Here is a 103,378-nt window from a genome sequence, read left to right as displayed (position 1 = left end):
AGGAAACCTTTATGAAATCCTGGACTGTTAGCCCAAAGTTCAAACATTCTAGCTAGAATCAGAGAATGAACCCACAATAAATATGACAAGGACTATCTTGCTCCCCACTTTTATTCCAAAAGGAGCAACAGATCCAAAGGGGAACCATAAAGATTGGCAAACTTGCATAATGTACCAGGATGGAAGGAAACCACCACGTTGAAGCGATTAACCTTACATTTGTGATACACAAGTGAAGCTGCTTGTGCTCCAAGCACTAATTCTAATACCCAGAAAAAGCCAAATAGCTATCTTGAATGCAGGGTGTTGGGGTTCGGTCAATTTGGGCCAGTTGTTCCATATGAGGCTGAGAACCTAGTTTTTTAGGATACACAGCAACAAGAACTGGTGGCACATTATTAGAGAATCTGTGACCACCTTCATTTTGCAAATATCCCTGGGAAACTGGAGATGAGTAAATGGCATAAGGCATGGGCACAGAAGACACGCAATATCCATGTTGGCCTATGTGATCCAGGTCTCTGGTACTGAGAGAATAAACGGTGCAGTTTCCAGCTGTAGGCTGATGCTTGGGTAGATCAATAGTTTCTTGCATAGGGTCTCTGGAGAGTGCAGCCCATCTGCCTAAAACATGCTGTGCACTGCTGTCTTCTGACTGAGCTGAGGACCAACATGGATGAGAATGGATACATCTTCCAAGGCACACAGTGTTTTGACTTATTTGGGCATGGGCTGGAGAGCTCTTGTAGGTAAAACATGGATCTAGCTGCCCATTGATGTAAAAGCTCTGATTTCCTGAAGGACATTTCATGCAGATCTGATTAAGGTGGCATGGATAATCTTTGTGAAATCTTGCAGAGTGACAGAAGCACCTGCACATCCATGCTTCTTTATCAGGAGGGGATAGGCTGCAGACACCACTGGAGGAAGGAGAGGGATCTGTAAAGGGGAGATTTAATGGAGGTGTGCAAAAACATCTTACAGCCATCTGTCTGTGCTCTTGTGAAGGTCATAGTCCTCTGGTACCTAACCTGTAGAGGGGAAATGGGAGTCGTTCAAATGGATGGAGCTCAAGCTCATCTGCTTTCTAATATAGAAGTATTATTGAGGTTTAGCTGCTGCCATGCCTCTCTGCCCAGTTCGGCATGCCAAAAAGGTGCATGGGGTCACACTCCCCCTGAAGACACAGGTTCACAGTTTGGGGGTACTCTTGGACTCAGCTTTGAACTTGGAGGCCCAGTCTCTGCTGTGACCAGGAGTGCTTTCGCACATTTAAAACTTGCGCGTCAGCTGCGCCCGTTCCTTGAAAAAACAGATCTGGCCATGGTGGTACATGCCTTGGTTCCATCACATTTGGACTACTGTAATGGGCTCTACATGGGCCTGCCTTTGAAAATTTGTTAGTTTTTCTTCCTCTAATTCAGGGGTAGGCAACCTTTTTGAGCCGGGGGCCGGGTTGCTGTCCCTCAGACAACTGGGGGGCCGAAGCCAAAAAATAAATAATTAAATAATTTTTTAAAAAATTAAACACATAAATAAACCGGGACAAATGTAGGACAAAATTTTCAAATGGAGGACACTTTTATTAAAAAATGGAGGACACATGAAAAAATGTACTGATTTTTTAAAAAATGTTAAGATAAATGCATGTTTCTGAGGCTTCTATAGACAATTGCCCCACCATGCCCCTCGCGCAAGAGGCCAAAGGCCCCGGCGGCAATCGGCAGCAGGACCGGGCTGGGGCCGGTCTCAAGGCCTTGGCGGGCCGCATCCGGCCCGCGGGCCGCAGGTTGCCTACCCCTGCTCTAATTTATAGTTTTTTTCTTTTAAAAATATGTTTCATTCTTTTAATAACTATCTGTTTTAATATTGTAACAATTAAATTCCTTTTAATATACTTATTATTATTATTATTAATTATTTATTTTTAATTTAATTTAATTGTTTTATGTTTTTGAATTGTACTGTTTTTAATGCTGTGAAGCCACTGTGAGTCCCAGTCCTGGGAAAAGAGCCAGATACAAATAAATAAAATAAATAAATAAATAAATAAATAAATAAATAGTGTTATTTTGATGTTTTGTGTGTGCATGCATGTGTGCATGTCCCTTCAAGTTGCCTGTTGACTTCTGGTGATGCCATGAATTTCATAGGCTTTTCTTAGGTAAGGAATACACAAATGAGGTTTTGCTAGTTTCTTCCACTACATCATGGTTGCGGTATACATTGGCGAACTCCCATCCAAGTAATAACCAATAACTGCTTATTGGTTGGAATCTGATGCCTTTAAGGTATTTAGGCCCTTTATTTTTGGTATCCTGTCTTTAAAGTGTCTCTTATAATCATTTTAAAAATTGTTTTAATTATATAGTTTAATTGTTTATAAATATGTGAAGTTTTGTACGTTTTGAACATAATAATAGTAATTAATAAAATAAATAATAAATAAAACTTTTATTTGTATCCCACTTTTCTGTGACAAGACAAACACATTAAAAACCATGTTTACAAAATTATGTCCCAAGTTCCCCCCTTAAAACAGGATTAAACGTGTTACAATTAAAATATCTATTAAAAACGCATAAAAAAATACAACGAGGACAGAGCGGTGGGCTAATACATGATTCTGTGGCCGGGCACTTTTATTCAGGAAAGGCCTGCCAGAAAAGATCCGTCTTGATGTGGTGGAAATTCCTTGTTGAAATAAAAAGCCATAGAAACATGGAGTCGCTTTGGTTAAAGAAAAATAGGTTTTTAAAATGGAGGCTTGGAGTTTAGAAAAATTAGAGCAAAGGAGTAAAAAGAGCATCATGACCCGTAAGAAGCTGGCACCAACAAAATTAGACATAATATACACAATTTAAGGATACTTTGTTGATGTTCAGAAGCAAGGTTAGGAGGAAAGCTACTGAATTCCTAAAGGAGGGGGTAAGGAGTGATGATGCAGTTTTAATGTATGCATGTATTTCTGGTCTGATTGTAAGAATTCTGTATGTTTAAATTGTAATTAGCCAGTCAGGTGTATTGAAGAAGCTTCTTTGTCTTCAATAATATAAAAAAGAGCCATTTTGTCTTGTTCGGGATCTCAGCTTTTTGGAACTTGAATTTCACTGAGTTCAATGTTTTCCTTTGTCGACAATTGGAAATAAACTTATGGATTTTAAATTTACTAGGTCCTCTTGCCCATTCTTTGCTCTGTCAGTCCTAGAACTTTAAATTTACTGAAATTTCTGTTACATTGACAGCTTTTTTAAAGCTGTCTAAGCTGGCAATTTGACGGATCTTGTCTGGCAAACCGTTCCATAGTTTGGGAGCAATTGCAGAGAAGGCCCTCTGGGAGGTAGCAGTTAGTCTGGTTTTTAAAGGCTGCAATAGATTCCTCCCAGAGGACCTGAGCGTACGGGGTGAATTATATGGGAGCAGGGGATCCCTCAAATAGGTTGGACCCAAGCCATGTAGGGATTTAAAGGTTATAACCAACACCTTGTACTGTGCCCGGAAACTAATAGGCAGCCAGTGAAGAGATTTTAGGATTGGTGTTATTCGGTCACTCCTAGTTTTTCTGGTGACCAGCCTGGCTGCCATATTTTGCACTAGTTGAAGTTTCTGGACTAGGCACAAGGGTAGCCCCATGTAGAGCACATTACAGAAATCAAGTTGTGAAGTTACCAGTGAATGTACAACAGTTTCTAGGTCCTTTACTTCCAGGAAAGGGCGCAGCTGGCGTATCAGCCGAAGCTGATAACAGGTGCTCCTGATTGTCACATTCACCTGATTTCTCATGTGAAGCACCCCCAGACTGCGAACACAGTCCTTTGTGGAGAGCGTGACCCCATCTAGGACTGGAGGTTGCAACCCTATACCTGGTTTAGGGGCCCCTACTGTAAGTACCTCCGTTTTGTCTGAATTCAGCTTGTTTTTCCTCATCCAGCCCATTACCGCTTCATGACACTGATTGAGGGGAGAAATGCCATCTGTTGTCATAGCTGCTAATCGGGACATGGAGAAATATATTTGGATGTCATCAGCGTACTGATAACACCCTGCCCCATGTCTGCGAATGATTTCTCCCAGTGGCTTCATATAAATGTTGAATAGCATTGAGGACAGTATGGCGCCTTGAGGGATGCCACATTTATGCTCCGTTTTCGAGGGGCAACTGTCCCTGAACATCACCCTTGGAATCTACCCGAGAGGAAGGACCGGAACCACTGGAGTGCAATGCCACCGATTCCTAACTCTCCCAGGCATTCCAAGAGGATGTCATGATCTATCCTTAAATTTCTGTCCAGCATTCAGCTGCACGCATTATCACATCCGCCCACCGCTCTGACCACATCTCTCCTGTGTTGGCATCCCTTCACTGGCTTCCCCTCCCTTTCCATATTCAGTTTAAGCTCCTGCTGTCAACGTTTAAAGCCCTCCATGGGCTGGCCCCTCCTTATTATTATTAACCTTTATTTATAAAGCGCTGTAAATTTACACAGCGCTATACATACAATTTTTTTAATTGGACGGTTCCCTGCCCTCAGGCTTACAATCTAAAAAGACATGACACAAAAGGAGAAGCTTTTGTGATCCGAAATCCAAGATCCTTACTTATCAGACCTTCTTTCTCCTCACCTTCCCACTCGGGCCCTCCATTCTGGTAGTCAGGGTCGGCTGTCCCAGCCCAGGATTTCCTCTGCCCCATCTAGGATTCGCCCCTTCTCACTCGCTGCCCCTCACTCCTGGAACCTTCTTCCCCCACGAGCAAAGGCCATCACTTCTTTAACCAGCTTCAAAACGGAGTTGAAGACCATCCTGTTCAGAGAAGCTTTCCCAGACATTGCATAATTGTCGCTTGCTATTTGATGTTCTTTTGGTGCCTGTTTTATCGAACCATTTCCTGTATTGCTATGTACTTTATATGTATTATCCTACTAGAGAGGCAGGCTAGCTCCAGCAGGCCTCCCTGGAAGAAGATTAACCATCCATTATGACGCCAAGCCCTCCCTCCAGTCCATCTGCCTTGGTCCAGGCAGGCCTTGGAGGTAGAGGGGAACTGCTGGACTTCATCCCCTTCCCCACCACCTTTCCCTTCTCCTTTTGTGTCATGTCTTTTTAGATTGTAAGGGCAGGGAACCGTCTAATTAAAAAGATTGTATGTACAGCGCTGTGTAAATTTACAGCGCTTTATAAATAAAGAATAATAATAATAATAATAATAATAATAATAATAATAATAATATTGTATCGAAGGCCACTGAGAGGTCTGGAAGCACCAACAGGGTCACACTTCCTCTGTCAATGCCTAGACGAAGATTGTCAGCCAGAGTAACCATGGCAGTCTCCACCCCATATCCTGTCCTGAAGCCGGTTTGAAATGGGTCTAGATAATCGGTTTCATCCAAGATGATTTGAAGTTGAAGGGCGACAGCCCTCTCGATCACCTTGCTCAAAAATGGAAGATGGGATACAGGCCTGTAGTTCTTCATATCCAGGGGGTCCAGGGAAGGTTTTTTCAGGAGCGATCTAACAACCACCTCTTTTAAGCAAGTTGGAACACAACCTTCCTTAAGGGATGCATTGATGACATATCTAAGAAATGCCATCAAGGCATCACACCTCCCTGGACGGCCAGCCATGATTGGCAGGGATTGAGGGGACATGTTGTCTTCTTCACATTTCCAAGGATCTTGTCCACATCATCGGTATTCATAAGCTCAAACCGATCCAGTTTAACCTCAACAACGGGTTCACTGGACACCTCATCAGTCGATTCTGCTGCAATCCCGGCATCCAGGTTGGCTCTTATCTGAGAGATTTTATCTGCAAAGAGTTGTTAAAAGCATCACAGCAGGCCGTTGTCAGGTTAAGCAAAGGGTTCTGCACAGGTGGAACCTGTGTCAGTTCCCTTACCAGCCTAAACAGCTGTAAACCCTAATTAACAATAATAATTGATAATTGTAATAATAGGAGGTAGTGATAACAGCGATAGTAGGAGGAGGAGAAGAAGCAACAGCAGCAGCACAATAAATTCTTTGAGACTCACAGCACTGTGTCAAAACGCTGCCCCCAAGTGGACTGTTGAACTTTTCTAGCTGCTTCTTTGCATTCCAGTTTGCTTCTCAGATCTTTATGGTTCCCCCTCCTCACAAAATTCTGAGACTTTGGCTGAGACTGGCGAAGACTCTTAATACCCTCCACAATCGAATCCCTCACATCTCTGTGGTTTAGTTTTTAAGCTTCAATAACCTCAAGTAAGATTCTTCAGAACAGGCTATAGCTGGTGCCCATCCTGGTCAATGACAGGAGGGGAAATTTGTCATCAGTGGTTCATTCTGATTGGTTAGGTAGGAGTGTTTGATGATGTCACACTAGTGTACCAAGTCCTCACAGTTTTGTATTAAGTGTTTCATGTTAATTCCACACAATAACTACTGTTTTTTCTTGCTCTGTCCAAGTAATTTTGCTATGCATATTGTCAAGTCTCTCCTTGAAGTTTCCCCATCATGGGTTATTATTTGTTATATTGTGTTTGTATGGAAACATAGTGAATAGTGATGTTATAGTTGGGGAATTTGTTGTTGTTGTTGCTGAAACGGTTTTGGTTAGTTGGTGGAAATGGGAGGTGGGGCTGGTGGAGGGAAGGAGAGAGACATGGGATGTTACCCAAGCCTCAAGGTCACTCTCTTGGGAAAGGAAAGAGGAGGAGGAGGGGGGATAGGAAGCAAGGGGGGTTAGGTATGAAGGGAGTTATATGCTTGTGGTTAGGTCTTTGAAGCCAGTTCTGGCAAACACCTGTCAACTGTGCTGAGATGCTCAATAAATCCTTTCTGGTTTACCCATGAAGCCTGGTTATTAAATTAGAGTCAGGGTTATCACAGATTCCCAGAATTCCAAAAAAAGTACAATGCTCTGCCCAAAGAAACCATATCTTAGGAGAGAGAATCTGAACCAAAACCATCCAGTGAAAATACCAGGCAAAGGTCCCTAAGGCTTAACAGGTGCCAAGTGGCAGGCTTATGACAGTGGGCACCCCAAGGTTGCAGTAAGTAAATGTGTTATCCTGTTCTTTCTCCATGAGAGACTTTGGGCCCACAGCAGAGAAGGGAACCTGGATATTGTGGGCATAGTGGACGCAGATTGCACCAGATATCTGATCAATCCTGAGCCTGCAGGTGGAGGAGCTACCCCAGGCTATCAGGTTTACCCAAATGGACAGGCACCCAATGGCTGGAGACCCAGTCTGGCACTGGAGTAAACCAGTACACTTGGAGGTGGGGAAGCATATAGAGAAGCTATAGTTTGTGGTGGCTCCCACAATGGTCCATGCCATCATGTTCAGCCTGGACTGATTCCAGTTTCATAACCCCCTAATTGACTGGGAAACAGGGGAGGCAAAGTTCAACAACCCATGGTGCTAGGACCATTGGGTGCCTCTGATAGGGGTGCCAACCTAGGTGAAACCAAAGGTGGGACCAGACACATGTGGTGGGCATGGTAGCCGAGCCTACCTTAACAAAAGAAGTGAACAACTTTGCAGAACTCAGGATCTCAGTTTTAAAACGGATGTCAAGATAAATTTCTTCTGACAGGCCTTCCCTGAATAATCCACCTGGTCTCCCATTGACATAGATCATCATAGAGAACACCCAAACTCCTCATCCACGTGTGTCTGACTGGCTTGATTATTGACTACTGTAATTATTTTAATTTCTATTCTTTTAATTCCTTTGATATTTTACTGGAATATGGAGACGGAGAATGAATTATGGGATGTATTTTAACTGTATGTTGTATTTTATATTGTGTTTACCCAGTGTTGTAAGCCGCCGCGATCTTATGGGCTGACCTGGAGGTGGTTTTAGAGGAGAGAAGATCAGATACTCTTACCTCCTCACCATTAGTCAGATTGTGCAATTGTGCTGGTGCCAGGGTCCTAATTGCCTAAGACTAAACTATATTCTATTACTCCCACAGATCTGACAACCTTAAGAAAGTTTATAGATAATGATGTGGCTAGAAACAGCCAGCCATGGAAGTGCCTGTGTTGTTTCAGCACAAAAATATGGATCCTTGAGGCTGCATCAATAGAAGTATAGTGTCTAGATCAAGGGAAGTAATAGTGCCATTTTATTCTGCTCTGGTCAGGCCCCACCTGGAAGTTCTGGGCACCACAATTTAAAAAGAATGTTGAGAAACTGGAGCGTGTCCAAAGGAGGGCGACTAAAATGGTGAAGGGTTTGGAAACCATACCCTATGAGGAATGACTTAGGGAGCTGGGGATGTTTCACTTGGAGAAGAGAGGGTTAAGAGGTGATATGATAGCCCTGTTTAAATATTTGAATGTATGTCATATTGAGGAGGGAGCTAACTTGTTTTCTGCAGCTCCAAAAACAAGGACTAACAATGGATGCAAGCTACAGGAAAAGAGATTCCACCTCAACATTAGGAGGAACTTCCTGACAGTAAGGGCTGTTTGACAGTGGAACAAGCTCCCTCAGAGTGTAGTGGAGTCTCCTTCCTTAGAGGTCTTTAAACAGAGGCTGAATGGCCATCTGTCGGGGATAATTTGATTTAGATTTCCTGCACGACAGGGGGTTGGATTGGATGGCCCTTGTGGTCTCTTCCAACTCTATGATTCTGTGATTCTAATGGAAGGTGGAGCTGATGAAGTGAAGGAGAGACACACACAGGATGTTACCAAAGCTTCAAGGCCACTCTCTTGGGAAAGGAATGAGAAGGTTGGGGAATGAGAAGCAAGTGTGGGAGGGTTAGGTGTAAAGATATTTGTCTTTAGGTCTTTGAAGCCAGTTCTGGCAAACGCTTCTCTACTGTACTGAGCTGCCCATGAAGGCAGGCTATTGAGTAAGTTAGAGATGGGGCCTCACACATATGATAGATGCCACCTGTGCCATTCCAGAGATGAGATACAAGGGGCAGAGGCTGAAAGTTGCTCCTGGTTAGTACAACCTATCAGATTAGGATGGAGCCAACTTCGCATTGTGGGATGGAAAAAATGTCAAAATCTCACATCCAGCCAAGAACAAAGTATCTTTCCTGAACAGACCTCCTGATGTAGCTTTCGGAAGGATATTATTCTGACTTGGAAATATTTAAAATAATTAAAATACAGAAGAGCAGTACAGTCACTGCTATGGCATCAGAAGGGCTAGGAGAGCAGTCTTTAAAACATCACATCTGTCTTTGCTAACACCAAGGTAAAAGACAGCAGATGGGCCAATTGAACATATCAGATCAATGAGGAAGACCTACCTCTGTGAACAAGCCAATAATCTGTCTTGTAAACCAACAGCAGCAACTTGTTTCCAGGGGAACAAATCCAATCCGGCTTCCGTGAGCATGTGATTTGGGTGACATGCTCTGTCTCCTGTCTGCCTGCAAATAAACCTAAAGCCTTGCCTAATAGGTCTTTGGCAGGGATAAAATTTGAACTAGAGACTATGGTCTCATAGAGCTAATAAAGAACTACTAAACTACCACTTCTTAAAATAGAAAGGGTGTTGTGAGGTTGGGATATTTGGAATAAAATACACATTTTAATACTCTGGCATGTTGATGTTCTCATAGGAAGGAGACCCACTGGGAGCAAAATAAAAGTAAAATATAGGCGCAGTACAAACCGCCAAAAAGCAGTATACCAGCGACGGTATTAGCGTTAGGGAGCAAGCACCACGTACATTATGACGTGTTCACGTCACCCCAGGCCGCTTGTGGCAGCCTAACGCCTCATTATGACGCACGCCTCAATCCCACAGCCACCAAACGGCTGTGGGAATGGCGCCAGGGAGAAATGGGTTGGGGTGTCCTGTGGCATGAAGCCCCAAGGACACCCCTTTTGCTGCTTCTCTGTAGCCTGGACAAGTGCCGGGTTGGAACTAGACAAGATCCTAAAATCTAAAAATGTACAACTGAACACTAAAGTTAGAATTTTCCAAGCCATTTTATTCCCCATCACCATGTATGGATGTGAAAGCTGGACAGAGGAAAATCAACTTTTTTGAAATGTGGTGCTGGAGAGTAGTGCTGAGGATACATGGACAGTTAAAAAGACAAACAAGTGGGTTCTTGAGCAGATAAAGCCAGAAAGGGCCCAGACAGGCCAAAATAAAGCTGGCTTGGGTCACTTTGGAGGTATGCTGTTTAAATGCTGCATGCATCCTAAGAGGCCAGAAGCCACACTAAAGCCGCACTCCAGTCCTAAGGACTGGAGCACAGCTTTGGCACAGCTTCTGGCGTCTTAAGATGCGTTTGTCATTTTTTAATGGATTTTATTGATTAAAATCCACAACATAAAAATAAAATACATCTGTATATACACAAATATAGTATCAACTTTGTCTTCCATGTTTTTTATTTCCATTTTGTACTATGATATCCAATTGCAACTGCCAAAAATCCTACAATATACTTAAACTCCCTTGCTTCATACTTTGCAATTTCTAAAGCAACAAATAAATCTTCTTCTATGTTATTACTCTTCATAAAATCCATACCCTTTGATCATATTGTTACATTTACATTTCAACTTTTCCTTATTGTTTATGATTCTATCTTATATTTATTCCATTTTTTTTTTACTCTTTTAATCTCCAAATTACCTTCACATATTCATCTAGTGGTTTCCAGTTTTCTGCCTCTACCTTTTTATTTTGTAACATCATTGTCAACATCATCTCCCTTAGCTCCAATATCTTTTGTATCCATTCATCTAGTTCAGGTATCTTTTGTTTTTCCAATTTTTTTGCTAATAATATCCTGGCTACTGTTACAAAATACAAGACTATCTTCCAATATTTCTTATCTAATTTAGATCCCAAAAAGGAAGTCATGTTTAGATAAAGTTCCGGTGTCATAGGGTATTTTATTTTGAAAATTTCCTGTATTGTATTATGTATTCTTTTCCAGAACCTTTTAATTTTTGGACATACCCACCATATGTGGTAATATGACCCCCTTTCCTTCTGGAACTTCCAACATTTATTCTCACTTAAGTTATACATTTTGGATAATCTAACTGGAGTGAAGTACCATCTATTCATAACTTACAAGTGATTTTCCTTAAGATCCTGTGCTACAGTAAATGTAGATTTTTTTCCCAGGAATTTTCCCAACTATACAAAGTAATAATATGCCCAATCTCTTGTGCCCATTTTATCATGTTAGATGTTACCTCTTCATGTTCCAATTCCCGTGACAGTAGTTTATAAAATTTAGCGATCTTACCTTTGTCTTTATCCTGAATTATTTTGTCTATTTCATTTTCCTTGTTCTCAAAACCTTCTTCAATTAAGTCTTACTTAAATTTTGATTTTATTTGTAAATAGCCAAACCATTGTATTTTTCCCCTCCTTCTCCAATTCCTCTTTAGTTTTTATATCCATCTTTCCCTTCTCGTTCTCTTTTAACAGATCTTTATACCTTAACCAATTTTTGTTTTCTTCCCAGCCGCTAAAAAAAGCCTTTCTTTTACTACATTCCAAATTTTCAACAAGGGTATAATGGTTTATAAAATCCTAATTAATCTGTTGTTTCTGATACCATATATAGGTATGCCAGCCGAATCTTATATTTGCCGCTTTGAGATTCAACAATCTTGTATTTTCTGCCTTAATCCAATCCTGCAACCATAATAATCCGCTTGCCCAAAAGTATAGTTTTAAATCCGGAAACACACATCCTCCTTTGTTTTTTTTCCTTCGTTTGTCATTTAAACAGCATACCTCCAAAGTGACCCAAAGCAGCTTTATTTCAGACCTAAATTTCCCTGGAAGCCAAGTTGATCAAATTAAGGCTGTCACAAGAAGGCATGGCTCAGTAGGAAAGACAATAATGCTAGGAATGTTGGAGGGAAGTATGCCCTATGCCCTGTGAGGTACGACTTGAGATGTTTAGCCTGAAGAAGAAAAGGTTAAGAGGTGATATGATAGCCCTGTTTAAATATTTGAAGGGATGTCATATTGAAGTGGGAGCAAGCTTGTTTTCTGCTGCTCCAGAGAACAGGACTTGGAACAATGGATGAAAGCTATAAGAAAAAAGATTCCACCTTGACATTAGGAGGAACGTCCTTACAGTAAGGGCTGTTCGACAGTGGCACACACTCCCCTCAGAGAGTGGTGGAATCTCCTTCCTTGGAGATCTTTAAACAAAGGGTGGATAGCCATCTGGCGGGTATGCTTTGATTGTGATTTCCTGCATGGCAGGGGGGTTGGACTGGATGGCCTTTGCGGTCTCTTCCAACTCTGTGATTCTTTGATTTCAAAATTTGGTTACCAGTCCTGAAAAACAGCAAAACCAAGACCCAGCAAATGCAAATGAAAACCACCCAGGGAGAGGGTGATTTCTCAGCAGACAATGGATCATTAATTCTGGCTGACCCAGTCTGCAGTGTCTCTTGTGTTCCTTGATTTGTGTTTGAACACTGTGTTTGGTGGTCCCTATGTAGACTTGTCCACAGCTGCCTGGTATACGGTAAACTCCTGTGGCTGAGAGAAGGTCTCTCCTGCCATTCGCTGATCGAAGCATTTGCTGGGTTTTCCTTATTCAGTTTGTAGATCGCCTAGAGGTTGTGTTTCCTCTCCAGTCTCCCTATTCTGTCTGTGACTCCTTTTATGTATAGTAAAAATACCTTCCCTTTCCGTGGTTGTTTGTCTCCACTCCTCTGGGCTTTTCTGGATCTGGCAGCCCTTCTGATTTCTGAGCTGGAATAACCACTGGTCTGTAGAGCCTGGTGTAAGTGCTTCAATTCATCTTTGAGGAAGTGGGGTTCAGAGATCCTTTTTGCCCAGTCTACCACTGTTCCAAAATATGTTAATATTAATGGTCTTCCATTAGTTGTTAGAAGCAGGCTTAGACCTGTTAGATTTGACCTAAACATGTGACTGGTGGCTTCTTTTCCCTGTTGTCAGCAATATAATAATAATAATAAATAAATAAAATATTTATTTATATCTGCCTTTCCCTTTCGAGGATCTAAAAGTCTTCTGTTTTTACCACATCAAGCCTGATTGACTGTCCAGTGGGGGAAGAGTTATTGTAAAATAGTTATTGTAAAAAGTAAACAAAGTTTGTCTACCAGTCCTGAACAACACCAAAATCAAGACCCAGCCCATGCAAATGAAAACCACCCAGGGTGAGGGGTGTTTCCCAGCAGACAATGGACTATTAATTAAATAGACACCTCGAGACCCTGCCATTCAACCACAGAACAATAGATTAACATGTAAATCACTTCCTCTCAACCAACAGTATATATACCCCACTCTCTTCCATGCCAGCATTCTCTGAAGATGCCAGACACAGCTGCAGGGAAAACGTCAGAAATGAACTCTTCTAGTACACGGCCTCATGGCCCACCCACCCCCCTCACAAAAACCTATGGATGCTGGCCATGAAAGTCTTCGACTTCACAGATTTTTATTAAGTAAAAACAGTGTTGTTGCTGTTGCTGTTGTGTGCCTTCAAGTTGTTTCCAACTTATACTGACCCTAAGGCAAACCTATCATAGGGTTGTCATAGTAAGTTTCTTTAGAGAGGTTTGCCATTGCCATCCTCTGAGGCATCAAGAGTGTGACTTGCCTGACGTCACCAAGTATTTTTCCATGGCCAAGCCAGGATTCGAACCCTGGCATCCCAGTGTACTAGTTCAATGCTCAAACCACTGCACCATGCTGGTACTCTATAAAAAATCAAAGTCAAACATAAACAACTACAAGCTACAAAGTCTACAAAACAAGCTACAAACTAGTGCGCCAGCTGTGCCCATTACCTGAGACATCTGATCTGGCTATGGTGGCATATGCCTTAAATATATCCCGTTTGGATTACTGTAACACACTCTACGTGGGGCTGCCTTTGGAAGTTGTTTGGAAACCTCAGTGGATGCAAAACAGAATGCTGACCAGGGCCAGTTATAGGGAACATATGACTCCCTTATTAAAACAGCTTCACTGGCTATTGGTTTGTTTCTGGGCATAATTCAAAGTGCTGGTCATGACCTATAAAGCCCTGTACGTCTTAGGTCCAGATTATTTGAGAGATTGCATCTTCTCTTATGACAGGGAAGACTTTCTCTTGGTCCCACCACAATGGCAGGCTTGCCTTGTGAGGACACAACAGAGAGCCTTCTCAGTGGCTGTTCCCACCCTTTGCAGCTCCCTTCCACAGGAAGTTAAGTTAGCCCCCAGCCTCCTTGCATTTCACCGGCAAGCAGGCTTCTTAACATATAATCAGGACAGGATGATTTTATATGGGGTGTGTGTGTTTTAGCGATGTTTTTAAGTCTGTATGTTGTTATGAATTTTATACTCTTTTAACTACATAATTTTAATTGCTTTTTAAATTTTTATTCTGATATTTTGTTAATGTTTTATCTTGTGAGCAAGGGGTCCTTTTTTGGGAGAAAGGTGGCACTGAAGTGAAACAAACAAATAAATATAAATAAATACAAACTACAAAAACAAAATCTACAACTAACAAAACAGAATTTTAAAAGATGACTTCCTACTATCTCTTCTGCAGGTATATTTCTTTATAAAGTTCACTCCTCTTTATCTTCCCTATTAATTGCATATTATCTGTATATTTAAATCATATTAAGTAATATAACCAACAATCATCAAATCACCGTCAATGCTTTCCAAAAAGTCAATTAACAATTTCTATTCTTTCTAAAATCTTATTGTGCCGGGACAAAGGAGAGGCTGGACCCATTAGATGGGTTCTCAACATGGCCACAGCTTTAATACATGGGCCATAAATCAATCAGAAATTCATTATATATTGATAAGGATTGGGCTCTGGTGACAGAATATTGCAAAAATGTGTGGAAAATGTAATTGCTTATAAGATAGGAAAAAATAAATAAAAACAAAACATAACCAAACAAAGTAGAATAATGAGTGCATCACCAGAAATCTATTATAAAACGATCATAATTAATCATAATACCATCATAAATTAATCACTTTCAATATACATACATTCAGGTAGAAGGGGACATGGAGGTTAATGGTTCCATACTTAGACATACTCAGCTGGGCATCCACCCAAATCCTGTCCACTAAATCCCTGAGTAGGGATGGTACCCTAGCAATCAATGAGATTAAGCTGGAGGAAACTTCCGGTGGCACGGCAGGCAAAAAGATAGTCGTTTAGAACCCGCTGAATGACGACCACTCACTGCGGGGATTAGCTCCATTCCAGAGACATTTGGAGCGGAGAAACTGTTCCCCTTAGCATTGGAGAAGACAGAGGGACCCTCAGCCGCGATTTGGGGAACCCAGCGTCCTAACCTGAAGAAGATCTACGGGGGACATGAGCGGGTCTGGTCATGGAGAGCAAGCCACATCCACAGTGAGTCACCATCTTGGTGGCAGTGCAACCGCCACTTTCAAAAATAGAGAGAAAGCATCACGAAAGAAAGAAGAGAAGCTTATGAAAAACGGAATGAGATACTCCCTGAACAAACTGATTTGGAGATTCAAAGGGCTTTGTTGGTAATCTTCTGTTACTTTTTTGCTACTAAATCACATTGGTGAGCTAGATTTTGATTAAAGTCGAATTTGGGCTTGGACATTGTTACAATTTCTACCTGCATTATTTCAAGAAACAATTAAGAAAACAAAACAAAAACCCCATACATTTTATTATTATTTAAAGACTGCTCTAACGCCTGTCTGATCTAAATCGGTGTATATTGGATTGACTTTAAAATTGAAAGAAGAATTTGACCTGCACCTTGGGAAAAACAAGATAAATTGGGATAAATAATAGACATAATAGACATCAGGGGACAACCTGAGCAAACTTGGATTTGGATTCCGATTTGGATTTGAACTTTGTTGGAATTCAGAACTATCACCCTTTTAGACTTTTTTCAAACTTCTCAGACATTGCTTCTTGGACCATTCACTATTTGGAGTTAAATCTATCACTATAAAACTTTTCCTTGGAGATCCCTACTTCCCAAAGTATTGCTAAGAAGAAAAAGACAGACTACTGAATTGGGACAATTAGAACAATTAATCAGGAAAATATACATTTTGGATTTACAGCTATTTGGACTCCAGGCTAAAGGACTGAAGAAAAAGGGAAGGGAAAAAAGGGGGGAGGAAAGAAAAAGAGTTATGGGGGAATTATTGCTTTAAGTGGAAATTGACTGTTTGAATTTTGTTGGCCAAAGTTTTATGAAGTTTTGCCTCTGGAAAATTTGATATTTAGGTTTTTGTTTTGTGCTGGGGGGGGGGGGGGAAGGGCTCGATCAACCAAAGTTCAGCAACTTGATTGGGAAAACAGCACAAGGGACTGACCTTGAAAACGCCGGAAGTCTGAGATAAAACAGCTGAATACACCAATGGATCTTTATTTAGTCTAAGGAAGATAGGTTGAGAACGTTGAAAAGAGTAGTAAAGAGCCACAAACAGTGGAGCAATAATATAAGAACCTTAGAGCTAACTGTTCTCTAGATATGTATCTGATTGTTGTTATCTGTATCCCTTTTATAATTGCTTCTCTTCTGTTTTGGTGAATACTTGTTAAAAGGTTGTTATTAAGAACTTGTCTATATTTGGGAATGTTGAAATCAAAGAGTTGAAGTGGTGATTACTAGACATAACTTAGGAAATGGTGAGATTTTGAAAATTTGGGGGGATTTTTTGAAATTTTAAACAATCGTGTAATGTTGATAAGATCTGGGAAAACTAGCAGGTTTTGAGAAAATACTCTATATATTTGACTGTTCTGTGTGAAATATTGAATCTTTCATAGAAATTTTGTTAAATTTGAAAATTTGAATTTTTTTGAAAATTTGAATTTTTTGAAAATTTGAATTTTTTTGAAAATTTGGAAATTTTTTGAAAATTTGAAAAAATTGAAAATTTAGGAAATTTATGTACTAGTACTACCATTGGGTAGTTTTAAAAAAGATATTCCAGACCCCAAATTGAATTTGAAAGTTTTTGGAAATTTTGGTAAAATTTGAAGAATTTTGAAAAATTTTGGAAAATTTGAAAAATTTCAGAAAATCTCAAAAATAATCAGGAAATTCAGGCAATCTACTTGTTCTTTCTTCTATAGCAGAATTTTTAATTTGTTAAATTACCAAAAATGGCAAAGAAACCATTTCAAACAACGACATCCAACCAAAGATCATCCTTCGAATTAATTAGAATATCAGAACAGAATGAAATGATGCTAGAAGAAATGAGACACATGCGAGATGAAATGAGAGAAGATAACCTGAGAATGAAAAGAGAAATGAAAGAGGTGAGACAAGAAATCAAGAGTGAGATGAGAAACAATCTTTAGAAAAATAACCTCGGAAATGGGAATAACGAATAAAATGGAAAAATTGGAAGTTAATGTTAAACAAATGGAGGATACAGCTGAAAATTTATTACAACAGCAGAGAGAGAATCAAGAAAGCATGACGAAGTTGGAGATCAAACAAAGAGAGAACTGTCTTAAACTCAGAGGGATTCCTGAATGCAGTGATGAAAATCTATATACTCTACTAGCAAAGGCGTTAGCCAACCTCATGGAGGAATCAGAAGAACACTTTCCCTGGGAACTAGACAGGATTTACAGAATCAACTCTAAAGCAGCAAGAACCAGAGATGTTCCCCGGCACGTTATCGTTTATTTTGTAATAAAACAAACAAGAGATCTGGTTCTATAACATAGCTTCAACCAAGAAATAATAATCAAGGGAACGGTGATTCGTGTCTTTAAGGACATACTAGGAAGAATTTTGAAATCTAGAAAGGACTATGCTTTTTTGACCGATCAGTTAAAAACTCATGGAATCCCCTTTCACTGGGAAGAAATAGAAGGATTATCTCTCACCTGGAAATTAAAAAGATTTAAATTGAACTCAATCAAAAAAGCATGTGATTTCTGGAAGAAATATAGAAGAGAGATAGAGGGGTACAAGGAAAGTAGTCCTAATGTAGAGAGAGTTGGGAAAAGGCCAAGGCTGCAGGATTCCTTTGGGAGAGGACAAGAAGAAGAAGTGGAACGTCAAGTCCTAGAAGAAGATAATGAGAAAAAAGCAGAGAGAGGACAGTAGATTGTCTGAAGAAGTAAACTGAAAAACGTAATTAGTTCGCTTGATTTTCGCCCCATTGCTCACTGAAAACAATAAATTTGGTATAAGTAGGATTTGAGTGTATTATTTGCTTATTTAATTGTTTACTTAATTGAGAGAAGAGAGTTGAAATGAAAATATTATCCTTAAATGTTAAAGGACTAAACTCTCCACAGAAACAGAAAAAAGTCTTTACTTTCTTAGAAAAACAAAAATGTGATATAATTTGCATACAAGAATCCCACATAAAAACAGAAGATAGAAGAGTAGTTAAAAACTTGAAACTAGGAAAAGAATACATGGCCTCAACCAACAAAAGAAAAAAAGGAGTAATCATATACGTTAATAAGGTGCTAACATCAAAAGAAATTTTTAAAGATAAAAAAGGTCATATATTAGGACTAGAAATTAAATGGAAAAGGGGAAAAAATTATTGGTGGGTTTATACTGTCCACAAGAAAAAAAATCTAAATTTTAAGAAGACTTGAATAGAATGCTCCTGGATTATGACTACAATAATATTGTTATATTGGGCGATTTTAATGGCATAATCAACCCTAAATTAGATAGGAAATCGGCAAAAAAAATCAATAAAAACCAAGGCAAATTACCACAAACCAAGGCAAATTACCTACCACAAACTTTTTTCAATCTAACCAAAGAACATATGTTAATGGATTTGTGGAGACATTTATATGATAAAATGGAAGAATATACATTTTATTCAGATAGCCATAAATCCTTGGCAAGGACAGATTTAGTTTTAATGAGTAAGCCACTGCTGAGTGAGATTAAAGATATGGAAATATTACCAAGAACGATCTCGGAACATAACCCCCAAATTCTAACATTCAAAGAGTATAAGACAAAAAATTATTGGAGACTAAACGAAGAGCTTCTAAAAGATCCGGTGATAATGGGAAAGACTAAAGACTTAATTATCAATTATTTCAAAGAGAATACAATTAAAGACTCTAAAACCAGCGTAATCTGGGATGCTTTCAAAGCAGTAATAAGGAGTTTCTTTATCCAACAAAACACGATTTTGCAAAGGAAAAAAAGGTAAAAACTGAAGATATTGAATGACCTAATTAAGGCAAAAGAAAAAGTATTAAAATCAAATCCAGGAGAAAACACAATTTTAAAAGATATTAAAATGATCCAAAAACAAATATCATTAGAATTAGTTACAGAATTGGAGCAAAAATTTTAAAAAATAAAATAATATAATTTTGAGCATTCAAATAAAACTGGGAAATAGTTAGCACTGAAATTAAAAAAAGAAAGAGAGAAAAAACAAATAATTAAAATAAGGGAGGGTAGTGAAATATATACCCAAGCAGAAAAGATCCAAAATGTTTTTGTTAACTATTATAGAGAATTATATAAGGGGCGGGGGGTCTTCAAAAGCGGTTTTACTATCGCTTGTTTTAATTTAGATGGAAATAGTCCCTCCTGGAAGGATGTATTTATTATATTATTTTATAGATGGTATTTGTCACCGGATAAGATAGCAAAAATTTACAAAAACACAACAAATAATTGTTGGAAATGTAAGAAATCACCAGGAACTTTTTTTCCATTGCTGGTGGAAATGTGGAGAGGCAATAAAATATTGGACTATAATTAATAAAACGATCAATGGAATGTTAGGTACTAAAATAGAATTAACACCGGATATCTATTTATTAGGAAACTTGGATGATGACTTGGAAAAAAGACATGGAAAAACATTAATTTATATGATTACCATATCTAGAATTCTTTTTGCTCAAAACTGGAAAAAGGAATTGACACCTACAAAAGAGACAAATTAACTCAACTATTAAAAAGGACAATAATTTAGAATTTTTTTTATAAAGATTGAGTTTTGATAATTGAATTTTTGAAAAAGCAATGGAAAGAAACAGCAGTTTTAGGCCTAAAAAACTAAAGAAAGATTGTATTGGAGGTAATTTGATGGAGAATACATTTATCATTGAAGTTTATAAAATAAAATAAAGGTATATAGCACAGGAGAAAGATACAACAAAGACTATAACAAAACTTATAAGTCCTTTTTATTTTTAGTACTATTTTGATGGTTGAACTATAGGAAAAAAATATAGGAAAAAATGTAGAAAAATTAAGTAAGAAAGGTAATGTATCTGAGGAGGAAAAGAATGGGAACTTACAGGGAGAAGATCGAATAGGGTTTTTTTAATAATAATATCCAGAAGTCAAGTCGAATGAATGAAAATGTTGGTTCTATATTTTTCTTCTTTTTCGTTTCTTTTTGTTTGTTTGTATTCTTTGACAAGAAGGATATAAGAGGGTAAAGTATGTAGAAGAAGGTAAGAGTATGTTGAAAGGAAGATAATACGCAGGAAACAAAGAGAAGGTTATTAGGAAGGAGAAGAAGGAGCTGAAGAAAAAGTTTGGAGGAAGAAGTATAAGGAGATTGATTTGACAGGAAGTAGAAGGAATGAGAAAAATGAAAAAAAGAGGGAAGGGGAGAAGGAGAGGAGAAGGAAGGAAGGAAAAAGGAAGAAGGAAGAGGAACAAAGAAAGAAAGGGAAAATAAGAAAGGAAGGAAGGTATAAATGTATTTAAAGGTGATGAAATTTTGTATAAAGGTGATGTATTTGGATATTTTTGAAAGACTGTTTGTATATTTGTAGTTTTCTTTCCTTTTTGTATATTTTAGATGTTTGTCTGTTGTTTTTTTCAATTAAAAAAATATTTAAAAAGAGATTAAGCTGACCGGACAGGTGAAGGGATGGCCTACATCTGCCCTGATTGCAGATTATCCCAACTTCTATCGGCTATGCATTAGGTCAGTGATGGAGAACCTTTTTGGTTCGCCGTGCTGGGGGCAGAGTTTATGCCCTCCAGGGGTGGGGCTGCTTGCCGGGGGTGGGGCATCCACCCTCCAGGGGCAGGACTTCTGGGGGCGGGGCCTTCCCCCACACCCTTTCCCGGCCTCCAGCTGTCTCTGACAGACAGCTACAACTTGGGGGAAATTGGGGTAGGGGTGACAGGCGCGCGTCTGCTCCTCCTGCCCTTCCCTTGGCCTCCAGCTGTCTCTCAGAGACAGTTGGGGACCAGTAAGGGGGAGGAGGAGGCGGCCTGCGGCCCCTGCTCCTCCCCAAAGGGCTTCATCAGACCTGAGGTGTCCTCCGAAGGACACCTTAGGTCTGGCAAAGCCCCGCGGGGAGGAGGTGGCCCGCGGCCCCTGCTCCTCCCTGAGGGGCTTCGTCAGACCTGAGGTGTCCTCAGGTCTGGGGATGCCCCGCGGGGAGGAGGAGGAGGCATCCCCCCACCCTCTCCTCCTCGGTCCTTTCCTTCACCCAAACGGGCTCGAAGGGGCCTGTTTGAGCGAAGGAAGGGGGAGCCGAAGGGAAGGGGGGGGCTGGGCACGCGTCCCAGTCCTCTTCCCTTCGGTCATTTCCTCCGCAGAGGAAAGGGCAGCCCAAGGGAAGGGGACTGGGCACGCGTCCCAGTCCTCTTCCCTTCGGTCGTTTCCTCCACAGAGGAAAGAGCAGCCTTAGGGAAGAGGACAGGGCACACATCCCAGTCCCCTTCCCCTTGGTCATTTCCTCCATGCGAACGTGCTCCAAGGGGCCTGTTAGCGCCGAGGAAAGGGAAGCCGGGTGGGAAGAGGGTTGGGAGGAAAAGCCAGATGTGCACGCCTCTGGCTCCTTCTTCCGAGGGCCATTTTCTGGCTTCCCACTGTCAAATGGCAGGGAGGAGGCGGAATGGGCACGTGTGTGCCTCTTCCGCCTTCTCCCTCGCTGCCCGTGCCTGGCGAAATGGCGTCATGTGCCACCCGTGGTACACATGCCATAGGTTCGCCATCACGGCATTAGGTCCTCCTCCCTACACTTTATATCATGCCTGAAGTCCCCTCTTCATACTGATAACTGCCACAGGAGGGGGCCAGTTCAATGTGGCAATCCCAACCCTGAATGCTGGTCAATGGACACTAAGTAAATGTCACACCTATCAGGGGAGAAACGTACCCATGAATAAGTGAATCAACTCAGCACATATCCTGGGGTGAGAAACTGGAGTGCCACTGACCTGAAAAAAAGTTGGGATAATAGAATCACAGAGCTGGAAAAGACCTCAAGGGTCATCCAGCCCAACCCCCTGCTATGCAGGAATATACAATCAATACACCCCTGACAGATGCGCATCCAACCTCTGTTTAAAAACCTGCACAACAATCAGAGGGAGTGTGTTTCACTGCTGAACAGCCCTTACTATCAGGAGGTTCCTCCTCATGTTTACATGAGAGAGGAATAGCTGTGTCATCTGGAATGGAGGACAGTAATCCAAGTAACACAGGAAATTGAACAGGAAGGGGTTGAGCTAGTTGCCACATGGCAAAAGTGTATATAAGCTCAAATCATCATTGTACAGTGTGGGTTTGTAATAGGAGGAGTTTGTCTGTGTAGCTTTGTCCTTGTGTGTGTATTTGCAACAAGAATAAACAGTGCCTCTTTGGAGAAAAGCCAGCCTACGGTGCTTTAATCTAGAAGCTGTTTTTCCTGGCAAAGCTCTATCAACTCAAAAGCTTCAAGATTACTCTGCATTTACCTCTGCATATTTCTCCTAACAAAAACTTTACACAGGCAGCTAGGGGGAAGGACCTATAGTCTGATGTCTCTACACTAATGCACAGAACATGGGAAATAAACATGATGAACTTGAACTCTTAGCATAACAAAGCAAATATGATATAATAGGTATCACTGAAACCTCGTGGGATGAGTCTCATGATTGGAATGTGGGAATAGAGGGGATAGATTGGAATGTGGGAATAGATAACCTTTTAAGAGAAATAGGCCAAACAGGTAAGAAGAATGTATAACATTATATGTCAGGGATGTTTACACCTGTGAAGAGATCCAAGACTTCAGTCCTGGAAGCTAGGTTGAGAGCAACTGGGTAAAAATTAAAGAGGAGGGAAACAACAAGAATGTTCTTGTGGGAGTCTACTACAGACCCCCAAGTCAGACTGAGGAATTGGATGAAGCCTTTCTAGAACAGATGACCACACACTCAGAAAGAAGAGATGTCGTAGTGATGGTTGACTTTAACTATCTGTATACAAGCAGCTTGGTATGTTCCTACTATGTAGGTGATAAGTAGGTAGAAGCAGACAGGGGGATGAGGACACAGTTGATTCCTGGAAGTCTCAAAGGTTCAGAGGCTATATGCAAACCTCCCCAAATCTATGTTGAATGCACAATACATTTTAATGATGTGCTAGGAACTGTAGCAATAACATATTTGGTGAACTTACCTGCTATTTTTTAAGGATTATAAGGAGTCTTTAATGCTCTTTCTCCTTAGTCAAGATGTGGACACTCTGAAAACTGTACATATTAAACTTGGACAGCTGTTAATTATTTGAGTCCAAAAACCTCTTACTTCATTGCAGCTGCACAGACCAAAAGCCTTGTTGTTTTTTTCTTACCACCAAAGCTGGACAAGACTTCAATTGTCTTCATTAAAATAAGTGGTTCTTTTACCTCAATTATTTACTCAGAACTACATACTGTACAGTCAAAAATAGTAATTTACTAGAGCATTTATGTCACAATCATAAGCAATAATACCAAGAACATAGAGCTTCTGGATCCCTTAACAAATACACAATGTCTACAAAACCATGTTTTTCACAAATGAGAAAGTTGGCATCCTCAGTTATTCAACAGAATAGTTAGGATTTTTTAAATGATGACATATATACAATTAACCCCTCCCATTTTCCTCCTCCACTATCAGCAACTAAGAGAAAATTATTTAAATTATAAATAGCATCTCTCTCTCATATATATATATATATATATATATATATGTAAAAAGAAAAAAATACTGGCAAGTATCTGGTTACAAAGGATGCTTCCCCTGAGAGAGCAACAATGGGGTTTTGAATTTGCTTTTGATATCAGGATTGGCTATGAAGTTCCCAGGTCCTTTGAATGTTCTTGACAGTACTGGGCACTTGCCTTCTGGGGTGAGGGTAGAGGAACATTTCGAAGCTATATACACTTTTTGTTCCACTGGAATCACACAGCTGTTTGCTTTGCTGTCATTTTGAAGCCATATCCACAGTGAATTCCACCAGCAAGTCAAGAATGGTATTTCAGGATGATGGGAACTAGGTAAGACAGAAAAAATGTATAAAAGCACATACAAAGGACCTGTCAACAAACTACTTTGGCATCATACTTATTTAAGGATATTGTTTTTCTCAGTGATCAAAATAATTCAAGAATACCTTTGAAGCATATTATTTTTGTATCAACATTAAATAAGAGTGCATAAATTGAAAACAGATCTATAGTGGCCCTTCAGGTATGAAAGTTCCAGCCTTGTGGTCTATGGCAGAAATGGTGCCCAATAATAATAATAATAATAATAATAATAAGCTTTATTTGTATACCGCTTTTCCGTGAACGATCAAAGCGGTTTCCAGTATCAGATTAACAATACATAACACATCATGACTCTGCTTCTCTCCCCTCAAGATGGTGGTCGGGGGGAGGGCTCTTCTATACAAGTGTTTAGTGTAGTGGATTAGTAAGGGCATAATTTTATACAGGTATCGAAGGAGGGGTGAGAAACCTGGCTCTCTAGATGTGGTTAAATTGTAACATCCACTAGTCCTAGACAGCATGATTGATGGTTGGGGATTATGGGATCTATACTCTTAACATCTGGAAGACCAACATTTCCCTTCCCTAGCTTTAAAGTTACTACAGAGTGAATTTTCTCATCCCTTTTCTTGACAAAGAAAAATACTTACCATTTTAGCCAATACTGTGTAACCTGGAATTGCTACATGTTTATTTTTCTATCAACTCTGTTGTAGTGAATACAGCTCTCAATTCAAAGTAGATTGGATTTTTCATGAATATTGCCCCTCTGTTCATCATATTTTCTTCCAACTCACACTCTTATAATACAAGTGAACAGGGTGTGCATAAGAGATATCTTTTGAAAAGTGATGCCTTCAACACACCACACCAGTAATTCAGCTACTATGATGCCACATATGAGAATTATTATTTTGGGTGGATGGGGAAAGGAAAACAGATCTGTGACTTCAATACCAAGTGGCTCAGAGCCAAGGTGCAGATATAATCCCTATGCAGATACCTTGAAAGTAATCAAATTTGATAGAAAAGGATCAAGCAATCACATCAGATCTTGTGAGCTTGCATTTATCAGAAAACTGTTCTTACCCTCCACCAGAATGGTTTATCCTGTCAATAACTGCTGAGCCCAATAACTATTGGCAGAAAAACTGCTGGGCTTATAAACCAAGTCTGGAATATAGCAGAGTAGTTGACAAATTTGCAGAAACGTGGTGCACAGTCCTCAGTGAAGATGACAGGCACTGGATGTCTTCCAGAAGTGAAGGAATTGCAGGAATCTCGGGAACTCTCCAGCAATCGCTGCTGCTCCGGCTCCAGCTGAATAAACGACCAGAGAAGCCAGGCTCCCGAAAGTGCTATCTTTATTTACAGAGTGCTAACCATAAATCACCAATGCTACTATACAGATCAAACGAATACCAACTCCTACTCAAACCCACAAGCAATTACTGGAAGCCCTTGAGTTTATATACACTCCAGACCATGCGATTTCACAAACTCAGCCACTTCCTGTCCCACACTGTAAAGTGTCCCCCTGTCCATGCAGACACATGTTTCATCATCCAGGCTTTGCTGCACGTAGGCAAGCAGAGTGATCTTGTGTCTATGAGCATCAGCTGTGGCTAATCAGCCTTGTCCTTCTGGTGCTGGATGCTCATGGTCACACACACATCTAAGCATTTCTCAGTGTGCTGGATTTAACCCCTAACATATATGCCTCAAAAAAAAATGTGCCATCTCTAGAGGATGAAATGCAGTTATAAGAAGGATCACAGTCCAAGCCAAATCAAAGAACCCTTAATACTTCAATATTTTCCCATGTTTACAACACTCACTTACGTATCTTTCATAGAACTACAGACTTGGAAGAGATCACAAGGGCTATCCAGTCCAAACTCCTGCTGTGCAGAAACACACAATCAAAGCACCCCTGACAGATGACCATCCAGCCTCTGTTTAAAAATCTCCAAAGGACACTCCACCACACTCCAAGACAATGTGTTCAACTGTCAAACAGCTCTTACCATGTTAGCCAAAGTGCATTTTTCTGAATTCTGGTGTGTGCGGTATTCCACGTGACCCCAGATGGGCCCTGCCACGCAGTCCGCCATAATCCTCAGGGCGGAGAGACATGTACACACAACACCCAGGTGAGGTCAGCCTAATGGGACCTTTTGGGAACAATACCCCTAGGGCTAGCCCAGCAGGTAGTTTGGGAATTGCAAATAGGATCATCATCACCTCCATAATCAGAAGACTGAGCAACGATTGCCTAGATATCTCACCCGGTGAGTCGGCTAATGACTTAACAAATTTAAAACGCCACCTCTCCAGCCCAGGAAAACCAGCTCCAGCCAAAGCCAAGATGGGAGACAGGAACCTACCTCCTTCCCAGTCCCACTCCATCAGGCAAAGTGTGGCGGACAGCCAAAGCAAGCAGCAAGTGGGCGTTGCTGAGGCGGCAGATTTAAAACACCGCCTCTCCAGCCCAAGAAGACCAGCGCCAGCCAAAGCCAAGACGGGAGCCTACCTCCGAGTGGGGCTGGGAAGGAGGTAGGCCTACCTCCTTCCCAGCCCCAATCGGAGGTAGGCTCCTGTCTCCACCTGGCAAAGATCGGTGGACGCACAAAAAACAAAATTCTGCCGGGACCCTGTCCATTATTTCTTTTCTTAACCCATTGGACAAAAGGGCAGGCGGTGGGCAGAATTAATATTGAACAACAGTGAGGATTAAATTAGATCTCACCCCACCGTTCCCTGGGAATACTGGTTAACAATATGATAGGACCCAAGGGAGATGGGGGAAATGAGATAGCTGGGGATAATGTGGGAGCAAAAATTGAAGTTGTAGGGGGCAAAGGAAGATATGGCGATAACAGGGCGAAATTTTGTTACAAATGATGATGGGATCAATGTCTGAAAGCGATCCCGCCTTCAGTTCACTCTGTTACCCAAAATAGGATGGGGAGCTTATCAACCCTGCCACAGAACCTTACTCTGCTCCTTTGCAATACTAGATCGGTTAAAAACAAGTCGCATATCTTCTATGACCTCCTTGAGGATGAAAAAGCCAATCTGGCTTGCCTTACAGAGACCTGGCTGGGAGAGGATAGTGCCATCACTTGGAATCAAGGCCTCCCAGCCAGGTACTCTGTCATGGAGCAGGTAAGGGAAAGTGGGCGAGGGGGCGGAGTGGCTCTGGTTTATAGAGATAGCATCACTTTGACCAGGATACCTGTCCGAAAGACCGACCACTTCAAATGTATATACCTAAGCCTGAAGACTAGGGATAGTATAGGGATTCTGTTGGTATACCGTCCACCCGTTGCTTAACAGACTCCCTATCCAAGCTGACACAGCTGGCTTCGGAGTTGCTGTTGGAGTCGCCCAGACTTTTAGTTCTGGGCAACTTCACCATCCCACTTGAGACCAGTTTAACAGGTGCGGCTCAGAAGTTCATGTAATCCATGACAACCATGGGCCTATCCCAATTGGTTACCGGGTCTACGCATTGCGCGGGTCATACTCTCGATGCGTTCTGTACGGAACAGGAATATCCATGGGCGGAGGTGGATGATACCTCCTCATGGTCATGGACGAATCATTTCCTGGTCAGGGTACAACTAAGAGCCACTGTCTGCCCCGTTGGGGGTGGAGGACCTATTAGGATGGTCCGTCCTCAAAGGCTAATGGAACCATCTGGTTTCCAAAAAGCCCTAGAGGGTTTATTGGTTGATAATGCCGGTGAGTCTTTCGAAGCCTTGGTGAATACATGAACATCAATATTACCAAGGCTATCGACACAATTGCTCCCAAGCATCCTTTCCTACCCGCTTTGAATTGAAAACCCTGGTATACCAGAGAGCTAAAGAACATGAAGCGAGTGGGACAACTAGAGTAAGACTGGTGGAAAACTGGACTCCTATCCGACAGAACTCATCTTAAGAAATTTATTTTTTCTTATAGAGAGGCAATAAAGGCAACAAGGAGATCCTCCTTGTCTGCCCACATTGCATCTGCAAAGTCTCGTCCGGCAGAACTGTTTAGGGTGGTGAGGGAACTGACGGTGATGCCATCTACCCAGAACCCTTTACTCAACCCAACAACAGCCTATTGTGACACATTTAACAACTATTTTTCAGGTAAAATCTCTTAGATAAGTGCCTAATTGGATGCCAGTGTTGAGGCAAAGTCAACTGATGAGGTGTCCAGTCAACCCGTTTATGAGATTAGACTGGATCAGTTTGAGCTTGTGAGTCCTGATGATGTGGACAAGATCCTTGAAAGGTGAGGAATACAACATGCTCACTCGATCCCTGCCCATCATGGCTGGCCATCCAGGGGGGTGATGCCTTGATGGCATTTCTTAGAGGTGTCACCAATGCTTCCCTTAGGGAAGGTCATGTACCATCTGCTTTAAAAGAAGCGGTCGTTAGACCACTCCTGAAAAAAACCTTCCCTGGACACCCTGGACATGAAAAATTATAGGCCTGTATTCCACCTGCCATTTTTGAGCTTTCGCTCTTCATCTCCAAGCAGTCTTGGATAAAAACAATTTTCTGGATCCATTTCAAACTGGCTTCAGAACTGGATATGGGATGGAGATTGCCATGGTTGCCTTAACTGATGACCTTCATCTAAGCATCGACAGAGGAAGCATGATCCTGTTTGTGCTATTAGACCTCTCAGTGGCATTTGACACAATAGACCATGACATCCTCTTGGAAAGCCTGAGAGAGTTAAGAATTGGAAGCACTGCTTTGTAGTGGTTCCATTCCTTCCTCTCAGGCAGATTCCAGAGGGTGATGCTCAAGGACGGTTGCTCTTCAAAAACGGAGCTCAATTGTGGCATCCCTCAGGTCACCATTTTCTCCGCGATGCTATTTAACATTTATATGAAGCCGCTGGGTGTTGTTATACATATTTCTCCATGTCTCAGTCAACAGCGACGACGACAGATGATATTTCTCTCCTCAATCAGTGCCTTGAGCCAGTAATGGACTGGATGAGGGAAAACAAGCTCAAGTTGAAACCAGACAAAACGGAGTTACTTAAGGTAACTTGAAGGACTGTGTTCACAGTCTGGGGATGCTTCTTGATCACTCGCTTCATATGAGAAATCAAGTGAATGCGACGGTCAAAAGTGCCTGTTACCAGCTTTGGCTGATACACCAGCTGCACCCTTTCCTGGAACCGGGTGACCTTGAAACTGTAGTACACGTGCTGGTGACCTCATGACTTGATTTTTGCAATGCGCTCTACATGGGGCTACCCTTGTGCCTAGTCCGGAAACTTCAACTGGTACAGAATATGGCAGCCTGGAACAACTAGGAGTGACCATATTACACCAATATTGAAGTCACTCCACTGGCTGCCTATTAGTTTCCAGGCACAGTACAATGTGTTGGTTATCACCTTTAAAGCCCTACATGGATTGGACTGAACCTATCTAAGGAATCGCCTGCTTCCATATAATCCGCCCTGTGCACTCAGATCCTCTGGGAGGAATTTATTGCAACCCGTAAGGACTAAACTGATGGCGACCTCCCAAAGGACTTTCCCCGCTGTTGCTCCCACCCTATGGAACAGCCTGCTGGATGAGATTCGTCAAATATCCAACCTATATAGCTTTAAAAAAACGGTCAAGACTGATCTCTTCCAACAGGCCTTCCCGGAATAGTACCCAACCACGCATAGATTCCCCATACTTGGTGCATCTGCGTATTTGTGTAATCCCGGCCGTGATGATTCTGCCCACTGCTATTGTGTTATTCTATTATTGTAATATAACTGGGTTGATTTTATTGTTTGAAGTTTTAATCTTAGAATGGTTTAATTCTTTTTTAAGGGGGGGGGCTCTGTATATATTCGTATTACAGTTGTCCCCCCATATTCGCTAGGGTTAGGGGAACAACACCCCCATGAATATGGAAAATCGCAAATAACAAAAACACTGTTTTTACCTGAGAGGACACCTCTCTAGGAATCTCTAGGTCCTCCAGTGCAACTCTGTGGTCAATGTCCAACATACACTGACCACAGAATGGCACTGGTGTAGCTACAAATGGTCTTTCAGTGCAACTTTTAGTTAAAGTTGACCACAGAGCTGCACTGGAGGACCTAGACAGTCCTAGAGAGAACATATTAATGAAATCCGTGAATAATCAAATCCGCAAATATCAAATCCGCAAATATCAAATCTGCAAATATGGAGGGATGACTGTATTATTATTATTATTATTATTATTATTATTATTATCCATATTATTTTAACTGTTGGAAGCTGCTTTGATTGTTTCTTACAAATAAGCGGGATAGAAATAAAAAAAGATAAAAGATTGATTGATGGCTAACCCACGAGGAATAAAGATGTATGTTAGAATATCCAATGAATACACAGGGGTGTAAATGTTTAATTCAATGCAACCAATGAAATGTGATTTGTAATTTTCTTTGGTCAAAATGCTATAAAAACTGGGTTCAATTTGAATTCAAGGTCCCAGTAATTTGGATGAATTTCCTGCTGGGAATGCTGCAGCTAAATAAACTGTTTCCTTTTCAGTCATGACTCCTGAGGCTCTCTAAGGAAAAGAAATCTACTACACTTGTAACTGACCCCCTCTCAATTTGAGCTAAGTAAAATTCCCCTACGTAGATTTTGGCTACAACCATCAGGAAGTTTTTCCTAATGTTTAGGTGGAATCTCTTTTCCTGCAGTTTGAATCCATGTCATAATAAGCTTGTTCCAATATGAAATCATATCAAATATTTAAATGTAGCTATCATGTCATCTTTTAACCTTCTATTTCCTAGGTTTCCCCAGCTCCTTATAGGGCATGGTTGCCAGACCTTTCATCATTTTCATCGTCCTCCTCTGGACAAATTCCAGCTTGTCCAAATCATTCTTAAATTATGGTGCCCAGACCTGGACACAGTATTCAAGGTGAAGTCTAACTAAGCAGAATAAAGTGACATTATTACTTTCCTTGATACAGAATCAATACTCCTCTTAATTCAGCCTAGAATCACATTCATTTTTCTATCTGCCACATCACACCGAGGACTCATGCATGCTTAAGGATGTCCCTGACATTTGTGAGCATTCATCCATTCAAACTGTTGCCATATAAGCAGAGTGCCATTTGAAATAGAGTAGGGTATTGGGCAAAAGATGCAACAAAGCTTATTTGTACAATATAAAGTAAGACTGCAGTCTTAACACTGTCCAAGAAGAAAACTTTATTTACACAACAAATGTAGGATTATGCTGTAAACTGCTTTTCCTACTTGAACACTTTGCATAATTTAGGCTGTTGTATGCTAAGATCCCCAATGTTGTCCCCATGTTCATTACTGATCACATCTATACCTAAATAGCTTTAATAAGGAGTGGGCAACTATGCATCAAATGGGGGCCAATTTCACCCCATAAACTCCCAACTGGGAAGGGTGAACCAGCACATTGAGATGTATCCAAAGTCACATTATATTACAGCAAACTAAGTTTGCTCTCTTTGTGCCATTTCACACACTGGAAGATTTTCAACTCTGAAGTTCAGAACAAAGTATCAACTGAATTACTCACCAATAATCACTAGCAGGACAATAACAGCTACCAGAGCAACGATAGCCTTCATCTAGAGATGGAAACACATGGCAAGCTGTTACTTCCCTGTTGCATACAGAGATGTTAAGTTTAATTCCATTTCAAAACAGAGACAGTAACGGTATAATGCTTGAAAAACCAGTCAGGTAAATCATTTAATTTTGTCATTCATCCACATTTTAAAAACAAAGCCATACTATACTGTTGGCTGCTGTAGCAGATTGGGCCAGTGAACACCAGATTCATTTTGGCCCCTGCTCAAATCCTAATTCACTTATTAAGCTTGCAATAATTTTTTGTACATAATATAGTAACATTGAACTGTCAAATATAATATCAGAGCCATTGGCAATAATCTTTGAGAACTCCTGGAGAACAGGAGAGGTCCAGCAGACTGGAGGAGGGGAAACGTTGTCCCCATCTTCAAAAAGGGAAAAAAGAGGATTCAAACAATTATCGTCCAGTTAGTCTGACATCAGTTCTAGGAAAGATTCTAGAGCAGATCATTAGACAGAGAGTCTGTGAACATCCAGAAGGCAATGCCATAATCACAAATAATCACCATGGGTTTCAGAAAAACAAGTCATGCCAGACAAATCTAATCCCTTTTTTGATAAAATTACCAGCTTGGTAGATGAAGGGAATGCTGTGGATATAGTATATCTTGATTTCAGTAAGGCCTTTGACAAGGTTCCCCATGACATTCTTGTAAACAAGCTAGTGAAATGTGGGCCAGAGAAGGTAACTATTACATAGATTTGTAATTGGTTGACCGGCCGAACCCAAAAGGTGCTCAACAATGGCTCCTTTTCATCCTGGAGAGAAGTGACCAGTGGGGTCCCACAGGGCTCTGTCCTGGGCCCAGTGCTATTCAACATCTTTCTTCAATGACTTGAATGACAGAATTGGGGGCATACTTATCAAATTTGCAGATGACAACAGATTAGGAGGAGTAGCTAATACCCGTGAGGATAGGATCAAAGTTCAGAATGACCTTAATGGATTAGAAAGCTGGGCCAAAGCTAACAAAATGAATTTCAACACGGAGAAATATAAGGTACTGCACTTAGGGCGGAAAAATGAAATGCACAGATATAGGATATGGGACACTTGGCTTCCAACTCTATGATTCTATGAATCTATATATTCTAAAGTTATAAAATGACAATTTTCATCACTGTAAAGTTCTTCAACCTTATATTGGAGATTAAATCACCAATCCTTTCTTTGTTCTGTAGCTAAAATATATTTGTTACCTAATTTTTTATTTTTTGTCAATATAAAAAATTTTTTGCAGATGAGTGTTTCCTGGAGAGAAATTCGTGTTTTTCTCCCCAGGATAGTGGCATACCCTCTTCCTTTTCTGCGATGAATTAAGCCCTTCAACATTCCATGATGTGATTTTCATATGCATTTATTATTTTAATTAATGTTTTAAGACATTGTACAGTGTGCCCGTATCATACGTGGGCCCTTTTACGCAGCTTTCATCATACGCGGGGAGGAAGCGGCAATGTGTCCCATATGGATGAATGGGGCGTGAGCCCTTGGCGCTGCCATACCACCACATTCATTTAAATGTGGCTCCAGCATACACATAATTTGCTTTACGCAGGGGAGACCAGAACGGATCCTCTGCATAAAGCAAGGGCGCACTGTAATATACTCCTAACAATGTATCTGGCCTTAGAGGCTTCTTAGACTTTATTTTTAAAATTGATTCCATGATATCTAAAACAGCAGTTTCTGAGCCTCTGATATTTTAGGCAAATTTTGATCATGTCTGTATTTTATCCATTGGAACTTGAACTTTTTAAAACAAAGCAGAAAAATAATTATAAATACATTTTGATGACATTTCTGTCCAGAGTACCGTACGTCTGATGATTCTGTCACTGAATGCCATTCAGTCAATGCCAAAATAATCTGACATATGCTTAACCTTTTGACACAATATGCTCTAGAAACAAAAAACATAACAATTCTTCAAAAAGAACTGTGATATTTGAAAGTAATTCTAGCTTCTCCATATTCAATCCTCAGACATCCAAGAATCATAAAAGCACAGCTGGAAGAGACCACAAGGATGATTCAGTCCAATTCCCTGCCATACAAGAACACACAATCAAAAGATTCCCGACAGATGGCAATCCAGCTTTGTTTAAAAACCTCTGTCCTTGGCCTAGTGCTATTCAACATCCTTATCAATGACTTGCATGAGGACATATTTATCAGATTTGCAGATGACACTAAATTAGCATGGGTAGCTAATAGAGGACAGGATCAGAATTCAAACTGACCTGGAGGGTCGTATGTTAAAATTGTTAGAACCTTCAGCAGCACTGGCTTCAAACAGAGAAAGAGAGGGCTCTGACTGAATTGGTAGAGAAATCATTGGTTTTTAGAGGAATTAAGGAATAGTATTATTAGGATATTTATGGAAGAATGACAGCACTCTTAGCTCATTTTCTGGGAAGAGGTAAAGCAGATATGAAATTTGAACTTGTTGAGTTGCAAAACAACTTAATTTGCCAAGAGATGTGACAGTTTATTTTATGAAGTGACCCAAAAAAAGAGATTATAACACATGATCATATTCTTCTCCGAAGAATATGATCATGGAGAGTAAACAGATCCTGGTTTATAGAGATTTATTTGCAAGAATTTTATGAAGAAGAATTATATATTATAAGATTAAGCAAAATGGAGTAAAATATAGACTGGGAAATTGGAAGAAGTGACATTTTACTTAATCAAATATACTTTAAATTCTATGCAGAAGGCAAAAGGTTTCTTCCAGAATTTGGAAAGCATGTCAATGAATCAAGATTTAAAAATGGAAATGAAAAGCCAAATGATAATGGAAATAAAAGGTCAAATGAAGAAACTGATTGAAGGTGTTGATGTTAACAGCTTGATGCCTGAATGGATTAAGCTGTTACCAAGTATGGATTTATATAAAATTTTGGGTGCCATGCGGTCTGAAGCTATGACCCCTGAATGACCCCACAGCAATCCGCCATTAACTTAAAGGTGAGGAGACAGCTGCCCTGCCAAGGCATGGTCTCAGAAAAAGACAGAATTAAAATCTTCCAGAGGAAGTTTGGGGAGTTGCAAAACCAGAGTTGCAGGGACCAGCACAAGGAAGACAATAGCTGTGGCTTCCTTCTTAACGAGCCAGTGATTAACTTAACGGCTCGGCCATCAAGGTAGCTGCTCTCCTGAAAGGTGTCAGACCCCATGCATTGTGCAACTATTGTGTAGCTTTTGGCTTAACAAAGCCCAAGCAATCAACACCTTTGTCACAGGCAAACATCGCCTGAGTATATGTTCAGCGCTATATAAGCCATGAGTTTTCAGCCCCTCTTTGGGCTTTTGAGCATTCAGTTGTTTGAGCCTGAGATTCCAAAGAGCATCCTTGCTCCTCTGAAATCACTGACGAAGCCAAGCTCACTGTCACCGGGCCTCTAGTTAGCTTTGCCCGCCAGATCTCAGCTTTTAAGCCACCGCGGCCACTCTTTCCTGTTCCCATGGCCGTGATCCACCATCCATCCTACGTTGCATCCGACTTCTTGGAGAAGACGTCTAAGGTAATATTCCCAGCGGTGCCTCTCTCTTCCTTCCTTCTCTTCCTGAACTCACCCCTCCCCTGCTATAGCATTGAATGTGTATGTGCATGTGTGATCCCTTTTGTTGTGTGACTTTAATAAATGTTCATGTTCTTACAAACTTTAATTGCTCAATTTATTTAAAGCTGTTATAAAAATTCCTGACTTTGTGTGTTTAACACATCTCTGTCTCAGAGACAGGATATAAGTTTTGAAAATAAAGTTAAAATAAATGAACAAATGCTCAAGCTATTTTTAACTGCAGAGTTTAGAGGGGGGCAAATCACATATAGAATTCACAAATATATATATTGGTGCCACAGTCACCATTACAACTTATGCCCATTATGATTTTAAGAAACAAAGTAAGTCCCTCTCTGGGGCCTCACCTTGCAGCCTCGCCACCACATTTGTCTTCGGAGCTGTTTGGATCGGTTGCTAAAAGCTGTTGCATTGTCTGATAAGCTCTCTATGACAGATAAGAAAAAGGTCATAAATTAAACATACAACAGTGCTGGATGAAGGAATCCGTTTATCTTTTTAAAAGAAGAACTAATAACCAATAGTTGTAGGGAATTCCATGTGATTTGTTTCCTTAAGGAGGAACATTGCAAATACAGTCAAATCTTGTCTAATTACTTACTTGGTACCATCCCTCTTTCTAATAATGGAGAATTTGGAAATGTTATGGCTGCAGAGCTAGAAATGCATATACAATTCTAAGTTTCAGTCCCAAGTTTTAGAAGTGAGTTTCAGATTTAAAATGGAGCCCTTTGCAACAGGAGACATAAGACCTGTAGGTGATCAATGCCTGGGATTTTGCTAGCACTGCATACAGACCTCATAACATGCAACACATAGTGCTCCCAGGACTCCATTTTGAAGCTGCAAGGGAAAATGAAAAAAATCATTAACCATTTTTACCTGACTTGTCCTGCAAATCATCCAACCGTTCTCCCCTTTCTATCACCTTGGTGATGTTCTCTTGCATGACATCAATAACTTCATCAACCTGGTTTTGAACACTAGATGAAACAAACACAATCATGAATCATATGACACAAAATCAATCATCAATGTCAGTGTAGTCCATATAGCTAGGGGTCCAAACATAAGGTAAATAACTACTTTACCACATTGTTGGGAATGTAATGAGAAGGTAACTGTGCTTTCATTTTGATTTCAAACATGGAAGTGGGTTGAGAATTATTAGTCCATAGCCAGCCAAGGAGTCATAGCTAAGGCAGGGCCCTAATCAAAATTTCCAAGTTAATTTAAATTTAAATTAAGAGAGGTGATTCTTATGGAAAGCAAATATCTTAACTGGTTTGCCTGTACAGATTTAATCTAGACAAAAGAAATGCAGACAATGAGTGTGATGCACTCTCCTTCTTTGGAGGTCTTTAATCAGAGGCTGGATGGCCATTTGTTGGGGATGCTTTGATTGCGATTTCCTCCATGGCAGGGCGTTGGACTGGAGGCCCTTGTAGTCTCTTTGCAACTCTATGATTTTGAGTTTTACTTAGAATTGTATAAAGATTATGAACACGTAATTAAAAATGTGTATAAATGGCTTTTGAAACAAGAGACAGACAATGAGCCTACATATGATAAGATGGACCTGAAATTTGGAGCATAATGCTCATATGGTTGTATGGGGGGGATGTGGCCCAAAGATATAAAATTTACATTGTGCAGTGACTTAAAAGAAAACCTGTATAAGATGGTGTATAAATGGAATCTAACTTCAAATTTGCTGCTGAAAATGTCCCAGAATATTTCCAGTCAATGTTAGAGATGTCAAGATGAGGGCTTCTTTTTCATCTGTGGTGGACTTGTAAGAAGGCAAATACTTATATGTTGATCCAAAAAATTAAAAAGTAAATTTTGTAATGTTTCCAGAAATAACTTTCTTGAATATTATGGATAAAGCAACTAGAAAGTAAAATATGGATTACAGTGCGCCCTCCCCTAACACGGGGATCCGTTCCGGATCCCTCTGCATAAGGGGAATTTCGTGTGTGCTGGAACCCCATCGGAAGTAATGGGGCTCGCATAATGAAACCTGCGTATGGCATGCTCGCATAAAACGCAGGCGCGCTGTACTTCTAAGATATATGTCAACAGAAGCAAGAATATTGTTAGCTTAAACTAGGAAATGGACTAAAGCACCGACAATAGAAAAATGGATTATTAAGGTTGCTAAATTAACCCAAATAGCCAAATTTTAAAGGATAAACAAAACTAAAGCCTTTTTTTAAAGCATTGAAATGGTTTATAGAATTTTTTTTTTGAGCAGTAAGAAATTTAAAGAATAAGCTATGGTCATGGTTTTTAGTTGGATCTGTAATGGCAGAATATGTTTATCTTTTTTCTTAATACAGCCAGGACTGAGGGAATCAGAGCTGTATTGTGCATTAGTTATTTGTCTTTCCCTCCTTTTTTCTTTCTTTCTGTCTTTATTTTCTGAATGTATATTACTTTCATTGTAAATTTCATTGTTCATGTTAAAATTATTTTTAAAAAAGAACACTTGGTGGTCTGTATTATAAAACTTATCTTGCTGTTAACAGGATTAGCATGAGAAATTGTGTACTTCTAAATTCAATCCAGATGTGTCAGAAAGCTTAATTAAGCTACAGATTTAACACACATTGTAAATGCAAAAGGAAAATTTCAAATGGCACAAAATACTTACTGCCTGATCTTCTCATTCTTAGGCCCAAACCTTGGACCCGATGGTCCTCTCCTAAAAAGAGATGGCACAGGTGATTGGACAGATACTTAGATCAAGCTTGAGGACAACTGTTACTTATCTATGCAAGTGGAAAAGCAGCAAACCACATATCCAGTTAAGAGGCAGATTTCTGGAGCTGGAGCCTGATTAAGAGATGGACTACTAGAGACAACATATTTGGTATCTTATGTAGGGTTCCTGAGGCTACAGTAAGAGGAAGGGAAGGCACAGTGCTCAATCTCACACTAAAATATTCATAGCAGCTACTGCTGGCAAAGGCTCCAAATTAACCATGCACTGCTCCACTTAATTTTGGAAGCAAAACCATGATATCACATAATGTTAACTGGGCAAGATCAATACTAAACAATCCACAAGGAATCTAGAGTTGCATCCGCACTGCTGAAATAATACAGTTTGACACCATTTTGCCATGGCTCAATGCTATGGAATTCTGGGAATTATAGTTTTGTGGGACATTTAGCCTTCTCTGTCAGAGAGCTCTGGTGCCACAACAAACTACTATTCCTAGAATTCCATAGGCTTGAGCCATGGCAGTTAAAGTTGTCAGGGATGATGGGAGTTGTTGCACTTCACCTAAGGCTGTAACTCACCACCAAGTTAATGAAGCTGAGCTGACCAGTTTTGGCCAGTGGTTATTGCTTTCTTCCAAAGCAGCAGAGTTTCTGAGAATAAGCTGAAGACCCTGACAAACCTCTTCAGGCTTTCTCACTCTTCTTCCTCTGATGTCTCTAACACCATCAGGATTTGCTGACTCTTGTTGTTTTCACTCAAGACACCAAACGACTTTGTAGTCTTAAACAAAAGTACTATTTTATTCTACTATACACTATATACAGTTACAATTCTTGCTCTCAGAATATGCCCAACTATCCTACCACAATTCTACCAATCAACCACAACCATCCACAACAACCAGCATCACATTAACAAAACTGGCAATTATTATAGCTATTGTTAGGTGCCACCCACTGGGTGTGTACATTCACATGATTGGTTGACTTTGTTCACCCCAGACTCAAGTCCAACCCATGAATATGACCTGATTATCTTGTCCATGAAACAAGTCTCAGGTGTTGCCAATATTCATTCCAAAATTTGTCCTTGGCTCCCAAGACTTCCAAATTAGATCACCTTTTACACCTGTGTGATTTCTCTGTCTATACATGCTTAGTCATTTTGCTTCTCACATACATATTTTATTTCTATAACTGCATATCCCATGTTGCATTTCTTGACAAAAGTAGTGTCAAACTGGATTATTTCTGCACTGTGGATGCAGCCTGGGATTCAGTTCCAGATTCACTGGATATTACAGTGGAAGATTAAACACTGTGCCTTCCATCCTCCTTACTGTAGCCTCAGGAACTGTGGTCTGTACTCTGGACTATGTTCAATTGGCCGTTCTCTAGTAGAGATACTTACAAAAAAAAGTCCTCCTCTTCATCAGAATCTTCCTCAAGGAGGTTTCTCTGTAAAATATAGATGGACACATTTCAATCAACACATAAATGTTTCATTTCCCCTCTCTTTAATGCCATACAAAACATCGTGGCTCTTTGAGGTGCATTTTTCTTAAAAATTTTAGGAAAACTAAGCACAATGCCACTAACAGATCTATGCCCCAAAACTGTTTCTTTCTGTCTTTGCAAACCATAAGCATAAACCATTTTAGCAGCTCATCTTAACTGTTGCAATTCAGAAGCCAAATTGACATTGTAAACGCTAATCCTCCAGAAGGGATTTCTATTTTGTGATTTCTAGTTCCACTAACCAATATGATATAAAGACACTATGTGCTTTCTCAGTAAAACATCATAAGAGCGAGCCCTGGTAGCACAGTGGTTAAATGTCTGTACTGCAGCCACTCACTCACAAACGATAAGGTTGTGAGTTCAATACCAGCAAAAGGGTTCAGGCTTGCATCCTTTCAAGATCACTAAAATGAGTACCCAGATTGTTGGGGGCAATTAGTTTACACATTGTAAACCGCTTAGGGAGTACTTAAGTGCACTGATAAGCGGTATAGAAATGTACAGTGCACCCATGTCATACACGGGTGTGCTTTATGCAGCTTTTAGGATACGCTGAAAGCCACGTAGGGAGAAGGGGCGGCGCGTCCCATAGGGACAAATGGGGCTTTTGCCCATGGCACGCACGCGCCGCTGCTTACATGAGCCCCATTCATTTAAATGGGCCTCAAGCATAGGTGGTATTTGCTTTACGCGGGGAGTCCGGAATGGATCCCCAACATAAAGGGCAAACTGTACTTGCTATTGTTATTGCTAAATCATTTAATGACTATGGATCAAATTACTATCTGCATAAAAATAAATGTTTGTGCCATGGGCAAGTTCCATGGGCTATTCAGCTACGTTCTTCACATTTGACCCTTTGCTTGCACTCATTACAACTGAGATTTTGGTATTTTTAGTCCTACTTTTTATGTGATTTTATTTTGTTTGTAGATTATATTAATTGTTTTGAGTTTTATTGAGATTTTAAAAATGTTTTTATCTGTGAGCTGCCTTGGGTCCCTCCTGGGAGAAAGGCAGCATACAAATCAAATAAATAAATACTAGATGAAGTATTGCCAAACTAATTTCTCTAGCTTCTGTAATACTATTCTTTTTACCTAAGTGGAGCCTTAATATTTGAGTAACTTATCTAACTGAAGATGTGTTTGACGATTTTTTTCATTAAACATGGCATCAAAAGGCAAGGGCATCATGTAGTTTTGGGGATTTGCAAGCCTTATGCATACCACCAACATAATTTAACACAATAAAATAGATACAACATGGAATAAAGTAGAACAAAACAGATATGTGGCTACAAGAAATTACTCCACTAAAAATTAACTACAGTAGTCCCTCCACATTCGCTGGAGTTAGGGGTTAAGGGCCCCCGTGAATGTGGAAAAACCACAAATAAAAAATATACTATTCTTTTTACCTAAGGGAACACCTCTATAGGAATCTCCAGGTCCTCCAATGCAACTCTGTGGTCCGCAAATGTGAAAGGCCAACTATAGTTTCCGTTTTTCATCATACAGGGCTGTTTTTGTAACAACAAACAGCCATGGAATAAATATAGCAAAACATCACTCCAAGATGGAATTTATCAATAAAGCACACTAAGAGAAAAGGCAGCAATACTGCCCAATCTCCTAGGCCTAAGAACAGAGAAATCAAATGAACAGGAGAGATAACTGCAAATGACCATAGCATCCTTAAAGCAGCTAAACTTCTGTGGAAAATCATAGGCTGTTATATTGATTTCCTGCACGAGTGCAACCCAATGGTGAGCAATACAGACTTCCTGATTACACTGAAAGGGAGAGGGAGTGGGCAATATTCTTGCATCCTCAAAAGAAATGCAGAAACAATTATGTAAACATTGGATCTGACTGAAGCTCATCAACTGAGCCTTTATTCTGGTGCTCCATTTCACAAGTGAGAATTGTGCCTCTATGACATCCACTACAGAGTTCTACAGAGAAGACTGTTCACATATTTTGGAATATCCATTCTTAATAAGGATCTAGTTTATAAATAGAAGAAAAGGACCCAGATCATTCCCTGGAACAAAAACAGATATATGGACACAACCCCAGAGCTGGTTCAAATATTTCATTATCCACTCCTTCACGTGCTCCTACACTTAAATATAGGGCCATATGTAGAATGTTTGGTACTTTTTACCAGATGTTCACAGGCTAAAAACCTGATGTAGGAAGTCAACTTCATTAGAAAGAGTAAGACGCCAGCTGCACATCCTTCCTGGAGCCAGAAGACTATGAAACAGTAGTACACGCACTGGTATCCTCTCAATTAGACTTCTGTAATGCGCTCTATATGGGGCTATCCCTGTGCCAAGTTTGGAAACTTCAGCTGGTACAAAAAATGGCAGCCAGATTAATCACAGGTATTTCTCGGAACGATCACATAACACCGGTTATTAAGTCCCTTCACTGGCTGCCAATTAGTTTCTGGGTAAGGTACAAGGTGTTGGTGATTACCTTTAAAGCCCTACATGGATTGGGTCCAGAATACTTAAGGAAACACCTTCTTCTGTACTGTCCGTCCCACACGTTAAGGTGCTCTGGGAAGAACTTACTTCAGCAAAAAAAAAAAAAAAAAAAAAAAATTTAAATCCAGGCTAACTTCAGTTACCCAGACGGCCTTTTCCACTGCTGCTCTGAAGTTATCAAGATGCTCTTTCCCTTATCAAGGAGGACGAGGAAGAGCAGCATGGACAGACTTCAGGGACAGAGCAGGGGAGCTTGAGAGTTCCACCAGAGGGAACAGTCGCTGCTAAGCCTCGGAGCAGGTGTGTGGTCGTAGTGGGGGACTCCTTGCTGAGGGGTACAGATGCAGTGATTTGTGGGCCTGACAAGATGTCTTGAGAGGTGTGTTGTCTCCCCGGGGCAAAGATCCATGATGTGACAGAGAGGCTGACAAGACTGGTCAAGCCTACTGACCAATACCACTTCCTTTGTTCCACTGTCAAACAGCCCTTACTGTCAGGAAGTTCCTCCTAATGTTGAGGTGGAATCTCTTTTCCTGCAGCTTGCATCCATTGCTCCAGGTCCTAGTCTCTGGAGCAGCAGAAAACAAGCTTGCTCCCTCCTCAATATGACATCCCTTCAAATATTTAAACAGGGCTATCATATCACCTCTTAGCCTTCTCTTCTCCAGGCTAAACATCCCCAGCTCCCTAAGTCGTTCCTTATAGGGCATGGTTTCCAGACCTTTCACCATTTTAGTCGCTCTCCTTTGGACACGCTCCAGTTTCTCAATGTCCTTTTTGAATTGTGGTGCCCAGAACTGGACACAGTATTCAAGGTGGGGCCTGACCAAAGCAGAACAGAGTGGCACTATTACTTCCCTGGATCTAGACACTATACTTCTATTTATGCAGCCTAAAATCGTACTGGCCTTGTTAGCTGTCACATCACACTGTTGACTCATGTTCAACTTATGGTCTACTTGGACTCCTAGATCCCTTTCACACGTAGTTTCATTCAGCCAGTTGTCCCCCATCCTGGGACTCGAATATCCACAGATTTTGTTATCTACTGGAAATCCTGGAACCAAACCCCAGTAGATAACAAGGACCCACTGTACTTTATTTATGTACCAATGAAATCAGTTTCCCTCACACACACACTGATTTTATGTGAGAGACAATGGGCCCGAACAGACAGGCCAAAATAAAGCTGCTTTGGGCCACTTTGGAAGTGTGCTGTTTAAATGACACATGCATCTTAAGAGGCCAGAAGCTGCACCAAAGCTGCACTCCAATCCTTAGGACTAGAGCATGGTTTTGGCACGGTTTCCGGCCTTTTAGAATGCATGCATCATTTAAAGAGCACACTTCCAAAGTGGCCCAAAGCAGCTTTATTTTAGCCTGTCTGTTCAGGCCCAATGTTCATTAACTACCTTGAGAATATAAGGAAACATGCTTAGACTAATTTTGGGATATACCTGTGATCCCAGTTCAAAGCTTCACAGGCATCTGTGTGATAACACTTGTATGTGATAAGACAGGTAGCTACCTGGTGATTTTCAAGAAAAAGGTGTACAGAAGCCTATTAGGCATACTTCAGATCAGGGTAGAGTCTATGCATCCCTCTAGATGTTACTGCACTACACTCCCATTCTCACTCTCCCACTGGTTGTGCTGGCTGGGTCCAAAAAACTGGCAGACCACCAATAACTGGACGACCACATATTCCTCACCCCTGCTTTGGACAGACTATTCTGTCTATTCTTCTAGATTCTGCTGCTTCCTTAAGAGGCTCAAGGCAATTTAAATAGCAATACTATGCTGCTTCCTCGGACTCCAAAAACTATGGCTCGAAATACATGGACCAAATAAAACATCTTCCAAATGCTTTGGGGGCATGGCGTTCAAACGATGCATGCCCCCCAAACCACACAAAAGTCATTCTGAGGCTGCCTAATGCTCCCTGAAGCCGGACTGAAAAGGGGCAGCAAAAAGCTGCTCCTACTGGTGGCCCATTTCGGACTGTGGTGTCTGACTGCCCCATCTGCTTTATCCCTAAGTAGACCAAGGCCTGCTTAATGTTGTCAATTAGATGGTATCGTATGACCATTCTCTAGAGTGCAGAGTAATTGTTCTTGGGATGGATGATTTATGAAAGCCCTTCAAATGGCCTAGCTGTGTAACTCTTGGTCACTGACATGTCTACATTTTTAAAAATCATTAAAACGCATACTTACCCGCTCACTTTTCACTGACCCAGTAACATCATCATCATTAAGGTGGCGCTTGAATTTTGGTGGCATGTTTCCATACAAGTGTTGCTTTTAGTTATCCAATGTGAGAAGAAGTAGAAAACTGTCTAAGAGAAAGAAAAACAAAAATCGCTATCTTAGTTGGGTTTCCAGTTCTCAGCCAAATTCAGTTCTCACCCAAACTGTAAAGCTTAAAAAGTGGTCACAGAATTTCCTATATAAACTGATATATGAAACACATGCATGGGTTCTCAGATACTTTATAAATTAGTATCATATCACCCTAGCATGTATTATTTTATGTTTAAACACACTGGATCAATGATGTTGAAGATAGTCAGACCTTCGTATCCACAGGGGATGCATTCCAGACACCCTAATGGTGCCATGACGTGCATGTGGCCGGTAGTACGGCTGTGTGCACACGCTGTCATTTGGGGCAATGCGGCTTGCCATCCGCAGATGCTCAAATCTGCGGATGGCAAGCCCACAGATGGTTTAGTTAACAACTTCTCTTAAGGAAATCTGCCTCTTCAAGTCAGATTATAAATACAAATTAATTTTGTTTTGCTTTTAAATACTGTATCTTAAAGCTTTCCATGTGTAAAATGCTTTTAACAAAAGGCAAAGTTTTAATATGTCAATAATATAAGTACTGATCATGTGATAACCAGAAAAAGTGTTTAAAAGATTTCTCACATGCAAGAAAATGGGTAGTTGTCTTTATGTTTTAAAGTTTGTGCCATTCTGAAATAGATGTTGGAGAGGGGGGAGAACTTAGGGGGAAAACAGACCGGCAGTAAGCACCAGGTTGGGGGCAGTGTATAAGCACAGTGTTTAAATGCTGTATGCTCTAATGCTGCCCCCATGCCACTGGGAAGCCACATAGCTGACTGCACTTACGGTGGCTTCACAGTATTTTGGCATTTACATGCGCCATGCTGCCGAAACACCAAAAAGCTGTGGCAGTGGCAAGGATGCCTTTTTTCCGCCCCAAAAAGGAGTGTCATTTTGCCGCTCCTTTTGGGGCAAGAAAAATGCTTGATCGGGGCTGTAACGCGCAGCTGCCATGGCCTGAATCCATCGCTCAAGGGGCGGCATGACACCACCGCTTTAGGGCTTTCTGTTTCGGCCCAAAGATCCTACTCACTGTTTCAAAACCCTGAAAACAGAAAGCCATTTTGATAGTGCTCTAGTTTCTGTTGTTCTTCCACATTACTAGAGGATTCAAAACTCTACTGAATACAGCAAGACCAGCGCTTGTTGGATCATATCAAGCATATGCTGGGTCCTGTGATCTCAACTGTTAAGCACAAGAGGTCAAAAAAACACCAGTCTTTCTCTATATATTCAGCAGCATGCAGCCTTTACACATAGTAATGCTTTTCAATGTTTTACATAACATTAACATTTTTAAAAAAGATTTGCCACAGCAAAAGTTTCACAGATCAGCACAACAGTACTTTTTACAGAGAAATGAGTTACATAGAAAAGAAGAATAGATTCAGTGAACAGGAAGCTGGAATGTTTTTATGCGATAGGTTTTATGACAAGATTATTCAAATTAAAAGATACAAGCAGGATTTACAATATATAAACCCATTTATATTGAATTACAGCCAAGCATTTTAAGACTACTATGAGTGTATCACTACCTGCACTATGTCCTACGTTGGCTAAGCCCAACTGTTATTGCTGTATGTCTTCAATGCTAAGGCAAACCTATCACAGGGTTTTCTCTGCAAGATATGTTGGGGGGGGGGGCTTTGCCTTCCTCTGAGACTATGGCCTGTTACAGACTGCCAAAATAAAGCTGCTTGGGGTCTCTTTGGAGGTATGCTATTTAAATGATGCATGCATCCTAAGAATCCGGAAGCTGCACCAAAGCTGCCCTCCAGTGCTTAGGAATGGAACATGGCTTTGGCGCGACCTCCGGACTCTTAGGACCCATGCATCATTTAAATAGCATACCTCCAAAGAGACCCAAAGCAGCTTTATTTTGGCAGTCTGTAACAGGCCTATATGAGCATGACTTACCCAGGGTCACACAGTGGGTTTCCATGGCTGAGTAGGTATTTGAACCCTATTCTCCCAGGGACCTAATACAACATTCAAACCACTACACCATGCTACTTGATGTCAAGTCAGTCAGTCAGTCTGAAGCATAAGGAATGGACTTCCACATTCCCAACAGTGTAGTGGGACACTCAGTGGAGCGTGTTCCACTGTCGAAGGGCCCTTACTGTCAGGGAGTTCCTCCTAATGATAAAGTGGAATCTCTTTTCCTGGAGCTTGCATCCATTGTTCCAGGTTCTGTTCTCTGGAGCAGCAGAAAATAAGCTTGTTCTCTCCTCAATGTGACATGCCTTCAAATACTGACTGACAGTGAGGGCTGTTTGACAGTGGAACACACTCCTTCCTGGGAGAGTGGTGGAGTCTCCTCCTTCCTTGGAGGTCTTTAAGCAGAGGCTGGATGGCCATCTGTCAATGGGGATGCTTTGACGGAGAGTTCCTGCATGGCAGAAGGGGGCTGGACTGGATCAGGGCCCTTGCGGCCTCTTCCAAAGCTATGGTTCTATGAGTCTAGCTGCCTGGGCTCCGTCGGGGAGCCTGGGGCCTGGGGCGCCTTCCCCTGAGGGCCTCCGTGGCTCAGGGCAGAGGACAGCCACGCGAGGCCCAGCTGTTTCCAGGGTGGCGCCCCCAGCCCCTGCGGTGCTGAGTCCCAGGGAAGGGGGCCCTTCGCCCGGCCCAGTTCCGCCGCTGCCGCCGCCGCCGCCGCTCACCTGCTTCTCTTGGGAGCCGGCACGGAAATGGCCGGAGGGGGCGGGCCCGTCCTCCGCCTTTATCCCATCGATCACTCGGCGCTCCTGGCGGGGGCGGAGCAGTGGCCGAGACTATCGATGAAAACAGCCTCGGAAGGAAGGGGCGTGGCTGCGCATGCGCTCCAGAGGGCTTCCTGCTACCAAGCAACGGGCACCCGCCGCTGTGGCACTTATTCGCCAGGAGGGGGCGCTCGGTTGAAAAGCCTAGTTCTGTGAGATTCTGCCTCAGTCCCTTGAAGAAAGGCTGCAGTTCTGACTGGAGCCCTGCTGCCCCGCAAGCATTAATCCTGGCTGGCTCTCTCCCTCCTGGAAGGGGCTTGAGCCCGAGGAGGCCGCCAGCACGGAGACCGGCTGAGTCCTTAATGCCAAGGAGGGCCTTCAAGAAGGCTTGGAGGACATGACCAAAGAAGCACTCATCCTATACATGGATGTAAACCCATGCTTCTGGGTCCTGCCCAGAATGGAGACCATTTTGGAGTTCCTGCTGGGCAGAAGGCTGAGCCCTAGGGCAGGTCCTGAGCATCCACACTGGAGAAATAACCCGGATTGGTACCACTTTAACGCTTTGTCTGGCTCAAGGCTGTGGAATTCTGGGAGTGGAGTTTGTTGTGGGCCCAGAGCAGAGCTTCACTCAGGGCCCCACAACAAACTCCAACTCCCAGAATTCCATAGCCTTGAGCCAGACAAAGAGTTAAAGTGGTGCCAAACTGGGTTATTTCTCCAGTGTGGATGCAGCCCAAGTTTCTGTGTGCCTTTGCTTTCAAAAACAAATCACAACTCTTCATAACAGTAGCCCAGAGATGGAACTGGAAGAAGCCACTGCTTCAGTGCCCTTCTCAAAGTGGTGGTTTCTGCAGTGGTGGCAGTCTGCACACAGTTCTTAGGAAAGAAACAGTCTGAAGAGAGTACCACACAAATCTATGGCAGGATAGACACAGATTGTAGCAATATTTGGCAGACCATATCTCCCGATATGAACTGGCCCAGGCCCTGAGATCCTCAGAAGAGTCCCTCCTCTCCATCCCATCACAAGCACAGTTGGTGGGGACGCGAGAGAGGGCCTTCTCGGTGGCTGCCCCTAGACTCTGGAACTCCCTTCCCAGAGATCAGAATGGGTCCCTCCTTGTTGGCCTTCGGCTGGCAGGTTAAAACATTCTTATGCAGGCAGGCTTTTTAAAACAATGTTCTTAAAGGACTTTTCTATATTTTTAATTGTATTGTTTTTAAATGCTGTGAAGCCGCTTTGAATTCTAGTTCTGGGAAAAGAGCCGGATACAAATAAATATAATAGTAGTAATAATAACAACAACAATCTGGAACAGATCTTATCGCATGGGCAGGAGCCTGGCTAGTAGGCAGTCCATATCCAACCCAGGCTTCTCTGGCAGCTTTTCAAGAACAGGAAAATACAATTCATTAAAAGCTGTGGGAGAGGCCCAGGTGGGATACAGACTGTCTGCTGCCCAGGCTCCCAGACATGCAATAAGATCTGTTCCTGACAGTTACAACCTGCGTCTATCCTGCTGCAGATTTCCCATGGGATGATCTCGTAGCTAAAGGGGAAAAGTCCCAGAAGGATGCAGAAATCCAGTCCCCCACATAGTCTGAGTAACACATCCTACATAAACTACTAGAATCCTATTTAGAATAACAGAAACACAGACTCAGGACTGCAAAGGCCATCCAGTCCAACCCCTTTCTGTCATGCAGGACACACAACTCATGGACTTCGAAAAGATGGCCATTCAACCTCTGTTTAGAAACCTCCAAGAAAGGAAAGTCCACCAAGGCCATCTATTATACTATGCAATAGCTCTTACATTAAACAAGTTCTTAATGTTTAGGTGGAATCTCTTACAATTTGGACTAATTGGTTCTTGTTCCAGTTTTTGAAACAGCAGAACACTTAACCTGTTCCATCTTCTACATGACATCTTTTCCTATGTAAATTACCTTGTCACTTCTCAGTCGTCTCTTCTTCAAACTAAGCATGTCCAGCTTCCTCAACTGTTCCTTACAGGGCTAGGTTTCCAGACATTTTACCTTGTTGCCTTTTCTCTGGACATGTTCCGGTTTGTCAGCATCCTTTGAAGAACTAGGAATGTGACAAATGAGCAGATGTGAGGGGTGGAAGTATATCAAGATCAATTTGATGGGAACACTATCAAGATCAGGTTGATGGGAAAGAAGGGGGAACTCTGGAAATGGGAATGGTTTAAAGATCAACAAGTGACAGACAAGTGTGCAAAAACATTTGAATAGCTAATTGCTTTAATATACACTGTAAATGAGAGTGTCTCAGTCCTGCCAACAACTTTCTTTCTTGAATAAAGTTTTCTGTTGCTGAAGCTTATGTCTCTGAACTGGTGAACCAGTACGTAACACCAACAAACCTGAACTTATTCTGAGCTTTAGCTTTTCTGACTCTTCCTACAAGTACTGCCCATTTTTCTTCAAACTTGGAATTGTTTGTAATTGTTCATTTGATATCTTGTTTTTAAGAAACTGCTAAACTCCTTCCCCTTGATTTCTGACCATGGGATCTCACTATTTTTCTAAGTTTACTGAAATCAGCTTTGTTAACATGCAGAGTATGTTTATGACCACATTTGGCTTGCTCTCTTTTTGTATAATAAATCCAAAGAGGACATGGTCACACCCATCTAAAGATTCTGCTACTTCTAGCTCACTGACCTGTTCTTTCCTGTTACTTAGTATCATGTCAAAAATAGTCAGGGCTCTTCTTTCCTCCACCACCTTGTCAATAAAATTGTCTACAAGGCAAGTGGGGGGTTTGTTGACTTTACATTCTTGGCAGACTTTGACTTTCAGCAAATATCAAGGTAGCTGAAGTCCCCCGTTAGTACTGTATCTTTTTTTGAATGTTGGATCATTTGGTTTAGGAAGACATTATCCAAGTCTTCAGTCTGCCTTGAGGATGTACAATAAACTTCCCAAAGTAATATTACTGTTGTTTCCTTCCCCTTTTTTACTTAAATGATCTTAAGTAAATGATCATCCATAATTTTCCATGCTTGATCATGGATTTTGTTACAAGTGTACACATCCTTGACAGAGAATGCTACTGTTCCTCCTTTCTTGTTTGCCCAATTTTTTTGAAATCTTTCTTCAGAATTACTTTTCTACATTGCAATCATCATAAGACTCATCACATCAGGCTTCAATTATGCTTTCCTGTGTAAACAGTTCACGTTCATCTTATTTCCCATTCTCTGTGCATTAGTGTAGAAACACTGAAGAATGCGGGTCACTCTCCAGCTGCTTTTTCATTGTTTTTCTACTTATTGGTGGGTTTTTGTGCTATTGCCCCACTTAACCTTGAATCATTATCCCCAGTATTTGGTGTCCCCCTTCCTCTGGATGCCTGCAACCCCTTTCTCTCCCATTCCATCTCAAGACTGTGATAATGCAAATGCTGACTTCAACCTTCAGTCTCTTTTTCTCCTGTTCCTGCCCCTTAGTCACATCTCACCTAATTAAGAGTGCAGGAGATCTTTAAAGTTTTTCCATAGAATCAGTGTTTGATTAGGCCATCCATTACAACCGCTGCACAGGAATCCACTACTAAAGTATCCCTGAAAAGTGGGCCTTTTTGTGATATCTGGGATGTCCCCATTATTATAGTACAGTGGGCCCTTGGTATCCACTGGGGTTTGATTTCAGACCCCCCCCCCCCCAAGGATACAAAAATTTGTGGGTGCTGAAGTCCCATTATATGTCCTAGCAGACTACAAGCTGAACATGAGTCAACAGTGTGATAGGGAAGCTAAAAGGCCAATGTGATTCTAGACTGCATAGTGTCTAGATCAAGGGAAGTAATAGTGCCACTCTATTCTGCTTGGTCAGGCCCCACCTGGAATACTGTGTCCAGTTCTGGAAACCACAAAGGATATTGACAAGCTGGAGCATGTCCAAAGGAGTGCAACCAAAATGGTGAAGGGTCTGGAAACTATGCCCAGTGATATGATAGCCTTGTTTAAATATTTGAAGGGATGCCATATTGAGGATGGAGCAAGCTTGTTTTCTGCTGCTCCAGAGAATAGGATCCGGAACAATGGATGGAAGCTACAGGAAAAGAGATTCCACCTGAACATTAGGAGGAACTTCCTGACAGTGAGAGCTGTTTGATAGTGGAATGCGCTCCCTCGGAGAGTGGTGGAGTCTCCTTTGGAGGTCTTTAAACCGAGGCTGGATAGCCATCTATTGAGGGTGCTTTGATTGTAAATTCCTGCATGGCAGGGGGTTGGGCGGATGGCCCTTCTGGTTTCTTACAGCTCCGATTCTATGATATACAATTGATAGTAAAATGGTGTACCTTATATAAAATGGAAAAATCAAGGTTTGCTTTTAGGAAGGTACAGTACGCCCTTTTTTTTACGTGAGGGATCCGTTCCAGCTCCCCCCCACGTAAACCAAAAAAACATATATGCTCAAGCCCCACTGCAAGTAATGGAGCTTATGCTTGCAGTGGTGCAAGGTGCCAGTGGCATGTGCATGCTATGGGCGTGTGCGCCATTGTTTCTTCCAGCGCATGGCAATGAAAGAAGCAACACTGCTTTCTGCATATGCTGAAAGCAGCATATAATACACACACGTATGACGCGGGTGCACTGTATAATATTTTCAAGCCTTCAGTGCTTGAATCCGTGGATAAAGAAGCTGTGGATATGCAGGGCCTGTTAAAACGCTTTTGATGTTGCGCAGCACTTGAGGCAACATGTCAACATTTGGCACCAGATATTCCCCCTTCGTGACTGAAGCCAGCAGCTTGTGAGCTGGAGAAACACCTCTCCATTTCTTAATGAGCAAAGAGACCCTGTAAACTTATCTCAGATGAGGCTTTTATTCTTAGAAGAAGTTCCACTGTGTACAACAATATATACATCTCCACCATCCACACTAGTAACAACCCACTCTGAGGTAAAATGCTCATCACTACTCTAGCAAAGGCTCCATGAGGCCTACTACTAGGCATTGCCTCTCCCTCTGTGCCACAAAGGATCCAGCCACCCTCCTGAGTGACTTCTCAGACTGGCAGCATTCTACAGTACTTTACAGCACTTGCTGACTATCTTTTTAATAATAATAATAATTTTTGATGTCACTTCCCATTTAAATGCCTATTCATTATGGCTCACAGTAATCCTTTAACGCCTAGTTACTATTAAAACCCACATTGTACATTTTCCTTGTGACTCTATATCCCAACAGGGCCACCTGTAATATAGGATGCATATCACATAAAGTAAAATGAATTGTGAGAGCCTGTATGGCATAGTGGTTTGAGTGTTGGGACTATGACTCAAGACGAGTGCTCAATTCCCCACTCAGCTATGAAACCCACTGGGTGACCTTAGCCAAGTCACATATTCTCAGCTTCAGGGGATTGTAATGGCAAATCTCCTCTGAACAAACCACCCCATGATAGGCTTTGGGTTGCCAACTTAAAAGCACACAACAGCAAACAATATGAATTGTGGGAGGTTTCTGATGGCAACACAGCTACTTTTGATTTTGTGTAACTTGGGGCATAATGACTTTAGTTATTCTTCTGGAGGAAGAGGGCTGCATGTCATTTGAAGATTTCCACCTATAAATGAGCTGCTTTGCCCTGCCCAGATATTGGGCACATGGAAGAGTTGTCCGTTAACTGTTGGATATCAGGCCATCCTGATATAAAAAATGGAAAATCAAATATTTCTGCCTTTCTTTTCACTTTCACTCCCTCACAAACATCTTTTTTTTTATCCAAAACAAAAGAATATAAACATCTATACTATCAAACTGCATAAAACGTTAAAGCACACTTATGTCAGAACCAACCTAAAAAAGACTAATAATAATGCCAAGGAATCTAAAACTAGTAATTAAAAAGTCAATTTCAATGCCAGGAATTTTTAATATGCAGTATCCCCCATGAAATAGTATATACTAAAAGCATTTGAAACAAATGAGCTTTAAAAAATTTTTTGATGACCAGTGATTAGGAGCACTGCCAATCAAGGGCTGAAACAGATGGTCACGTCCAAGACGCTGCGGGACCACTGCAAGCACACACCATGGTCCCAAGGGCGCTCTCTGCTGCTGGCACAAATAGGAGCAGAAATGATCCACTCCTTTTTGGGCCAGGTTTGAGCGGCCTGAAAGCAGCTTCAGCATGTCTTGGGGGCATGTGTCGTCTAATGACCACACACAGAAGCCATCTTGTTTGCCCTGTCTGTTCGCGCCTCAATTCAGCTGGCCAAGTTGACAACACACTATAGAACAGTGATGATGAACCTATGCGTGGCGTGTTTTCCCCAACATGTGGCGGGGGAAGGAGGAGGAAGAGACACTGGGAGAGAAGGAGGAAGAGGCACACACCTCTTCCTCCTCCCTTTCAACTCTTCCGAGCCACCAGCTGTTTCTCCAGAGGTAACTGAAGGCTGGGAACAGCACTGGGAGAGAAGGAGGAAGAGGTCCAACCCTTCCTGTCCTTCAATTGCCTCTCTGGAGGCAGCTGGAGCCTGGGAACAGCATGGGGGACCTTCTCCAGCCTCCAGGTGTGTCTCTGGAGGCAACTGGAGCCCAGGGATTGAATGGGGGGGATCCTCCCCGGCCTCCAGGTGACTCTCTAGAACCCAGGGACAGCACGGGGGAGAAGGAGGAGAAAGAGATGCACACCTGTTCCTCTTCTTCCTCCTGCCCAGGAGGGTGGGAGAAGAAGCCCCGCCCAGCAGGTAACATCTGGTATCACAAAACCTTTTAGTTTGGGCACTCAGCTCCTAAAAGCATCACCATCACTGCTATAGAAGAATGTCTACTGACTTTTTGATTGAATTGTTTTTTCACAACAATGGAAAGATTAAGACAACTCCTATTAGTTACTCAGAATAATTATCAATTGACCCACTGTTCAAAAAACACTTAAAGCATTATACTAAAGAAAACAATAAAAAATACTATCTATATGTTCCTCCAAGGTAAGGACCCCAATACGCAACACATCAACTGATTGTTTATTTTTCAAGTACTTGGATCTTTCTTTCTTTCTTTTTTTCTTTCTTTCTTTCTTTCTTCCATCCACTCTGAGTGTAAGTTCTGGTATTTTGAAACCCTCTGAAATCTTGATTTTTCTATACATATTTGACACTGCTCATTGGAGAACTTTATTTCAGGAACAGTGACTATACATCACAAGATCTTTAAGAAAAGTAGCTTTATTGTACATGATCAACACAAACAAGCAAATATTGATCTCATCCTGCAATTACAATTTCTCACAACAAACACAACATTCCACAGACTCAAACAGGCTAACTGAAGCCAGATATGGCCACTGCTGAATTGTTCTGTTGAACAAAATATGTAGACAGCTCTTTCAGGGCTTTGTAACGATGAGAGATAGAGTTTTTCACAGACTTAGGCAATTCAGCATACCTGAGGATAAGAAGAGATAACACTACCATCAGAAGCTAGGGCATTGCAATAATCCTCTAACAGCTATTATTACATTATTAAAGTTGCACACATATTGACCTGAACAATATCCCAAAGAATTCTATACATCCCACACTTGCCTTGGGAAGTGCTACTATACTATGGCGCATGTCTGCATGACAACTTCATGGCTTTCAATGTATATACTTACACTTAACATATCCTAGTTTGCAGTTTCTTTAGAACTGCAACACACTAACTAGCCAGGATAGTCTTACTAGCCAATTCTGACTATTCAATGAGAAGGCAAATGATCACTTACGTCTTATCATAGCCCTCTGGTTGGAAGCATGGATCCCATCCAAAATCTCTAGGTCCCCTTGGATCAACTATGTGTCCCTGTAAATTGATACACATGGTAAGGAAGATTTTTCTGTGCTGGGTTCACATTTGGCACCTGCCATCATGTCAAACATAGCTACATATGAGCCAGCCTTTCTCTTGATAAACAGAGAAAGCAGGATGGCCTTGTGCAGAATCTTCTTACACATCAGCCTCCCACAAATTCACCTACAAAATTCAAACCAGTTTGTGTCCAAGAAGGGAATAGATACAAAAGGACAAGTGAAGTGTAAGAGGAAAAGATTGTTCTAATTTACTCCAGAAAGTGAACCAAGTGAAATGTGCAGACAACAGTCCCCTAGAATAACAAAGAATACAGGCTATAAGAAGTATACAAGTGACTCAATCTTAACTCCACAACCAACCCAAACCACGCCATAGTTTATCAACTACAAATGTGGGAGGAACAAAGCTTTCTAAGAACAGAAAACAAGTTATGGCCATGTAGATTGGACATATTGATTTCAGTGGGATATATTTCCAAGTAAGTTTGCTTAGGATTGCAGCCTTAATATATTTCTGGGTCTACTGTGCTAGAACTCAAAACTCTATAGGGGGTAGGGCTATAATTTTGGTTCCGCAATAACCTCTCCTCTACTTTTTTAATTGAATTTATCTTAACATAAAAATACAACGATAACATACATCCACTTTGAATCACTGTTTATATTATCCTTTATATAATATAATCTATAGTTTCTTACTCATCCTCCAAGTCAACATTAATTCCTTCTTTCAACATAAACTGACTTCCTAATTCCATCTCTTTGGTTTGTTTTCCTTATGTGTATTTAAATTTATATATGTTTGTATTCTTATGTTCTAATTCTAATGTACTTTACCTTTAAATATACAGAGTGTGTGTGAGTGTGTGTGTGTGTGTGTGTGTGTGTAAAAGAAACTTCTATAATACTTCTATTGGTTTGTTTGCTCTCCTTTTTTTCTTTTTCTTTTTACTAACCAATTATTATTACTGCTGTTTTTGTTATTTTTTCCATTAGGATCTGCTTTGAGTTTCTTCAATGTATAAGTTTCTTTTTCTTATTGTTTTGAGTTATGTTGTGTTACAACTCCAAAATGGTACAGCTGAATTTTCATTCATAGTCCAAGAAAGGAGAAAAAAGGCTATGGTTGCCAAATAAATATGTCAAACTCTGCTCTCCTAAGCCAGCAGAGATTCCCCAAAATTAACAGGAGAGCTGAATGCAAGGAGATAGTACAGAAGTTAAAAGACTGAACCAGCCATCAGGAACCACTATAGTATGATTTTCTGCCATACACTCAGAAGGTGGGTTCAAGCTGTCTTTTTAAAATAATATATTTTACTGCTCTGCTGAGAACTAGGAACAGCAACAGCATCATTGAACTGGCTTCTAACAGCTGATGTGTCACAGTGGCCTGTTACAGACTGCCAAAATAAAGCTGCTTCGGGTCTCTTTGGAGGTATGCTGTTTAAATGATGCATGCATCCTAAGAATCCGGAAGCTGCACCAAAGCTGCACTCCAGTGCTTAGGAATAGAGTGTGGCTTTGGCGCGACCTCCAGACTCGTAGGACCCATGCATCATTTAAACAGCATACTTCCAAAGAGACCCGAAGCAGCTTTATTTTGGCAGTCTGTAACAGGCCAGTAAAATTTTTATTTGCTTAATGTAATCCTTCTTAGTTCAACTATTTACCAATTCAACTGTATGAAAACACCTTGCACCTACATGAGTCTGGCCTTTGAATAGCTTCACTGGGTCTTCTGGATTTCCAGTGCTGAAAGCAAAGGTGCAGAGAGCATAAGCAGACTTATCTTCAAATCCAGCTAACAGTTTGTAGAGACCTATACCATAAGAAAAGACAAGTCATAAGATTTCTTCTAAAGATATATGTTAACACAAAACTGCTATCTGTACAAAAGCTAAGAAGGAAATATAGGCAACTTGGAACTGGAACAAGAATCCCAAACATGCAAACCACCTAAATTAGGAGAAAAACATCTAAGGAAGTATCATGAGGATTACTTTTGTGGGAATTCTATTTTACTTTCCTTACAGAATACAGTGCTCTTTAGAATTCAGTCACTTCTGTTTCCCTCCCAATATATACTGTACCTTAAAGAGTCAGAAGACCTGTTTTCAATGTGTATGTGTTTCAACAGACATGTGTTTAACACCATGTATGATCAGAAAAGAATAGCCAGATTGGGACTAAGAAACATGTCCAGACAGAAAGCCACAACTATGTCTGTCAGTACTTATTGATTTATTTAGGAAATTTATACCTTACCCTTCTGTCAAAGAGGCTCCCACAGCAGCTTACAAATAATTTATTTGACAATTCCTTGCCCTCAGAATTACAATTTAAATAAGACACAAAACACAGGGAAAGAGAATGCAACCAGAAAGCTAGAAAGTGATTGCCTGTTAGGAACATGTGGCAAAACTGCCACTCACAGCTTCCTATTTATTTTGTATTCAGTTAGAATCATAGAATCATAGAGTTGGAAAAGACCACAAGGGCCATCCAGTCCAACACCCTGCCATGCAGGAAATCCAAATAAAAGCATCCCTGACAGATGGCCACCCAGCTTCCGTTTTAAGACCTCCAAGGAGGGAGACTCCACTACACTCCGAAGGAGTGTATTCCACTGTCGAACAGCCCTTACTGTCATGAAGTTCCTCCTAATGTTGAGGTGGAATCTCTTTTCCTGGAGCTTGCATCCATTGCTCCAGTTTCTAGTCTCTGGAACAGCAGAAAACAAGCTTGCTCCCTCCTCAATATGACATCCCTTCAAATATTTAAACAGGGCTATCATATCACCTCTGTTGAATATTCAATAGAATATAGAAAGCCTTGTGATATCAATAAGGCATTTGACAAGGTTCCCCATGACATTCTTGTAAACAAGCTTGTAAAATATGGGCTAGACAAGGTAACTGTTAAATGGATTTGTAATTGGCTGACCAGCCGAACCTAAGGGTGCTCAATAACGGCTTCTTTTCATCCTGGAGAGAAGTGACCAGTGGGTGCCACAGGATTCTGTCCTGGGCCCAGTACTATTTAACATCTTTATCAATGACTTGGATGACAAAATTGGGGGCATACTTATCAAATTTGCAGAAGACACCAAATTAGGAGGAGTAGCTAATACTCCAGAGGACAGGATCAAAATTCAAAATGACCTGAATAAACTAGAAAACTGAGCCAAAGCTAACAAAATGAAATTCAACACAGAGAAATGTAAGGTACTGCACTTGGGGCGGAAAAATAAAATGCACAGTTATAGGATGGGGGACACCTGGCTGACCGAGACTACATGTGAAAGGGATCTAGGAGTCCAAATAGACAACAAGTTGAACATGAGTGAACAGTGCGATGCAGCAGCTAAAAAGGCTAATGCAATTTTAGGTTGCATTAATAAAAGTATAGTATCTAGATTAAGGGAAGTAATAAGTACCACTGTATTCTGCTTTGGTCATGCCCAACCTAGAATACTGTGTCCAGTTTTGGGCACCACAATTTAAAAAGGATGTGAAGAAACTGGAACATGTCCAAAGGAGGACAACTAAAACCATGTCCTATGAGGAACAACTTAGGGAGTTGGGGATGTTTTGTCTGGAGAAGAGACGGTTAAGAGGTGATATGATAGCCCTGTTTAAATATTTGAAGGGATGTCATATTGAGGAGGGAGCAAGCTTGTTTTCTGCTGCTCCAGAGACTAAGACCCGGAACAATGGATGCAAGCTGCAGGAAAAGAGATTCCATCCCAATATTAGGAGGAACTTCCTGACAGTAAGGGCTGTTCAACAGTGGAACACATTCCTTCAAAGAGTGGTGGAGTCTCCCTCCTTGGAAGTCTTTAAACAGAGGCTGGATGGCCATCTGTCGGATATGCTTCAAGAGTTCTTGCATGGCAGGGTGTTGGACTGGATGGCCCTTGTGGTTTCTTCCAACTCTATGATTCATGTCAGCATGGGGAAAGTGCAGCCCATGTGCTACACAAGAGCCCTCAGAACATTTTTGTGATCTCTAGAGGTTCACAGCATGCCCTGCCCTTTAAATGTAGGTTGCTGTGGGACTTTGAGAGCCACAAAAACAGCCTGGGTGGTACCTCCTCCACCCCAGTCTAAAAATCAAGTCTTTCTACCATTCTGTTGAAAAGTACCAGTCAAAGCAGAATTAAAGAGAAAGAGAAGCAGCACATGCAATATCTACCACAACAGAGTGAGTTCACATAGCTGATGAAGAAAAGGTGAGGCTAGTAATACAGTGACTAGATATCTGGACTATGATAAAGTCAACTGAAAAATCACAACATGACAGCTTTCAAAAGATGGAAATGAGAAAAACAGAGTGAGTGAGAGCAGGGTTGAAAATAATTTTCATTGTGTTCAACTATCTCAACAAAAGCATCCTTTTAACATCTCCCAAGACTTGGTGTGAGAAAATGAGGAATTGTTACTTACTGTGAAGGCTTTCTTGGAAAAGCAGTCCACAAAGCTGGATTATTCCCTGTATGCCAGCAAATGTTGCAGGTGACACTAAGTCCAAAATTATTTTAACTTAATAACCACCGACTTCTGCACCTCAGTTTGTTTTCCAAACCTGCCATTAGCCTATCTTATCCTATCCTATATGCCAGTTGACTATTAAAAGCTTACATATTTTCTATATAATTATCTTCTTAGATATGTATATACTTATTTGCTAAATTTCAGCCAAACAAGGGTGAGAGTGGACTACTTTCCTGTGTGATCCAAGAATGACATCTTTACATAAGTTCCAATTCTCCATTTTCTGGATGACATGGAGAACCAGTTCAGAAAGTTGGGACGTGCCCAATCTAACCCAGTTTGGGTGGGCATTGTTGCTTAACTATATGACAGCTTGTAAAACTATCTTCCCAAATGCCACTTGAGCTGAACTCAGTTTATCAATTTGTTAATGTTTTATAACTGTTAAATGGATAGCAAAACTTTCAGCTCCTTCCTTATCTTTTGCCTTCTCTCCTGAGAAAGATACATGCATCCCTTAGTAATGTCTATGTGGACTCCTAAATATGTCAAATTTTGTGTTGGTACACAATGACTTTTCTTGTAATTTATTAAGAAACCAGTTCTCTAAAATATTGATTGCAGAAAATTCCTTCCAATATTGCATTGACAACCCAATTTCAGAAGGATGTCATCCAAACAAGCAAATAATGGATTCCTTTTCCCCTGACAAGTGTCACCAATGGTATTAGTATCATTGGTGAACATTTTGGGTGCCGAAGCCAGACTAAATGGATGAACCCTGAATTGGTAATGCACATACTGGTATAATGGGCCCTTGATATCCACTGGTGTTGAGTTCCAGGACCCTCCATGGATACCAACATCTGTGGCTGTGCAAGTTCCATTAAATAAAATGGAAAGTAAAATGGTGTCCCTTACATAAAATGGCAAAATCAAGGTTTGCTTTTTTGAACTTATATTTTTAAAAAATATTTTCAAGTTACGGATGCTTGAATCCATAGATATGAAGGACCGACTGTACTGAAACCTCAATTATCTCCTGTGAATTGGATATGTAAATAAGCCTCTTTCAGATCTATCAATGCCAGTCAATTGTTGGTTTCCAGATTCTCTTTGATGGTCTGCAATCTTTCCATTTTCAATCTCTGATAATGAACGAATCCATTCAAATATTTGAAATCCAAAATTGGCCTGTAAGACTCATTGCTCTTGGGTACCATAAACAGAATTGAGTACACCCCTTTGAATGAGGAGTGAGGCAACTCTTTTACGGTTCCAATTCCCAATAGATATTCTATCCCATTTTTGAACTATGTTTTGTTTATCTTGGGTTTTTGGAACCAAACATGAGGTTGTCTCTCCATGTGACAACCTGATTGACCCAGTGATCCATTGTCACCTCTGCTTATAACTTCCCAAGGTACAGAAGGCTTCTTCCTACCAAAACAGCTTCTCTGTCATTAATATCTGTGGCCTCCCCTAACTTGTTGGAATTCTTGTCTTTTTTATTATTATTATAATCTGATCTACCTCATAGAGGCTTTCCAAATCTGTAATGGCTTTACCTTTCTGAACAACTTTCTCCTCGAAAGGAATTGGAAAAATTGCAAAATATCCTTTAAGGCTTCCTATCTGATTTCATTTTTTTTAAAACTAAGGGCATGGCCTGCTTTTTGTCTCTCTTTTCTATAAGCACTTTCTGCTATGCTTTCCCAAGCAACTGCCCTAAAAATGGCATGTAGGACATATTAGTCTTCAGCTTCTGGTCTGCTTCCTAGTGTCGAAGCCAAACAGATTCTCTAGCAATTGTAGTAGCAGTGATACTCCTGCCAGCAAATGCTGCTGAATCATGGTTCACATCTGCTATAAATTGTAGGGCATTTGAACTCTTTCAACTATCCTGTACAACGAATTAATAACAATATTCTGAGATGCTAAAATTTTCTGTGACCATAAAAATGTAGCACTGACAAATAATGAAGCTGCTAATGATCTAATTGCCAAAGTTCATGTGCTCTTTTAAGTGCTGCCTCAATTTTGCACTCATCCATGTAACAAAGTATGGTATCAGCCTCCTTAGTAACCAGTGCATGAGAATCCAAAGCTGAAAGAGGACCATTGACAATTCCACATCCTTTCTCTTAAACGTATATAACTTTTGAGTATACCCCATTAGTCTCTTTGTACTTAACATTTTAAATCTTTTTTTAACTGTGATTGTCATTCCATCTGCTTTTTTTTTTTAAACAGGCACTTGAGATTTTACACTTGTCAAGGAACTGATGATACAGCCTCCTAATTGTTGTTGCTGGTTGTCTGGACAATTCTCTTTAACATTTTATCTACCTTTCCCTCAGAGACACGCTGATTTGCAGTCATCTGGGCTTTACTTATTATTGTCTGCAGCCATTCTCTCACGATCACCTCAGTGCTGGTTTTCTTTCTTTTTTAAATCTGCTTAAATGCTGCCACATTTCTAACTCTTTTGCCCAAACATTTCCTTTTCTTTGGAGAGTTTCCCATTATTTAAACTTGTATGTGGTGAAGGGTTGAAAAACACATCTGACTGGCTGACAGAAAATTTTAAAACTGAGGTTAAGGTGCAGAAGTCAGTGGATACTAAACAAAAAGAATTTTGGGCTTAGTGACTCCTGCAACATTTTCTGGCATTCAGGGTTGGGTTAGGGTTAACTTTGTAACCTGCTTTTCCATGCCATGCTCATTTTGTGAATTCACACAACTGCAAAGCTTCCAGGGTATTCTGACAAAGTATCTACAAATTAATGTGCATATTTTACACTATAAACAGTTAAAATATCCAAAGCTGAACAATATACACAATCCAATGCAAAACAAAGACAGGAAGAAAACACAGGTGAAATTTGAACAAAATCAGATTGAGACGTTTTCACATCCCTATAAGATAGGTACAGAGTTGACAACTGAGCTGGATTTGCAAGGGAAATGAAGTCTACTTGCTAGTAAAACACCTGGACAGAAAAAAAATCACAAAATACATCAGAAAGAGCAGAACAATCTACAGATGAGAGGCCCAACAAAACAGCTAATTCAACAAAGGTTGAATTACCTTCTGGTTTGAGTTTCTCTAGGAACCATTTTCTGAAATAAAAGTCAAATACAAATAATTTTCTTTATTTTCACAAATGTAATAAATACAAACATTAACTAATACTTTAGAAGCAAGAAAATCCATTATAGAAATCTGTAACTTTAAGCATTTATATAATACATGTATAGGACAACAACCAAAAAGGAATGAGAGACCCCTTCTCAAAATCTGAGAAATCAAAGGGAAGTTCAAACCAAAGGCTGAGATGCTCTACAACAGTAAAAAGAACATAATTCAAGACCAGGAAGGAATAAAAAGATGTTGGATGCAATACACAGCAGAGAGAGCTGTGTATTCCCAGAGAGCAGAGAAACAGGGAGGAGTGCAGGAGAAAGGGACTCAGATATCCCTATTGAGTACTGGGACTTTAAAAGTATTCTCTGAGAAAGAGGGACATTTTACCCCTCCCATCACAACCCAGACTGTGTAATTAGCCCCAGAGCCAGAAGGAGTACCCTCCGTCCATCCCAACTGCCACAGTCCTGGTCTTGGAGGGAGAGAAGAACTGGCAGTATCTGCTGAACTTGATCCCCTTCCCCAGTCCTTCCCTTCTCCTTTTGTGTCATGTCTTTTTAAGATTATAAATCTGAGGGGAGGGAAATGTCAAAGTAAAAAAAAAAATGGTAAGCTCCTTTGAGAGCCTTTCTGGCAGAATAGCAGGGTATAAGTACTCTAAATAAATAATTGAGATTAATTCTGATGTCACGCTCCCAAAATCTAAATTGTACTCTATGACTCCCAGGCAAATCTAAGAGAATTTGTTGGCAAAAACTTAGCAAGGGGCTTTATCCACTTGACAGTCTCCAAGATGGGGGCCCCAGGTTTTTTTTGTGGGGCTTGTTGTTTTTATTGTTGTATATTGTATTTACTTTGTTGTTACCTGCCTCGATCCTCAATCAGAAGATGTGGGATATAAATAAATATTTATTATTATTATTTATTATTATTTCTTTCTGGAGAACAAAGATAAGGGTTTGTGATTGATCACGGACTTTAATAGGCTGAATGCTATCTTTACATCTACCCAGTACCTGCTGGCACACTTGACCACAGGATAGATCTTTACCAAGCTTACTTTCAAGTCAGAATACAGGAGGGGTATGAATACAAAATTGTTTTTAACGGCCCTTTGGGGGCTTTTGAATATTTGGTGATGCTTTTCGGACTAGAGTGTTTATGCATTTGATAAATTAAGTTCTCCATAAAGTTTTGTATAAGGGGCTGCTGTTTTATTTACATGAAGTATTAATATATTTGCAGGATATGGCCACTCACTCACACCAAACTAATGAGAAAGGTACTCAGAAAGTTACTGAACAATTTACTGTCTGTCAAAATAATTAATTAATTAATTAATAAGTGTGAGTTCCATAAACAAAAACTAGCTATCTGGATTATTTTGTATCTATACATAGCAATGAAATGGATCTAGAAAAGGTATCAACAGTGTTGGACTGGGAACCTCCCAGGACCCAAAGGCAATTACAAAGTTTCTTGGGTTTTGCTAACTTCTATAGACAGTTCATCCCTAACTTTGACCATATGGCTCTATCTTCGACTGATTTGTTGAAAACAAAAAAGAAAAAGAAAAAAGAGCTCCAAGAAAATTAAACCTAGTATAAAAATCAAATGGACTAAGGAATGCCAAAGGGCATTAGAGAATTTGGGGGGAAAAACCTGTTTAGCTCTGAACCAATTTTGAAGCATCCTGACCATAACAAATGATTTGTGATGCAGGTGGATGCAAGTGACATGGCATGACGTAGGGTGTTGTTACAAAAAGCATGAGGGAGCAATTGTACCATTATGTTGCTGTCATCCACCCTTGACCCATAGCTACCCTGTAGATGAGACATTTCCGAGATTCCCTGTCCTCCACTACTGTGCTCAATTCCTGCCAATTCATACCCGTGACCTCTTTTATAGAGTCTATCCATCTAGCACATGGCTTCCCTCTCTTTCCTAGCATTATTTTTCCCTCTAATGAATCATGCCTTCTCATAATGTGACCAAAGTATGACAGTCTTAGTCTAGTCATCTTGGCCTGCAGAGAGATTTCTGGTTTGATCTGTTCTAGCACCTATTTGTTTGCTTTCTTGGCTGTTCATGGTACCTTCAGCCGTCTTTTCCAGAAATGAATTGATTTTCTTCATATCTGCTTTCTAATAGAGTAGATGAAACAGCTTTTTAGTCTATTCAGGTCGTTTTGAATTTTGATCCTGTCCTCTGGAGTATAATATCAACTTTTTTAATATCAAAAAAATATGCACTAGCGGCACTAGGGTTGTTGCGCAAGAGGAAAAGGAACAGTAACCCAAAAAATTTTGGGGACCACTGCCCTAGATTTTACGCAGAGCAAGAGATCGGACTTGATGGCCCATGAGGCCACCTCCAACTCTGATTCTTTATGTGAAAAATTATCAGCAGCCTGAAGTAGAACACCTCAAACAGACTTAGGTCTCTGTCTCTTCTTGACCTAATATTTTGAAAAGCCCATTATATGACAGGAAAATAAGGAGACATTTCGATCTGGACAGTGTTCTCCCTTCTGCATTTACAATAAGCATATATTTCACTTCTACATTGACTGTGTATAGCAAACACACTTTTCCTTCCTTCTCTTCTCATATCCTTTAGGACCAGAACAGTAAATGCTAGAAGAATTTGCATAATATGGAGAACCAAGTTTCTTTGTTTTTTCCAGTTGGTTTAATATGCATGTTCTGAGCAAATCCTTTATCTATACTTACATATATGGCCCTGGGAGTCCTCCAAGAGCCTTAAAACACAAACAAGTGTCTTCCACTATCACTGGTCCCTGGATCTGTAAAAGGAGAATACAGCAAAGCAAATAGAGCTGAAAATTAGATCATCTAACAAAGAATAGGTTATTATGGGCTATGAACTACAGCAGCCTAAAAGAAAGCCTCCACCTTCCAGCAAAGCACACTTTTTTATTACTAAACAGTGAAAACAAACACCAAGGAATTGAAAAAAACACTGAATCCTACTTTTTCTGTCAACTTCAGATGGCCATACATGAACTAAAAGGATCGCTAATCTGTTTGGTTAATTTTGTGTATTGATTTGAAATATTTTGTCCTACTCTTCAGCCAACAAAAGGCTTTAAAAATAATTGCTATCATGTGGATTGCATGCAATCATCACATGTTATCTTTACATAGCAGATTATTTACTTAGCTGTTATTTACCACAGATAATTTATATCACACCCTTGCCCCAATTATCGTCTAGAATTTAACAAACAGAAGATAGTAGATCTCTTAAGAAAATCAGGATTAGTTACACTTCTCTGCTGAATACACAAAGAATCATAGAATCACAGAGTTGGAAGAGACCACAAGGGCCATCCAGTCCAACCCCCTGCCATGCAGGAAGTCTCAATCAAAGCATCCCCGACAGATGGCCATCCAGCCTCTGTCCAAAGACCTCCAAGGAAGGAGACTCTACAACACTCCGAGGGAGTGTGTTCCACTGTTGAACAGCACTTACTGTCAGGAAGTTCTTCCTAATGTTGAGGTGGAATCTCACCTGTAGCTTGCATCCACTGTTCCAGGTCCTGTCCTCTGGAGCAGCAGAAAACAAGTTTGTTCCCTCCTCAATATGACATCCCTTCAAAAATTTAAACAGGGCCATCATATCACCTCTCAACCTCCTCCTCTCCAGGCTAAACACCCCCAGCTCCCCAAGTCACCCCCCACAGAACATGGTTTCCAGACCCCTCACCACCCTAGTCACCCTCCTCTGGACACGCTCCAGCTCCTCAACATCCCCTCTGAATTGGGGTGCCCAGAACTGGACACAACAGTCCAGGTGGGGCCTGACCAAAGCAGAATACAGTGGCACTATTACTTCTCTTGATCTAAACACTATATTGCTATTGATGCAGCCCAAAATTTAATCAGCCTTCCTAGGTGCTGCACCACACTGTTGACTCATGTTCAACTTGTGGTCTACTTGGACTCCTATCTCACTATGTGTAAAATAGTCCCCAAAAGACTTAAGGAGAGCAGCATATTTTCTAAAGGAGATTAAATATGTAATAGTTGGTTACTGGCTTTGGGTATCCTAATATTGGTAAAGAGTGTTTCAAAGGACAGAGAAAAGGACCTGTTTGGCTGCTTCCTGGCACTTCTGGATAGAAATATCATCAGGCTCCCCTTGATACTCAGGCACTAGAAAAGAAAAAGGCTGTGGTTACCACAAAACAATAGTAGCCACATAGCACACAACAAAGAAGGTAGGTACTCACAGTCTATTTTCTTTGCAACCAGTTTGTAGGGAAAAGAGTTGCCTAGGATCTGAATCACCTGCAAGAAGAGACAAGTGGTCAGACTCAGTCTTAGCCAGCATTTTACTATGTGCTTCATGGTCATATCCTTCTTGCAAGAAACATCATCGCCTTTGAAATCCTGGGCTGCAATGGCACAATGCATTGAAATATTTTAAAAATATTTTCCCCCTGTAATCATGTATGCTAGGAGTAATGTTGCCTGGTTTTCAAGAAAGCAGTATGGGATTATAAAATGTCATGATATGCAGGACTGAAGAAGCAGCTATTAGCAAGTCTGTGCTCTATTCAGATACTGTTGGAAGACACAACAACTTCCCCATTTAGTCTTGCTGATCTTTTGACCAACAGGGATGAGACTGCTTGCCTGAGAGAGAGGGATTAGAATCCTTTGTCCTCCCGTACCCCTTGTTTTTCCTTCCTGTCAGCCACCTATCCTTCAGTGTTATGGGCAGATAATGTTGTCTAGTTCAGTCAGGGTTAAGCAAGTGCCTTCTCCTGTAAAGGAGAAAGACCCAGCCCAGACTGAAGCCCTCCTCTCATGGGGCAACATGCCACCTCACCATCCTTTTCTCTTTTACATTAGTTTAGAAAGGAACAGGCTATTCCTATCCAAGAATGTGTTTCATTAATAAATGCTCCTCCTGCTGAAGATTTCAAGCTTATTTTTTTCTGCCTGCCATTTGTTCTTTCAAATTCCCCCTCCTCAGATGGATGCCTCTGCTGCGGCAGAAGTAAAATCTCTGGCAGGCCTTTTCTTCCACTATTAAACTTCCATTCCCTCTGACATACTGGTTTTAGTTGACCTACTCTTGTATTTCTCTGTAAAATTAACATATTAATATCCATACTTATAATTTGCATTTGTCTTTATGAAGGGTCCAAACCCCAGAATACAGTGGGAGAGTTGCATCCCATTCAGTCTATATAAAAAGGCAAGCTTTCCAACCCTCAAATAGCCCTATAAACAAAAAGGGGATGTGCTAAAACAAATGACAGTACTTGCCCATAGGGAAACCATACTTGTCCATGGATTGGAGAATACTTCCCCATAGGGGAACATTGGGGAATATCTGCTCATAGGGGAACATTGGGGGATACTTGCCCATAGGTGAACATTGGGGGATACTTGCCCATAGGGGAACATTGGGGAATAGCTGCTCATAGGGGAACATTGGGGGATACTTGCCCATAGGGGAACATTGGGGGATACTTGCCCATAGGGGAACGTTGGGGAATATCTGCTCATAGGGGAACGTTGGGGGATACTTGCCCATAGGGGAACATTGGGGGATACTTGCCCATAGGGGAACATTGGGGGATACTTGCCCATAGGGGAACATTGGGGGATACTTGCCCATAGGGGAACATTGGGGGATACTTGCCCATAGGGGAACATTGGGGGATACTTGCCCATAGGGGAACATTGGGGAATATCTGCTCATAGGGGAACATTAGGGGATACTTGCCCATAGGGGAACATTGGGGGATACTTGCCCATAGGGGAACATTGGGGAATATCTGCTCATAGGGGAACATTGGGGGATACTTGCCCATAGGGGAACATTGGGGAATATCTGCTCATAGGGGAACATTGGGGGATACTTGCCCATAGGGGAACATTGGGGGATACTTGCCCATAGGGGAACATTGGGGAATATCTGCTCATAGGGGAACGTTGGGGGATACTTGCCCATAGGGGAACGTTGGGGAATATCTGCTCATAGGGGAACATTGGGGGATACTTGCCCATAGGGGAACATTGGGGGATACTTGCCCATAGGGGAACATTGGGGGATACTTGCCCATAGGGGAACATTGGGGAATATCTGCTCATAGGGGAACATTGGGGGATACTTGCCCATAGGGGAACATTGGGGGATACTTGCCCATAGGGGAACATTGGGGGATACTTGCCCATAGGGGAACATTGGGGGATACTTGCCCATTGGGGAACATTGGGGAATATCTGCTCATAGGGGAACATTGGGGGATACTTGCCCATAGGGGAACATTGGGGGATACTTGCCCATAGGGGAACATTGGGGGATACTTGCCCATAGGGGAACATTGGGGGATACTTGCCCATAGGGGAACATTGGGGGATACTTGCCCATAGGGGAACATTGGGGAATATCTGCTCATAGGGGAACATTGGGGGATACTTGCCCATAGGGGAACATTGGGGGATACTTGCCCATAGGGGAACATTGGGGGATACTTGCCCATAGGGGAACATTGGGGGATACTTGCCCATAGGGGAACATTGGGGAATATCTGCTCATAGGGGAACATTGGGAGATACTTGCCCATAGGGGAACATTGGGGGATACTTGCCCATAGGGGAACATTGGGGAATATCTGCTCATAGGGGAACATTGGGGAATATCTGCTCATAGGGGAACATTGGGGGATACTTGCCCATAGGGGAACATTGGGGAATAGCTGCTCATAGGGGAACATTGGGGGATACTTGCCCATAGGGGAACATTGGGGGATACTTGCCCATAGGGGAACATTGGGGGATACTTGCCCATAGGGGAACATTGGGGGATACTTGCCCATAGGGGAACATTGGGGAATATCTGCTCATAGGGGAACATTAGGGGATACTTGCCCATAGGGGAACATTGGGGGATACTTGCCCATAGGGGAACATTGGGGAATATCTGCTCATAGGGGAACATTGGGGGATACTTGCCCATAGGGGAACATTGGGGAATATCTGCTCATAGGGGAACATTGGGGGATACTTGCCCATAGGGGAACATTGGGGGATACTTGCCCATAGGGGAACATTGGGGAATATCTGCTCATAGGGGAACGTTGGGGGATACTTGCCCATAGGGGAACGTTGGGGAATATCTGCTCATAGGGGAACATTGGGGGATACTTGCCCATAGGGGAACATTGGGGGATACTTGCCCATAGGGGAACATTGGGGGATACTTGCCCATAGGGGAACATTGGGGAATATCTGCTCATAGGGGAACATTGGGGGATACTTGCCCATAGGGGAACATTGGGGGATACTTGCCCATAGGGGAACATTGGGGGATACTTGCCCATAGGGGAACATTGGGGGATACTTGCCCATTGGGGAACATTGGGGAATATCTGCTCATAGGGGAACATTGGGGGATACTTGCCCATAGGGGAACATTGGGGGATACTTGCCCATAGGGGAACATTGGGGGATACTTGCCCATAGGGGAACATTGGGGGATACTTGCCCATAGGGGAACATTGGGGGATACTTGCCCATAGGGGAACATTGGGGAATATCTGCTCATAGGGGAACATTGGGGGATACTTGCCCATAGGGGAACATTGGGGGATACTTGCCCATAGGGGAACATTGGGGGATACTTGCCCATAGGGGAACATTGGGGGATACTTGCCCATAGGGGAACATTGGGGAATATCTGCTCATAGGGGAACATTGGGAGATACTTGCCCATAGGGGAACATTGGGGGATACTTGCCCATAGGGGAACATTGGGGAATATCTGCTCATAGGGGAACATTGGGGAATATCTGCTCATAGGGGAACATTGGGGGATACTTGCCCATAGGGGAACATTGGGGAATAGCTGCTCATAGGGGAACATTGGGGGATACTTGCCCATAGGGGAACATTGGGGGATACTTGCCCATAGGGGAACATTGGGGGATACTTGCCCATAGGGGAACATTGGGGGATACTTGCCCATAGGGGAACATTGGGGGATACTTGCCCATAGGGGAACATTGGGGAATATCTGCTCATAGGGGAACATTGGGGGATACTTGCCCATAGGGGAACATTGGGGGATACTTGCCCATAGGGGAACATTGGGGGATACTTGCCCATAGGGGAACATTGGGGGATACTTGCCCATAGGGGAACATTGGGGAATATCTGCTCATAGGGGAACATTGGGGGATACTTGCCCATAGGGGAACATTGGGGGATACTTGCCCATAGGGGAACATTGGGGAATATCTGCTCATAGGGGAACATTGGGGGATACTTGCCCATAGGGGAACATTGGGGGATACTTGCCCATAGGGGAACATTGGGGGATACTTGCCCATAGGGGAACATTGGGGGATACTTGCCCATAGGGGAACATTGGGGAATATCTGCTCATAGGGGAACATTGGGGGATACTTGCCCATAGGGGAACATTGGGGGATACTTGCCCATAGGGGAACATTGGGGAATAGCTGCTCATAGGGGAACATTGGGGGATACTTGCCCATAGGGGAACATTGGGGGATACTTGCCCATAGGGGAACATTGGGGAATATCTGCTCATAGTGGAACATTGGGGGATACTTGCCCATAGGGGAACATTGGGGGATACTTGCCCATAGGGGAACATTGGGGGATACTTGCCCATAGGGGAACATTGGGGAATATCTGCTCATAGGGGAACATTGGGGGATACTTGCCCATAGGGGAACATTGGGGGATACTTGCCCATAGGTGAACATTGGGGGATACTTGCCCATAGGGGAACATTGGGGAATATCTGCTCATAGGGGAACATTGGGGGATACTTGCCCATAGGGGAACATTGGGGGATACTTGCCCATAGGGGAACATTGGGGGATACTTGCCCATAGGGGAACATTGGGGAATATCTGCTCATAGGGGAACATTGGGGAATAGCTGCTCATAGGGGAACATTGGGGGATACTTGCCCATAGGTGAACATTGGGGGATACTTGCCCATAGGGGAACATTGGGGAATATCTGCTCATAGGGGAACATTGGGGGATACTTGCCCATAGGGGAACATTGGGGGATACTTGCCCATAGGGGAACATTGGGGGATACTTGCCCATAGGGGAACGTTGGGGAATATCTGCTCATAGGGGAACGTTGGGGGATACTTGCCCATAGGGGAACATTGGGGGATACTTGCCCATAGGGGAACATTGGGGGATACTTGCCCATAGGGGAACATTGGGGGATACTTGCCCATAGGGGAACATTGGGGGATACTTGCCCATAGGGGAACATTGGGGGATACTTGCCCATAGGGGAACATTGGGGAATATCTGCTCATAGGGGAACATTAGGGGATACTTGCCCATAGGGGAACATTGGGGGATACTTGCCCATAGGGGAACATTGGGGAATATCTGCTCATAGGGGAACATTGGGGGATACTTGCCCATAGGGGAACATTGGGGAATATCTGCTCATAGGGGAACATTGGGGGATACTTGCCCATAGGGGAACATTGGGGGATACTTGCCCATAGGGGAACATTGGGGAATATCTGCTCATAGGGGAACGTTGGGGGATACTTGCCCATAGGGGAACCTTGGGGGATACTTGCCCATAGGGGAACATTGGGGAATATCTGCTCATAGGGGAACATTGGGGGATACTTGCCCATAGGGGAACATTGGGGGATACTTGCCCATAGGGGAACATTGGGGGATACTTGCCCATAGGGGAACATTGGGGAATATCTGCTCATAGGGGAACATTGGGGGATACTTGCCCATAGGGGAACATTGGGGGATACTTGCCCATAGGGGAACATTGGGGAATAGCTGCTCATAGGGGAACATTGGGGGATACTTGCCCATAGGGGAACATTGGGGGATACTTGCCCATTGGGGAACATTGGGGAATATCTGCTCATAGGGGAACATTGGGGGATACTTGCCCATAGGGGAACATTGGGGGATACTTGCCCATAGGGGAACATTGGGGGATACTTGCCCATAGGGGAACATTGGGGAATATCTGCTCATAGGGGAACATTGGGGGATACTTGCCCATAGGGGAACATTGGGGGATACTTGCCCATAGGGGAACATTGGGGGATACTTGCCCATAGGGGAATATTGGGGAATAGCTGCTCATAGGGGAACATTGGGGGATACTTGCCCATAGGTGAACATTGGGGGATACTTGCCCATAGGGGAACATTGGGGAATATCTGCTCATAGGGGAACATTGGGGGATACTTGCCCATAGGGGAACATTGGGGGATACTTGCCCATAGGGGAACATTGGGGGATACTTGCCCATAGGGGAACGTTGGGGAATATCTGCTCATAGGGGAACGTTGGGGGATACTTGCCCATAGGGGAACATTGGGGGATACTTGCCCATAGGGGAACATTGGGGGATACTTGCCCATAGGGGAACATTGGGGGATACTTGCCCATAGGGGAACATTGGGGGATACTTGCCCATAGGGGAACATTGGGGGATACTTGCCCATAGGGGAACATTGGGGGATACTTGCCCATAGGGGAACATTGGGGAATATCTGCTCATAGGGGAACATTAGGGGATACTTGCCCATAGGGGAACATTGGGGGATACTTGCCCATAGGGGAACATTGGGGAATATCTGCTCATAGGGGAACATTGGGGGATACTTGCCCATAGGGGAACATTGGGGAATATCTGCTCATAGGGGAACATTGGGGGATACTTGCCCATAGGGGAACATTGGGGGATACTTGCCCATAGGGGAACATTGGGGAATATCTGCTCATAGGGGAACGTTGGGGGATACTTGCCCATAGGGGAACCTTGGGGGATACTTGCCCATAGGGGAACATTGGGGAATATCTGCTCATAGGGGAACATTGGGGGATACTTGCCCATAGGGGAACATTGGGGGATACTTGCCCATAGGGGAACATTGGGGAATATCTGCTCATAGGGGAACGTTGGGGGATACTTGCCCATAGGGGAACATTGGGGGATACTTGCCCATAGGGGAACATTGGGGAATATCTGCTCATAGGGGAACATTGGGGGATACTTGCCCATAGGTGAACATTGGGGGATACTTGCCCATAGGTGAACATTGGGGGATACTTGCCCATAGGGGAACATTGGGGGATACTTGCCCATAGGGGAACATTGGGGGATACTTGCCCATAGGTGAACATTGGGGGATACTTGCCCATAGGGGAACATTGGGGGATACTTGCCCATAGGGGAACATTGGGGAATATCTGCTCATAGGGGAACATTGGGGGATACTTGCCCATAGAGGAACATTGGGGGATACTTGCCCATAGGGGAACATTGGGGAATAGCTGCTCATAGGGGAACATTGGGGGATACTTGCCCATAGGGGAACATTGGGGGATACTTGCCCATAGGGGAACATTGGGGAATATCTGCTCATAGGGGAACATTGGGGGATACTTGCCCATAGGGGAACATTGGGGGATACTTGCCCATAGGGGAACATTGGGGAATATCTGCTCATAGGGGAACATTGGGGGATACTTGCCCATAGGGGAACATTGGGGGATACTTGCCCATAGGGGAACATTGTGGGATACTTGCCCATAGGGGAACATTGGGGGATACTTGCCCATAGGGGAACGTTGGGGAATATCTGCTCATAGGGGAACGTTGGGGGATACTTGCCCATAGGGGAACATTGGGGGATACTTGCCCATAGGGGAACATTGGGGGATACTTGCCCATAGGGGAACATTGGGGGATACTTGCCCATAGGGGAACATTGGGGGATACTTGCCCATAGGGGAACATTGGGGGATACTTGCCCATAGGGGAACGTTGGGGAATATCTGCTCATAGGGGAACGTTGGGGGATACTTGCCCATAGGGGAACATTGGGGGATACTTGCCCATAGGGGAACATTGGGGGATACTTGCCCATAGGGGAACATTGGGGGATACTTGCCCATAGGTGAACATTGGGGGATACTTGCCCATAGGGGAACATTGGGGGATACTTGCCCATAGGGGAACATTGGGGAATATCTGCTCATAGGGGAACATTGGGGGATACTTGCCCATAGGGGAACATTGGGGGATACTTGCCCATAGGGGAACATTGGGGAATATCTGCTCATAGGGGAACATTGGGGGATACTTGCCCATAGGGGAACATTGGGGAATATCTGCTCATAGGGGAACATTGGGGGATACTTGCTCATAGGGGAACGTTGGGGGATACTTGCCCATAGGGGAACCTTGGGGGATACTTGCCCATAGGGGAACATTGGGGAATATCTGCTCATAGGGGAACATTGGGGGATACTTGCCCATAGGGGAACATTGGGGGATACTTGCCCATAGGGGAACATTGGGGAATATCTGCTCATAGGGGAACGTTGGGGGATACTTGCCCATAGGGGAACATTGGGGGATACTTGCCCATAGGGGAACATTGGGGAATACCTGCTCATAGGGGAACATTGGGGGATACTTGCCCATAGGGGAACATTGGGGAATACCTGCTCATAGGGGAACATTGGGGGATACTTGCCCATAGGGGAACATTGGGGGATACTTGCCCATAGGTGAACATTGGGGGATACTTGCCCATAGGGGAACATTGGGGGATACTTGCCCATAGGGGGACATTGGGGGATACTTGCCCATAGGTGAACATTGGGGGATACTTGCCCATAGGTGAACATTGGGGGATACTTGCCCATAGGGGAACATTGGGGGATACTTGCCCATAGGTGAACATTGGGGAATATCTGCTCATAGGGGAACATTGGGGGATACTTGCCCATAGGGGAACATTGGGGGATACTTGCCCATAGGGGAACATTGGGGAATAGCTGCTCATAGGGGAACATTGGGGGATACTTGCCCATAGGGGAACATTGGGGGATACTTGCCCATAGGGGAACATTGGGGAATATCTGCTCATAGGGGAACATTGGGGGATACTTGCCCATAGGGGAACATTGGGGGATACTTGCCCATAGGGGAACATTGGGGGATACTTGCCCATAGGGGAACATTGGGGGATACTTGCCCATAGGGGAACATTGGGGGATACTTGCCCATAGGGGAACATTGGGGGATACTTGCCCATAGGGGAACATTGGGGGATACTTGCCCATAGGGGAACATTGGGGGATACTTGCCCATAGGGGAACATTGGGGGATACTTGCCCATAGGGGAACATTGGGGAATATCTGCTCATAGGGGAACATTGGGGGATACTTGCCCATAGGGGAACATTGGGGGATACTTGCCCATAGGGGAACATTGGGGGATACTTGCCCATAGGGGAACATTGGGGAATACTTGCCCATAGGGGAACATTGGGGGATACTTGCCCATAGGGGAACATTGGGGGATACTTGCCCATAGGGGAACATTGGGGGATACTTGCCCATAGGGGAACATTGGGGGATACTTGCCCATAGGGGAACATTGGGGAATATCTGCTCATAGGGGAACATTGGGGGATACTTGCCCATAGGGGAACATTGGGGGATACTTGCCCATAGGGGAACATTGGGGGATACTTGCCCATAGGGGAACATTGGGGGATACTTGCCCATAGGGGAACATTGGGGAATATCTGCTCATAGGGGAACATTGGGGGATACTTGCCCATAGGGGAACCTTGGGGGATACTTGCCCATAGGGGAACATTGGGGGATACTTGCCCATAGGGGAACATTGGGGGATGTTTCCTATGTTTCCCTATGGGCCAGCATTCCCCAATGTTTCCCTATGAGCAAGTACGGTTTCTCTATGGGCAAACACTGTCATCTGTGTCAGTATGTCCCAACAAAAAGCTTTCCGCCCGGCATTCCCCAGGGCCCTCCTCCTGGCCATCCCAGCGAGGGGAGGGCAGGGGACTCAGGGGAGGGACAAGGAAGGCACTGGGCGACTGAGGTCCCGCCTGGGGAGCTCCCTTTCTCTGCCGCAAACAGAGGGCTGGAGCTGAGAAGAGCCAGGAGGGACGCGGCTGCCGGCTGAACTCCGGGCTCCTGGCCGAGGAGGGGCCCTCCGCCTGCGCTGGGAAAGCGGGGCTTGGCACACAGAGCCACACCCACCTCCTCCAGTTTCTTGGCGTTTCCGGTGACAAAGACCACCGTCCTTCCCGCCGCCGCCGCCATCCTCTGCTGCGGCCACGGAAACCGGAAGTAGAGTCAGGCGCGCGCGCCCTCCGCCTCCGTGCCCCGGAAGGACTAGGCCTCCCTCCCTCCCCCGGAAACCCGCTGGGTAGGAACGGGGCCTGGCAAAAGCACCCCTCAGACGGCGCCGGAAGTAAAGGCAGGAGGGTCACAAATGGCGGCGCTTCCGGTGTAGCCCCCTTCCGCCCGAGCCTCCTCTGGCGCCGCCATGGCGGAGCTGCGGTTGCTGCCGCGCCGAGCGGAGGACTTCGCTTCGCCCGCCTTCTGGGAGCGTTTCTTCCGGGAGCGGGGAGAGCGGGTCTTCGAGTGGTACGGAGGCTGGAGGGAGCTTCGGGAGCCGCTGGCACGGTACCTGCGCCCGCGGGACTCGGTGAGAGCGGAGGGGACGGAGCAGGGCTGGTTGGTTGGTTGGTGGAAATGGGGCAGATGGGAGCAGCGTGGGGCCTGAGTGTCCACGGCCGTCTTTCTGATACTTTGTTTCCCTGAGGAATATACTTAAGGGGGCTGCAGTGAAAGGGATCTAGAGTCCGAGTAGACCACAAATTGAACGTGAGTCAACAGTGCGATGCAGCAGCTAACAAGGCCAATGCAATTTTAGGCTACATCAATAGAAGTATAGTGTCTAGATCAAGGGAAGTAATAGTGCCACTCTATTTTGCTTTGGTCAGGCCCCACCTGGAATATTGTGTCCAGTTCTGGGCACCACAATTTTAAAAGGATATTGAGAAACTGGAGCCATGTGTCCAAAGGAGGGTGACTAAAATGGTGAAGGGTCTGGAAACCATGCCCTATGAGGAACGACTTAGGGAGCTGGGGATGTTTAGCCTGGAGAAGAGAAGGTTAAAAGGTGATATGATAGCCCTGTTTAAATACTTGAAGGGATGTCATATTGAGGAGGGAGCAAGCTTGTTTTCTGCTGCTCCAGAGACTAGGACCCAGAGCAATGGATGCAAGCTACAGGAAAAGAGATTCCACCTCAACATTAGGAAGAACTTCCTGACAGTAAGGGCTGTTTGACAGTGGAACAAACTCCTTCCTTGGAGAGTGTTGGAGGTCTTTAAGCAGAGGCTGGATAGCCATCTGTCAGGGATGCTTTGATTATGATTTCCTGCATGGCCGAATGGGGTTGGATTTGATGGCCCTTGCAGCTGGCTGAGCAGCGCCTCTTCCCCATACTTGCTTTTCCTGGAGGGGTGCCATGGGCAAGAGGCTTCTCGGTGGATGTTGAGCAAGCTGCTTCCAAGATGACCAGATGTAAAGCAACCAGGATTTTGAATTTGCAGTAGAACAGTAGACCTCATATTGAGAAATATGCATGGGGTGGGTGCTGGGTTGTCGCCAAGCAGAAAAGGGGGCCTGTGAGGGAGTGAGCAGGCAGGCCCAGCTCCACCAGGGCTAGCCTGAAAGGAGAGAGCCCTCCCTCCAATCCATCTGCCTTGGTCCAGGCCTCAGAGGGAAAGAAGAACCACTGGACCTCATCCCCTTTCCCTCCACCATTCCCATCTCCTTTTGTTTCGTGTCTTTTAAATTGTAAGCCTGAGGGCAGGGAACTGTCTATTTAAAAATAATAATTGTAAGCCGCTCTGAGAGCCATTAGGGCTGAAGGGCGGGGTATAAGTACCATAAATAATAATAATAATAATAATAATGAAAAACTAATCCAATTTCACGGTCAGTAACCCTTGGACCATAATATATCTGAAACAGAAAACTAGATAGATTTTTTCCTCAAAAAGCATTTAATTTTTAAAAATCCAAATTCAATCAAAATATTTTAAACTTATTTATTTTATTTTTTATTCTTTAAAAAAACATAGATCTTTATCCATCCTGATTATTTTACATCACAGAACAGTAAATGGTGGCTCTGCATATCTCATGAGAAAAGCACTTCTGAGAATATTAAAAATGAGATCACCTTAAACAATTCCGGTGGATTTTGTAAGAAAAAACTTCTTTGGTGGATCATGTGCCAACGGCTTGCAATCTATGTAGCAGCCAAAATTTTTGTATGTCCTGTATGTTTAGGAGAACATAGGACATATATCAGTGGTTAATGCCCCTTCTCAAACATCTGACCAGACAGAACAACAGTCAGGTTGATTCTTCTGGAAATGGTTCTGTTAAGCAATCATTTTAGTTTGCTGACAATGTATATGATGTTCTTTTTTTGCTTTCCCTCTAGATCCTTGTTGTTGGTTGTGGAAACTCAGAACTGAGTGAACAGCTCTATGATGAAGGTTATCAAGATATCATCAATGTGGACATTAGTGACTTGGTTGTCAAGCAAATGCAGGAACGCAGTGCTTCTCTGAGACCCAAGATGACCTACATGGTCATGGATGTGCTGCAGATGGATTTCCCGGATGTGTGCTTTCAGGTGGTGTTGGACAAAGGCACTCTTGATGCTCTGTTGACTGATGCAGAAGAAAGCAGTTTGAGCAGGGCAGAAAGAATGTTTTCTGAAATTGGCCGGGTCCTGCAGTTTGGGGGACGTTACCTGTGTGTGTCTTTGGCACAAGGACATGTGTTGAAGGCAGCTGTGGAACATTTCTACAAGAAAGGGTGGATGGTTCGAATACACCAAGTCTCCACCAATGAAGCAGGCACTTCAGAAGGAGAATTTGCCCTACCTGTCTTTGTTTATGTTATGACAAAAATGAAGCCTGTCCCAGGCTCAAATTTATGCATCCTAGAGCTGTGTGCTGAAGCACAGGAGAAGCCTGACCGGTTCAAGAGCACTCAGCAGCTGATTGAGGCAGTGAAAGAAAGACAACAGTACTGTTTGTTACGGAGCCAACTCAGTAGGAATCCCAATGCAGGGACCATCTCTCTGGATCTCTACAGTGAAGAAACCAGCCAAGTCCGCTATAGCTTGCATGTGGTGCACAACCCAACAGTGAAGGTGTCTCATGACAATCAATTTGCCATCTTCATCAGTGAGTTTATATGCTCAAGTTTAATCCAAACAATCCAAGAGAATCTTTTAAAGGCTTTTGTCTTCATACATTACTAATAATGGCTATGGGAACAGGGGATTTCTTTGAGTAAAAATTTGCTGTAGTATCATCAGTTATACTGAAAAGCAGTATTTTTGGGGCAGCACTAGCACAGTTCAGCTCATCTATTATAAACTAACTCCAACCACTCTAAACCTCTTCTTCAGCCTATGGGAGCTTTTAATGATTGCTTCGCAGATTAAAATCTCTCAGATAAGGGCCGACTTAGACGCCAGCATTGATTCAGATGCAGTAAGAGTCCAGTGACTCCGTCAATGAGGTTATTTTGGATCAGTTTCAGTCTATGAGTACCAATGACGTAGACAAGCTGCTTGGTAAGGTAAAAAAGACCACCTGTCCTCCCGATCCCTGCCCATCATGGTTGGCCATCCAGGGAGGTAAGGCAATTCGGAAATTTTTAAAATCTATAATTAATGCCATCAATCTTAAAATTAGCAGTAGTAAGACCTATATTAAAGAAACCTTCCCTTGATCCCCTGGATAAAAATACCTATTAGCCAGTATCTCTCCTTCCCCTTCTGGTCAGGGTGATCAAGAGGGCGGTTGCAAACCAGCTCCAAGCAGTTTTGGATGACACTGATTATCTTGATCCATTTCAAACTGGCTTCAGGTCAAGATACAAAGTGAAGACTGCCCTGGTTGCCTTGGTCAATGATCTCTGTGCATCAACAGGTGAAGTGTGGCCCTGTTGGTGCTCTTGGACCTCTCAGCGACCTTTGATACTTTTGACCATGGTATCCTTCTGGAATGCCTGAAAGAATTAGGAAGTGGTGGCTCCGCTTTGCAGTGGCTCCGTTCCTACCTCTCGGGCAGATTCCAGATGGTGATGCTGGGGGACAGCTGCTCCTCTAAGAGAGAGCTGTCATCTGGTGTCCCTCAGAGTGCCATACTGTCCGCCATGCTGTTTTATATTTACATGAAGCTGCTGCGCGATATCATCCAGAGACACGGGACGGGGTGTTATCAGTACACTGATGACACCCAAATTTATTTCTCTATGCCTCAGACTGTTTCAGCATCTCCCCTCTGAATGACTGTCTGAGGTCAGTAATGCATTGGATGAGGGAAAATAGACTTAAGCTGAATCCAAATAAAATAGAGGTACTTGTGATAGGTAACACCTCTCTGGGCATGGAGATATGTTCACCAGTCCTGGATGGGGTCACACTATGTTCGCAGCTTGGGGGTACTCCTGGATTTGTCGCTCCATCTGTCATCTCAGATTGACGCCATAGCCAGGAGTGCCTGCTATCAGCTTCAGCTGATACGCTAGCTGCGGCCCTACCTCGAGCAGTGGGACCTAGAAACGGTTGTGCATGCACTGGTTGTTGGGGCGTAGAAAGACACACTGTGTCCACCACAACCACCTGTAGACAGGACGCCACATCAACAGGACGCCAGGGAGAAGGAATCTGAAGAGATGTCTGCAAAGGTATTCAGGTCAAGAAGGAAAATATTCCTTCACCACTGCAAACAGCCTTGAGCTCCCGGCTTGAGAAATAACAACAAGAGCACTTCAAGCCTTCACTCTACATGAGGGCTTTAATAATAATAAAGTTACTTTGTCAACCAAACAACCACAACAACAAAACAGAGAGGCAGTTACTCTTACACCAACTGTCATAACTGACACTCTCTCTTAGAAGAACTGGCAGCATCAACATTCCATAATGCAAATGTCAACTGCCACTGGAACTATAATAGGTTCCGTTACAGCTCTATTTTGTGGTCACATACATGTCATTTCCTAACACTGGTAACCTCTTGTCTCGACTTCTGTAACGCGCTCTACATGGGGCAACCCTTGTGCTACGTCCGGAAGCTTCAATTGGTACAAAACATGGCAGCCAGACTGGTCGCAAGTAAATCTAAGTTTGACCGAATCATACCAATTCTACACTGGCTGCCCATTAGCTTCTGGGCACAGTACAAGATGTTGATTATTACCTATAAAGCCCTATGTGGCTTGGTCCAGCTTACTTGAAGGAACGCCTCCTCCCATATAATCCTTTCCGCACACCCCAATCCTCTGGGAAGAATCTTTTACAGTCGAGAAGAACTAGATTGGTGATAACTTCCCAAAGGACTTTTTCTGCTGCAGCTCCAAAAATCTGGAATGACCTGCCGGAAGAGATTCACCAAATATCCTCTCTCGAGGCCTTCAAGAAAGTGATAAAAACGCTTCTCTTCCAGGAGGCCTTTCCTGACTGACAAGGTCCAAAATGAAGAAATCTGTTCATTTTATTATTCTCCCATGCTAGCCGTCTCTTGTTACTGGTCAGTATCTTTTTATGCTACTGCCATGTATATTTATGTATGGTTTTATTGTTAAACAGTGGACCCTTGCCTTATGCGGGGATCCGTTCCGGAGCCCCCTGTGTAAGACGAATTCTGCCTACACTGGAGCCCCATTCACTTGAATGGGGCTCGTGCGCACGGTGGCACAGCGGCGCACGCAATACAGGCGCACACCCTATTCATCTGAAGCTTGAGAGTGTAAGCTCAAAGCCATGTATAGCACACCCACGTATAACGCGGACACACTGTAACTTTACATTTCTGGGAGAGTGGGTTAGGGGGTGGATGGGGTTTTTTTAATTATTATTATCCTTGTATTACTAAACTGTTGTTACCTGCCTCGATCCCCAAAACGGAAGTGGCGGGATATTAATAAATATATTATTATACACGGATTCAAACATCCACGGTGTGAAAATGTTAAAAAAAAAAGGATAAATTTAAAATATCAAATCTTGATTTTCCATTTTTTTTAAAAAAATAATCTTTATTGATATATTTACAAATTTAAAAAATACACAGTGTCTTCGTGTTTCAACATTCTTAATTAATATTCATACATTTCTCTCCCCCCCCCCTTCTATTTCTATTCTGTATCGTTACTATTCTTATCAGCTACAATCTCAAATATTCCCCAGAATGGAAAGATTCGTGCCTTTATCTCACTATATGACTCCTCTTTTGAGTAGTTACTAAGAATATGCAGTATCTTATCTCTTAATTCCTAAGCTTACAAAACCTCTGATGACAGTTACACTCCCATTTCAGGGTACATCTTATCTTTAATTTTAACTATACCTGTTTCGTGTATCGAGCTAGATGTCTATCTCACTGTCTCTTTCTCCCATTGTTGTTATATTGTTATTCTTGCTTTACATAATTCTAAAAGAGTTTCCCAGATTACATTTTCTTCTTCTGCTTCATCTCTTAATTCCATCATTATTTTATCAATTTCTGTGACATCAAGACACTTTCTAACCATGCATCTATACTTGGGGTTTCTTTATTTATTTGGGTATTTATACCCCGCCCTTCAGCCCTAATGGCTCTCAGAGCGGCTTACAATTATTATTTTTAATCGGACAGTTCCCTGCCCTCAGGCTTACAATTTCAAAGACACAAAACAAAAGGAGATGGGAATGGTGGAGGGAAAGGGGATGAGGTCCAGTGGTTCTTCTTTCCCTCTGAGGCCTGGACCAAGGCAGATGGATTGGAGGGAGGGCTCTTCCTTCTTCCAGGCTAGCCCTGATGGAGCTGGACCTGCCTGGTGACCTCCCACTCAGGCCGGCGGATGGCAGTTATGGAGGACGAAGTCCTCCAAAACTTTGCTAATGTGATTCTGGCAAATATAAAAGTGGTAAAGACTAACCTAGCTTCTTTATTTTCTACCATGTTTAATAAACAAGCTTCCGGTAGTAAGGGAAGTCAAGTTGCAATATCTTTTGTATGCAATTATGTATCTCTTTCCAATATTTACTTACTTTTGTACACGTCTACAACATATGATAAAATGTTCCCACATGTTTCTCACATCTCCAGCATAAGCCTTTATTATTTTTTAATATTTTTGCCAATCTATTTGGTGTCAAATACCATCTGTTCAACATTTTATAAATGTTTTCTTTTATATCAGAGCAAAGAGTGAATTTTAAGTCCTCCTCCCATGCTTTCCCCCAAGAATTTAGTTGTATATTATGTCCAAAGTTTTGTGACCTTTGAATCATGCAATGTTTAATTTGTTCTTCTTCCAATTCTATTTTTAACAGCAAATTATAAAATTTTTAGATTTTTTCCCCTTTCCTATCCATTAAGATCAGGTCATTTTGTACTATGCCATATTGTTTAACATCTTTTTTTATATCTTTCATGTAATTGAAAATAGAGAAACCAGTGGATGTCATACCATTCTGCTATTAATTCCTCCTTCGTTTTGATCCTTACCTTTCCATTTTCTACCTTTAATATGTCTCTATATCTTAGCCATTCTTTTCCTTCTTTTTTCCCCTTTTTCATCAGTGCCTCTTGGGGAGATATCCAATCTGGCATCTGTCTATATATTTTTCCTTTAGATATATTCCATATCTTCCATAGGGCTCTCCTTACTATGTGGTCTTTGAATTCTGCATTTAATTCCACCTTACCGAACCAGAGGTAGGCATGCCAGCCATACCTCAAATTAAAACCTTCCAAATCTAACAATTGTTCATCTTTTAGGTCTATTCAATTTTCTATCCAGTTTAGACAACAAGCGTAATAGTACAATCTCAGGTCTGGCATGCCTAAACCTCCTCTCTCTTTCGTATCTGTTAATATACTCCATTTTATTCTTGCCTTCTGTTTTGCCCATATAAATTGCATGAGATCTTGTTTCCATTGACTGAACACTTTATTGTTGTGTATGATAGGCAGATTCTGAAATAGAAACAGGATTTTAGGAAGTATGCACATTTTGACTATTGAAATTTTACCTAGTAGCGATAGTTGTAACTTTGACCATTTCTCCAGATTTTTAAAAATATCTTGCCACCCCTTTTTATAATTATTATCAAATAGATCACTATTTTTCTTCGTAATTTGTATACCTAAATATTTTACTTTCTTCTGTATTTGAATTCCTGTTTTACTTTGCAGTGTTTCTTGTTTTCCTGTTAACATATTGAAGGCGATTCTGGCTGATTTCTCTTTATTTATTTTAAGACCTGCACATGTCCCAAATTCTGTTACATATTTTGCTTCCATATATCAATTCTTCTTTTCTTCTTGCTCTCTAGATGGAAAGTGCTGTCAAAATACTATTTATATTATTTGCTTTTACAAACAATGGTTCTACCGATTTTCATTCTCTTGTTAAATCAAAGCAGTCTGAGATGATAGTGTAATTTTTTAACATCCCAGATTAGAAAGCCAATCTGTGGCATGATCTAGTGCACAGGTGGGCAGGTTTAGGAACCATTCTTATGAAAATGCTAAGAATAAAGCAAACATGGCAGGAGATCCACTTTGAAAGATTAGTGGGGTTTGATATTAAACACTGCAGCCTGTTAAGTGCGGAGAGGCACCTCTCCAAGTGCGGAGAGGTGTCCATATGTCAGGGCATTGCCTCTCCTGGATGCTTTCAGAACAGGCAAATGACCTTTGGGGGAGGGGAATGGTCCAAGGAGTCTGGAGAGGACAAGAGCCACAAAAACAGTCATGTAGGGGCTCGACAAACCACCTCGAAAGGGTGGGCTGGAGCCGCCTCTCTTTGCTCCTGAGGAACCAAACCGCACAGGCTCCCTCTGCACCAAAAAGAATCCACTAAAAGCAGGTTCTTTTTGGTGTGCATTGGCACACTGTCGTGCATCAATGACACAAGCACAATGCCCTGACATATGGACACCTCTCCACACTTGGGTCATCATGGCGGCCCCCATGTGGACGGGGCTGCTCCATGATGGCGCCACCACGCACTAGGGCTTGGGTGCATGCGAATACTTCGCATTCCTGAGCCCTAATTTTGGCCCCAAGGTCCCACAAAGCACCTGTTTGTACCGGGCTGTGGGGACCACAAGCAGTCATGGGGCTTTTACACTGGTTCTAGCGTAATTGAGAGCTGGCAGGCTTTATTTAGAGAGAAGACCTGTAATTTCTGTATAGTCATATTTCTGATTTTGTCTCTCCTCAGTACCGCAGGGCAGAGAAACTGAGTGGCTATTTGGGACAGAGGAAGGACAAAAGCAGTTGGCTGCAAGTGCTGGGTTCTGGCGCCTAGTAATTGTGGGCTTGCACAGAGATCAACAGTATAAAGACATGGGAACCATCCAGGCAGAACTGTCGGAAAAGGTGATGGAGTTGGCCCCACCTGGTCTCCCAGCCCAGCAACAGGTAAATTGTTCTTGTTGGGTTTTTTTTCCTTGCTCTGCAGAATGATATAATTGTTCTGTTCTTTGAGGCCTTATTTTTGTGCATGCTCTACTTTCTTTTGTTCCAAACAGGCATAGAGTTTATGCTGTAAAAAAAAAAGCTGTCTTTATTTGTATAATTCTATATCTGAAACCCAAGGTACCGAAAGAATTAGGCTATTGTCTATTGGACTTAACCACCTCTACCAATATCATCTCCTTTTCCTTGTGTGTTTTGCCTTTTTTTTTGTTGTTGTAAGCCTGAACAATCAAATTTATACTTTGTAAGCTGCTCTTAAGAAATGCAGTGGCTTAAGCAGTTAAGATGCTGACTCTGTTAATTGTAAGATTGGCAGGTTGGCAGTTTGAGGCCCAAGTGCCATACGACAGAGTGAGCTCACATCACTAGTCCCAACTTCTACCAACCTAGCAGTTCGAAGGTATGCAAATACAAATAGATAAATAGATACCACTTCGGTGGGAAGGTAATAGTGTTATTTGCAGTCATGCTTGCTACATGACTCACAGGTAGTCTTTGACAACTCTGGTTCTTTGGCTTAGTAACAGAGATGAGCAGCGCACCCTACAATTGGTTATGACTAGACATTCCATGTCAAGAGACCACCTTTACCTTTAAGATGCTCTTAGGACCCTTTTGCCTGATGGGCAGGTATCAGTGCTCTGAATAAATAAAATAAAATTTAATTTTGCAAGGGCTGCAGAAAATGAAATTATGGGACATTCAGCCTTGCTTAATGTTCTCATGATTAAGGGAATGGTGGCTTGGGAACCACCTCAGGAAGTGCTCTAGGCAGGTCCTGGGTGCTTTTAAGTAGCAGCAGCTTCAAGATAATGGCTCACTCCATGTCTCCTTTCCCAGAAGGAATGAAAAGAATGGGTTTTCCCTAGCCACTGCTACACCTAGGCACGGTAGGAGCCCTAACCAGGTAACCAGTGTGTGACTTGGCAACCAACAGAAGTCAAAAAATTGTAGACCCAAACCCAAAGTTATCTGAACTCCATCCTAAGTTTGATTATTGCCATGTGTGTTCCTAAAGCATGCACCAAACATGCTTTAGTGAGGTCAAGTGGATCCAGAATCCTTGGTATAAAAGTGACATGGCCTCCTGCATCTAGGAACACTTATTGGTCTGTGTTAGAGATTGTGGAAGGCACTTTTCCTGCAGCTCAAACAGAAAGGTTGGGAAATAATCATCTTAACTGAAGCATATAGATTCTAGTCTACACGAGGAGATATTAAGGCAGATGAAGCAATGATTTAACATGCTGTAAAGTAACCCAATATGTTGATTGCTTAGTGTGTCTGCTTCCATATTTTTTGCTGGTGCTATCTGTGACATGGTGACATCATCAGCTTACCTTCTCCTTCAGGTACCCTTTTTGTCAGTGGGTGGAGACATTGGGATCCGCACCATCCGACATCGTGCTACTAGCTCCTGGAGTGGGGAGTATGTTATTGAGGATGTGAAAGGAGATGATGCCCACTACTTCCGCCACCTCATCTTTCTCAGCAACAGGAACGTGGTACAGTCAGAAGCAAGGCTCTCATCCAGGACATCCCATAAAGGTGAAATGGGATATATGGCATACATAATGTCAGAGAATGAGGTTGGAGTAGGAGAGTGAGGCTTCATCAGCCAACTGCAGTCTTTGTAGAATGAGGGCTGCTGAAGGAGTGAGAAGCTGAATTGTGAGGAATGAGTAGGTAAGTGTGGCTTGAAGTCATCACAAAGGCATAAACAGTGAGATGGTTTTCTCAGGATCTTAGCTTCAATTGTAAAAGAGGTGGTATCCCTTCCTCATGGTTTTGAAGAGTACTAAATTATGAATATATTTTGTTTGAATGCTTGAAGAGTGAATGGTGGGGCTGGAGAGTGCTTACTGTAGAAATTGAATAGAGACAGGCATATACAATTTTGATTGCCTGTTTACCAAAAGTGAATGTCTCTTGCCTTTGGCAAGAAGGATTTCCAGAGGGTTTCCACATGGGCTGCTGTTTTGATAACAAAAATACTCTATTTCATTTGATACAGGTTTTTTACTATGTATCCCAGAATGCTGCAGGCAGCACTGCTAGCATTTCCAAGTTCTGGTCTGAAGCCTCAGGTGTTGAAGCAAGACTGTTCTCCCCTAGCTGCTTCTGTTTAATAGCGAGCTCAAGGAAATGATAACAAGCTGTCAGCTGTTTGAACAGAGCTAACAAAATCTACTTTGTGTATTGTTGTGCACAAATAACAGTGGGAAAACAAGCTTCTCACTTAAGGATTCAAAATGTGCACAGACTGTACTGATAAAATAAGACCTGGATTAAGAGTTGTGTTTTTATGAAAGTCTTCTTGGCTGCCTTTAGCATCCCAACTACTCAACCAGTTCCAGTGTGCCAGGCCAAAGCAGGGCTATTCATGCCTTCTTATATAATGAGCAAATATAAAAAAGAGAGTTGTCACAAAATAGGCAGAACTGGCTTTACTAGGAAGGGAAAGAATCTTACTAAAGGTCTTGGGGCTAATGACTTTGATGGTTCACTGATGTCAAAACTGAAGCCAGTGTGGAGAGAAAGATTATTTAGAGTTCTGTTGCCTACATGATGTCAGTGGTCATACTACGTCCTCCTATCTTCCACATGATGATACATTTGCCTAAGGGATAATTTATTTCTCATTGAATAGGGAATAAGAAGCACAAAAAGAAGAAAAATACAGCCTCCAGTAGCCAGGTTGAGCCCACCAGTGTATCAGCCACTCCATCTATTGACAGAAGCTACCTGTGTTGTGCTCACCACAGAGCCATGGTTGCAGGACTATGTCTCCTGAAAAATCCTGAATGCCTCCCAGGTAGGTAGTACAATTAGTCGCATTTCCACTGTAACCCAATACTTGAATGAAAAGCAATGCTTATGAGAAATCCTTGTCAGCCTTATCTTAATGCTAAAATTTAGAGCCTGATCAAGATGCCTGAGAAAATCCTGATGCTGTCCTTCCAGACATTTATACATAGGTGGTAACTGTATTAATTTCCAATGTTAGTGCACATTTGTAAGTACTAGAACAAGAGTTCTGTTCAGAAGAGTGACATACATTTTCTTTGGTAAGAGTCCACTTGGTGAGACAAAAATTGTGCTTTTGGTAGGTACATATGTGCAGGAGATTGACATGAGGCAGAAAGTTGGAAGGATAGCAGTCAGACTGAAGATCTGGATGATTCCTTTGTAAAAAAATTTTACCAGATATTAAAAAGAGAGAGCGAGAGCAGTAATATGAGATTTCGGTTACCTTGATATTTGTTGGAAATCACACTGACAAGAGTATTAGGGCCAACAATTTCCTTGCTTGCCTTACAGACAATTTCTTTATGCAAAAGATGGAGGAAGCAACAAAGGAATCAGCTGTTTTTGGATTTGTTCCTAACTAGTAGTGATGAATTGGTCAATGAAAATAGTGGGATGCCTAGGTCAGAGTGGCCATGTCCTCTTGGGATTTGTTATACAGAGGAAAGGGAAAGCCAAACGTAGTCAGGTACACGCTGTGGACTTCAGTAAAGCTGATTTTGGTAAGGTTAGGGAAGTACTGAGTAAGATCCCATTGTCAGAAATGCTCAAAGGGAAGTGCACAGGAGTTTCTTAAAAGCAAGTGTTGCAAACAGTTCCATTGAGGCAGTGGGGGTATGTGGGGGATGTCCTAAAGAAACCAGAGTGGACGTACAAAGAACTTTCAGATTAGCTGAGATTTAAAGGAGACGTTTATAAAAATGGAAGAAGGAGGAAACCACCAAAGAGGAATACAGATGAATAGCCAGTATGTGGGGTGAAAGTTCGGAAAGCTAAAGCTCAGAATTTTCTCAGGCTCATCAGAGTGGTTAAAAATAACAATAAAGGGCTTTTTGGCTATATTTAGAGTAAGAGAAAGAACAAGAAAATGGTAGAACCACTGCATAATGAAGATAGTGAAGTGCTAACAAGGGGCAAAGAAAAAGCAGAGCTGCTCAACACTTTCTTTGCCTCAGTCTTTTCCCAAAAGAAAAACTGCTCTGACTGGTGAAAATGGAACAAATCATGCAATAAGAGGACTTCAGTCTAGAATAAGTAAAGAGGTAGTAAAAAAAATAACTAACTACTCCATTCATGTCTCAAGGGACAGATGACCATCCAAGAGTACAAAAAAAAAAAAAAACAAAAAAAACCTTGCAGATGTAACCTCTCTGTCAGTCATCTTTGAGAATTCTTGGAGGACAGGAAAAGACCCAGCAGACTGGAGGAGGGGGAATGTTGACTTCAAAAATAGCAAAAGTGAGGACCCTGCAACTACTGGCTAATCAACTAGACATCAATACTAGGAAACATTCTAGATGAGATAGTTAAATAGTCAGACTGTGCACATTTAGAAAGTTATAGAGTTGCCCCTCCTAATGAGTGGATCTCAGATTCGTGGTCTTGAATACTCACGAAGGAGTGATCCTCCATTGTTTCTAATGGAGTGCGCGAGCCTCCGTTTTCATGGTGGGAGGCAGAATGGATCCCCTGGGAAAGTGAAGGGCCAACTGTATAATGTATAAATGGAGGGCCAACTGTATAACTAAGAGCCAGCATAGTTTTCTCAAAAACAAGTCATGCCTAATTAAATGTCTGTTAATCTTTTTTTTTTAAATAGAGTTAAAGCTTTTTAGATCACGGGAGTGTGGTGGATGTAGTATACAGTATCTTGATTTCAGTAAGGCTTTTGACAAGGTCCCCCATGATATGCTTGCAGTCAAGCTCATGAACTATTAGGTGGTTCTCAAACAAATCCCGGAGAGTCTTGCCAATGGTTGCTCTTGATACTGGAGATAAGGGACTAGTGTGGTGCCTCAGATGTCTGTCCTGGGCCCAGTGTCGTTTAACTTCTTTATAAATGACGGAATAAAAGGCATGCTTATCCAATTTGGAGATGACACCAAATTAGTGGGAGGACAGAATCAGAATTCAAAATGACCTTGAGATATTGGGAACTAACAATGAATTTCAACAGAGATAAAAATAAAGTAGTACATCTAGACAGGAAATATAAAATGCCCAGATGCAAGATGGCAGACACCTGGCTTGAAAGGATCAAGAAGTCTTAGTAGACAATACAGGCTAAACATGACTGAACAATGTGATAAAGCAGTCAAAGAATCCAAAGCAGTTCTCGGCTGCATCAACATGAGCATAGTGTCCAGATTGAGGGACGTAGTAGTTCCACTCTATTCTGCTTTGCTCAGGCCTCACTTGGAATACTGTGTCCAGTTCTGGGCACCACAATTCAAAAAGGATAATGGCAAACTGGAATGTGTCCAGAGAAAGTTGATCAAGATGATCAAAGGCATGGAAACCAATCCTTATGAGGAATGTCTTAGGGAGTATGTTTAATTTGGAGAAAAGGAGGTTGCAAGGTGACATGATAGCTATCTTTAAATATCTAAAGTGATGGCATGCAGGAAATGGAGCCAGATTGTTTACTGCTGCTCCATAAACTAGAACCCAAACCAATGGATTCAAATTACAGCAAAGGAGAGTCCACCTAAATATTAAAAAAGAACTTTACTTTTTTACTTTAAGTATTGTTTGACAGTGGAAATAATAATAATAATAATTATTATTATTATTATTATTATTATTATTTATAGTCCGCTTAATCACTCAGAATCCAAGAGGAGTACAACAATAAAACAAGATACAGTTAAAAATTCTAAAAAAAACCCTATCCCTCCCTCCCAGTATAAAAACACAGTAATACTAAAAGGAGATTAAACCAGAAGGATATTAAAACAATAGTATAAAATAACAGTTAAATAAGTAGGAGATTTGTAGGAAGTTTATAGTGGGGTTCAGATAGGATGGAAATGAGGATGGAGAAAAGAGGAGAAAAAGTGGAGAGGGGGGAGGCAGGTAAATGGAGGTGGTCTAGTCTGGAAAGGCTTGCTGGAAGAGATCCATCTTAATAGCCTTCTTTAAGGTTTCCAAGGTGATGATCTGACAGATCTCATGCAGCAGGTCATTCCAGAATCTAGGAGCAGCTGCTGAAATTATTCGTTTCGAAAAATTATTCGTTTCGCTGAAAAGGATTGCTGGGTCACTGCCGAGAGTCTAGTCCTCTTTGGTTGAAGCAGATTCTTCCCAGCAGAACAAAGAGTGCGGGGAGAATGATATGAGAAAAGGCGTTCCTGCAAGAAGTCAGGACCCAAGCCATGTAGGACTTTAAAGGTTAAAACCAACATTTTGTATCTAACTAACAGGCAGCAAGTGAAGGGATTTTAAAACTGGTGTAATGTGGGCAAATCCTGGCTGCCATATTCTGTACCAATTGAAGTTTCCAAACTTGACACAGAGATAGCTCCATGTAGAGCACATTACAAAAGTCGAGCCGAGAGGTTACCAGTGCTTATACTACTGTTTCAAGGTCTTCCCACTCCACAAAGGGGCCCAGTTGCCGTATTAGCCAAAGCTGAAAGCAAGTACTCCTGACCGTCGCATCCAGAGATGAGCCTAGGAGCACCCCCAGACTGTGAACAGATTCTTCAGGGGAAGTGTGACCCCGTCCAGAACTGGCTGGCGTAATTCCATTCCCGGATTGGGAGTCCCTATTACTAGTACCTCCGTCTTACCTGGATTCAACTTGAGTTTGTTTTCCGTCATGCAATCTATTACTGCATTAAGACAGGCGTTCAGAGGAGAGATGCCCTCCTTAGTCACTGCAGCAGTCTGAGACATAGAGAAATATATTTGGGTGTCATCAGCATACTGATAACACCGCGCCCCATGTCTCCGGATGATCTCACCCAGTAGCATCATGTAAATGTTGAACAGCATTGGGGATAGAATCGTGTCTTGAGGGATGCCCGACCTGAGCTCCCTCTTGGCCAAATAACTGTCCCCAAGTGACACCATCTGGAATCTTCCCAAGAGGTAGGATCGGAACCACTGCAAAGCAGAGCCTCCGATTCCCAGCTCTCTCAGGCATTCCAGAAGGATACTAGGGTTGATGGTATCGAAGGACGCTGAGAGGCCCAAAAGCACTTCCCCTGTCAGTGCCCAGATGGAGATCATTGACTAAGGCGACCAAGTCCGTCTCAACCCTGTAGCCTGCCCTAAAACCGGTTTGAAATGGATCTAGAAAATCCGTTTCATCCAAGACTGCTTGGAGTTGAATGGCGACTGTTCTCTCAATTACCTTGCCCAAAAATGGTAACAATGAAACAGGCCTATAGTTGTTTCTGTCCAGGGGTCAAGGGAAGGCTTCTTTAGAAGTGGTTTAACCACTGCCTCCTATCACCCCCCTGGACGGCCAGCCAAAACGGGCAAGGGTCGAGAGAGCAAATCGTCTTTTTCCTGCAACCAAGAAGCTTGTCCACATCCTCAGTATTAACGAACTCAAATTGATCCAGAATAACAGTATAGGCGGAGATGCTGGATGCCTCTCCTAATGACTCAGTTTTAAAGCCGGCATCCAAGTCGGCTGTTATCTGAGAGATTTTGTCTGTGAAGTGATTATTAAAAGCGTCACAGCAGGCTGTTGTAGATTCTAGCAAAAGATTCAGGTTGGGAGGTAGTTGAATTAAATCCCTAACCATCCTGAATAGCTCTGCCAGACAAGATTTCGCAGACGCAATAGGTACAGAATAGAAAGACGTCTTAGCTGCTATCGCCACACCATAGGATTTAAGACAAATCCCATGGCGTGTCCTGTCAGATACGAGTCGAGATCTTTGCCAGTAATGCTCAAGTCGTTGTCTAACAATGAAAGGAATGCTTCAGAGGTTAATGAACTCTGGGAGGCTGAATGGGCATCCATCAGGAGTGCTTTAGTTGTGTATTTTGCATGGCAAGGGGGGTTAGATGGCCCATGTGGTTTTTTCCTGTTCTATGCTTCTAGTTAAGTAATTCATTTCTGTGTATGCAAAGCCCTTAGTGCAGGGGCCAGGACCCTGTGCCCTCCAAGTGCTTTAGCCCATTAACTTGATCCAGCAATGGTCAGTTGTGAGCGATTATGGAACTTGTAGTCTAAAACACCTCAAGAGGTAAAGGTTCTCTACCGTAGTGCATGTATAAGAGATGGTCTTGTTTGCTTGTGGAAGCATTTATTTCAGTGGGAAGTTTTCTGCACCTCCAAGGGGATTTCACTGTGATTACTTGGGACAAAGAAGGAATATGCATACAGGCCCCAGGACTAAGAGGAAAGAGTAGCTGTCTGCTGTTGAAGGTCTTTTGCACCATTTTCTTTCCAACTGTGACCTCTATTTGTGGCCAGAATGAACCAGTTACTAAACTGTGTGGCAGCTTGATTTAAATTTCTATGGTTCCATTGTACTACTATATTGTGTTTCCTGCAGCTGACACCCCCCCCCCCCATCTCAATATTTGGGGTGTGATTTCAGATCACAACCATTTGATTATTTCCAGCACTTTCTGACCCTTGATACACTTGGCAACTGGCTTAACTACCATCTCAGGACTGGAGCTGGGGGCATTTAAGGGCTTCTTTCCATGTTCTGAAGTAATAGATTGTAAACAATATCATTTTGTTGATGGAGTCATAAGAATCATAGAATTGTAAAGTTGGAAGAGACCACAAGGGCCATCCAGGCTAACCCCCCCCCCTGCCATGCAGGAAATCACAATCAAAGCATCTCTGACAGGACATCCAAGGAAGGAGACCCCACCACCCTCCAAGGGGGTGTGTTCCACTGTCGAACAGCTCTTACTGTCAGGAAGTTCCTCCTAATGCTAGGATGGAATCTGTTCTTGGAGCTTACATTCATTGTTCCGTGTTCTAGTTTCTAGAGCAACAGAAAACAAGCTTACTCCATCCTCAATGTGACATCCCTTCAAATACTTAAAGAGGACTATCATATAACCTCTTAAGCCTCTCTTCTCCAGGCTAAACATACCCAGCTCCCTAAGTCTTTTCTCATAAGGCATGGTTTCCAAACCCTTCACCATTTTAGTTACCCTCCTCTGGACACGCTCCAATTTGTCAACATCCTTTTTGAATTGTGGTGCCCAGAACTGGACACAATATTCCAGGTGAGGCCTCACCAAGGTAGAATAGAGTGGCACTATTACTGCCCTTGGCTTAGACACTATACTTCTATTGATGCAGCCTAGAATGGGCCTAGGACAGAACCCTGTGGCACCCCACTGGTCACTTCTCTCTAAGATAAAGAGGAGCCATTGCTGAGCACCCTTTGGGTATGGCCGGTCAACTAATTACAAATCTATTTAACAGTTGGTTTGTCTAACCACAATTTACTAGCTTGTTTACAAGAATGCCATTCGGAACATTGTCAAAAACCTTACTGAAATCAAGATATGCAATGTCCACAAGCGTTCCCTTCATCTACCAAGCTGGTAATTTTATCAAAGAAAGAGATACGATTTGTCTGGCATGACTTGTTTCTCTGAAACCCATGTTGACTTTTTGTAATTATAGAACTGCCTTCTATATGTTCACAGACTCTCTGTTTAATGATCTGCTCTAGAATCTTTCCTGGTATTGATGTCAGATTAACTGGAGGACAATTGATGGGATACTCTTTTTTCCGTTTTTCAAGATGGGAACAACGTTTGCCCTCCTCCAGTCTTCTGGGACTTCTCCTGTTCTCCAAGAGCTCACAGATTATTGCCAATGGCTTCGATATTACATTAGCCAGTTCTTTTATTACCCTTGGATGTAGTTCATCTGGTCCTGAAGACTTATATTCATTTAGATTAACCAGGTATTCCTGTACTGTCTTTTTACTTATTTTGTGCTGAAATTCCCATATTCTGTCCTTTGCTCCATTATCCTCAGGTGAGCACCCTTTTCCTTTTCTGAGAAGACTGAGGCAAAGAAGATGTTGAGTAATTCTGCCTTTTCTCTGTCCCCTATTAACAGTTCACCGTCTTCTCCATGCAGTGGCCCTATTGTTTCCTTCTTCTTCCTTTTGCTGCAGACATACCCAAAAAAGCCATTTTTGTTGTTCTTAACCTCTCTAGCAAGACTGAGTTCATTCTGCGCTTTAGCTTTTCTGACTTTACCACTACACGTGCTCGCTATTTGTTTGAATTCCTCTTTGGTGATTTCCCCATTTTTCCATTTCTTATATATGTTCCATTTAATACGTAGCTCAGTTGAAAGTTCCTTAGTCATCCATCCTGGTTTCTTGAGACATCTCCCATTTTCCTCCTCATTGGAACTGTTTGAAATTGTGCCTTCGGTATCTCCCATTTGAGAAACTCCCATCCATCTTGAACTCCCTTCTCTTTTAGTATTCCTGACTATGGGATCACCCCCAGTATTTCTCTAAGTTTACTAAATCAGCTTTCCTAAAGTCTAGAATGCATGTCTGACTATGCCTGGCTTCTCCTTTCCCTTGTATAACAAACTCCAGGAGTACATGGTCACTCCCACCTAAGGATCCCACCCCTTGCACTCCATTAACTAGGTCATCCCTGTTGGTTAGGATCAGATCCAAAATAGCTGATCCCCTTGTTGCCTCTTCCACCTTTTGGACAATGAAATTGTCTTCGGGGCAAATGTGGAATTTGCTAGACCTTGAAGTTTTGGCTGAGTTTGACTTCCAGCAAATATCAGGAAGTTTGGGGTTAGAACATATAGAAGGGTTTGGATTGGTATTTTAAAAGGGTGATGTGCAAACTTTGTATGCCAGCTATGCCCATGTCGGTTCATAACTTCTGTGTGTTTACTGCAGAGGCCCAGATCCATGTGTTAGTGATTGGCCTTGGTGGTGGCAGCCTGCCTCTCTTCATCCATGACTACTTCTTGCAGTGCTGTATTGATGTGGTGGAGATTGACCCAGCCATGCTGGAAGTTGCTACACACTGGTTCGGCTTCTTCCCAGGAGACAGACTCAAAGTTCACATTGCAGATGGCTTAACTTATGTTGCCAGCCTTGCAACAAAAGGTAATTAATTCTCAGGCCCACACATATTAAAGGCCTTGGTGGAGGCCCTAGATGTTACAGATATTGCTTTGGATTCACATACAGACCTGTATTCTCAAATTGGCGTTCTGGGGGCCATGCATTTCAGGATTCTCATGAGAATTTCTGTTATTCTTGCACTTTTGTGTTGCTCAGAACAATGGGAAGAGGGAGTTAATGGATTAGAGGGGATTTAAAACATGAAAAATGTGCAAGAGGGGAAGGCTGAAAAAAATTTCTCCTTTCATACTGTTTCAGGAGTTTTGTAGAAGAAGAATAAAAAAACTGGCATTTTTTTTGGGGGGGGGAGCAATATGAAGGCGTGCAGTTTCTGTTACTTTCATAAGGTAGATATATGGAAGCCCTATTTATATTTGAGATCTTGAGAACTCTCTTAGTGCTGCATTGGTTATAGTTCAAAATCTTTTTGGCAATTTTGAAATAAAACCCTCACATTTGCTTTTTGTGGGTAACAAAATCTACTTCTTTTAGACATAATTACGGCCACTGGCTTAGGTAACTTTAAAAAAAGAAAGCAGTGACATTCTACATGTTTCAAAGGTGTTTCCTAGAAGCAATATACTTCTAAATATCCGGGTACAGAAGGCAGACTGTCTGTAGGAGCTTCTGCCATAGTCATACCTTTGCTGTGCGCAGAATACGTATTAGCTGCTTTAACAGACAGAATGCTAAACTAACTAGTTGGGTCATTGCTGTGGCACAGTAAGTCAATTCTGATATTTTTTTAACTAGGTGTGATGACTACAGATTACCTTTTAGAACACAGTTTTTCACCAAACAAGGATTGGGAAGTAATTGCAGATTGAGTGATGCTTCACCTGTCCATACTTTCCCTCAACTCCTGACCGGACTCTAAAAGCATTTTGAAAAGTAGTTTGGAAAAGATAGTTGGAATGTGAGGGATGGAAAATTGTGCCAAAAGGATTTTAGAGTAAGGAGAGCTGAACCCTTTCCCACATAACGTACACATAGGCTGGCAGCCTCAAACATTTCCTCTTTGGCCTGGATTGTTTCTAGCATTAGAAACTGAGGGGTGGGTTAAAATTCTTCCACTTGATAAGTGAATAGGTACATACGTGACAATAAGTTTATCTATCTGGCCCATCATACATATTTTAGTCTTTAGTTTTTCTTTCCCAAAAGGCAATGAATTAATGTTGTCTGCCACTAGAGTGTGTATTTGCTCAGATTTCTTATTACCAGTAAGCCGTAATTGAAAATACAAACCTTTTCTGATCTATTAAAAAGTAGTCAGTTAAAACAGACATTTCTGTAGTGACTGTGTGCTCAGTTTGGTAGAACAGTCTTTTTTTGATGTAACATTATTTGGCAGCATGATGTGCAAATAACTGCATATGTCTTCTTACTTAGATACAGAACCAGCCTACTCACTTAATTTGTACTTCCAAAACAGTAGACATGTATACTAGTCCAAACAAAAAAATAGAATTAATAATATCTGTGCTAAGTTAAGTTTTTCAACTGCCTTCACTTTCCTAATTCTGTCAGGAAGTGTCTTGCAGCAGTGTCTGGCCCAATGGGAGATCAAACTGATGCATTGGTTCTATGTTCCTGCTTGGCAGGAGCTTGGACTAGGTGGTCCTTGAGGTATCTTCCAATTCTCTGATTTTGTGAGCATCCTTTGAGGCAAGAGGACCCAACCATGTGTCACCTCTATTGTGCATGTCCCTCGGTGTGGTTTGCCCCCTCTACACTCCCCTTGCCCAAATGATGCCACTGGGTCATCCCTCAGTCTGGGGCAGCTGAAGAAAATGACTGACAGTTGCCATCTAGTGCTGGTAAATGTCTGCCAGAGGTCCTGACTTCATGGCGTGGATTATACAAAAAGAGGTGATCCTGTAGGTAACCTGGACCCAAGCCATGTGGGGCTTTGAAGGTAACAACAAACACTTTGCACTTTGCCTGGAAACTAATTGGCAGCCAGTGGAGTGATTTTAATACTGTTGTAATGTGATCAGTCCCCTATGTCCCAGTAATCAATCTGGCTGTCATGTTTTGAACTAACTGAAGTTTTCAAACTTGGTACAGAGGTGTATTGCAGAAGTCCAGCCTTGATGTTACCAGCACATGCACTACCATCTTTAGGTCTGCCAGCTCTACTTAGGGGTGCAGCTTTGTAGTATACTGTATAACAGCTCCTGTTTTTGAGGAGCAGCTATCCCCAAACATCACCATGTGGAACCTGCCCAAGAGATAGGACTGGAACCATTGAAGTATAGTGCTTCTAATTCCCAACCCCCTCAGACATTTCAGAGGATACCATGGTTGTGGATATTGAATGCTACTGAGAGGTCCAAGAACACCAGTCGGGATACAGTCCCCGTCAATGCTCAGGTAAAGATCATCCACTCAGGTGACCATAGCAGTCCCAACTCCTTATCCTACTCTGAAGCTGGTTTCAAATGGGTCTAGATAATTTGTATCATCTAAGATTGCCTGGAATAAAGAGCCAACTTCCCTCTTGATCACCTTGCCTAGAAAAGCAGATTTGATACTGGTCTATACTCGTTTAAGTCCAGGGCCCTAGGGAGAGTTTTTTTAGAAGTGGTAAACATGATAGAAAACGTTAGCTGTCTATCTTTATATATGATGCTGTTGGTATAGTAAGGTATGGCTGTGCGCTGTAGACTATATTGGATTGACAGTAGGACACTTATATAACCATAGTGGTTCACTCCATTTCTGTTGCTCTCACATGAACACATTACTCTTCTTTTCCTACTCTTCTCCCCAGCTTCATCTTCTTATGATGCTGTCATGTTTGATGTAGACAGCAAAGACTCTACCTTAGGAATGAACTGCCCACCACCAGGCTTTGTGGAAAAGTCCTTTCTTCAGAAAGTGAGATCTCTTCTGAAAACAGAAGGTAAGGCTTTATCAGGTATATTTGGACCAAGAGTTTTTTACACTGAAGCTTCAGTTCCTTGGTTATGGCCTCTGTTTTGATTTGGATCATATAAGAAGGGCTCCAGATATGTAAGAATATGTGGAACTCTAAAGGTGCTTGTTCTTTATACTTCATGGATTAAATAAAGAAAATACATTCATTCAGATTGTTTCCTAGATCTCAGGTTTTTTGAAACTAATGCAAGGATGAGAGGGGCAGTTCTTGTAAAAGGTTCTTGAAACAGCAGAGAATTAGACTTAATGATCACCTGTTAATTAGTAATATTGATTTTACAATTTGTAATAAACCAAGCTTTTACTTTTTTATCTGCAGGCATTTTTATTCTCAATTTGGTTTGCCGAGACCCCCTGCTTCGAAATGATGCCTTAGCTACCCTTAAGGAGATTTTCCCTTTGCTCTATACTCATAAAATTGAAGAGGAAGTCAATGAGATCCTGTTCTGTCAGCAGCAAACAAAGCACAAACTACTTCCTGTGGAACTCCAAGAGACAGCTCAAATTCTGGAGAAGGCATTAAGGCAACCTGGTCAGGCATGGGATAGCACTTATGTCTTGGCAGATGTGCTGGAAGCAGTGAGACTGGTATGAGGAAGCAATCCTCCCATGTTGTATAGTATTTGCTCTTTTGGAAAGAAGTAGCAATCTCCTGTGGTTTGGGAATGATGCTGTCCCATATTCATTTCTCTTGCATATGGAGGCATTTCCATTCAGATCATAAGAGGAAGAGAAAGTGCCAGTCTGTGTTTGCAGATTAAATGTACTGGAAGTCCTTTCCGAGGGAGAATGAGATAATGAGAAAAGGCTGTCAGTAACATGAAGCAATTCCCAAAAGCAGTTCCTAGTTCTGGATATGCATGAAAATTGCACTGAAGATAAGTGCCTCACTGTCATTCTGTGTGGTCAATGAAGACAGACTGAATATCAGACAGCAGCCTGCAGAATGCAAATAAAATGGCCTTCTCTGTTTAGTAACTTGGAATTTAATAATATTAGAATGAAAGTAATTAACTTCTGATATTTACAATTTGCAAGATGAACTGTGGTAGAAATCTATAAAACAAAAACAGTGATCTATGATGTAGGCTGTTGTTTCTGTCGGAGAGAAAAATACCATAAGCTCTAAGACTAGGGGTGGGCAACTGCAGAAGGTGTGCCGTCCAATTTTCAGCATCTGGGATATTCAATCAGCCATACAGATTGATCCAAATGCCTGCAAAACAAAGCAATCCCATGTGTGGCTGGAGGTTTATTTTTGTTTTGAAAAATGAAAAAGAAATCTTTTTGTTAAGCAATGCTAAAAGGGTGGGAGCAAAATACAACAGATGATATAATGCAGAATTTTACATTTGTCCCTATTGAATTTAGTTCTATTATTTTCAATCCCATTTTCTAGTTTGTCCAGGTTTTTCTGAATACTATTCCTGTCTTCCAATGTGTTAGCTACCCCTTCCAATTTTGTATCATTTGTAAACTTGATAAGGATTCCCTCTAACACATCATTGAAGTCATTGATAATAATATTGAAGAGTTTTGGCCTCACTACACAATCAGGTGATGCTCAATTTATGTGAAAGGGTTCTGGGAGTCCCAGTAGAACACAGGTTGAACATGAGTCAACAGTGTGATGTGGCAGCTAAAAACCCCCAACGTGATTGTAGGTTGCATCAATAGAAGTATAATGTCTAGATCAAGGGAAATAATAGTGCCACTCTATTCTGCTTTGGTCAGACCTCACCTGAATACTGTGTCCAGTTCTGGGGATCAGAGTTCAAAAAGCATGCTGACAAGCTGGTGTGTGTCCAGAGACAAGATAACTGAAATGGTGAAAGGTCTGGAAGCCATGCCCTATGAAGAAAGGCTTAGGAAGCTGGATATTCTTAGCCTGGAGAAGAAAAGGCTAAGAGGTGATATAATAGCCCTGCTTAACTATTTAAAAGGCTGTAGAGAAATGTTGTAGCACCTTTGAGACTATCTGAAAGAAAGAATTGGGAACATGAGCTTTCATAGACTAAAAAGCCCTTTCACACTATACAATTAAAGCATTGTGATTCCACTTTTACAGCCATAGCAATATCTTATTGACTCCTGGGATTTGTAGTTTCTTATTGTGTGCCTTTAATTAAATTAGCTTACAGTTGTAAACCGCTTAGACACTGCTTAGGCGGTATGAAGCGGTATATAAATGAAGCTTGTTTTGTTTGATAAAATTTCCATAAGTCAAAGTTGATTTAAACAAACATTTAGTTTGGCAAGATACATTCAAAGGAGGTTTGCCATAGCCTCCCCCTAAGGTTGAGAAAGTATGACTTGCTCAAATCCAATGGGTTTCCAAGGTTGAGCACACATTTGAATCCTGGTCTCCCAGAATCCTAGTTCAGTGTTCAAACTATTACACCATGCTGTCTCTGTTATTTGCAGTTTAGGGAGGAGTATTTAGAATTCTTTCCCAGAGACCTCTAGTGCTCATCAAACGACAAACCCTAGGATTTTGTGGCAGTTACATTGGGACCGTAGTACTATAAATGTATAGTGTGAAAGGGTTCTAAGGTCTTCTTCCTCAGATGCATTTGAAAGGATATCATACTGAGGATGGAGCAACCTTGGTTTTGTTTTTGTTTTTGTTTGGTTTTTTTTGCAGCTCCAGAGACTAGGACCCAGATTAGCGGGACAATGTGTATAGAGAGAACAAAAGGGGAACCAAGAAAGCCCTGGGGAACTCCAGCAGATAAAGGAACAGAGGACGAGGTCTGAACACCCTTGACCACTGCAAAAGATCTATCTGATAAGTAAGATTTAAACTAGTCAAGTGCAGAGTCGGAGAACCCAAGGTCAGAAAGTAAATCAACCAGGAGACAGTGATCCACAGTGTCGAAGGCCGCAGAGAAATCAAGAAGAATGGGACTAGAGTAGAGGCCATTCGCCATGGCCCGCAAAAGATTGTTTGAGATCTTGGTGAGGGCTGTCTCTGTAGAGTGCCATGGACAGAAACCAGACTGGAAAGGGTCCAGGATGGAGTTGGCTTCAATAAACTCAATACAGCGAAAATAAATGACCCATTCCAGGACCTTAGAAAAGAAGAGAAATTGGATGATAGCTAAACAAAGAAGAGGGGTCGAGAGAGGGTTTCTTCAGAATTGGGGAAACGAGAGCATGTTTGAAGTCTGAAGGGAAGGAACCTGCAGAGAGAGAGAGAAATTAAAGATATAGAGGAGCGCCGGCAGAAAAGAGGGCTATAGAGATTAGGAGGTTGTCGGTTTGGAAGAGTTTAGTAGCCTAGAGAGTTCATCCAGT

General features: G+C 42.2%; 4 protein-coding genes across 7 annotated transcripts; 1 reads left to right on the top strand and 3 right to left on the bottom strand.

The window, feature by feature from the left end:
- Positions 1 to 219: 219 nt before the first annotated feature.
- Positions 220 to 9,315, bottom strand: LOC149316681 (uncharacterized). Its single transcript, XM_089518748.1, has 2 exons — positions 9,262 to 9,315; positions 220 to 1,031 (listed from the first exon to the last, which is right to left on the bottom strand). Exon 2 carries the CDS (start codon positions 986 to 988, stop codon positions 263 to 265), a length of 726 nt encoding a protein of 241 aa, XP_089374874.1. The 5' UTR covers positions 989 to 1,031; positions 9,262 to 9,315; the 3' UTR covers positions 220 to 262.
- A 12,083-nt stretch (positions 9,316 to 21,398) lies between these two features.
- Positions 21,399 to 49,417, bottom strand: LOC149316680 (vesicle-associated membrane protein 4). 3 transcript variants are annotated; one of them, XM_089516023.1, is made up of 8 exons: positions 49,254 to 49,417; positions 44,464 to 44,585; positions 39,641 to 39,687; positions 38,156 to 38,206; positions 36,382 to 36,482; positions 35,847 to 35,926; positions 31,829 to 31,880; positions 21,399 to 24,242 (listed from the first exon to the last, which is right to left on the bottom strand). In XM_089516023.1, exons 2-8 carry the CDS (start codon positions 44,527 to 44,529, stop codon positions 24,214 to 24,216), a joined length of 426 nt encoding a protein of 141 aa, XP_089372149.1. In that variant the 5' UTR covers positions 44,530 to 44,585; positions 49,254 to 49,417; the 3' UTR covers positions 21,399 to 24,213. The 3 variants fall into 3 exon arrangements, with proteins under 3 accessions (XP_089372149.1, XP_089372148.1, XP_089372147.1); XM_089516022.1 differs by lacking the exon at positions 49,254 to 49,417 and adding an exon at positions 47,262 to 47,391 and having other exon boundaries at positions 44,464 to 44,581; XM_089516021.1 differs by lacking the exon at positions 49,254 to 49,417 and adding an exon at positions 47,262 to 47,390 and having other exon boundaries at positions 21,400 to 24,242.
- A 5,085-nt stretch (positions 49,418 to 54,502) lies between these two features.
- On the bottom strand, positions 54,503 to 77,018 carry LOC149316679 (inosine triphosphate pyrophosphatase-like). The gene is made up of 8 exons (XM_089516020.1): positions 76,903 to 77,018; positions 67,050 to 67,107; positions 66,908 to 66,972; positions 65,527 to 65,600; positions 62,735 to 62,766; positions 56,854 to 56,969; positions 55,063 to 55,139; positions 54,503 to 54,740 (listed from the first exon to the last, which is right to left on the bottom strand). The coding sequence occupies exons 1-8, from the start codon at positions 76,963 to 76,965 to the stop codon at positions 54,617 to 54,619; spliced, it is 609 nt and encodes a 202-aa protein (XP_089372146.1). The 5' UTR covers positions 76,966 to 77,018; the 3' UTR covers positions 54,503 to 54,616.
- Positions 77,019 to 77,141: 123 nt separating this feature from the next.
- On the top strand, positions 77,142 to 101,162 carry LOC149316678 (eEF1A lysine and N-terminal methyltransferase-like). 2 transcript variants are annotated; one of them, XM_089516017.1, is made up of 8 exons: positions 77,142 to 77,353; positions 79,169 to 79,922; positions 85,966 to 86,165; positions 87,575 to 87,770; positions 88,873 to 89,037; positions 96,908 to 97,120; positions 99,915 to 100,046; positions 100,401 to 101,162. In XM_089516017.1, exons 1-8 carry the CDS (start codon positions 77,192 to 77,194, stop codon positions 100,673 to 100,675), a joined length of 2,097 nt encoding a protein of 698 aa, XP_089372143.1. In that variant the 5' UTR covers positions 77,142 to 77,191; the 3' UTR covers positions 100,676 to 101,162. The 2 variants fall into 2 exon arrangements, with proteins under 2 accessions (XP_089372143.1, XP_089372145.1); XM_089516019.1 differs by lacking the exon at positions 96,908 to 97,120.
- Positions 101,163 to 103,378: the final 2,216 nt, after the last annotated feature.

The sequence above is a fragment of the Sceloporus occidentalis genome, unplaced genomic scaffold (genome assembly GCF_023333645.1).
Source record: "Sceloporus occidentalis isolate IW3139 unplaced genomic scaffold, rSceOcc1.0.p SCAF_3, whole genome shotgun sequence".
In the NCBI taxonomy this organism is placed as follows: Eukaryota; Metazoa; Chordata; class Lepidosauria; order Squamata; family Phrynosomatidae; genus Sceloporus; species Sceloporus occidentalis.
The sequence above is the reverse complement of the archived record's forward strand: the minus strand, read 5'-3'. Positions and strand labels throughout refer to the sequence as shown.

Excerpts from the sequence above, each read along its gene's own strand:
- LOC149316681 (XM_089518748.1), bottom strand. The coding sequence starts at position 988 with ATGGCTGTAAGATGTTTTTGCACACCTCCATTAAATCTCCCCTTTACA.
- LOC149316680 (XM_089516023.1), bottom strand. The coding sequence starts at position 44,529 with ATGCCACCAAAATTCAAGCGCCACCTTAATGATGATGATGTTACTGGG. Across the intron at positions 39,688-44,463 it reads GGTCAGTGAAAAGTGAGCGG|AGAAACCTCCTTGAGGAAGA; the intron begins GTAAGTATGCGT and ends TATATTTTACAG. Across the intron at positions 24,243-31,828 it reads TGTCCTGCTAGTGATTATTG|TTCCCATCATCCTGAAATAC; the intron begins GTGAGTAATTCA and ends TGTCTTACCTAG.
- LOC149316679 (XM_089516020.1), bottom strand. The coding sequence starts at position 76,965 with ATGGCGGCGGCGGCGGGAAGGACGGTGGTCTTTGTCACCGGAAACGCC. Across the intron at positions 65,601-66,907 it reads GCCAGGAAGCAGCCAAACAG|ATCCAGGGACCAGTGATAGT; the intron begins GTCCTTTTCTCT and ends CTCCTTTTACAG. Across the intron at positions 55,140-56,853 it reads TATTCAAAGGCCAGACTCAT|GGACACATAGTTGATCCAAG; the intron begins GTAGGTGCAAGG and ends ATCAATTTACAG.
- LOC149316678 (XM_089516017.1), top strand. The coding sequence starts at position 77,192 with ATGGCGGAGCTGCGGTTGCTGCCGCGCCGAGCGGAGGACTTCGCTTCG. Across the intron at positions 77,354-79,168 it reads ACCTGCGCCCGCGGGACTCG|ATCCTTGTTGTTGGTTGTGG; the intron begins GTGAGAGCGGAG and ends CTTTCCCTCTAG. Across the intron at positions 86,166-87,574 it reads GTCTCCCAGCCCAGCAACAG|GTACCCTTTTTGTCAGTGGG; the intron begins GTAAATTGTTCT and ends CTTCTCCTTCAG.